Source organism: Eschrichtius robustus, chromosome 1 (genome assembly GCF_028021215.1).
Source record: "Eschrichtius robustus isolate mEscRob2 chromosome 1, mEscRob2.pri, whole genome shotgun sequence".
Taxonomy (NCBI): Eukaryota; Metazoa; Chordata; class Mammalia; order Artiodactyla; family Eschrichtiidae; genus Eschrichtius; species Eschrichtius robustus.
Window position 1 is genome coordinate 156,935,205 of NC_090824.1, and position 144,179 is coordinate 157,079,383.

The 144,179-nt window shown below is 45.5% G+C and overlaps 1 protein-coding gene, 1 non-coding gene and 1 pseudogene across 3 annotated transcripts; all 3 read right to left on the reverse strand.

Moving 5' to 3' along the window:
• Positions 1–47,708: 47,708 nt before the first annotated feature.
• On the reverse strand, positions 47,709–106,063 carry ST8SIA2 (ST8 alpha-N-acetyl-neuraminide alpha-2,8-sialyltransferase 2). 2 transcript variants are annotated; one of them, XM_068537545.1, is made up of 6 exons: positions 105,966–106,063; positions 72,216–72,278; positions 70,037–70,165; positions 65,692–65,949; positions 61,155–61,448; positions 47,709–47,994 (listed from the first exon to the last, which is right to left on the reverse strand). In XM_068537545.1, the coding sequence occupies exons 1-6, from the start codon at positions 106,061–106,063 to the stop codon at positions 47,709–47,711; spliced, it is 1,128 nt and encodes a 375-aa protein (XP_068393646.1). The 2 variants fall into 2 exon arrangements, with proteins under 2 accessions (XP_068393646.1, XP_068393649.1); XM_068537548.1 differs by lacking the exon at positions 72,216–72,278.
• LOC137767090 (alpha-enolase pseudogene) lies at positions 78,255–81,533 on the reverse strand (annotated as a pseudogene).
• On the reverse strand, positions 84,079–84,217 carry LOC137752733 (small nucleolar RNA U109). The gene has a single exon (XR_011071275.1). It is a non-coding gene; the product is annotated as a small nucleolar RNA U109 (small nucleolar RNA).
• Positions 106,064–144,179: the final 38,116 nt, after the last annotated feature.

Below are 144,179 nucleotides of genomic sequence, written 5' to 3' on the forward strand. Positions count from 1 at the left end.
AGATCAGCTAGTTATGTCTGCAGAGGGCTTGAGTAGGATGAGAGGTATTGTGTGTGCTAGGGTTTTATCATTCCCACTATGGTGAATAACAAGACATTACATCCAACAGAGGAAAGGACTTTATTGCTAGGTTGGGTGACAATGGAGGGTACTACTTTTAAGTAAACTTGGCCTTGAATGTCACCCCATAGGTAAACAAGAGAATGTGTGTTTGGCACATATGATATAAATGGCAAGGAAGGACACCTATGTGGGATGGTTTTCCATGTCTCCTGCCATCCTGATTACAGTGTGGGAGGAAAGCCCTGTTGCCATAGGTTGAGGGTAAGCTTTAACTCGGCCCAAATTAAATGGCTGCAGATTATGATTAATTGATTTTGATTAAATTGGATTTTAATATCTATTGCCTATCTCTATAAATGTAATTTCTTGATGAAGGCGTTCTTTATGTAGAGGTTTAAAAGAAAAATTGATAAATAGCTTAGCCCAGCTGTTGGATTTCTATATCCTCTCCAACTCCTGCCTGTACCATTGCTGCCAGCGCTTCTCAGAGCCTTCCTTGAAACTGTCCTGTTTTACATGTCCTGGTCATTCAGTTATTGGCTCCTTTGTTCACCAGTAAACTGAGGCTCTGGCTAGCATTGTCCCATGGGAACAGCTCCTTGAGAAGCTAGTTTGGGGAATCTCTCATAATGTGGCCTACTTCCATGCCCTGGAAGCATGTTTCTTGATGGGGGTGGGTGGGCTAGGGTGGCTCCTGGCCCCTGAGGGCTAATGGTTCTCCCATGTCTCACCAAATGATGCTCTTAGTGAATTAAAGCTGTTCCCATTTTTCTCACAGCAGGTTCCAGAGTGCTTTTCCAAGAAACATGCAGCCCTGCCTCCACCAAGGCTTGTCCAGGCCTCTACATTTTTATAAAGCGCCAACCTATTTGTTTTTCTATTTCCTTCTTTGGCCCCCTTTCTGTTCATGGCCCTTGGCAAAACTGTGAAGTAACTGCTGCTTTTCTTCCCAGCCTTCCTTGCTGTGTCCCACTGCTCTGTGGAAGCTCTGCAACCGTCTTCCATGGAGAGTTTCCCATTCCTGAGCACCTGCAGTGAGCCAGACCTGCCTTAGCAATGTATATCCTAACACTCATTTACATTCTCTCACTAATCTCTCTGTTGTTTTAAAGAAGAGGGAAATTGAGGCTCAGGGAGGTCAAATAACATTGCTAGTTTCCTCTCCAGTAAGAACGTGGGTTCGGCTCAGGTCTGAAGTCCGAGCTGTGGAGTGTCCCCCCATAGGCTGTCTCCCACCTCACCCCCTGACCCCTGTTTTCTCCTGCTCCCTATAACATCTGCACTCAGCAGCCTCTATTTTCCTAGCCATTGTCATTTGTTCTCATTCATTTTCTATTCCATTATTTTCCTGGATGACAGTGTTGCCTCTTTAAAATACAAAACCAATCACATTCCCCTTTAGGATAAAATTATTCCCGGCTTCCCATTGCTTTCCAGACAGAATCCAGGCAAGCACAGCCTCTCGGGCCTGAGGGGCCTTTACCGTCCTCCATTCTGTCCTCTACTCCTCCCCTCCTCCCCCAGGGACGCTCACCCCTTGCACGCTACACAGAATTGTTGGAGGCCCCTAGAAGATCCCCTGACTCTCTTTTACCATCATTCCTTTGCCTGTGATATTCTCTCCTGCCTAAAATGAGCACACTTCTGCCTGACCTTGAAGATTCAGCTGAGAAGTCGCTGCTCTGGGAAGCCAGCTGGGCTGGGCCATTCTGTGTGGAACCCCTCCCTGCGGGACAGCCTGCCCTGGGTTCAGTGCTCTGGAGGCCCCTCCTGCAGCCGGGCCCTGCCTGCCAACTCTGTGCCCCTCATCTAGACCATGCTCTGAGTGTCAGGACCAGGAATATTCTTCCCAGAGGGCCCCAGCCTGCTTCCAGGGCCTGAGGGGTCAGAGTGACAGCCAAGGGGAGGCCACTTTTAAGGAGAGGAATGTCATGTGAACTTAGGCTTACAGACTGGGTTGGACACGAATATGCTTGGGAGGCCTTTTGTGATGTCCCATGAAGCCGGGATGGGAACAGAAAGTGGGGATGGTGAGCTGGGGCTGGGAGCACGCCACTCCTGGGTGCTACAAGTACTAAACATGGCCTGCAGCTACCACTGTGCTTCCTTTCCTCCCTTCCTTCCTTCCTTTCTCCCTCCCTCCCTTCCTTCCTCCTTCCCTCCCTCCCTTCCCTCCTTCCTTCTTCCCTCCCTCCCTTCCTTCCTTCCTCCCTTCCTTTCTCCCTCCCTCCCTTCCTTCCTCCTTCCTTCCCTCCCTCCCCTCCTTCCTTCTTCCCTCCCTCCCTCCCTTCCTTCCTTCCTTCCTTCCTCCCTCCCTTCCTTCCTCCATCCTCCCTCCCTCCCTCCCTCCCTTCCTTCCTTCCTTTATTGTTGTAAAAAACACCTAATGCACAATTTACTATGTTAACCCTTTTCTTTTTATCAATATTAAGAAGGATCTGCTAACGCTCGGGGTGCGGCTTTTTCATACGAGGAATTCTGGAGGTGAGACCACACCTGAGCAGCCAAGTCCAGGGAGTTTGATTTTGGTTGAGAAAGAGTCAAGTTGGGATTGGAAGGCCAGCTCTGGGCAGGTGGTGGGTGGGGTTGGTCAGAAGCAAGGTCAAAAGACAGGGTCTTTGAATTATCGTCAGCACCTTGAAACGAGACTTTCAAGTTCGGGTCCAGAAAGGGTCGTGACACAGGCTAAATCCTTGCAGGGTCCTGTGGCTGAATGTTATGCCAGGAAAACACCTTTTAAACTGCCTTTGCTCACTTTCCAGGCCTGGACTGGGTGTATCCCTGATCAATATACTCTGAGAGACAGTGACAAGCTGGAGTTTTCCAGAGTAGGGTAAACAGGGCTCTGGACGTGTGCCCTGGGAGAGCGGGAGATGTGTGCTCTGAAGAGAAGACTCACTGGGGCCATTGATTTGTCTTCAAATCAATGTTATATATAATTCATAGCATAAAATACTGTGTAACTAACTGGAGAAAGAGCCCCCAATGCACCATGAATCAGAAGAAGCCAGTTACGGAACAGTGTGCTTAGAGTGTCCTCATGTTTTAAAAATATTGACAAACATATATGTATGCATACCTGCGTATGTGTGCATATTCATACATATATATGTGTGTGTGTGTGTGTATAAATGTATTGGATACAATGTTTCAGAAGTCGGGCAGTTTGTAAAACTCAGCTTTTCAGTTTACAAAACTGAATTTTCTTTCATCTCTCCATCCACATTCACCTTAGAACAGAAGTCCTCGTTTCTATGAGGGTAGGAAAACGGAAAACTTGCCACCACAGGGCACTTAATCATTTCTGACCTGAACTTTGAGCTTTTGGGGGAAATGTCAGTTAATTGAAGGTTGTCACCGTGACACTCTCTCCATGAGGTGGTGGCCGTGTGTCTGGTCAGGGAGTGTCTGCTGGCTCCATCCTGGACCTCCCGCTGCTGGGCTGGTGCAGGTGGGCCTGGCCCAGTATCTGTGCCTGCACAGTGGTCTCTGCCAGGCAGAGATGCAGGTTTCTTTGGGCCATGATGGCTTCATGCTGGTTCCTGTTGCAGGTGCCTCTCAGAGGTGCGGCCTCGGCTCCTTTCGGCCTCTGACGGTCGTGTATGTGACACTACTGCCTGGTTTCATCCTCAAGTCAACCACTGACCCCTTGGGGTGACAGAGAGATGCTGGGTCCCTTTCCATAGCCCCTGATCTTCAGGGAATTGATGGTTATTGATGATGATGGGGTACAGTGGTCTATCCTCTCATTCTTAACTGGTGAGGGGGACACTTGGGCCAGTGTTCTGACTTCAGAAATCTGAAATCAAGGGGAAGACACAAATCCCCTATATTCAGAGTCACCTTTAATCTCCAGGGAGGGTCTGATCCATCACTCCAGAGGGGGAGGGGCACACAGTTCTTACCCTTCTTTTTCTAACAAGTGACTCCCTGCCCTCCTGCCCTCCTCCATCGTCACTGTATCTACAGTACTGCACTGTATGAATTTACCACAAGATAGTCAAGGACATGCAGGTTGTTTCCTTTTTCTTTCCCCCTGATACAAACAGTGGCTCTTGAACATTCTTGTACATGTCTCCTGGGGCATATATGCAAGAGTTTCTCTAGGATAGCTTTATAATAAAGAATTTGTCTGATATTTGGCCCCAGTTCCTGACACAGAGCTTCAAAAACCCTTGGAAATTCTTGAGTGATAGGAGTGTCCTTGTTATGCTAATGAGGTAACTCAGGGTGGGTCCATAGATAGTGTCAGGATGGGGACTGGTCACCAGAAAGAGCAAGCACTAGAGAGTTGGGACTTTTAGACCCCTGGCCTCGGGGAGAGGTGGAGGGCTGGAGATTGAATTCAATCACATGGCTAATGATTTAATCAATCATGGCTATGTAATGAACCCCCAATAAAAACTCAGGATACTGAAGCTGGTGGAGCTTCCTGGTTGGGGAGCACTTTGATGTGTGGGGAAGGTGAAGTGCCCTGGCTCCATGGGGAGTGTCATAGAAGCCTTGAGTCTGGGACCATCCCAGACCTTGCCCTAAGCCTGTGGGGTCAACACAGAATTTTATTGCAGTGCACCCAGTTGGGGTGAAACAGCACAAGTGTATATACCTAGGAGTGGAATTGCTGCCAGGTTATTTTCCAAAGTGTTTGACCAATTCACACTGCCATCAGTACTGTATAAGTGTTCTGGTTATACAGTACACTGGTTACTCCTTGCCCTATACAAATGGCAGGCTGACTAACTTATGCCAGTCTGGAGGTACCATTGCTTTCGTACTGTGGTTTTAACTTGAATTTCCCTTTTACCCAAGGAGATTAAATATCTTCTCATACAGTCATTGGCCAATCATGTTTTCATCTTTTATAAAGTACCTGTTTATCTGTTTTGCTTATTTTTTTTCTGTTGAAGTCAGTAATAAAATCTATCATCGTTTTCTTATTGATTATTTATACATGATATTAATTTCTGTCTTGACTTTCCACTTTCATTTTGATGTCTTTTGAAGAATTTAAATATAGTAGTGTTTATTAATCTTTTTCTTCATGGTTTGTGCTTTCTAGGTCTTGTACAAGAAATAAATCTTTACCTTCAAAGTCTTTTTTTTTTTTTAAACTACTTCCACACATTTTATTTTATTTTGTTTTTTAACATCTTTATTGAAGTATAATTTCTTTACAATGGTGTGTTAGTTTCTGCTTTATAACAAAGTGAATCAGCTATACATATACATATATCCCCATATCTCTTCCCTCTTGCGTCTCCCTCCCTATCCTACCCCTCTAGGTGGTCACAAAGCACCGAGCTGATCTCCCTGTGCTATGCGGCTGCTTCCCACTAGCTCTCTATTTTACGTTTGGTAGTGTATATATGTCCATGCCACTCTCACTTCGTCCCAGCTTACCTGTCCCCCTCCCCGTGTCCTCAAGTCCATTCTCTACATCTGCATCTTTATTCCTGTCCTGCCCCTAGGGTCTTCAGAACCAATTTTTTTTTTTTTAAGATTCCATATATATATGTTAGCATACGGTATTCATTTTTCTCTTTCTGACTTACTTCACTCTGTATGACAGACTTTAGTCCCATCCACCTCACTACAAATAACTCAATTTCGTTCCTTTTTATGGCTGAGTAATATTCCATTGTATATATGTGCCACATCTTCTTTATCCATTCATCTGTCGATGGACACTTAGGTTGCTTCCATGTCCTGGCTATTGTAAATAGAGCTGCAATGAACATTGTGGTACATGACTTTTTTTGAATTATGGTTTTCTCAGGGTACGTGCCCGGTAGTGGGATTGCTGGGTCGTATGGTAGTTCTAGTTTTAGTTTTTTAAGGAACCTCCATACTGTTCTCCATAGTGGCTGTATCAATTTACATTCCCACCAACAGTGCAAGTACCTTGAAAGTCTTAAAGATGTTTTTCTGTATTGTGTTCATAATTAAAATTTTTGATTTTCACATTTAAATGTTTAATGCACCTGGAATTTATTGGTGTGTATCACGTGAGGTAAGGGCCCGATTTCATTTGTTTCTACATAAATAACCAATTATCCCAACACCAATTATTGCTTGGTCCTCTTTTGCTACTAAAGTGCCAGCTTTATTGTAAATCAGTTTTTCATGTATAAGAAGGTTTGGTTCTGGTTTTCTATTCTTTTTGTTTTAATTAAGGTATAATTGACATACAGCCTTATATTAGTTTCAGGTGTATAACATGATTTGATATTTGTGTATATTATGAAATGATCACCATAATAAGTCTAGTCACCATCACCACATATAGTTACAGAATATTTTTCCTTGTGATGAGAACTTTGAAGATTTACTCTCTCAACAACTTTCAAATATGCAGTGTAGTGTTATTAACTATAGTTGCCATGCTGTGCATTACATCCTTATGACTTATATTTTATAACTGGAAGTCTGTACCCTTTGTATCCCTTCACCCACTTCACTCACCCTCTACCCCCTGCCTCTGGCAACCAATCTGTTCTCTGTAACTATGAGTTTCATGGTTTTGTTTTTTAGATTTCACATGTAAGTGGGATCATATGGTACCTCAAGATCCATCCATGTTGTCACAAATGACAAGATTTCATTCTTTTTTATGGCTGAATAATATTCCATTGTATACACCACATTTTCTTTATCCATTTATCTGTTCATGGACACTTAGGCTGTGTCCATATTCTGGCTATTGTAAATAATGTTACAATGAACGTGGGATTTTTGAATTGGTGTTTTTGTTTTCTTTGGATAAATACCCAGAAGTGGAATTAATAGATCAAATGGTAGTTGTTTTAGTTTTTTGAGGAACTTCTATACTGTTTTCCACACTGGCAGAACCAATTTACATTCCCATCAACAGTGTATGAGGGTTCCCTTTTCTCCACATCCTCACCAACACTTGTGATTTGTTGTGTTTTTGATAGCAGTCATTCTAATAGAGCTGAGGTGTGATCTCATTGTGGTTTTGATTTGCATTTCCCTGATGATTAGTGATGTTGAATACTTTTTTATGTACCTATTGGCTGTCTGAATATCTTCTTTGGAAAAATGTCCATTCAGGTCCCCTGGCCAATTTTTTTTTTTTTTTAACATCTTTACCTGGCCAATTTTTAATCAGATTGTTTTTGCTGTTAAGTTGTATGAGTTCTTTATATATTTTGGATGTTAACTTCTTATTAGATATATGATTTGCAAATATTTCCTCCTATTTAGTAGGTTACCTTTTCATTTTGTTGATGGTTTCCTTTGCTGCGTCTGGCTTTCTATTCTATTTCACCACTCTATTTGTCCATTTTGTACAAATACCATACTGTCTTCATTGCTCTTTCTGGTGTCTGCTGAGACGAATTACTCCTACTCATTCTAATGCCTTGATTATTCTTGGTCTTTTGTTCTATATATGTACATATTGGAATCAGCTTAGCAAGTTCCATTAAAATAAAAACTCTTGGAATTTTGATTAGAATATTATTAAATCTAAAGGTTAATTTGAGGATAATTGACCATTATATGATATTAAGTCTCTCAATCTATTAATATGGTATGCCTATTTATCTGTTTAGGTATTTTTAAATAATTTACAATATAGGTCTTGCACAATTTTAATAAAATTTATTCTTAAACATGTTAGTCTATATGTTGATATATGTTGTTGTAAATTGTATACTGTTCTAAATTGCATCTTTTTAAAATTACATTTTGAACTTTTTATTTACCAGTATATGGAAATGAAAAATATTTTTACATTTTGGTTTCAAATCAGACAAAATTCTCAAACTCTCTTACTAATTCTAATTATCTATAGATGCTTTTGGGTTTTCTGTGTACTTAATAGTATAATCTGCAAACAACAATAGTTTTGTTTGTTTCTTTCCATTCCTTATATATTTTCTTTCTCGAAGAAAATTTTCTTGAAAGAAAAATTTTCTTCTATTTATTATTCTGGTGTTTTTTTTAAGCCTCAAGATCAGAGGGTCAAGTTAATTATGCTTCTCAGTTCAGGGTGAATTATCATAATGGATTCATGCAAGGCACTTCTCCTCCATCATTTATTTATTCCTTGTTTCTAACATTCTCCCGTCCCACCCCCCTCCCCCTACTCCAGAGACAGCCACTCCAATATGTTTAATGTATAGACTTTATTTTGTATGTATTCTTGGAAGAGAGATATTATTTTTTTGTAGGAATATATTTTTAATTTGTGTTATATAGATCATTCTGTTTCTTTTTATATTTAAGTATGTGAATATTTAATCCACTGTTTTTAACTGCTTCATAGTAAATATATTATATTTTGTCTCTTCGTTCTCTCAGTAATGGATGTCAGAAAACCCCTTTGCCACACAATTACAGCTACAATAAACATCTCCATATATATTCCCTTACAGACCTGCATAAGGGTATATTTGGAATCTAATGAGGGAGTGGAATTGCCAGCTCACAGGGAATGCATATTCCTAATTTGATGAAGTGGTCCCCATGGTGTTTCAGGACAGCTATTGCCAGCAATACCTGCTGTTTCTGTGTCTTCACATGTCCTCTGATATTTGGCATTATGCCATCTTCCTAATTTTTGCCAATCTAATAAATGTAAGTGGATATTTTATTGTTATTTTAATTTGCATTTCTTTGATTCCTAATGAGTTTGAACATCTTTTCATATACTTGTTAGTTTGAGGATTTCTCTTTTGTAAGATGCTTGTTTATATTTTTGCTCATTTTTCTATTGTGTTTTTGGTTTTTTCCTTGTTGATTTGCAGACATTCCTTGTATATTTTATATATTATTCTCTTGTTGATTTTAGTCATCACAAATATCTTTTCCTAGTCTGTCTACTTTCTATTAAGTTTGTCCATGATGTCTTACACAGAACAGAAATCTTTCATTTTGATGTAATCAATTTTATTCCCCCTTCCATTTTTTTTTGTCTTATGATTTATGCTTTTGAACATTTGTTTACAAAGTCTTTCCTTGCCCCTGGATCACAAAAATGTTCTCCTGCATTTTCTTTGATTAATTTTATATTCATATTACCTTTCATATTTAGGTCCATCAGAAGTTCACCTTCGTATGTAGTAGCAGGTTTAAATTTGGATTTAATGATTCATTCTTTCCAGTTGATTCATGGTGTCACCTTTGTCACACATTCAATTCCTATACACACATGTGTATATGCATTTTGTGTGTGGGTGTGTGTATGTGTGTATCCATAGATTTGGCTTAAACCTGTGGGTTTGACCCTGAGCGCTCCATTTTCTTCCATTGGTATACTTATCTATTCTTTCTCTACGACCAAAATGTTTTTGTCAATATGTCAATATGACTTTGTAGACTGTCTTAATATATGTTCAGAAAAGACCATTTCTTTATTTTTAAAAGGTGACTTACCTATCCCTGAATAGTTATTCTTGTATGTAAATTTTAAAATTTATTAAGTTCCTAAAAAGTCCAAACAGAATTTTATTGTATAGAGTTTATACACTAATTTGGGCAGAATGTCTATAACATTAAATCATGCCATTAAAGAAAATGAGATACAATATCTCTGCATTTATTTAGATACTTTTAAATGTTCCTTATTGAATTTTAAAGTTTCTCCATAGATGTATATCCTCAATGAAGCTTTTTCTTAGATACTTTATAGTTGTATTGATTTGGAGAACTATGTTTTATTTTTAATTATATTTTCTATATGGTTAGAAAGGTCATGTAGAGATAAGCTGATGAGTCTTGTAGGTTAAACCTCTCTCTGGGCCCTGATTAGGTATGTGTGAAGACACTCTCATCTCTATGTTTCTTAATCTTTCTTTCCTACTTTCTATTTGTTTTTCCATGTGCTGCTTTTTGGATAATTTATTCAGCTGTAACTTCCAGTCTCTCTTCAGCTGTGTCTCTCTTCAACTGTGTCTAAGGTGCTCCACCTCTGTAGTCTATTTTTAGAAAAAAAATTCCCCCAAGTTATCTTTCTTTTCAAAAGTAGGTTTATTGAGATATAATTTATGGCTGATAAAATCTCTAATTTTAATTGTTCAGTTTCATCAGTTTTGACAAAATTATATAATAGTGTAACCATCACCAAAATCAATATATAATCATCTCCAATCCCTTCAAAAATTCCTCATAATCTTTTATAATCAATTCCTTCCATCTCTTCCAAGCTCCTGGCAACCATTGATTTATTTTCTGTCTTTATAGTTTTGCCGTTTCCAGAATGTCATTTAAATGAAACCATATAGTATATAGCCTTTTGTATTTGGCTTCTTTCACTTAAGCATAATCTTTTTCAGACTTATTCATGTATCCTGTAGTTTATGTATTAGCAGTTCATTCCATTTAGCCACTGAACAGTATCCCAGTGTATGGATGTACCACAATTTATTTATCCATTCTCCAGTTGATAGAATTTAGGTTGTTTCCAGTATTTGGCTATTATGAATAAAAGTGCTATAAACATTTGCTTACAGGTCTTTGTGTGAACATATGTTTCATTTATTATGAGTAAACACTTAGGAGTGAGTTTTCTGGATCACATGGTAAATGTATGTTTAATGTTATAAAACACTGCCAGAACTTTCCCCAAAGTTTCCATACCATTTTGCATTTCCTCCGGCAATGTATGAGAGCTCCAATTGCTCCACATCCTTGCCAGCACTTGATATTGCCAGTTTTTTTTAAGTTCAGCCAATGTAGTGAGTGTACAGTGTTTCTGCAGTATATTTTCAATTTTAATTATTATATTTTTTATTTCTAGAGGTTCTATTCATTTTCCCCCAAATATGCTTAGTCTTTTTTAGATATGCTTTCTCCTTACTCAACTCTCCTTTACTTTTTAAAATTATTATATAAATTTTAGATTTACTGCATTATAATTCAACATCTGTATATACTATAATGTGCAACTTTACTTTTAAAAGGCATATTAAACTGAGTTTATGTTCTGTGTCTAATAATCCCAGTATCTTACCATGTTTTAAGGTCTTATTCTGCTGTCTTTGTTTTCAGCTGGCTTTGGTTCATGATTTCTTGTTGTTGATTATGAGCTATATTACTTGCAACTTTACCTGTGGGAATACTTTGAGGGCGGGGTTGAAGATGACTTCCTTCAGATAAGGAAGGCATTGCTTGCTGTCAGGTGTCTGAGGAATTACCATCCCAGGACTATTTAAACTAAATTCTCACCCTGAGATTTTTCAAATCAACCAGTTAGTTTGAATTCAGTCTGTGAACCTGCCTGAGTCTGACTTGAGATTACACACTCTCAGGGGAGATTTCTTTTTTCTCCTCTACTCACAACAAAGATTTGAGACAGATCATTTTCCTTGTAGTCCTTAGAGAGGTGGGTTTATTTCCAGAGCACTCTTATACTGGGGGATAGCATTTAGGTAGCATTCCAGCTTTTTGTTGGGGGTCTCCAATTACACACTATTTTGAGGGGACTCTGGGCTTTGCTCTAGCAGCAGGAAAGACAGGAAGGAAATGGAAATGAATTGGCAACCACCCCTATCTACTACAAACACTATTTTAAATAAAAATCACATTAAAGTAATGAATGGAAACACACCCTAAAGTGAGGAAATGCAAGGACACAGGAGTAGGAACAGAATCTTTATAGGTTTAAAAGAATTTTTTTTTTCTTTTACCCAATGATTTATCCAATTTTTCCATTATTTTTTAAGATTCTTTAAATAGGCTATTACAGAGTATGGATTCTGTAATAGGCTATTACAGAGTACTGAGTAGAGTTCCCTGTGCTCTACAGTAGGTTCTTGTTAGCTATCTATTTTATATATAGTAGTGTGTATATGTCAGTCCCAATCTCCCAATTTATCCCTCCTCCCCCAACCCCCAAGAATCCTTATAGGTTTACCTGAAGACATGGAGTGAGTTGACTCCATGGTCTTACACATCTCTTCCTGCGTTAAGATTCACACATCATTTTCCCATTCTAGAAATATTCCTTGAGTTCTTTGCAGTGTGCTGATAAGAGGTCAACTAGCAATAGCGAAGAATTTACTTCTTGTCCTTTAAAAAATATTAGTAGAAGAATATGGTAGAAATAGTATGGTAGAAATTAACACTTTCCAACTCAGATGTGAAAACCCGTCTGGGAATGTCAGGTATTTCCAATACTGGCAGAGATTGAATTTCTTTCTTTCTTGTTGTCTGATGAACTTGTTAAGATAAATACTAGAAGCAGAATTGCAAGGTCAGATGTATGTTGATTTTAAATTTGGAGAAGTATTACCTAATTTTCCTTCAGATACTCTACTAACAGCAGAATGTGAGGGTTAATTTTCCTCTCTACCCTAGTCAACATTGGCTATAATTAAAAAAATTTTTTTTGCATAGTCTTTTGTAGTCTTGTAAGAGTTCTCATAAGTTATTTCTAACTGTCATCTATAAATATCTAATCATATTCAATGTTCAAACCTCCCAGGCCAATATTTCTTCTTTCAAATGCTTTGCTCTATCTTTTCAAGATGGTGTTTGGGTATAGGTATAGATGTATGTGATTTCATGGCAACTAAGGGGTCCTTTTGCCATCCCCTGGATTCTTGATGACTCCTCTGGAGAGAATCTTTGTCATGACTGCTCAATGGGCATCCTACTGGCGTCTGCCGCTTACAACTGTTGAAGATGGGACTTGGTTCTACCACTACCCCATTGGCTAAATCCCACCTAGGTTCTTGTTGGCCTCACAGAACTTGAGTCTCGCCACACTTTCCATCTGGCTGCTGGCTTGGGCCATCCCCTCTGCAACCTCTGCCTTCCATGGGCTCCCCTTAACTCTCACTGCAGGCCTGATGCCTTGCAACACTCTACTACTTCCTGCGTTCCCTAGGGTAAAGCAGTGTGAAGATTCTGACTCCTCTCTCACTAGGGAAACATCCTCAAAGTATCCCAACATACATATGCTGAGGCAAGGCAGATAAAGGCTGCCCAGCCTAGCACATAGTAGGTACATAAAGTCTATTTTCCTTCCCTTCTCTTTCTACAGTAGGCAACCAAATGTCTGGCTCTGATCCTGTCACTAATCAACCATGCTAGAATAGTGGATTAAAAAAGAAAAGGAAATAGTTCCACTGCTGAGAGATAAGCACTCTGACCATTCTGATAGATATTCATCTCCAGACTTTTTTTCTGTGAATATTGAAATCTATTTAAGGTTGGGGTAGGGGGAACCTCCTTTCTCTTGTCTTCATGTTTCCAAATGGTAGGACCTCTAGTAGAGTAACATCCTAGCCTTTCTCTAATGCCTCACTTAATCCTCTGGAGAGAAGGGGCTGGGAGAAGAAGCTGGGTCTGTGAGGCTCAGCACCTCCACCTTCCAGAGATAGGCTGAGAGCCCCCATTCTGCCTTGGGGCTCCCTGCTGTGAGTTTTACAGAGACAAGATTTGGTCCTGCTGAGGGAGCCTGTGTTTGTCCAATGTAGCCTGTGATCGAGTAGGCAAGGAAGTCAGTTGTGGGGTTCTGTACTGGGAAGTTCGTAATAAGTATTTTCTCTCTCTCTGTCATAGAGTGTTTAACCCCCTATGGATGGTAATTAAGTTGTTTCCATATTTTACTATTAAAACATAGGCTTTGTAAACATTCTTGTACATATTTCTTTTCTGCTTGCCTGATGAACTCATTAGGATAAATTATTAGACACAGAATTGGAGGGTCAAATGTATGCTGATTTTAAATTTGGAGAGGTATTATCCAATTTTTCTTCAGTTACTCTCTCATCACCACAGTGTGGGAGTTCCTTTTCCTCCATACCCTAGCCAACATGAGCTATAATTAATTAAAAAACTTTGCTCATCTGTTAGCTTAAATATTGTCTTAATTTCTGTTCATTTTATTACTAGTGAGCTTGAACATATTTTCAATTTGTTTTTCTTTAATTTGCTTGTGCATGTTCTTTGAGAATTTTTCCATTGGGGTGGGTTTTCCCTCTTCTTTGATTTGTAAGAGTGATTTTTGTGTTAAGAATCTCAGTCCTTTGTTGATGGCAGATTAGTGTAGCAATTGACAGCTTGGGTTTTCCAGATGTGACTTTGGACTAAGTCACTTAAATTCTGTTGTTCCTTCTTCATCTCTACGTTTGTTCATATATATCTATATCCCTGTCACTTCTACATCTCTACGTTAGTTACAGGTATGAATATCACTGCTCTCCTCTCACAGCCTCCACCTCGACTGCTCCAGGAGTAACGTGGATAGACAGTATTGGTAGTAGCCAGAGGATGGGATGACTTTACATGATAGTGACTTACCTAGAGAGGGCAGCAATCATAAAGAGAAGAACCAGGCAACGTTTTGGAGGAGGGATGTAGAGAGAAGATTGGAGGTAGCTGCCACACTCTGTGGCATGTGGGGAGGATAGATGGGCTAAACACTTTTTAGGGATGTTTTTCTGAGTGTTATAACCTCTTTGTAGGCTCTGACCCTGCAGAGCTACTTATTAAATAATGTTCTTTTCCTGAGCTTTGATTCAGAATTGTATTCATTCATTATCTTCCTCTGTGTGGCACTGGATTTAGAAAGAGCAAGAAGGCTCACTTGACCAGGGTATTAACTGAAATGAGGTATGTAAGGTGCATGTTGCAAATATTTTCCCCAGTCTGTTATTAGCCTATGCTAAGTTTATGGCATTTTACCATAAAGAAAAATTGTTTTAACCTTAAATATTTGAAAATAATATCTTCTAGGCTTCTGCCAGTTGGGAAGTATTTGTCTGCAGGTAACAGAATACACAGCGTACAGGGGCTTGAACTGTAATCAAATGTATCGGCTCATGTGGAAGGAAGTCTAGCAGTGGGATGGACCTCAGATACAGGACTCAGAGCTTTTCATCTTTCTGCTCCACCTTTCACAGTGTCAGTGACATCTTAAGGTTGATTTCTCTTGTGGTTATAAGATACCTGCCAGTAACAGCCAGGGTTTCATCCCTGTCCTGCTCGTGTTTGGGTTGGGGGAAGAGAGAGAAAGTCTGGCTTGCCCTGTGCTTCTCTTATAAGAGAAGGAAGTGTTCTCCCAAAAAACATCCCATCAGACTCACATCAAATATCTCAGATGGTATAGGCGTCATAGCTCTGAAGCCATCGTTGACAAAAAGGAGGAGTTTTCTGGCTTAAATCATGGGTTCTCAAGGTATGGTCCCCTGACCAGAAGCATCAGTGCTTCTTTGATATGAAAATTCTCAGGGTCCCCCCTCTAGATCTACTGAATCAGACACTCTATGATTTAATAAGCCCTCCAGCTGGTTCTGATGCCCCCTCAAATCAGAAACCCACTGGCTCAGGGCCCACCACTGGAGCTGGGTAGGTTTATGTCCCTTGAATCACATGGGCTGCTTAAGGGATGGATGGAGTCCTGAACAAAACTGAGATTCTGTGAGGGAGGAAGGGAGAAATGGATGCTGGGGAGGTACCAACAATGTCCACTGTGTGGGACAAATGGTTCACAATTCCAATCCCAGATGACCTTCTAATCCTAACTTTTTAAATTGAACAATTAATATATGCACATAGTGAAATTTTGTAATTGTGGAAGAGTATAGGTGAGCATACGATGCTTACAACGCTCACTTGCTTTTTTCATGTAATATATCAGGGAGATAATTTTATGTCAGCGCCCATAAATCTCTTTCATTCTTTCTATTATTCCATTCTATGAATGTTTCATAATTTCTTCCATCACTATCCTGTGGATGGACTTTTATGTTGTTTCTAATCTTTTGCTAATACAAACAGTGTTGCAATGAATGAATATCTGTGTCCATATAACTTTGCATGAGAGCAGATATGCAGAAGTGGAATTTCCGGCTCAAAGGGAGGTCCATTTTAAATTTTGATAGATATTTACAAATTGTCTTCCACTGAGTGGCACCAGTTTACACTCCTACCAAGAGTGTATAAGGGGGCTTCCCTGGTGGCGCAGTGGTTGAGAGTCTGCCTGCTAATGCAGGGGACGCGGGTTCGAGCCCTGGTCTGGGAGGATCCCGCATGCCGCGGAGCAGCTGGGCCCGTGGGCCACAATTACTGAGCCTGCGCGTCTGGAGCCTGTGCTCCGCAACAAGAGAGGCCGCGATAGTGAAGAGGCCCGCGCGCCGCGATGATGAGTGGCCCCCGCTTGCCGCAACTGGAGAGAGCCCTCGCACAGAAACGAAGACCCAACACAGCCAAAAATAAATATAAAAATAAATAAATAAATAAGACCTGGTGCAACCAAATAAATATTAAAAAAAAAAAAAAAAAGAGTGTATAAGAATGCTCATTTCCTCACATCCCATCAACTCTAGGTGTTACCACACTTCTAGATCTTTGATTATCTGATAAGCAAAATATTATTTTCATGAATTTTTGTTATTTAAATTGGCATTTGCTCATTTATGAGAAAGGTTGGGTTACTTTGTGTTATTTTCTTATGCTTAAAATTCACTTTTACATCTTCTCCTCGGGGCCAGCCACACAGACATCCATATTTATGTGGTTTCCTCAAAGAATTCTGGCTTCAGCATCATGCAAAAAAAAAAGGGTTCTTAACTCTAAGATTTTAAACAGATGTTTTAGGGACTTCCCTGGTGGCACAGTGGTTAAGAATCCGCCTGCCGGGCTTCCCTGGTGGCGCAGTGGTTGAGAATCTGCCTGCCAATGCAGGGGACACGGGTTCGAGCCCTGGCCTGGGAAGATCCCACGTGGCCGTGGAGCAACTAGGCCCGTGAGCCACAATTACTGAGCCTGCGCGTCTGGAGCCCGTGCTCCCCAACAAGAGAGGCCCGCGCACCGCGATGAAGAGTGGCCCCCACTTGCCGCAACTAGAGAAAGCCCGCGTGCAGGGACAAAGACCCAAAGCAGACAAAAATAAATAAAATATATTTATAAAAAAAAATAAAGTGATATTCTAATAGAAAAGAGATTAAATAAAGCATCTCTGGGAGTGATAAAGAAGGTCAGTGCTGTTCCATTTGCAAAAATTTGGCTTGTTCAGGCGTTTCAGGAATTCCTGAAAATGTCTTGGGCACAGAGTGGCACAGGTGTATTTCTTTACCATCCAGAGGCCTGGTTAAAATGGTTTTTAACCCTTCCATTGAACAATTACGAATCGCATCAAGTCTGAGCTTTTGGTGGAGACACGAGCTCTCCTTGTGTAGGACGAGGCGTTTACAGCTCCAGCATGGGGCTCTGATGGAATCCCTCACAGGACGCCCCATTCTCACCCTGCTATTGTTTGCATCCCATTCCTAGGGCCTAGCTGATCCTCTGCGGGTAGCTTTCAAATACCAGCTCCTACGGGTCTTGTTAAAATACTTTATCAATGCCCATCTTTCTTGGCAGGGATGACCTTTAACTCAGCTTTGCTGTCACTACCTGACTAGGATAACCTCCAAAGGAAGGTTGCCATGGCGATCCTGCATTCAGCTCAACCAAATCTGGCTTCTGTATCTTATTAAATGTTCCCTAAAAAGGAAATCACACAGAGACATGGAAGAGGAGGGTCATTCACATGTAGCTGTCATGTTCTCTCGCCCTCTCCCCCTCCCTGATCACCAGCGTTTCTTCCTCCTCCAACATGAGTTAGTTCACTCATGGCCCCTCTGCTTCTTTTCCTAATCCCAGCTGCCATGGTAAGTGCTTAAGTTTTAGGACTCGAGGGGGTGGAGGGTGGTTAGGCAAATGTCAATTTGCCTTTCAAAAGACATTTTTGCAGCTCAAATCTAACACCACTGGCAAATGTCAGAAGTGGATGTATAATGAGGCTGTGTTAGAGACACTAATTGGATGGATTTTTTTTTTTTTTTTTTATTGTGGTGCCTTTCCCCTTTTTCCTAGGGACTCTGTTTTCACAGTGGCTCTCGTTAAATCTGAGGAGATTATCTCCTTTAAACTACAAGCTCCATATGCCCCTTGTTCTGGGAGAGACAATTGCTGCTGTGGACTTTCAGGAGATTGCTTTGTATTCACCCCATGGTTGAAGGAAGAGGGGAGAAGGCAAGAAATACGTGACACTCACAGGAGTCTGCAGGAGGGTAGATCAGGCACTCAATTTTTGGCTAACAGTCAGTCTGGCAAAAGGGATGATTGAGCATCAGGGAAGATAAAGTCCGCTCTCAGAAATAGCACAGGGAACTCTGCTCAATATTACGTAACAAGCTAAATGGGAAAAGAATTTGAAAAAGAATAGATACATTTATAGGTATAACTGAATCACACCTGAAACTATCACAACATGGTTAATCAACTATACTCTAATATAAAATAAAAAGTTAAAAAAAACCCGGCAGTACTGCCCTCAGTCCCTGAGGGGCCCCTCCCCCCACCCTCCGCCTCTCGGAGCAGGGGGCCCACATCTGCTCTGAGGGGAGGGGAGGCCTGACTCTCAGCCAGCACACAGGACACAGAGGACAGCAGTGGGGATGCTAAGCAGGCAGAGGAGAGAGCTCTGCTGGCTGGGGCCAGGTCCTCGCCTCCTTCTGGAAAGTCTTTCCCACCGTTAGTTTGCTAGGGCTGCCATAACAAAATACTGCAGACTAGGGAGCTTAAACAACAGAAGTATATTTTCTCCTGGTTCTGGAGGCTGGAAGTCTAAAATCAAGGTGTTGGCTAACGCACTTTCTCCTGAGGCCTCTCTCCTTGCCTTGCAGATAGCCGTCTTCTCCCTGTATCTTTACACCGTCTTCTCTCTGTGTGTGTCTGGGTCCTAACCTCCTCTTCTTATAAAGACGCCAGTCCTATTGGATTAGGGCCCACCCCCAATGAATTCATTTTCACTTAATTACCTCTTTGAAGGCCCTGTCTCCAAACATAGTCACATTCTGAGGTTCTGGGGCTCAGGACTTCAACATATGAATTTTTGCTGGAACACAGGTCAGCCCATTATACCCACCTGTTCCTGACCAGCCCTCCTTCCTGGGCCACTCTTGCCCTCACGCTGTGTTTGTGGGGGCAACAGCCAGAATTCCATTCTGGAAGCATGTCTCAGAAGCAAGCAAACCGGGACAGTGTCTGGAACCTCATTTTTACCAGATGTCAATTGCTGTTATGATGGAATGCCAATAAAACTTGATGTTTAAATAATATAATAATCTGCTGTTGAAAACATAATAAAATATAATGTTCCAATAAAATAATCAAAGTTGTAGATTAGGTTGCTCATAATATTCTCTCATGGTCCTCTGTTCTTCTCTTTTGTTGCACTCAGCAGAGCCCTAATTAATACATTGCCTGTAGAATGATTATTTTCTTGTTCATCCATTCCTGGTGATGGATACTCCATCTGGGCAAGAACCACCGCTGTTCTCTTCATGCTGTATCCTGACCACCTTGCACAGGGCCTGGCACACAGTGTGTGCTTAGAAATAAATGGTGAGTTAATGAATTTATATGCATTCTTATGTCTCCCTCTCTCAGAAGATAAATGACCGTGGCATCAGATGTTTTTTGAGCAAGTCAGTGTGCATCTTCCACATACATTGGGGAAATCCACCCACAAGTTCTGAATGGGGAACACTTCCCTAGAGAGAAGGGATCCCCTCCTCCTCCAGAAGTCTGCCTTGGCCCCAAAGTTAAACACTGACTCTTCCCTTTCCTTTCTTTGTTTTAGGCCAGGCCATGTGGCATGTGGGATATTAGTTCCCCTACCAGGGATCGAACCTGTACCCCTGCATTGGAAGCGTGGAGTCTTAACCACTGGACTGCCAGGTAAGTCCTCTTCCCTTTATTTTCTAATGGACTAACACAAACATTGATCTTTTTAAAAGCTTCACCAAGACTTGAAGGAATAACATGAAAGAAAATAAAACCTTAAAATTGGCTCTGGGGTTTCACTTCCTGCAAAACACATCATTCTGTCTCTGTCCTCGCTCCCCTCCCTATAGCAACCTTTTTGCTGAGCCCTAGGTCTGCCCAAGTTATGAGGTCTCTCCTTCCACACCTGATTCGTTCTGGTGTTCCTATCCCCTCACCCCAGCTCCCACCTTAGTTCTAGAGCTCCCACCCCTGTGTCTGGCCAGGTTGGAGCTGTCAGAAATTAGCTAGCATCAAAATCATCTTTGGAGAGATATCCCCTAACCCCTGCAGAGATCTCCTTCTACGTTATCAAAACTGGAGATCCACAACCCAATAGGAGCTTTTGCATCCAGATTTTTTATCCAGATACTTACACGGGACTTGTGTCTGCACCCTGTAAAAGAGGCAGCAGAATGCTTTTTCCCAGAAGCAGGGAGAGCCCGTTCCAAAGGAAAATCGCAGCTTCTGCCCCAAAGCCACCAGAAATGAATACTTCAGGCTCTGGCTTCTGACCATTTGAGTCTCAGAAATATTGGGACTCAATGTCAGAGACCCTTGTTTTGCAGACCTCTTTATCCATAAACTAGGGTCAAGGTGACACTCTCAGACATTAAGGGACAGTGAGTTGGCCTGGAAAGTTCAGCTTATAGTAAAGGCAGTAAGATTGCCCAGTGAGGAGTTGCTGTCACAGAAGCAGCATGGTCCTGGGCCCCTGATGCTACCTGGGTCACTCAGGACATGTCCCCCATGCGGAGTGAAGCCTGCTAAGGCCGAGTGGAGTGGGGAGGAAAAGAGGGTATTGTAATCAGCCCTTCACTCCACAAATGCAGGACAAAATCAGAGCCCCCTGGCTCAGGTCTTAAAGACAGGGCTTTCCTGGGGATGGGGGCAGCGGGGGCCTGTGCCCCGCTCCTCGGAGGAGGGGAGGGAGTTTGGAGGACCCCTCCCCTAGGTCTGCCTGTCCAGGAAGAAGGGTGAGGAGATGGGCTGGGGTGAAGCTGGTGGTTGTGAGGATGGAATTAGCTGAAGTCTCTGTGTCATCAGCTCTCTCTGTGTGCTGGACACTGGGCTAAGGATTTCACACAGATGTTCTTGTTCAGTTCTTATGAGCACCTGTGCATTTAAAAATAGATAAAGGGGAGCTTCTGGGAGACCCAAGCACACTGCTAGGTTGAGTCATGGCCAGAGTTTGAACCGAGGTCTCCTGACTCCAGAACTCACCATCTCAAGGATGCCGGCCAGGGAATCACCACTGTCTCCCCTGGTGGGCAGGAGGAGAGCGCTCCTGTGTGGGTTTGGAAAGCTCATACCTGAGAGGTGAAGGCTGAAAAATAGGAAAGCCTTCACTCAACAGTAGCCACAAGCTCCACTCCCTGAGCCGCTGGAAGGACCCCAGGAGCCTCGGGGAGCCCGTCCTGAGCACAGGGTGTATGTTGTGTCGGATGAAGGAAGGTGTCAGCTGCAAGGAGATAGATCCTAGTGCCTTAGGAGCTCGCCACACAAATGCCCAGAAGCTCTGGGGAGGGCCAGCCCTGTCTGCATGGGGGGATGCTCTTTCCTAAGATACTCTGCTGCCCATTCCAGCTCACAACCTGCTTTCCAGGGACGGGGTCCTGGTTTGTTCCTACCATGACCACAGGCTGCCTTGTCTCCAACCCTCTCTTATTTTTATTTATTTATTTTTAATTAAAAAAAATTTTATATTTATTTATTTGGCTGCGTCGGGTCTTAGTTGCGGCGTGTGGGCGGCACACGGGCTTCTCCCTAGTCGTGGCGCGTGGGCTCTAGAGCCTGTGGGTTTAGTTGCCCCGGGGCATGTGGGATCTTAGTTCCCCGAACTAGGGATCGAACCCGCGTCCCCTGCATTGGAAGGTGGATTCTTAACCACTGGACCACCAGGAAAGGCCCTTTCCAACCCTCTCTTGTATCACCTTCTACGAAGGGTGGCAAACAGACCACACCTGGGCTGCTCCTGTGTGGCCACCTGGAGGGTGGTGACATACTTCTAAAAGATGTTGACTGTTTTTGTCCCTTGATTATTCCTGTCTTTGCCTCCCCTACTCCACCGTGATTATCTTGCAGTCACAGCAGCAAGAAGTTACGTCAAACTCAACAAATCCAACAGAGTCCCACAGGCGACTGTGCTTCAGGGAAGGTGAGATCCCCAGGCAGTGAGCGTGTTTATGGAGACATCAAGGGTAGAGCCCGGAAGCTGGGTGACCATCCTCAGTCCCACCAGCCCTACCCTGAGGCCCAGAAGAACAGAATCATTCCTGCACCCTCCGACAGGCATAGAAGCAGTGGAGAGCTGGCCTGAAGCACATGGAAGAGAGGAATGAAGGGGGTGCTGGTGGATGCCTGGGTTGATAAATTGACACCAAGGACCAGATGGCACCCCTGCCCCCATGCTGTGCACCAAATAAGTCCCCAGGATTTAGGCATAGTCACAGGGAGGTGAGGAAATTCTGAATTGATTGAGTTTGAGTTTCCCCCAGCCCTGTGGAGTGATGGCTCAAAATAGAAATAAACTTGAGTTATAGAAAGATGAGACAAGTTTTATTACTTGTGCACTGAACTGAGGACTGCGATTCGTGTCTGCAACATGTTTCAAGACTGAAAGGCCCTTTCTTCAGGGGGCAGAACCCTGGGCTTATTTACAGATTCAGTGTTGGAGAAGGAGGGAGGGGAGGTCTTGAATTAGGGAGTAGAGGACACAGGCTTGTATAGTCATGGGCAGAGTGGGGATGAGGGGGAGGCACATGGAGGGGTGGGGAGGGTGCGGGTTGCTGGTTAGCTTCTTTGTTCCGGGAAGGTGGTGAGGAGGCAGGGGACCAGTGACTCAGCATATCATCAATTTTCCAGGACCTGGGCTCAGTAGGGAATTTTCTTCTAGAAGCAGGAGATGGCTCTGAGCTGTGCAGCCAGCCCTCTTCCTGGGACCAAGCTCCAGCTCAGCTCAGCTCAGCATCTCCTCACACTACTTTTTAACTTTTATAATACCACCATGCCCATGAAACTTGCCGACATTGCCACTTGCTGGGTCAGCTGCTGACAAATAGCTTCTCGATGAAGAACTCTGATGGGTGTGCTCTGTGATAGGGGAACCTGAAATAAATTGTGCTAAGCCTCATGCTGGGTGTTGAAATGAAGACAGAGAAGAGAAGGGACCATAAAAAAAAAAAAAAAAAGGAAAAGAACATCTGATTTTCCAGCAAAAAAATCCCCTGATCCATTTTTACAAGAAATCCATATTTTATTCTTTTAGGATAAATTCTTTTGGAATGGATACTGAAGAGCTAAAACCATCTCCTTTTAATTTCCTTATTCCTTTCACCCCCATCTTGAAAGCACCAAAAGACACATAACAAACAGATGCAATGACCTCCTTCAAACCAAGCAATGAACAAGGCATGATCACCTTGCACGTGCCGTGTGCCTCCTGCAAAAGAAAAGCTGCTTCTGACCAAAGGGTTCTATTAACACTCTCTCCTGGAAATGATTCAGGCTTGAGTTCCCTTGAACTGCACCTTCTGTGATCACCTAGGTGGTATATTTAGCTTAATGGGTGCAATTATGAAAATGGCTCTTGTTAACCATAAGCCCAGTAGCTTTCCACAATAACTGTGTTTCCTAGCAAGAAACTGGGGAATGTGTCCCTGACTCCAGGTCTGCCAGGATCCTTACAGGTAGAAGGTGGAAAATGGGTCTAAAACCCTGGATTTCCAATGGTGATGTTTGGAACCTTTAAATTCCTTAGAATCTTCAGGGTTTGTCCTTTGGAGGAGAAGAAAGCTATGAGTCACCTACCCTCTCTTAAGATGAAGGGGTTCTGTTTGTCAGTTTCATTTGAGGGAGGTAAGGTCTATGTTGCTGAAATAGATTTGAAAAGCACGTGACCATGACAGCCAAGAATGGACCATAAATCAGTCTTCCCTTCAAAGGGAAAGATGGGCAATGTGGGGTTTTTGGTGAACTTTTGCCTTGATCAGGGGGGTCTTGATCTGAGTCATATAATACGGTACTGAGGAAACCAGTCCCATCCATGTGGGAATGATGCCATTGAGGTTTTGTGCAGGTTTCTGCCCTACACTGATTTGACTGAGGGTCATGACTAGAGCGTGATTGTTTTTCTTGTCAGTCCTAGTTTGAGTTAACTAGTACTTTAAAGAGGCTGGGCTGTCCTATGGAGAGATGCAACAGCTTAAGTGGGTGTTCATAGGGACAGCTGCACCACCTTTTGCTGTTCAATCTCAGCATAGCCTTTGGGGCAGGAACACTGGTGTTCTTGGTCTGCCAGTCACTATCTCTTTGACATTGGCACCTTTTTAAAAAAAATATTTATTTATTTATTTATTATTTAGTTATTTTGGCTGTACCAGGTCTTAGCTGTTGCACGTGGGATCTTTAGTTTTGGCATGCAGACTTCTTAGTTGCAGCACGTGAACTCTTAGTTGTGGCATGCATGCGGGATCTAGTTCCCTGACCAGGGATTGAATGCCAGGCCCTCTGCATTGGGAGCACAGAGTCTTACCCAGGGAAGTCACTGACCTTGGCAACTTTTTAAACTTCAGCCTCTTCATCTGAAAAATGTGGAGGACAGAGACTATCTTATGAGTTATTGTAAGAATGAAACCAGACACTTCACATGTAATGTGTAGCATGATGCCTGGCACAGAGCAGGATCTCAGTGTATCATTCCCGTTATCATCATTAGCCTGAGAGTGGACAGCTAGTTCATTGACTGAACAGTGCTGGGGCTACACATGAGCCCATGGAGATATTCCAGTGGAATATGAGGCATGGAAGCCCAGTGCAATCAATTAAGGATGAACTCCAAGTTCTCTCCTGTTGCATTCAGGAAGGGCAAGTTCTCCTGTTCACTGAGTATGCTACTGATGCTAATGACAAGTGGTCCTTGGAGATTTACTGGGAGGGCATAAACAAGATGGCTCCATTAGGCAGCTTTTGAAAGAGCATCTTCTTGAATTCTCCCTCCCAACCTGGTCTTGGGAAGTTGAAGTAAGATCATCTGTGTCCAGTGCTGTGGACTTTATGAAATGCAGCTCATTACAGAAGCCAAAATGCTTAGTGGATTTCCTGAGGGGAAATGGTACAAAATAACTTAACAGAGAATGGCTTGAAAGAAGGAACAAAAAGGCTTTTTGTTCCTTAAAGAAGAATGTTGAACACTCAGTCCAAACACCCCCCTAATAATTCATTACTTTACACCAAGCAGACATCTTTTAAATTAGGCAGAATACAAATGAGTCTTGTTTTGTGCCATTAATTTCAATGGATTTACAAAATATTTGAAGCACTGGCTTTTCTGCCTCCTTTGGAGGCAGACCAAGTCAGGCTGAATCTATTTGTATTAAAAGCCATTCATGGGACCCAGCCAGCCCCATCTTACAGATGGAGCACCATATGTTTGGGCTTGCCCCCGCCCTACCCGCATATGGAGTGGTCATGTGCAGTCCAAGAATAGAATGCACTATTTCTCTACGTCTGCATTTCTGGTTCACCTCTAACCTACAACCACTTTCCATTCTGGACAGAGGTAGGCAAGTTCATCTGGAAAAGATTCAGAAAGATGCTCAAAGTCAGAAGGGATGATTTTGGTGTTCTTTTGTCCCTTCTAGACTCAAGACCTCAAATGCAATCACATCCAAGAGCTTAGTGCATCTATAAAATGGAACTTGGAAGTATTCCATTTTTACTTTTCCAGGAATATATTAGGCCTTTTAACTTGAAAGCGTAACACTGACTTTTTGTTAAGGTCAGGAGGCTCTAGAAATAATGAATTAAGTGGTTCTGGCCCATTCAAAAGCATTTGATCTTAATTTGATGCTTCTTGGGGGGATCCCAGAATGGAAAAGCAGAAGTACTGTGGCTCAAATGAGACTGGTAAGTATGGAATCTGCATCATACCTACAACTAGAGTAAGCCTTGAGTGTTTGGAGAGACTTGATGGGAAGAATGGACCAAAGGTATGTAAGAGAGAAATGCTTGTTTTCCCATTTATTCAGCGTGGAGTGGTTGAAAGAGCATGGAACAGGGAAGTCTGGTCTTTTCCTTGCTTTTGACCTTGAGCAAGTGATAGGACAATGTTCCTCACCTGTACAATAAGGGAATCAGGTAGAACTGGCCAATAGATTTCATCTTTCATGCCATCTTGCATTGATGGGTACTGGCTGAGGCTGGGCTCTGTGGGCAGCGTAGTGAGATGAATTAGATGTTTGCCATGAGCCCAGGATCTGAGAGCGAGTGTGCTTACCACTTATTGGATTCAGCCTCAAATGTCTCCAAGGTCCCCTCCAGCAATAACATTTTGTAACTGTGATTCAGTTTGTTCAACAATTGACCTTCAGAAGCATGGGCACCATTTGGAAACCTCTTAGTGACTGAAGAAGGGCACTTCAGCTTCCAAATCATTCTCTAACACCAGGAGAGCCTCTGTACAAACTCCTATTTCCATTGGCCCATTGCTATGAAGTTTAACTTCTTGGCTAACGTACTGTTCTAGCAACAAACAATTTGATGTCATTGTAACACAGATGCAGCTAATCTGAAATTCTGATTTCAGTGAGATTGTAAACCAGAAGCAAGAGGCAGATAATGGAATTTCATCTTGTTTCAGATTGCTATAGTGTGGCCCACATCTTCTTACAGTTCTTGAAGTTTCAATCGGCCATAATCATGGTGCTCGAGTTACCAGATGTCTATTTTCTGGGTCCTTAGAGAGGGAGCTCTACAAATCTAGGTCTCTGACATCATCTGACCCTGTAGGGTGGGCTTTCAAGTAAGCTGCCTGAACCATTACCTGTAACAGCATGTTAAAACAGGACTTTCTGTCTCTCCTTTAGCTGAGATGCCAAAGGCCAAGAACAAAACAAAAGCAGCCAAGCACCTTCATATTCCAAGACCAGGAGCTAGACATCTAAGCAGGGCTTACAAAGGGAGTGACTTAAACCAGTGTCCTGACCCTTAGTCCATCACCCATCTCAAGGGTATAAAGTAATCAAAACTGGAAACTGAAAAGAGAGGATATTTGGGGGGAGAATTGTTGGTATGTGATGCGACCCACCCCATATCCCAATCCACACTCTGTAGGGGAGAGGAGCCATCTGGAGGACCACCTGGAAAGTTATTATTCCCTGGAATTGGAGGACACTGTAGACTGTGACCTGATATATGTCTGAGTCAGAAATTAAGGTACCAGAGCTGGGAGAACCAGGGCTGCTGGGTGGCAGTGTGGTGAATTTCCCATGTGTCAAAGAAGATTTATCCTAGAGATTCCTTAAGAGGGACTTTGACCAAGAGATACAATTGGAAGGGTGACAGACCAGATGTCTGATAATCCTTGAGTGCTCACATTTTACCATTGTATACCTAAATGGTGTTTGAAAACCATGTGTGTGTGTGTGTGTGTGTGTGTGTGTGTGTGTGTGTGGCTTTGTGTTAGTCAGGAGAGACTAGACTTGTGTTTTGAAACAATCTCCAGTTCTCAGTGGCTTAACACAATAAAGGGTAAATTTGCACATAACATAAGCAGTGAAGGTTGCTATTGAACTCTATTCCACACTCAGGGACCCAGGCTGATGGAGGTTCCCTCATTCTGGAGTTGTCTCATCTCGATCCTTCAGTCTCTTTGTGCACCTCGTAGGGAAACAGACAGCCAGATGGTTGTATGCTGGTTCTTATGTTTTATTCCAGAAGTACCATGCCACGCCTGCCTACAGTCAACTGGCCAGATCTAGTTACAGTTAACCCCCAAACAAAAGTGGGTTGGGTAGCGTGGAGAGCAGATGAATGCTTGTTGACCGTTGCTGCCTTTGCCACAGGCTTTTTGATTGTGAGCTTCAGTGTACAGGGATCTGGCTGGCCTCAGGTGTCAGTATCTTTATGGTTTTTTCTCTTGAGTTGGTCATATTCCAGAAGAAGTCTCTTCTACTCTTTTACCTAGAGAGTGAGGCCTAGTAGCCAATCTCTGGAAGAGGAAAGGAGGCGGAATGGGTGGTGAGGGGCGTCTCAGCACTGAGTATGCATAGGGTAATTCAGTTCCTCTGTTCTGTACATATTCTTTGGTTTCATCTGCTTCAGTGTTAGGTGTGGGAGGAGCCATCATCCAGTTTCTTAGAGGGGAGAGGAAATCAGAGGGTCTAATCACTTCTTTAAAGTCTTTTAACCAGTTTTCCTGTTTTTAGCCTCATCTTCATACCCAAATTCATGGGCACCTGGCGCCACCTTTCCTGCTGCCAGCTTACAGCATAGCCGAGACATTCACCCATCTGCTTTTCATCTTCCCAATTTCTCATTTTCTATCCCATTCTTTATGTGCCAAAGAATTTGTATCCCTTTTTAAATATTTTACTAGGGTTTCTGAAGGAAGTAGAAGTGGATGGATGCTTTAAACCCCCATCTTGATGCAGAAGACACGTTCTCACAATTTTTAGAAAACCCCCTTTCTAATAGGACGCCCACGCCTTGAGTTGTGCATACATCTCACTTCTAACTGTTTTTATTGGAACTTGGGACAGCTCTGTCTGACTGCCATTCAGGAAGAGAAAATGAGCATTTTTACTCACTCTGTCTTCCTCCTCTTTAGCAAGGGTAATAAGTAGATTTCTTAATTTTGGAGCATTTTTGTAGATGACAGACCATGGTTAATTCAAGGAAGCTTGGTAGAGTAGGGCCAATGTATGTGGAAAAGGGTGTTTCCTTTCTCATCATCCAGATCACAAATTCATCCACCAAATATGCCCTCAAGACCTAAAACGTTGTGCTATGAATGGTACCATAAACCTTCAGAGTGTGAAAGAAAAGAATAGTGTGGCTTTATCATAAATTTTTCAATGTAGAAGAGGCAGAGGGTCTCTTAATGTTTTAAGAGTTTACTTAATGGTTTATTTAAAGCTTGATGAGAGCCCACTTTGTTCTCTTTATAGGGAGTCATAAAAGACCTGATTTCCAGAAACACATTGTAATTTAGCTGGTTCTTTTTTTTCTCAAAGAATATGGCAGAATGAAGGGAGACTTCGGGGAGTGGGTGGTGTATGTGAGACACAGGGACAACATGTTGAAGTTACAGCCTGGACTGAGCTCTCACAGGCTTTATTTTGTCTCCAGTAGAAATGAGTCATTGTTTGCGCTTTCTAAAGGGAGGACAAACAAATGCTTTGTGCTTGGGGTTTAGCTTTTGAACCCTGGTATAGTGTTTAGAAGATTCTTGGGACTCAGTTAATCAACACTGCTTTCATATACGATCATTTGACATCTTCCAGTTCCCTGGTGTAGAGCTAAGGGCCTCTGAGTTGAGCTCTGATGACAGTCACCTGATGTCACACATAGGAACCAGGGGCTAGAATTACGGAGCTAGAACAATGTCCTCCACACCATCCAGGCCAGCTTTCTGCCTTTAGCACATGCTAATGAAAAGTTTGGTTTGAATCTAGCCTATGACTTAATGTTTCCCGGGGAAACCTCACTGTAATTCCATAATGGAAGTCACATTGTTCTTTAGATTCTCTCTCAGGATTGGCAAGGACAACGCCTAAGTCATAAGCAGACAGGGCTCCTCTTTGTGCCCCAGTTCTAGAAAAAAGCTAGATTGCCCTCATTGTGCATGCCCTTTTAAATAGGCTGGGTTCAGAGTCACCATCTGGTATAGGCAGGAGTGGAGCTGGTGTCTCGATTTCACCTTGCTTCCTCCAACATCTTTTCATCAGTCTTGATGACTGTCCTGTCAATTTATTACCTTAAATATTTTTGAAAAGGCACCACTTTGTAGAATGGGCTTCTCTTCTGTCCTCTACCCCCACCTCTAGATATGATTCAGGGGAGAGCCTCCTGTTAGATTTTTCCCCTTTCTTTTTAACTGAGAAAGCAAATTGTGAGGCACACCACTATTTACCACGCTGCATTTATTCCTGCCATTCATTTCTTCCTCTTGTAAGTGGGAGTCTCAGATTTAAGACTGTACATCCTTCATGTCCACGGACAGGGTAAGAATAATGCCCTTGTTCAGGATGGGAAACTGGAGATTATGGTCACATTAGTGGGATCCTGACTGATGACATCATTAGGTACTTCGACCCTGCTCCTCATAGCCAAGAAAAGTCCTTTTGTTCCTAGGTCAGAAGAAAAAGTATAGGCTCCTGCTAGCCCAGCTGAGCAATTTAAGGAGCTGCTACTGCTTTCCTCCTCAACTCTTCTTCCCTGTCTAGTTTGACTCCCATTAGAGGGTGGCAGGAGACTTCCACTATCCCTGAAAAAGATCAGGAGAAAGCTGAGTTGCACCTGAGTGGCCTGTGCAGTTGACAGCAATCCTGGGAAACTGTAGTATTTCCTGAAAGATTGGACTGGAGACTAGCAGACTTTCAGAAGTCATCACAGACCTTCTGAAGAGGCACCTTGGAAGCTGGAGTGGAGGCTTGCTGGGACTCCTCCGTGTACTAGCTTGGAAGTTAACAACATCAAGTTAAAAGTGGACAAACCCCAGATAACTAGGGATCAGTTGAAGCTGGTAGAGGAGACATGGACAGCCAGCATCAGGACCATCTGAGGCGGAATACCACTGGAGAGGGGGGGAGACAAGGCTGCATGGAAATGCTATGAAATAAGACACCCGTACTGGCTGTCCCTGGAGTGGGAGAAATTTGTTCCTGGCAAGTTTCTGAAGATGCACTGCAGGAAGGACAGTATAAGTTATGAAAGTTTGTGTCCTAAATATTATATGAGACAGGAGAATGTTGTAGAAAGAACATGGGCTCAGAAGCGAGATCAGTTGTCACTTGTTGGTTGTATGTCCTTGGACAAATTACCTAACAAGTCTGATCTCCATTTCTTAATGTGGAAAATGTGGAAATGTAGAATATATATCTATAATTATCTATCTACATCTATATCTATCTCCACTAACATAGTGCTTGGAGAAATGTGGACACTTGGTGTATTAGATGTGGGAAACTAACATTCATCCCTACTCCCTTATAAAGTCTCTGCTATATTTGTGGGGTTGGAATTCTGAGAACTACACTTGCCAGCATCCCTTATCAGCAGGATTCTAATTTAGATTCAGAATGGGAGGCATTCAGGTGTGATTTAGAAGCAGAAAATAAAAACAGAAGTCGCTATTGCACCTGCAAATTTTTGGACAGTTTCATGAACTTCAGAAAACAGTAGACATGAGCTTTTGCCAGTGGCTTCTGGGACTGCCCCCTAAAGTTGACCCACTTTAGGGCAATGGGCAGCATAGATCACTAGTGGCGGTGTTTTTTTTTGGGGGGGGGGTCTCTGTACTCTCTCATTTCCTGAAAGTTAGTTTTGGCTTTCCCTGACTTTATCTTCTCAGTTTATCCAAGAGTATTGTAAACCTCTAATTCCCTGCACTAAATCCCTTCCTGTTCAAAATACCTAGAGAGGTTTCTGTTTTCCTGGCTGAATCTTACTAACATATCTGAGTTTTTAAAATACAGAAAGAATGGTGAGAATGAATGGTCTTATGTTTTCCTAATAAAAAGAGGAACATTTGTAAATCTGAAAGATGACACTGGGGGCTAGAATTGTAACAATTGGCATTGAGAATTGGGAAAACTTGGCTCAGGTTTAACCAGGAGACCTTGAGGAAGAGAGGCTAAGAAGTCATAGGTATCTGGGTAAGAAGTGAAATTTTAATTATTTATGTTTCCCTGCCACTGGACAAGGAATTCTTGACAGCAGAATGATCTCAAGCAGAATAAATTGAACAAAGAATAATGTAACCTGAATGGAAAAATAAGCTTCCTAATACTGATGTACATGAGACTGTAGGTGGAGAAGAGGTGATTGAAATAAAGAGATTTACTCCATAATAGATAGAGGTGCACCCACGTAACCTATGGTGGGAGGAAGAAACCTATAATTGCAACGAAATGATATCTCTTTAATGTCTTACTAGACAAACCTCCTGACCCTTTTAAAATAAATGTCATCTGCACCCCATTCACATAGCCCTTTCAGAGTTGGTTAAATTATAAGATTTGTCTTCATATTATCTGAGGGAAAGCTTGAGCCCTTCCTCCCATGCAGACCACAAGGCACTTCTCAGAGAGGATCTCAGGTTGCACCTTGGTATGAAAGAAAGCCTGTAATTTTTATGCATTCAGCAGTAGAGGTGCAGTTGTCAGTCTGCTTCTACTTGTGAGAATTCTCTTCACCCTCTTCTTCCATGCAGCTTTTCAGTAAAGACAAAGCCTTATTTTTTTTAAAAAATTGAAGTACAGTTGATTTACAATGTTGTGTTAATTACTGCTGTACAGCAAAGTGATTCAGTTGTACACTGTTTTTTTATATTCTTTTCCATTATGGTTTATCATAGGACATTGAATATAGTTCACTGTGCTATACAGTAGGACCTTGTTGTTTATCCATTCTATATATAAAAGCTTACCTCTGCTAACACCAACCTCCCACTCCATCCCTCCTCCAACCCCCTCCCCCTTTGCAACCACCAGTCTGTTCTCTATGTCCATGATTCTGTTTCTGTTTCATAGATAGGTTCATTTGTGTCATAGTTTAGACTCCACATATAACTGATGTCATATTGTATTTGTCCTTCTCCTTCTGACTTACTTCACTTAGTATGATAATCTCTAGTTGCATTACGTTGCTGCAAATGGCATTATTTCATTCTTTTTTTAAATGACTGAGTAGTATTTCATTGTATATATATACACCAAATCTTCTTTATCCATTCATCTGTTGATGGACATTTAGGTTGTTTCCATGTCTTAGCTATTGTGAATAGTGCTGCTATGAACATAGGGGCGCATGTATATTTTTGAATTATAGTTTTGTCTGTATATAGGCCCAGGACTGGGATTGCTGGATCATGTGGAAATTCTATTTTTATTTTTCTGAGGAACTTTCATACTGCTTTCCACAGTGGCTACACCAACTTACATTTCCACCAACAGTGTAGGAGGGTTCCCTAAGACAGAACCTTATTTTAAACTCTGAGTTTGTTATCTTATTTTCCACAACAAAATCAATCCAGATAAAGGAGCAAATATGAAAAGAGACTTCATCAAGTAACAGAGATGTGTCTCTTCCATGATCTGTTCATGACTGCCCACACCAGATTGGGGTTGAGAGAAGCAATTTCAATATTTTGAATTGTCCAGATGGCTCCTCCAGTCTGAGCCTCCATTTTCCTCTGGGGCTTGAGTGCAGTTCCCTCCAATGCTCACAGCTGATTGGCTGGGGGTGGAATACCTAAGGGGTGAGATCCAAGAAATTCCTGTCTTTGTCCACCTGGGCCACCCAAGGGGAGATTTCTTTGAAGAGACTCTGAGATGAGCCAGGGATCAATCACTCCGGGGTCCACTCAGTGTGTTGGGCCAGATGGAAGACAGCAGTAATGAATGGACGTGAGCTAGGGAGGACATGGCTAGTCAAGGCCACAAGGAGCGGGCAAATGGAGATGCTACATCAGAAGATTGGGCATAGTGATGCCAGTGGCTCAGGACATGAGAGGGAGCAGACTCAGAGCCCTCTCATCTTGGACATAGTCAGAGGAACTTGTGGTTGCTGGGTTGGGCATCTTTTATGTATAATTTTGAATTCTCATGCCAGAGTACAAGAGATGCATTAAGGTGTCTGGCTACCTCTAACTCCAACTTTTTCTACCATTCAGTAGATTTGGTTAGATAATCTATTGTTTTGGAGGACACACATATATTAGGATAAGTAATGACCATGTTGATAATATATTTCTTGAGGAACTATTTAGGGGGTTTGTAAGGACATAAGGTTGTCCTTATATATATGTGGACCTATTCTGCCTGTTGCATTTGGTAGAATTAAAAGTGTTAAGTAAATCAAGAGAGCAGATCCCCTACAGTAGGGACTGGGATAAAGTGAAGAGATTAGGAGGAGGGAACCACAGTGCATGGCCACAGTGAGGAGGTCCAAGAGCGCAGCTTATTGTTGATCGGGTGGAGCAGAGAAGGCAGCCAGGAGTACACTCAGCAGCCCCCCACCCACCCCCGTTGCTATGGTTAGAGGGTCTCCTGCAAGAAAAAGAACACAGTCCTGCTCACCCAGCTCAGAGGTCTATGGAGCTGCCACTACTTTCATCCTTAGCTGCTCCTTTCTATCCACTTGACTCCCATTGGTGAGGAGCAAGAGAATACTATCCTCCCTGAGAAAGACCAGGAGAGAGAGGATATGGGTTTCAAGGGCCAATGTAGTTAACAGCCATCCTGGGAAACGCTGTAGCGTTTCCTCAAGGACTGGACGGGTGACTGGTATTACAGTGAGAAGAGCTGCAAACCAACCAAGGAAACTGTGATTAGAAATGGAACACCGAGGTCTTGTTAGCCACACCTTGGGGGAAGGCACAGTGGGAAGAAGATGAAGCCATGAGGGGTGGGCTTGGATTGGAAAAAACAAGCTGACACAGTGGACAACAGCTGCCTACTGAGTGGGCACCTGCCTGTCCTTCCTCCCCCTGGCACGGCAGAGACCATTATCCACAAATCAACGTTCTCGTGAATCCAAGTGGCCTCCCCTGGGGCAGCATTGAGACCTAGAGGGGCGGCGGGACTGGTGATGGCAGGGCTGATTCCTTTGGTGGCTTTTGTGAATTGGCGGAAATTGGCAGCAGTGTGGCAGCCAGCTGCTTGAGCCATCCCCTGTCCTTTGCTGTCACCAAGGAGGGGAAACTTCCCAGAGAGGGCAGTCGAGAGTCTATCCATCTATCAAAATTCCACGCATTCAAGGCCCAGCTCATCTATCATCTCCTCTGTGAAACCTGTTATGAATCCCCCCAGCTTGGATAGGTGGTTCCCTTTTATTTCGTTCTGCCTTGGTTGTACATAATTGTTCCATTAGACTTGAACCTGCAGGGGCAGGGGTTACGTCTCCCACAATGCCTGGAACAGGGCTAGTTCCTTGCTGCCTCTCAGTGTGTCCATGACATTGAATGAATGACTGGAAGATGACGTGGTTAGGCACACTGGGAGCCTTCTCCTTACTTGTTCTTGCTGGTGCCATCTGTTGAGTGGCTCGTTAGTTGGGGGTTGTGTACTGTGCATGTGAACTACACCCCAGAGCTGCCCCAGAGCTGGACAGTCACCACGCTTTGGGAGTATGGGAGGATGAGAGCCAGAGTGTCCCATCCCTCCCTCTCCCTTTGTGGTCCCTGTGTGTGTAGAGGAAAGGGGAGCTGTCTTCATAAGTGCATGAATTCAGTCTCTAGGGCTTGTTTCCAAGTTCTGCTTCCCCTCAGTAGTAGAGGTCGTCATAAAGAATGGTAAGTTGAAGAGGAAGAATCTGTAGTGCATGAATTAGAGACCTAGCAGCAAGGGGAACACTCATTTACTGCAGGAATTCAAATGCCCCCTCCTCTGTGAAGCATGTCCCCTAGTGTCCTCCCTGGTGTACCTTCCTACAAGCAGAGTTCTTTGCTCCTTTCTTTCTGTTCTCCCTCTCTCTCTCTCTCAGCAGCAATCTGCTCATTCCTCTACATTAACCCTTACGGCGCTGTACCATATCTCCACCCTCCCTCCTCCACTCCCACTCCTGGACTATGAGTCCCTCAAGAACATGGACAGAGTGTTCATGTGTCATGACACCTGGTGGGAACGCCCTGACGTTTCTTAAAGGAATGGATATATAGATGAATGAATGAGTGAGTGAATGAATGCATGGGCTTCAATTGCTGTGCAGATAGGGAGGCAGAGATTCATAGAAGGAATTCTCAACCTGGGTTAAACCCTAGCTTGACCTCTTACTAGCCATCTGATAAGCCATGGGCCTCGGCCCCCTCAACTGTAAAATGGGGATAAATAATCCTGACCTTACAGCACTTATGGAGGAGGGAGATTATCTAGCCAAAGGGCCCAAGGCAGTGGCTGACACATGCTAGACACTCAACAAATGGACAATTCTAAGACTACTTGACTCAGGGTGTTGCAGGGATATCAAGCCATTTGGGAAAAAGTGCCTCTTCTGGAATGCAATAGAGAAGGAATTGAGGGGTGCTGACACTAAACTAGGGGTGCCGACCAGCATTCAAAACCCTCAGCTGTCTGTTCCATTACTATGAACACTCCTGCAGCTCTCTGGTAGAGGGAGGTGGAGAAACCTACCTATTCTGTTCAGGTATGGAAACCGAGGCCTGGGCAGCCCATCTGGTGAGTAGCCAGAGAGAAATGTTTTCAGGAAACAGGGAAGCACCAGGACATTCATTCATTCAACAGGCATTCCTTCATTATTGGGCACCTACTGCCTGTCAGGCCCTCCTACTTGCTGCAAAGACAGCCAAGGAGGTGAGCTGAGCCAGGTGGGAGCTGAGAACTCTCCACACACTAGTCCTTGCTCCCTGAGCCTGGGAGAGTGGCTGGCAAAGAAGGCAGTGAGTTGCCCTGCATTTATCAGCTGCCTTCTGTGGGTGAAGGACTCAACGTGTCTCATCAGGTTCAATTCCAAGAGCATCTGAGCCAGGAGGTTTCTTTTCTCAGTTTACTGATGAGGAAACAGAGACAGGAAGTGAAGCAGCTGGACCCAGCCCACGCTGCAGGCAGAATGCTGTAGAGGAGAGGTTAGGCCTGGGTTGTCTGAGGTCCCCAAGTTTCCCAATGCTGCAGAGGGCTGGAGGCCACCTCTCTGCTGTAACCCAGTCTGGTATGAACACCTAATTTTGAGGCATGCTGTTGGAGCAGAAGTCCTGACTAGGATAGCTGGTGACATCTTGCAGAGGCCACAGGGAAGCACCAGGACATTTCCCATCCTGTATCTGTGGTCTTCTTGCTCGTCATTCATGCCTTTCTGTCCTCTGTTTCATTGGTTTTACTTCTCGTTTCCAGCCTGGCCTCTGCCAGAAGGTGATTCCACATTTTTCTAGCAGCCCATGGTTTGGCTGCTCCCATCTCATTCCCAGACACCAGGCCAAGCGGCCCAGCATGTGCAGGTGGGAATGTCTAGTCCCAGCTTCCCTGCCAAGTTCAAAAGGCAGCAGCTGCATCCACAGGGCCCAAGGCTGTGCAGCCAGTGACTGTCACTGTCACTGCACTAATGAGAGTTTCCACTGGGTGGGCCTGGGGGTGACAGCTTGGGGTGTGGAGGGGCTAGCGGCTGAAACTGGTGTGGGAACAGCACCGTGGGAACCAGCTGGGTCACTCAACAGCAAGGCTAATGCAGACCCCAGGGCATCAAGGGATGCTGATCAAGGTGAAGCTTAGGGGCTTCCTGAACCCCTTTGGAACCCGAGGACTTGGGTTCAAATCCCAGCTCGACCACTTCCTAGCTTTTTGATCTTGAGCAAGTTAACCAGCTTCTTTGCCTCAGTTTTATCATCTGCCAAGTGGGAATATTAATAGCATCCACATGAAAGCGGTGGCCGTGAGGTTTAAATGACTTAGTCCATGTAAAGCATTTAGTTAGAGCTCAATAAACATTATCTGTTCTTTTCTGGTCCTCTGCCACCCCCTCCATACCCCATCACCCTTCTGCCTGCCAGCCCTCACAGATACTATTCAAAATAGTTGTTTCCCATCACCGGTCTTGCCTGACTGTCCTAAGATGCCTCTCTTTCTTCGTGTGCCTCCCCACGTTTCTAGAACTGAATTTGCAATCTGTACTCACAGGGCCACACAGATCATGTTCTCTGGGTTAAGGGATGTACCCATGGAAAACAAGAGGGAGAAAAGGCAGCCACTTCTCTAGGCTTGGCTTCCACAAAAACACCAATGTGATGAGGCTCTGGTGTCTTGCCCAGTGGTCCAAAATGCCCAAGCAGCCCTCCTGACTGGAGGGTGTGGGAGCAGGGGTGATATGCGAACTATTAAACAATTCAGAGGGGCCCTGACCAATCAGAGTGGACTCTGGCCACAGTGCTGGATCACGGGATACTGGGGGCTGGTGTCTGTAGCTCTTGACCAATTGGCAAGGAAGTAGTTTAACAATTGACATTGCTGCACAGGTGTGTTCTGGGTCTATAGCAGCTCCTCTGGTGGGAAGAGTCAATGAGGAGCCTGTGTGGAGTCTGGGTGGAAGGAAGGCAAGTCCTGTTCTCTCTCCATGACCACACGGTAGTAGGTTCAGAGAATTAAGTGGTCTTGAGGGGCTAGCAGGGTGGGCTGGTGTTAACAGTGTTGGCTTTGACATCAAACCATCCACTTATGAGTTTTGGCATCTTGAGCAAATTTTTAACCTCTGAGAACCTTGCTTATCTACTCTGTGAAGTGGGGGCAATGAAACACACAGGGCTATTGCTAAGGATAAGTGTGATAGAAATCACCAGAATGCAGGGCCTAGCTGAGGAAGTGGGAGCAATCTCTGTTCGTCTTTAGTATGCCTTGGTGTTCTCTCCATCAGGTGGGACTCCTCCCAACTTTGGGGATCAATGAGGTACAAGTCTTTCTTCGAAGCACTCACACACCTGTGCAGCTCATGCTCGTTCTTTCATTCATGCAATGGGAATTTACTAAGTGCCTTCTCTGTGCTGAGCACAGTTCCAGCAGCTGAAGAGTCTCCAAGGAACACACCAGACAGGGTCCTTGTCTTCATGGAGCTTGCATTTTGGAAGGAGAAGCAAGCAATATGGCAGCCAAGCCTTTCCTCCTGCATCAAGCACTCAACAGTCCTGAGTCCTGGACATGACTGACACAGGAGCAGCAACAATAAAACCTGCCAACCTGAAATCAAGGAAGAAAACCCTCAGAAGCCATAAATGAAAGCATGGCCTCCAACCAGAGACCTGAGCTGGGCTGCTGTGGAAGAGGTGCCGGGGTTCAGGAACTGGGTCTGGGTCAACACTTTCCAGCTGGGGCTGCACCTCAGCACCAGCTGGGGAGCTTCTGGAGATGCACAGGCCACACTCCAGACCAATCACATCAGAATCCCGGGGTGTGGGGTCCAGGTACCAGTAGGTTTTAAACTCCCCCAGTGGCTCCAATGTGCAGCTGAGCTGGCCAAGGTCTTTGGAGTGGGGCTGGGGATGAGTCTCTCGTGTAGGGCAAGAGTCATGAAGGTCTGAGTAGGTGGAAGGAGACTGGAAAAACTCCACCCGCCAGCTCAGCTAAAGGGGTAAAATGCTGGTCATCTACCTGCAGGGGCCATAGGGGAGAAAGTGTCACTGTGAAAATTCAGAGCTCATCTGCGCCTCCTGAGAGGGCCAGGAAAGTGGTCACACCATAGTCTGTTGCCAGCGCCCCAAGAAAAGACATTAACCATAACCGTGGAGGGTGGCCACTTCTGCCACCCAGGGCACAAGACACTGCTATGGAAAACAAGTCCCCACTGAACAGTCTAGAAGGGCAGGCAAACAATAAACAGGGGAGCAAGTATGTCAGTGTTTCCCAATCCTGGCTGTGCACTAGAAGGAGTTTTTTTTTTTTTTTTTTTTTTTTTTAATACTTATGTCCCTCATTTGTTTCTGGAGATATTGATTAAACTTGTCCCCATTGTGGCCTGGACATGGGGGTCTTTTATGAATTTTCTCAGGGTTGAGAACTACAAAATAAGTGAGACAATTCAGATGGTTTATAAGGACCACCTAGCAGGATAATGTGTATGTAATAGAGAGTGATTGGCTGAGAGAGACCTGGGACAGACTCCCCGGGAGGTGATGTTCAGTTTGAGACTTGAAAGATGAGGTAGGTGTGTCTGCAAGGAGATGGAGAAGAAGATTTCCAGGCAGAGGGGACAGAACGTGCAAAGGTTGGAATGAGTCTGGAAAGTACTAGGAGAAGCAAAAAAGCCTGTGTGACTGGTGTGTAGTGAGCCAGAGGGGAGGGGAGCATTCAAGACTACATAAGCCATGGTAAGATGCTTCGAATTCTCTTCCAAGGGTGAAGGAAAGCCACTGACAGGTTTAAGCAGGGCAATTACATGAGCAGAATCCTAAAACTCACGGCTGCATGCATTTCATTGGCTCCCACTTACCCCCACCCGACTTTTCTCTCTGCCCCATCCTTTATTTGCATTTTCACAGTTACTCTGGGAGGAAGGTAGGTAGCTGTCTTCTCCATTTTATAGCCGAGAAGGCACGGGTGTTGAGTGACTCATCCATGTCCCCTGGGCTCTTGAATGGCAGGCTTCTGGGTCATCTGGTACCTGTCCCAGAGCTCTTGCCCAGAGATACTCCTGAGCACGAGAAGTCACAGTTGTTGTTACAGTGAGTCCCCTACATATGAAGGTTCAAGTTGCGAACTTTCAAAGATGCGAATGTGCGTTTGCATGTCCAATTACGTAAGTTAGTTCACATGTCTGACGTACATTGTCACGTGTGTGCATCCTCTGCAAGTAGTTGTACTTTTGTGTATTGGGTTGGCCAAAATGTTCATTCGTTTTTTTCCCGTCAGATGGCTCTAGTAGCACTTAGTTGTTTTTAACTTCATTTGAAACGATTTTGTTAGATTGTATGTGACAGCTGTCATATCAGCGTGCATTTAAAAAAAGACTTATCAAACTTGGTGAATTTTTGTGTAACCATTTTAATATTGAAGAAAGAAAAGCAACCTTTTTGGCATATTATTCTTTATTATTTCAAGAAAGGTAAAAATGCAACCAAAATGCAAAAAAAAAAAAAAAAAAAAAAAAAGATTTGCGTAATGTATGGAGAAAGTGCTGTGACTGATCGAACGGTCGTGTGAAAAGTGGCTTTCGAAGTTTCATGCTGGAGATTTCTCCTTGCTGGACGATGCTCCATGGTTGGGTAGACCAGCTGGAGTTGATAGTGATCGAGACACTAATTGAGAACAATCAATGTTATACCACGTGGGAGATAGCCAACACACTCAAAATATCCCAATCAAGTGTTGAAAATCATTTGCACCAGCTTGGTTATGTTCACTGCTTTGATGTTTGGGTTCCACATAAATTAAGCAAAAAAAACCTTCTGGACCGTATTTCCACATGCGATTCTCTACTTAAATGTAGTGAAAACATTCCATTTTTAAAACAAATTGTGACGGGTGATGAAAAGTGGATACTGTACAACAACGTGGAATGGAAGAGATGGTGGGGCAAGTGAAATGAACCACCAGCAACCACACCAAAGGCCGGTCTTCCTCCAAAGAAGGTGATGTTGTGTGTATGGTGGGATTGGAAGGGAGTCCTCTATTATGAGCTCCTTCTGGGAAACCAAACAATTAATTCCAAGTACTTCTCCCAATTAGACCAACTGAAAGCAACACTCGACGAAAAGAGTCCAGAATTAGTCAACAGAAAACTCATAATGTTCCATCAGGGTAATGCAAGACTGCATGTTTCTTTGATGATGAGGCAAAAACTGTTACAGCTTGGCTGGGAAGTTCTGATTCATCCACCATATTCAACAGACATTGCACCTTCGGATTTCCATGTATTTTGGTCTTTACAAAATTCTCTTAATGGAAAAAATTTCAATTCCCTGGAAGACTGTAAAAGGCACCTGGAACCGTTCTTTGCTCAAAAAGATAAAAAGTTTTGGGAAGATGGAATTATGAAGTTGCCTGAAAAATAGCAGAAAGTAGTGGAATAAAAGGGTGAATAGGTTGTTCAATAAAGTTCTTGGAGAAAATGAAAAATATGTCTTTTATTTTTACTTAAAAACCGAAGGCACTTTTTGGCCAACCCAATACTTTACTGTACAGTACTGTATAGAGTACAATAGTACGGGTACCTTTATTTCAAGCTCAGGATGTCTGGAAGCAAGCGTAAAAGCAGTGGTATATAGCCGATTGTGTTCGTTGGGTACCTAGGCTAACTTTGTTGGACTTACGAACAAAGTGGACTTATGAATGTGCTCTCAGAATGGAACTCATTCATACGTAGGGGACTTAACCGTACATTGAGTTACATTCACTGCAACCCTGGCCGTGGGGATGGGAAAGCTCAATCTTGGCTTTCCTTGAGCAAAGCAGCTCACACCAAAGTGGTCTTCTTTGCAACAGCCAACTTTCCATAAGTGCTGAGTCAGGCATCCCATCACAGACACTGTCCTGCAGCTCTACCGTGACAACATTGTTCTAGAAAATGAAGGCGCTTTGAAATAAATCAAAGGGGTGTTTTGCGGCGCCAACCTCACCTTGACTTACCTCAATATTCCGCCCTGGAGTCTGCAGTCCTTTTTGGCTGGGCCTGCCCTGCGGGGTCCACGTGGGCCACGGGGCCATCTCCCCACCACCTGGCTGTCAGCTCCTCATATTCTATTACTTCCCCAAGGACTGGCTGCTGACAGCTAGTGCTAGATCAGTTTTAGGGAAGCCTCTTTAATACTTGAACATGTTGTCATGGCTGGAGTATTTGGGGTTTTCTTGACGCATGTCTTGGAACCCCTTGGGAGTCCCATTTCCCACCCCAAGTTCTAGGGGGAGGTGGGATGGCTGAGGAAGTGGCAAGGAAGACGGAGAGAGGCTACAAAGGACCTTCAGTGTGCTTGCTGGGTGGTTCTGTTGGGCTTTGGCTACAGCCAACTGGGGTGATTCTAAACACATGGGATGACCTGGAGTTGGAGAGCTCAATGCACTGTATGTGGAAACTGGTCCCACCACCTGGACCACTAAGGATGGAAATGAAACTCCTACCCTCGTCATGAAGCCCAAGGGCGACAAAAACATTGCTTCTAGACAGTAACCATGGAAACCTCTCATTGCTATGGATGGCCCACCACCAGAACAGCTCCTTGTTCTATGGCATAGAGTGGCCCCTGTCTCCTCCCCTCCTGCCACTTCACTGCATTGTCCCAGGCCAGGGCTCAGGTCCCCAGGAAGAGCTATAACTTGGCTCTCCAAGGTTCACCCTGATTTTGGTGGGTGCCAAGGTAAAGAGCCCTGGAGAGGAGAAAACGAAAGGATGGGGATAAAGATGGGAAAAGATGATGACATCCGGAAGTGCTGGTGAGAGACAGGCAGGCTGGGGCAGGCTGTCAGTGTCATTGGGGATGCTATTAAGGGCATTCATGAGGCAGCATGCGTGTCTGGAGTCCCATCTGACTGGCATCATTCATTCCTGTTCTTGTTCGATTCATTCTGGAAGGGGAGCCTTAATTAGGCATGAAGAGATTTATCAAACAGCAGCCCCTTGGAGCTGGGAGTCTCTTTGCCATCTGGACGGATGGTTTCTACCCTGTGACAACAGCAGCGGGAATGATTTATGAGGTCCCACAGCTCCACCCCCTGGGCCTGGTACAGCCTGAATGGCTTTTGTCCTCTCCAAAAAAGAGCGAGATTTTGCCTGTGCTGATGGGCACATGAGCAGGGGTTCACAGTAAGGTTTGCCCGACTCTGTGAAGTTGATGCCCAGACCTGTGGCAGCCAGGACCTTGCCTAAGGTCAGTTTTCAGTTTACAGTGACTCAACTGCAAGAATGAACAGAAAAAGCCCTGGAATGGGGACCAGAAGACCTGGATGCAAATTCTTTTGGTGAGCTATGTGGCTTCATGGGGTTTTTGCCTCAGTCTTATGACTTATACAATGGGGATAATGATTTCTGCATCTTCCCAACTCACATGATTCTTTGGAAGTTCCTGTGACACTATAAGACACAAAATGACTTTCTTAATTATACAACTCTTGATAGGCATTGAGGATTTAATCCAACAAACATTTATTGAGCAATTGCTGTGTGCTATGCACCACCCCTGGTGCTGTGATGGACATGGATGAATAAAACACGGTCCCTGCCCTTGGCGAGCTTACAATCTAAGAACGGTCATAAGACAAGTGCACGATAACTATAATACAAGGCAGAATATGGTACGTGCCATGAGAAAGGTACAAATAAAGTGCTACGGTGGTTCAGCGGAGGGAGAGATCCCAGTGGTTGGTAGATCGGGAGGGGGCTTCATGAAAGATGTGGTTTCTGCATGGGCCTCGAAAGAACCAGAAGAGAGTGTTCCAGGGGATGAGAACAGCAAGACCAAAGGCACAGAGACAGGAAAACCGGACACCCCTTCCAGGAATGATGGCTATTCTAGATGGACTGGTACAAGGTGTAAAGGAAGGATGGGGCTTTACTGGATGGTCTGTAATGTCAGGACGAAGACTTGCACATTATTTTAAAAGTTTGTGAATGGCTGGAGATAAAAAAAAAAGTCTCTATGAATGTTTAAGATGGACTGGAGAACATGCAAGCATGCCCAGAGGAAATCTGGGAGAGGAGACTGCTGCTGAAATTGAGAGACCAGAAGGCAAGGATAGTGCAAGAGTAGTAAGGGAATGCATGGAGAAGAAATGAAGATGACTTTAGGGTCTCAGAATTGGGTGGTTGAGAGGATCATGGGTCTTCTAACAGTAAAAGGAGAGATTGTAGAGGAAGGTGAGGCAGAGATGACACACTTGGCTTCAGAGATGTTGAGTTTCTGGCGCTGCTGGAGCAGACAGGTGAATGACCAACGAGCAGTGTGCAATCGAGCCTGGAGCTCAGGGGAGGCGCTAGGCTGCAGGAAGTGGAGGATGGCTCCAAAGGAAGGCAGGAGGTTGCTGATGAGTGTGCAGGGATGTGATGAAAGGGGGCCGAGGAGAGGACGCCAAGGTGGGGAAGGTCTAAGTGTGGGGCAAGAAGGAGAGAGGGAAATAATGGTCGGATTTACCTCAACTACTTTTTAGATTAAGGTAAGGGTGTCAATAAATAAATCATAAATACATAAATAAATAAATACATAAATAAACAACAAAGGGGCATTGGCAAAGGAGAAGAGTCACGAGAACGTGGCTTCCTGGGCACCAAGGGGACAGGGAACGTCCAGGAGGAGTCAGTGTAGAGCCAAGCAGTGCAAAAAGCTTGGTGATGAGAAAGGGCTTTTGACGTGGCAGCTGAGTCTCTGGTCCCAGGAGCATGGGGGCCACGAGGGGGTCGAGAGGAAAGGCGGTGCCAGCACCAGAAAGCCCCCCACCCCCAGGTCTGTTGGTGAAGGGATGAGCCACAGGAGCCAGGATGGGTGGAATGAGTGCCTGTTGGTGGAAAGAGAGGACAGAGGCGGCAGAGCGGCTGAGGACCAGTGAGAGGACGAATGTCGTTTCCTCAGAAGTGGGAGGAAGGAAGTGAAAGGGGAGGGGAGAGATCAAGAGATTTTGAGGAGAGACTGCATTTCAGATGATTCCATCTCTTCACGGAAGGAGGAGGCTGACGGTGGGAGTCATTTGGGGGTTTGAGGCGAATGGAGAAGATCTGAGGGGCTTCAGGGTGGGTGATGATGGGGTGACTGGGGATTGACTGATGGTCAAAAGGAGGTTGGCTGACTGACCGCCTGCTCCCGGAGGCCTGTGGCCACTGTTATTACAAGGCAGCAGATCAGGGTACCGGGTACCAGGTACAGGCCGGGACTCCGTGGGGCTGCCCCAGACTATCTGGGCTGCGTCAGAGGCTGCAGGGGAACCTCGGGCAAATTGAGCTCTAAATGGGAGAAAAGGACAGGCTGCCTCCTGATCATGGTGCCCAGATGGAGAGGGCGAGGGGGGAGGGGAAGCTGAGGTCTCTGGAACTCACGCCATCACAGGGCCAAAGTGTTTTGGCAGTACAGGACCTGCGGGTTGGGAATGGTGATGTGTGGATTGTCCTGGGTCCTCAGCCTTCTCTGGAGAGAACCCAGAGGCAGGTTTTAAGAGTTCCTTCCCTTTCCACTCCATCAATTTCAGTTTAAGGAACCAAAACCAAGAAGAGACAGAAAGAAAACCGTGTTTTCCAAAGAGCTCTGGCCCCTTTACTCCCCTGCAGGTGGGCACTGGCAGGTATGTGGAACGCAGGGCTAAGTCCAAGACCTGACATCGGGTTCCTCTCTGCATTCACCGCTGGAAACTTCTGGAACCCAAGGCCTTAGCTAATCCACTGAGGCCCCACTGGCAATTTTGCCTGTTCCCCAGGGCACTGCAAGCTTCAACAATGAAATGTCTTCCAAGGCCTCTGAGATCCTCAAGATGAAAGGCCCTGGAGAAGTGTAAAATATGATACTAATTATTTCCACTTCTTGTGAGAAGTCCAAACCATTCTGTTCCCATAGAGCCTGTTAGGGCTGTTGCTTTTTTAAATATTAATTTTATAATGCAAATCCCAAATCTCAGACTTCAAGCGTCAACAAGAAGAACAACAAGGGAAGAAACACGGAGACGTAGTATCGTGATCTTGGTTTGGAGCTGGAGCGTCCGCATGCAGGGTTAATAGGTTCTGAGCATCCTTCCACTGTCTCCACTGGCTTCCCGTCAGGCATTAATTTAGAGCAAATGTCCTGCTTGAATTGCCATTGATTAATTATGTCCAGTCTCATATGCTTGGGAGCAGATCTTGATCCCTTTTCTTAACCCCCTTCACCTTCAAGATAATGTTTTTTTACTTATCTTTCAAATATATTTTAAAACACTGTTATTTATCAGGCAAGGGAATCAAGCTAACAAATCAAGCTGGCTAATGCTTGTCTATATGTGACCTGTCTTTCCAGCCCCTAAAATATCGGCATCAAGCCCAGGTTTCCCTGGGGAGATTATGTCCAGTATTTGGATACTACATTTGGCTTTGGGTTTAAAAAAAAAGTCTTAACTCTTAATCTTAATAGGGGGGAAAAGGATTTTGCCAAATTCTAAAATCAGTGCCTCTGTGAAAAGAGGGAGGTGGGGATGGACATTGGAACCTCTCCCCACAGAGCTGGAAACCTCAGTGTTGGAGCTCAGTGCCGGTGAGTGTGACGATCAGGGTAGGAAAGTGACAAGAAAGCAACATTGACACAGCAGTCTGGATGCAGAGATGCCCCCCTGGAGTGCACAATGCAGAAAGCAAACACAGTGGCTGTAGAGAAATGGAGCTCGACGCTTAACATTCTTCCAGGCCTCACACTCTGGGGCTCCCTAGGCACCCAGAAAGGCAATCATATATATTTTAAAGGAATGACATTTATCTTTGCAGTGCCCTTTCACGCTTTTGCAGTGGCTTCCCTGGAGGCAGAAGGGAATAGTGCAGTCCCTCCTGTGACATTCTAACAGAGCAGGAAGGAGGTTAACCCTGAGGATGAAAGCCCAGGGTCCCTTCCTCCTTGACAACTCAAGTGGCTTTAAAGAACAACCACCACATTTTGGACACTCTTTTGCCTTATTCGGGGCTGGAGTGCTGACTCTTAGTAGGAAGCTGCGATTTTTCAAAAACACGATTTGGAACACCCTAGCAATTTAGTGTCCTCTGCCTGCTCTGTCCCAGGTTCTTGGGGGTTCTTGCAAAGCCAGAATAGGACCTGTCCACCGTGTCTTCTCCAGCCTTCTCTCCAGAGCTACGGAGGCTGGTCTGGAACAGGTGGGTCAACCGTGGTTCGTCCTGAGGGCAGTCCAACTCTAAGTTCATGGAACCAAGTCCTCAGCTCTGACGTGGCCTCTGCTCCTTGGTGACCTTGTGCTCCTTGGCTGGGCTGAATGTTCCAACCTCCCTCTTCCTGGGAACAGCACCATTTTAGACTTGGGTCAAGTTGTCCCCTCTGGTCTTGGCTCACCCAGAATCCACATTTCTCAGAGGCTCGGGGCAGCTGCCAACAGGTGGTTCTCCAATCATCCATGAGCCCAAAGGTCCCTCCAACTTGGGAGGCAGTGTGTCATCCAAAGTCATGGGACTGACTTCTCTTCCTGTCAAGTCCTTCTGCCCCCAAAGATGCACTGAGTCTCAGTCTGATCCGGGTGGGTTCTCCACACCTTCTTCCTGTGGCTTATCTGCCTAATGCTAGATGAACACCACACAGTTATAAATACTCAGGTCAATATATATATGCAGGTATAGATATATATATTCTGGTCACTGTTTTACACTTGAACAAAGAAAACCACTAGCCTGCTTGTTCTAGAGTTTGTGCCACCCCGACTCCCATCTGCCTGTGGTGTAGCCGGCAGGAAATGTGAGCCACTGAGTCCCACGGGGCGCTCACCTTACGTGGCCCCATCGCACTGGCCGACAGTCAGTTTCAAAGCCCCCTGCTCGTGCAGGCTCTTCAGGGCCTTGAACTCCAAGGGCATGGTATGGGGGCCGGCCTGGGAAGTGTAGCCGTACTTGAGGCTGTCGTAATAGTGGTACTTGACGGGGTTCTGGTTCTGATCTAGCGGAAAGGGCCAGAAGCCATAGAGGTAGATCTGGTTGCAGAAACGCGTGGCCAGGGTGTACATCAAGAGGCCCGTGGTGGGTCTTTTGATGTGAACTTTGTTAGTCAGCCAGTATCTGGGAAAAAAAAAAAAAAAAGTGAAACAAAGAAACAAAAAAGAAACTTGAGTTTGCCAATCATCCTTTCCAGGAAGGGGAAGATTCTGTCCTGGGCCACAGCCTGCCTCCTGCGAGCTGCAGACATGAGGCTGAGAGATGAAAGGGGCTTGCCCAAGTTCACCTAGGTAGAAAGGGCAGGACCTTGACTTGAACTCAGGCCGGTTGAAATCTAAAGCAGGGGCTGGCAAACTTTTTCTGTAAAGGGCCAGGTGGCAACAATTGTTGGCTTTGCAGCCATACTCCTGGCCTCTGCCGTTGTAGCACGAGAGCGCCACGGACAGCACACACGGGTGTGGCTGCGCCATAGTTTGCCGACCCTGATAAAGGGCCGCCTCTTGCATGGTGCCCACCGCCTATTGCCTCACCTGACTTTGGCAGGGGTTGACCTCCTTGCCTCCTAAGCATCTTCAGATTTCTTTCCCATCCCTGCCCACAGGCCCCGCCCCCCGCCCCCTTCCGCCTCTGATGCAGGCTGCCCATCTCTGAGCGTATGTGGCTTCCCTGGAGGGCAGAGGGAGCAGCAAACAGCGGCCTGCCCTGTGAGGCTGGGTTCTGCAAAGGAATCTGTCGGGAGTATGAGAGGAAACACGGGGCGGGGGCAGGGCAGTGCAGGGAGAGCAGAGCTTTAGGCTAAGGGCTTCCTGTGTTGAGTGAGGTGCTGAGCTACCTTTGTACACAGAGGGCCTTGGTTTACCTTAATCGAGAAAGAAGTGTGGAAGAAACCATCTTCATTTCACAGGCTAAGCAACAGAGGTTGAGAGGGGGTTTCAGTGACAGCTCTGTCTACAACTACCTGTGTGCCTTTGAGCAAGTTGCTTCTCCCTGCTGGACCCACTTTTTCACATTTATGCAATGATGGGGCACAGACCAAGGGACCGCCAAGACAGCCTCCAAATTCCACCACAATCCAGAAGTGTCTCCAGAAGTGGGAAAATAGACACTCTCTTTGCCATCATTTTTGTTTTCCATCATGGTTTTCCTCCTGCTTGGATTTAGAACCCACTGGGATGCGTGGTCCAACCTCTTTATTTCTAGTAAAACCTTCCACTTACCCAACGCTGAACCCTTTTAAATGTAATGCGTATGCCTTGGTGGAAAGCCGTACTTCCCTATCACAAACTCCTTACTACTGTGTCTACACTAGACAGTGTCCGTGGTTTTCTGTACTCAAACACACTCTGTGGGCCCCCATCCCACGAGCTCCCATTTGCCACTGTGAAAAACACCCGCTCCCCACCGGAAGCACAGGCCAACGAAGTTCCCCACGGCACCTCAGCACAGTGATGCCCGAGACTATAAAGTCACACATATCAGTTAAATTCATGCCAGAAGGTAAAACGATGCTGGACAGAACACTTACATATTGCTGAAAGTTACAACTGTTTTACATTATTAACAGTGCTTCTAGCTCAAAGTTTGGGGGCAGCTTCTCTAGAAGCCCAAGTATACCCTTCCTTTTGCAAGAGGATCCTTCTGCAGCTCCAAAATAGGAACCCCCAAACATTTCAGAGACTCAAGCTTAAATCCTTTAGCTTTTGAGGGAAGCATTAGCCTTTGTATCAGACAGGGTTATAGATCCCTAATAACCCATATAATTTCAGTAAATCATATACTATTGGATATAATAAAATTTATTTCAAGGCTCCCTCCCACCCCATCCTTTCTGTCAGGCCAGGGTGATCTGAATTTCCCCCCTAACATTGATGATGGAGTCTGTGGTCCCCAACAGCCAGAATCAGAGTGAACATGATTCTTCTGGGCACTGCAGGTGGCCCCCTTTCACAACTGCTATTGTTTCATAAGCCTGTCAGTTGAAGGCCCCTTTCTTTGTACCCTCTCCTTTTTCATCTTGTCTGAGCCAAGAAACTTCCCTGCAGCTGAATTTTCCAACCTGGAAGCAGACAGAGGGGTAGAGGCAGAGGACAGAAGAATGGCTCTAGTAACTGCAGACACAATAAAAAAATAATAGGAAAAGAGTTGGAGGACATACCATGGAACTTCAACATTTCTGTCCTGCATGGTTGAGAAGTTTCATCCCAGCTGATATGTAGGAGGCATGGTGCTGGCTCAGGGGGATGCTTGATGCTGAGACTGGGGCTTATTAGATAGGGAGCCCTTCCTTAGACTACCTCAATACTCTATACACTCAGTGGGGCTGAGCTGAGCTTGGGAGGACCCTGGGGGGTGAAGGCAGGGAGAGTGCATGGAGGAGAAGAATCCAGAAGAGCAGCAGCTGACCCTTGCCAAGTGCTTATCCACCTCGGCTTAACTACATCTAATAACGGGGAGCTCACCCCCTCTTGAGCTAGTCCATTGCACTTTCAGCTTTAACTCAATGGTTCTCAACCTAGGCTGCCCCCTGGAATCGCCTGGAGCTTTAAGAGGACCCATCCTGGGTCCTACATCCAGGTGCAGCCTGGACGCTGGGATTTTTAAAACCTCCCCCAGTAATTCAAATGTGCAGTCAAGGCTAAGAAGCCCTGCTCTAACTGGTAGGTGGTTCTGCCAAAAGAACCTAAGAACGAGACTTACTTAGAGAAAAGAGGGGGAAAAAGTAAGCATAAGGGATAGTCATCGAGTTTTAAAGACAATTGGGCCTGGATAACTCATCTAGCTCAGCGGTCTGGCAGGGGATATAGCTGAGCGAGCTGGGAGTTGGGACATGTGTGTAAGGAAAACTGACACTGGCCTCTGTGTTGCCAAGGCAATAGGAAGTGGTGGGGACTGTGGCATCTAAAGGGGTAGCTGGTTTTATTGTTGTCTTGTATGGTCATGTCAAATTTTCTGATTTTTTCAAAGGTATCAGAAATCTGGATTTTAACACAAATTCTCCAAACTTTTAAATGTTGGCAACTACTTTAAAAATTTTTTTTAAATCCGGTGAGTCCCTATTGGGTGAGTTAACAGACCATATGTATGGGTAATCCACTGTTCTCCTGGATTGAACTTGTCCTCTTCTTTCAATTTACAGAGGAAAAAGTGAGAATCCAGGGTGACTTGCCTGAGAAGAGGCAAACCTCTCACGCAGCTGGTCAGATAGAGCTTGGATAAAATGCAGCCTCCCCACTCCTGGTTCTTGGGCTTTTTTCACTCCATGGTGATTCTGGGGGGTGGGGGCATTGTCGGGGCTGGGGATGAGCTGGCTGCAGCTGCTGTTGACACTATCCAGGGACACACGAGCCACGGGCTGTGTCCCCTCATGAGAGCATCTCAAAGACTGTTCACTCACTGAGAAATTCAAGCCCTAACAACGGCCACATGACAGATTAGGGATTTGCGGTTTGTTTATTTTCTGATTGCAAGGGCTTAGCAGGGTAAAGCTTTCAGAAATAAATTTCTTTTCAAGCCATCGATGCTCTGCCCAGAGAGAGGCAGGGAAGAATTGAATCAGTGGGGAAACGTCCAAGTAGCTCATAGGTGGGTCTGAGTTTACCCAGACGCATGCAGTGCCCTCCCCGTAGATGTGCCTTTCCCCTACATGTCCTCTTGGTGAACTCTCTTTTTTTTTTTTTTTTCCCCTCAAACTGAGCACGTGAATCACATCTTCCTGGAAATACTCCCTTTGTTCTACTCTCTTCTCAGCTCAAACTGAGTTAGTCATTCCCCCCTTATTATTATGAGTTTTGTTTCCATGGATCCTATTGTGCTTATCAACCCGAGCTGATCCTTCATTACTGTATGGGTTAGACTCCCACTCAAAACTGTACTGTGATCTTCCCAAGAGCGGAGGCCATGCCTTACACTCCTTTGTGGGGTCATCAGAGGCACCTGGCTCTGTGTGTGGTGCAGCCAAGGCACTATGGCAGAGACAGCATCCCTCAACCAATCCTGCATGGGTTTGCCTATATCTCTCAGCATCCCTTGTAAATGAGCTGGGGTCACATGACCAGCTCTGGCCAATAGACTGCAATAGGAAATGGTCCCTGCTGGACCAGCTGTTCCCCGAGAGCTTACTCCTGCCTTGGAGAACCTCAGTGCCTCCTGGAAAGATGATGTCAGCCTAAGATGAAAGAAGCCTACATCCTAGAGTCACTGGTTGGAAGACAGCTCCAACCAACCTGTATCACACTTTGCGAGGATGAGAAATAAACTTCTGTTGTGCTAAATCACAAGAGTTTCAGGGATTGTTATTGTAGCATAAACTAGAATTGATTATCCTGGATTCCATGGCACTTGGCAACGTTGAACTTAAATGGAATTGAAAAATGGGAAGAAGTAGAAAAGGAGAGAGGGGGAAGCTAGCAGTGCATGCAGCTTAGTGACTCTGGCCGGCTAGGACAGGAATAGAAACGTCCAGGCTCTCAGATATGCTGCCCAGAACCGCTCACTGGGAAAGGTGTTAACAGCAAAAGAGGCTCCAGAATGAATTGAGAGCTCAGTGGCAGGGAGGGACCCTCTCATTTCCGATTCTGCCTCTGTGGGTAAACAAGAGCTCCTGAGTGAGGTCTGACAGGGACACGGGGGCGCCGTTTAATGAGCAGCTTGTTCTAGAAGCTGACAGTTATGCGAGAACAAATCACTCTCCATTTCCTTTATCGCTCCTCAGTCGCCCTGGCCAATTTAGAGACTGTGTGCATGGCCGACTTGTAGACGATTTCTTTCCTTGAGATAACAGCTGGGTGTTAAAACACAAACTAATTAATTTTGCCTTCCTAAACGAGGTTAGCTGGGTGCATCCAGGATGCTGTATTGACAATGCACCTTTAATATCCCAGTCTGGAGGCTTTAATTAGAAGGCAAAGTAATCTCCAAAAAGGCAGTAATTATTTTTCAAATTCGTTATCCCAATTGCCAAGACGATTAAGTGCCATATTTTATGAGCATGGACGGCAATAAATGAAGATTGCCAAAATCATCACCAAAGCACACTTGTCCTTCTCCTTGGATTCCTGTGCTTGGTATGTGGCAAGCATGGTGGTTGCCATGGTTGGAAAAAGTGACCAAAGGGGCTTTCTCTAAGAAGCTGAAAGCACTTTGTGGGATATAGCTCATATCGTCCTTAAGGAACAGGAATGCCTCGCAGGTGGTCATCGAGGGATACTTGGTGATGCTTTGCACAGATCATCAGCAAAGCCAGAAACAGGGCTCTCAGACTCCTGGTCTCTCGTCATCTACATCACCAGCCTGGGCTCTAGTCCAGGGGCCTCAAAGCCCATTGCTGTCTTTCCTTGGGAGCACGTTAGAGCTCTGGTGTCTTGGGGGGCATCTCAGGATGTAGCTTCCCAGCTTTGTGGAACTGGAGATTGGGGGGTTTGTTTCAGAATTTGGGGCTGGTGTGCAGAGCTGGTTAAGCCCTGGGGATGCTTGAGGCTGATTCCTGGTCCCCAGGCCTCCATGCTTACCCAAGCCAGTGTTCTCACTCAAGTAAGCCAGGCTAGTCTCAAGTATTACCATGCCACCAAAAGCTCCCCCATGACTCCTGGGGTCCAGAGGATAACGTCCAGCAGCCTCAGCCCAATTTGTGAAGCCCTTGAGATTTGGGCCTGAGATCCCTCCCACCACCTGGCATGCACAGCCACACTGCCACCAGGAACTTCTGGTTTCTTCCAGGACACCACCACCACCTCCTACTTCTCCTGGCTGGCAACTCCTTCTCAGCTTCCCTGAAGGAAGCCTTCTAGGACCTGCCTGGATGGTTTTGTGTCCTGTATGTTGTTCTTTTCCTATCCTAGCACTGATCATGCTATGCTATAATGATTTGTTTACTTGTCTTCTCCTCTACAATTTAAACTTCTATGAGCAAGTGGGTTGACTTCTTGCTTCCATGTAACCCCAGATCCAAGCATATAGCTCACCCACAGAGTGGGTGCTTCACAGATCTTTGTTTAATGAAGCAGTGAGTGAAGATTAGCAAGTAGGGGTTAATGTCTCCCTTTGGGGGCACTGGCAGGAGAGGTGGAAGGAGCCTGGCCTTACCCTAAACCCTTCTAGGAAGCCACTGGGTTCTCACATGTGAAAGGTGGGCTAACAGCATCCTAGACAGTATGTTGCCAAAAGAAAGAAGGAAAAACCATGATGCCGGTTACTTAAGGCGTTCCTCCTGCTACAGGTGGGGGTGGGCCCAGGGAGTCTAGAGACTGCAGCTCCCGCACAGGTATCACTTCTGTTGCTAGAGGCCCTGCAGGGACCCAGCAAGACCATTTCTTGGGGATTTAAACCTTCTGGCTAGATTCTGGAATCTAAACTGAGGCCACTACAAATAGAAAAAAAGTTATATTTAACCTCATTCATAATTAAAGGAATTCAATTTCACACAACGAGATGCCATTTTTCACTGGATTGGCAGAGATAATAGATGTTGATAATACATCATGTTGGGGAGGTTATGGGAAAACAGGTATTTTCAATAATCATAGGTGGGAGTGTAAATTGGTACATACCTCTGTGGTGGGCAATTTGGCAATCTCTATGAAAACTAACAATGCATATGGCATATATCCATCTCTCTTTTTTAGCAATGGCACATCTAAAAAGCAAGACTACATATATACATATGTGTGTAGATGCCAGTCCAGGACAATTGCTGTAATACTGATCATACCAGCAGAAGACTGGAAAAGCCTGCCATGCCCACTGATGCCTTCTGCTAACAGAAATTATGGTCCAGACACGGTGGAGTGTTAAGCAGCTGTGAAGGAGAATGAGGTGTTGCATGTCGATATGGAATAATTTCCAGAATTTAGCAAAGTGCAGTACTTAAAACATGCTCCCTTAGGTTGAAAGTGGATATTTCTGGAAGGATACACATAGAAAAACCAGTTTAATAGGCTGCTTCTGTGGAGGAGGGCTCACTTTTCACTTGAAATCCTTCCATACTATTTGGCTTTTTCTTTTGACTATGTCCATTGCTATTTAAAAGAAAATGGAGACAATCCATTAAAAATGACCAATGCCATCTGTGCTTTAACACCCCAGACCTTCCTCCCTTTCTTTAGGTAACACCACCATGCAATGCACTTCCACACTCCGTGTCCACTGGAGGAGACTGGGCCTCAACTCCTGTGACCGGCCCTGGGGACGTGCTCTGTGGACTCTGATAGGCATGTCTGGGAGGGGCCCCCTCCAGCCTGAGCTGGTCTCATCCCTGCCGTCCTGCACCCTGCTTCCTCTCACCCCCTGGACCTGCCCTCCGGCCTCAGGTTCTGCTCCCCTCTGACAGGGAGCAAGGCCTACTTTGCTGAGCCAGTGCTCCAGCCCTGGGAGGGGTGCCCGCTGGATCAGTGCCTTCCGAGGGCCTAGACTCAGCACTCCTGATGCCTAATTAAGCATGAATTCACAGGCCTCCTGTGCCCTAGGCTTGTGGGCTGGGCGGCTGGCTACACAGGCCAGCCAGCGAGCTGCTTTCTTGCCCGAGGGCAGCCCTCTCTGTAGGTCCCAGCCTTCCGCATTGTGGTAACTGAATTAGAGCCATTCACTACCAGCTGCTGACCAGAGCTTCCCACTTCCTGCAGCCAAATTCAATTGCCTGGGTGTCCTTCGCCTCCATTGCTCACGCCCCTTGCCAACAGCCAGCCAGGGCACTGTGCCACCCTGAGGGCCGGCAGAGCCAGAAGCTCCTGGAAGCCAGGTTGGGTCAGGGGCAGTGAGTGTCAAAGGGCAGCCCTTCTGCTCAGTGTCTCTGCCCCACGCTGCCCACTTCCTTGCAATATCCAGGACCGATAACTGCCACAGATGGCAGGAATCTTGAGAGTACATGGTGGGTAGAGATCCTCATAGCACAGGTGTGTTGAATCAAGGGCTCTCTGTGGGGGGCGGGTACTATCTAGCCCAACTGTTATAGGCTGAATTGCATCCCCTCGGAACTCGTATGTTGAAGTCACAACTTCCAGTACTTCAGAATGTAACCTTTGGAGATAAGGGTCTTTACAGAGATAACCAAGTTAAAATGAGGCTACTAGAGTGAGTTCTAATCCAATATAACTGATGTGCTTAAATCTGGAGACAGACAGGCACACAGGGAGAATGATGAAGATGGCCATCTACAAGCCAAAGAGAGAGGCCTGGAAGAGATTCTTCCCTCAGAGGCCCCAGAAGGATTTCTAGCCTCCAGAACTGTTCTTTAGGCCACTCAGCCTGTGGTACTTTGTTACAGCAGCCCTAGCAAAGTAACACCCTAACTGTATAATATGTATTTCCCTCTCCACAGCCCAGTAAGGGGCATCCCTTGCTGTCTGGACATCTCCAAGAATGCAGAATTCATCCGTTCCGAAGAGGCAACTATGCTCATTTCAGATGATCTTTATTTGTTGGAATGTTCTTCCCAGTGTCCAGAGGAAACCAGACTTACTCTAGATCCTTTCCCGACCCTAGTTCATACCTGGAGACTCACAGCCCAAATCCGCGAGCCCTTCAAGGGCAGGAACCTTGATTTATTGATTTTTGTGTTCCCCCAGCACAGGCCTGGAACCCTTGAGGTGCCTGTAAGTATTTGCTGAATAAGAAAGATTGCTCTCATACTCCTTGGAGACTTCTCTTCCCAAATCCTTTCAACTTTTGAATTTCTTTGCCACTGTGGCCCCTCTGCAGCCTGGAACCCAAAACTGAATGTGGTTCTCCAACAAGGCCATCGCTGACCTCCCTGACTCTCAAAGATGTTACCCATCCATCCATTGCTGTGGATGTGTAATGCTAAGATCACATTATCCCTTTGAGCGACCACACATCTGCTGATGGTTGGTACTGTTTATCCCTCTTTACCTGTACAACTGTTTGGAACCCAAGTACAGAATCTTGCATTCATTCATATGAAATTTCTTCCTCTTAGATTGGCTCGTTGTTTCAGCCTGTCAAGAGAAATTTGGATTCAACTCTGAGGCCCCCAATATTGGGAATTCCCCAAAAGTCACATCACCTGTGAATTTGCTAAGCAGACAATTGATGCCTTCATGTAAGTCACTGGTAAAAATGGGGACAGTTGGCAGGACAGGATGCTGGTGGCCTGTTCTTAAAGATCTCCATGAAGTCAACATTAATCTAATCAATTAGTGTCTTTGGGGCATCAGTGGTCAACAGACAGTGGTCAGTCTATGTGTCAAGGATACGGGAAGGCGGGCGGCAGTGGGAAAAGCAGAGACTTTGAAGCCTCTACATGTGGATTCTAATCCCCCTCCTCCCATCTGAGTGATCTTGGGCAAATCTCTTCACATTCCTGAGCCTGTTTCCTTATGAGTAAAATGGGGATGGAAATAGTATCTATCTTATAAGGCTGTTCTGAGGTGTCCTGACCTTCCCGCTTGTTCTGCTTGGTGGTGAACCTGCCCTGTGCTTGCGATAACGGTGCTGTACAGGTGGAGTCTTGACACGCTGCTATCCACTGTGGTCTCCTAACACCATGTCTTCAGTGCAGCAGCTCCCAGCCCCCTGAGCTCATAGCACCCCCAAATCCAGAACTGGGTGGATGTGAATTTCTGCTGCATCTGGTTCATTGCATTAAAGTGAGACAATGTGGTTAAATTCATGGTTGTGACTCTTACTAGCTGGGTGACCTCATACAAATCACCCAACTTGTCTGGTCATCAAGTTCTTCGTTTGTAAAATGAAGACACTAGGGTGCTCAAAGTCAATTCCCACTTGACATTCTGATCAACAAGCACAAGGATTCTAATTTCCTCACACTTGTTATTTTCCACTGTTTTGATAATAGCCATTCTAGTGGGTGTGAAGTTGTAATGCATTGTTGTTTTGTCTTATATTTCCCTAGTGATTAGTGATGTTGAGCACCTTTTCATGTGCTTATTGGCCACTTGTATATCTACTTTGGAGAAATGTCTATTCAAGTCCTTTGGCCATTGTTGAATTGGGTTGTTTGATTTTTGTTGTTGTTGTTGAGTTATAGGAGGTTTCTATATATTCTGGATATTAATCCCTTATTAGATAATATGATTTGCAAATATTTTCTCCTATTCTATGGGTAGCTTTTTAACTCTCTTGATATATTGTCTTTTTGGCGCACGAAGAGTTTTAATTTTGATGAAGTCCATTTTTATCTATTTTGTTGTTTGTTGTTGTTGTTGTTACCTGTGTTTTTGGTGTCATACTTAAGAAACCATTGCCAAACCCAAGGTCATAAGGAGATTCCCTGTGTTTTCCTGTAAGAGTGAATTTCTTCTAAGTGAATTGTACCTTTTAAAATGGTTTCAATGGGCTATACTATCAAAAAAACAAAATAATGAGTGTTGGCCAGGATGTGGATAAATTGAATAACACGTGTTGGATGAATGTGGAGAAACTGGAACTCTTGTACACTGTTAGTAGATTGTAAAATGGTGCTGCCACTATGGAAAACAGTATGGAGCCTCCTTAAAAAATTAAAAATAGAACTATGGTATTATCCAACAATTCCATTTCTGAGTGTATATCCAAAAGAATTGAAAGCAGGGTCTCAAAGAGCTATTCGCAGACCCATGTTCATAGCAGCACTATTCACAAGAGTCAAGAGGTAAAAGCAACCCAAATGTCCATTGATGGATGAATGGACAAACAAAACATGGCATATACATACAATAGTATATTATTCAGCCTTCAAAAGGAAGGAAATTCTGACACATGCTACAACACGGATGAAAATTGAGGACATTACATTAAGTGAAATAAGTCAGTCACAAAGAAGCAAATACTATATTACTTTACTTATATGAGGTATCTAAAGTAGCCAAAATCATAGAAACAGAAGTAGAATGGTGGTTACCAGGGGTTGGATATATGAGGAAAAGGGGACTTGTGTTTAATCAGTACAGAGTTTTGGATTTGCATGAAGAAAAAGTTCTGGAGATCTGTTTCACAACAATGTGAAAATACTTAACACTACTGAACTGTACAGTTAAAAATGGTTAAAATGGTAAATTTTATGTGGTGTATATTTTACCACAATAAAAAAATGTTTATCCTGTCCCACCCCATAAATGGGGTGTTTATTGGACAACAGATTTTTAATAAGGAAATAAGATTATTCCGCAAACTACAACCCATATTGGAACTCTGAGGTAAAGAACTCCTGACAGGTGAGTTTGACTTGGTCCATTGTTCTATAGACTCCTTTATTAAATGGAGCCTAAATAAATTTCCCTCCCAGTGATTTCACCCTCTGGTCCTACTTCTACCTCTTGAGTCTACAGGACAAGTCTAATCCCTTGGTTGGTGGTTGGTGGCAGCTGCCATGATCACAGTAGTTATGACTGATTATCTGTCTCCCCTGTGTTGGCACAGGACACACATTCTGTCGTAGGTATTGCTCCCCAGCATAAATAGAGAAAGCAGGGCACAGGAGACAAGCCACCTGGTCAAGGATGTTATACAACCAAGGGAGTAACGGAGCTGGGATGTGAACCCAGGTGTCCCTACCTCCAAAGCTCATGTTCTTGATGCTAGGCCAGATTGCCTCTTAGCCAGGTTCCTCCTCAGCCTTCTTCTCTATGACCCCTTGCTGTTTTCTCAGGTGCCTTTGTTCTGCATCCCTCACCAGCTCATTCTTCCTCTTGCAGTAAACACCAGGTAAGTTCCCACCTGGTGGGAACAGAGGCAAGCCCTTCCTCTCAATACAGACGTTGCCCACCTTCTCAGTGATGCCCTACTGGACCCAAACCCTACAGGGCCCAGTGTCCGCACAGAGTGGGGGAGCATTGTCAGAAATCCATCCCAAGGCCCCTGAAGCCGTCATTCCTGCCCTCTCCCCTTGCTAAAAGGAGAACCCCTTCCCGTCCGTCTCTCCTGCAGTATTTCCTCCAGGGAGTTCCTGCAAAGGAAGATGTTGCAGTCTCAGGATTAACAGCCTGTTTGTTTAAAGGGCTTATTACTGGTGCTTAATGCTATTTTGGCAGGTGAAAGTGAGTCAATTATAGCTGGAAATAGCCCCGGCTGCATAGTTTCTTCCAGGTGGTTGCCCATTCCCTAGCCAAGGGACTTTTTTTTCTCTTTACCAAAGGGCACTTCGTCTCTTTCCCTCATATCCTCTGACCTCCAAACCACATAAAGACTTTCCTCCTTCCAGGAAGGAACAATGTTAAAGGCATGGAGCCTAAATCCATGAGATGGGGGTTGCTGCAGCAGCCCCTCTCCATGAGGGGGTGAAGTGGGTGCTAAAGGGAGGCTTGAAAGGTCAACCTCCAGGATACAGAATGCAGCCCCGGTGAGCCTGGGTCCATACAGATATCACTCTTCTCCATCAGCCACGAATCTGGCTGCCTCTCATTGAATGTCTCTCTAGGTCTTTCTTGAGGGCAATGGGTTTCTGTATTGATACCCATCTTAATTAGACCAGTGCTGTTCACAGGCTTGGGTGCCTCGGGTCGGGGGTCACCTTTATGAAGACAGCAAGAGTCCTTTCTGGGTGGCTCAGAGGACCTCCTACGGTCACACCAAATTAGGCTAAGGACCCAGTGAAGATCATTCCAATGTCCCCCAGAAATTGTCTTATGTCACCAGAGCAGGACTGTGAACTGCCAGGTGGTTGGATGGACCACTGGATGCAGGGCCAAGCTGGCAGTCAGGAGTGTCATGGGATGTATTTGTAACAGGTTTTCTCACACTTAATACGCCCAAGAAAGAGCTCTCTTCCTCAACATGCCCAAACACACACAGACTTCTTCCAGACTCTCCCATCACAGAGAATGGCACCACGGTCCACGCATCTGCTCCAACTCTAACCCTGACAGTCATCCTGGATTTCTCTCTTTCTCTCACCCCTTGAGGTCCTTAAATAGAATCCATTAGCAAATCCTGCTGCCTCTACTCCAAATGTTCTAGCAAATCTGACCAAACTGTTGCATATCTACTACCACCGTCCCAGTCTAAGCCACAGTGATTCCCAACCTGGACTCCTGCAACCGCTTCCCAGCAGACATTCCTGTTTTCATTTTTGCCCCCTTATGGTTTCTCCTCCACACAGTGGCTGTCCGAGGGTCATTCTCCACACAGCTCTCTGGGTGGGGGCAACAGATTGCTCAGAACTGGCACGCCACATGCCACACATTTGCCAACCTACTTCTCCAGGAAGGGGGGCTCAGAAAGGCCAGGTGACTTGCAGAGGTCAGACAACGAGTGAGTGGTGGAGCTGGGCTGCAAACGCACCTGGGAAAGGAAAACTGCCTCTCAGGCACCCCCCGCACCCCGCGGCTGCTCACCCGCGGACGGCGTGCAGCAGGCGCAGAGAGGGGTACGCAGTACGCACGTTGACGCGGTGCTTCAGGATGAGCTCGTTGACCCACTCGACCCGCTCCTTGCCGCCCCTGGCCATGAAGGCGGGGATCCACAGGATGCTGCCGTTGAGGCTGTGCAGCCGCTGCAGCAGCTTCTCCCGCCACGTGGCGTTGACCAAGTCCTCGAAGGCCCGCTGGATGACGGAGGGGTTCATGGTCACCAGGTCTGTCTTGAGCCCCACATCCCGGGCGTACTCCTGCACCGGGGCCAGGTTGCACCTGCCGGAGAAAAAGGCAGCGACGGTCCTTTCGGGAAAGCTGAGGCACTGTTGCTTATACTTAACTTTATCCCTCCTTTATCTCTCCTCGCATCCTCCTCATCCCCAAACAAAGACCCAGGGCATCTTCCTGAATTCACCAGGCCCTCCTATCATCCCTGTTCCTTCTTCTCCTGACGCACATATTTACTGGGCCTTTAGCACATACATAGAACCTTGCTGGGCCCTGGGGTTATACAACACCTGCCTTCTGGAGTTCAGGATCTCATGGAGAAGAAAGGAAGCAAGTAAGTCAGCCCTCAGCCCACAAGATGACCATGCTATAGGCAGGTGTGACCTGGTCACATTAGGTGACAGAGTGAGGGCTCTGAAGACACACTCCTGGGTTCAGAATTCAGCTCTGATACTTTCTTCCTGTGTGATTCTAGGTAACCTGATCAACCTCTCTGTGCTTTCTGAGAGCTTCCTCCTGGCTAAGGATCAGCCACGACAGGATTTTCTAGCTATGACGGAGATCACAACAGCATCCCCTCGCAGGGATTAAGGCAGTCCCTAGACACCCAGTACTTCGAACGCTGCTGGACCACAGTGAGAGCTCAGTACATGTTAACTGTTACCATCATCCTCACGGGGAGGAGGAGCATCGGGTGGTCTTCCTGAGGTGGTGACCATCACGGGAAGTCTGGAAGGATGGAAGGGCAGAAGCCCATTTGTGGATAAGGCACCTCAGGAGAGTGTTTCTCCAGCTTGCAAGAGCAGAAGAATCACCTCAGGCAGTGGTTAAAAATACAGAATCCCCAGGTCCCTCACCTGGAGGTCCAGATCCAGCAGGTGAGCTGAGGAATTGATATTTAGTCTTATAACCAGGCAGCTTAGGAAACATCATGCTATGGCATTTTAAGCCCAATAAATGTATCACAGGGGCCTAGGGGCATGAAGCAGTGTGGGTATTTAGGGGAAGGCAGGTGATTTGCTCTGATGGGGGCATGTTGTGTGGAGGAGATGGGGTGAGAGAGGCAAGCGAGGTGAGATAGCAAAGGGCCTGTGTGTCAGGGATGCTGCCACCTGGCAGCCAGTGGGAGTCTGTACACAGTGGCGCCATATGACTTTTGTCCTGAAACACCACACAAGTCGGCCCCACAGGCATGCAGATCTGTGAGAGCCATAGAGTAAAGGTCAAAGTACAGCCACACATTGTTGTAAGTGGCTCTCACCATGGTGTTTCAGGTCCCTCTTTTCCAAGTGCGCGTGGACCGCTGCGGACGTGAGTCCTGGGAGAGGCAGAGCATGCCGTGGCCATGCCTCTCAAAGTGCGGTCCACTCATCGGCACAAGGGTATTAGGAATGCAGAGTCTCGGGCCCCACCCCAGACCTGATGACTCTGCATCTCGATAAGCTCAGGTGATTCATACGCTGGTTATGTTTGGAGACACTGGGCTAGAGCCTAACGGAAGGACTTCAGAGACCGCCAGCCCAACCGCCCAGGTTACAGATGGTGAAACTGAGGCCCAGAAAGGGGAGTGACACACTCCAAGTCACGTGACAAGTGGGCAGCAGAGCCAAGACTGGACTCCAGACATCATACCACTCATCTTGCTGTGCAAGTGTCAAAAAAACAAAACAAAGCAAAACAAAAAACTGTTGGTTAGAATCTGCTGTGGCCCCTGGAAAGCCTGGGGCCGGGCTGGGTGGAGCACTGAAAACTCAATATGGAAACCAGTTCAGGAAGGTCGCCTTCAACGCTGCCAGGCTCCCCAGGAGGTGATCAGACCCTGCCAGGGTCAGCTTTTGCCCTCTGACCATACCTTTAACGCCCTCCCCAACTACCCTCACCCCTTCTCTGGCTTCTAATCAGACAAACCTGCCACTTCCCTTCTCCTCTCCCCTCTCCCCTCCCTCCCCAATTTTTCGACTGGAGAGCTTTGAGAAACAGGACTGAACCACTGGGTACGCCAGGCACAGACAGAACCTGGCAAAGGACAACAAACTAAAACAAGCATGGCTGCTGGGCTGCAGCAGCTCGTGCATCACAGTGGATGCAGGAGTCAGCACACCATCTAATCCCACGTCCTGAGGTCCAGGGAGCTCTGTGATAAGGCCTCTTCCCAAAGCCCGGGACAAGGTTCTCTTTGCGTCAAGAGAGTCCCGATAGAAACGTGAGATGCAGTTCTGCCAGTGCTGGGGCGCTGTTTGGGATGAAACTCGAGGCTCTGTGTGCCCTACTTTTGACCAGAGGACAGCAAGGCCTTGTTTTTGAGTTGGGTTGGGGGTCAGGTAACAGGGCCGTGAGTAACTGTGTCCAAATGTGTCCCCAGGCGACTGGAGAATGAGAAATGAGAATGAGAGCTCATTCTCTCTTTGGAGAGAATGATGGTCAAGTACAAATCCAAGTTTCTCTGTCGCCCCCTCACTTCCCAGATTTTGTCTACAGGAGAATAAAGGTACTAGTAGAGTACACCTTAAAAGAGTTTTCCAAACTTGGGCCAACAACTGGCCAGCCCAGGAGACTTTTTTAACCAACCTTTTGTACTGGGCTCTATCCTGGGGTCAGCAAACTTTTTCTGCAAAGGGCCAGATAATAAATATTTTAGGCTTGTGGGCTATAAGCTCTCTCTGTTGCAATTCTTCAACTCTGTACAACTAATTCAACTCTACATCACAGTGAGAAAGCAGCCACTGAGGATATGAGAATGAATGGGCATGGCTGTGTTTCAGTAAAACTTTACTGATAAAAACAGGTTATGGGCCATAGTCTGCCTGCCTCTGTTCTAGACCAACGGTTCTCAGTCTTGGCTGTACAAGATCCTTTTTGACCCACCTCCTAGAGAAATGGAAATAAAAACAAAAATAAAAAAAATGGGACCTAATGAAACTTAAAAGCTTTTGCACAGCAAAGGAAACCATAAACAAGACCAAAAGACAACCCTCAGAATGGGAGAAAATATTTGCAAACGAAGCAACTGATAAAGGATTTATCTCCAAAATATACAAGCAGCTCATGCAGCTCAATATCAAAAAAACAAACAACCCAATCCAAAAATGGGCAGAAGAACTAAATAGCCATTTCTCCAAAGAAGATACACAGATTGCCAACAAACACATGAGAGGATGCTCAACATTACTAATCATTAGAGAAATACAAATCAAAACTACAATGAGGTATCACCTCACACCAGTCAGAATGGCCATCATCAAAAAATCTACAAACAATAAATGCTGGAGAGGGTGTGGAGAAAAGGGAACCCTCTTGCATTGTTGGTGGGAATGTAAATTGATACAGTCACCATGGAGAACAGTATGGAGGTTCCTTAAAAAACTAAAAATAGAATTTACCATATGACCCAGCAATCCCACTACTGGGCATATACCCTGAGAATGCCATAATTCAAAAAGAGACATGTGTCACAATGTTCATTGCAGCTCTATTTACAATAGCCAGGACATGGAAGCAACCCAAGTGTCTATCGACAGAGGAATGGATAAAGAAGATGTGGCACATATATACAATGGAATATTACTCAGCCATAAAAAGAAAGGAAATTGAGTTATCTGTAGTGAGGTGGATGGACTTAGAGACTGTCATACAGAGTGAAGTAAGTCAGAAAGAGAAAAACAAATAACATATGCTAACACATATATATATAATCTAAAAAAACCAAAAATGGTTCTGAAGAACCTAGGGGCAGGACAGGAATAAAGACGCAGACATAGAGAATGGACTTGAGGACATGGGGAGGAGGAAGTGTAAGCTGGGATGAAGTGAGAGAGTAGCATTGACATATATACACTACCAAATTTAAAATAGATAGCTAGTGGGAAGCAGCCGCATAGCACAGGGAGATTAGCTCAGTGCTTTGTGACCAGCTAGAAGGGTGGGATAGGGAGGTGGGAGGGAGGGAGACGCAAGAGGGAGGGGATATGGGGATATATGTATACATATAGATGATTCACTTTGTTATACAGCAGAAACTAACACAACATTGTAAAGCAATTATACTCCAATAAAGATGTTTAAAAAAAAAAATCTTGACTGTACACCAGAAGCCCTCAGACTCCCTGGGCTACATGACCCCACCCCTCAGACGAATTGGAACTTTCCAAGGCTACCGAGCAATTCTAATGGACAGTCAAGGTTGAGAAAGGGGACTAACCCAACTAATCTTGTTTCAACCTTTTGGGACGACTGGCAATGCTCAACTTAAATATGCCTGTCACTTTGTGTCCAGGGCACCTACTGCGGTTACCTGATGACAAAGCTGTGTGTGTCAATCTCCTGCCCGCAGCCGCTGTTCAGCAAGACCCCAGAGTTTCCCACGATGGCACAGGTCCCGAAGTGCTTGTTCTTCAGTGGAGAGGTTCTGGGGAGCAGCTCATACAGGTTCTGGGACACGTTCATTGTGCTGTCTCGGTCGAAGATGTAATGAATAATATCTCCGGGTTTCAGGGTCCCCTTGAGGACAGAAATGTCCTTTTCAGCATCCAAGAACTTTAAGATTTGCTTCCTACGAAAACCAAACACACATGAGGAAAAAGTCTCCTGTTGCTACCTGCCCTTTGCCAACCTGGCTTTTCCTCTCCTTGGTCACCCTGCAGGGCTGATGCAGCCCAGCACACAGGGGCAGCTAGAGGTCAGATGCCCTCCGAGAATCTCTGGTTACACAGTTTTTAAAGTAAAATCTCCAGTTAGGATCCTCACCTTCCTAGGGGCAGGAATAAAACTTCCCTGGTAATTCTGAGAGGATTTCTATCCTTTTTCTGACCACATCTCATCCCGTCTGTGTGTTTGACTGGAGAATCTCCAATCTCTGGTTCTGGGAAGAGATTGGCAACATGGCCCAAAGGCCGATCTGGTCCTCCCTCTAGGAGATAGGGTACCTGCCTTGGGAAATGACTTCATCAGGACTGAATGTGAGCTCATCATGAAGGGCCCTGGAAGGAAGGGTGACCTGCCATCTTGGTTTGCCTAGGAAAGCATGGTCTTAGACTGAGAGCCTTGTACCCCAGGGACAAACTGTACCTGAGTCGTGGGCAAACCCAGACCATGGTCATCCTATGTCATACTCCCCTCTCTGAGTGGGATTCAGGGCCACCATCTGACAGGCAGTTCTGATTTAGGACCTGGAAACCAGAATGACAGGTGTCCCTCATTCCTCAGGGGCCTATTTTCTTCCCTGGAAGCCTTCTCTGGGCACAGGGGCCTCCCAGGGGACGAAGGGGTGTGTGGACACTGTGAGGTGTGTCAACCACTCCCCGTTTGCAGGACTGCAAACATGGCCTGCTGTCCGTGCACTGGTCCTTTCTGTGCTGTGTGCTCCCTGGCCCTCCACACTGCTGTCTTGTTTGGAGTTTGTAAATATTGATACCTCTCTGGTCCCACAGAGCAGCGCTGCTTTGTGTTGTTTCAGAACAAAGGTGATCAAAAGACAGCTCTCTGGGCTTCAGTGTGACTTTGATTTAGGGGGAAAGCTCCAGAATCACCTAGCAAAGCACATAGATGGGATGGGATGTGGTCAGAAAAGGGATAGGAATCCTCTCAGAATCACCAGGGGAGTTTTACTCCTGCCCCCAGGAAGGTGAGGATCCTACCTGGAGGTTTCACTTTAAAAACTGTGTAAACTGCCCCAAAGATTTTTAGAAATGATTCAAGTCATCCAGAGAAGGAAATCTGGTACCCAGATCACCTGGAATTAATTTCATTTCCTGCAGCTCGTGAGCCCCCATCTAGAACAGACACAATGATGCTGTTCTTCTCCACCAAGCCCCAGAGGAACAAGACCTTCACACGTTTTGCAAATGTGAGGATTTGCAAGGTGGCTGTCCCATTGCACAGATGGTCACACTGATCCCTGAGAGCCTGTGTGATCTGAGATGGTCACAACCTGTGGTGTATCCCAGCAGGATGCACATTCAATTATTTGGGGAACTATAAAGAATTCAGAAGCTCCAGGCTGACGCCTGAGAAATCCTGATTCTGAGTGTGGCCCGGGTCTCAGCACGCTTTCAAAGGCTCCGCAGGGGACTCTAAGGTGGGTCCAGGTTTGGGAGCCTCTGGCGTCACCAAGGGGCACCTAGCATGCTTGACAGGGCACAATGCTCCTCTTCCACTGGTCTTGTTTTATTAATAATCTGGATCTCGTGCTTTCATGCAGGGGAAAGCACTCTTGATGAATAATTTGTATCTCTTGATGGAAAACAGAGATACAACAGAAAACATCGTTTTTATTTATAGTGCTTTACCCGGGATGACACAACTTTACAAGCTAATATGGTTTGGAAATTGCTGAAACCTTTGCAATTACTTACCCCCAGAGTATTTAAAAGCAAAGAGAGCCCCCAGAAAGCCCATAGATAAACTCCTCTGTGGATGCATTAATTTCTAACTAATTATGAGAGATTACTACTGATTATTAAACATCATTCCAAATCACTCACAGAATCTTTTGTGTGAATAATTTTGGTGACTAATTGAAGGAAGATGAAGGAAATCCTTTTCCCCCCTGGGTGAAGGCACATTGTTCCTGCCGAGGTAGGAGGATCCTGTGGCAGGATCCCCATGCCGGCCACAGTCTGGTCTTCTCCGAAAGGGGGAAATATCCTTTTCTCTACCCAGTGGTGGGAGAAAGAGTGAGTGGAGATGGAGGTGGGCTTGTGCTGGCAGGAGGATTTCACTCACAGTCGGTGTAGCGGGGTGAATAGCGGCCTCCCAAATATATGTTCACCTCCTAACCCTGGACCCTGTGAGGTGCTTTATTTGGAAACAGCGTCTTTGCAAATGTATTTAAATTAGGGATCTCGAGATCGTCCTGATTACCCTGATGGGCCCTAAATCCAACGACAAGTGTCCTTATCAGAGATAGGAGAGGGGATACACAGACACAGAGCGAAAGGCCACGTGAAGACAAGGCAGAGACAGGAGTGACACGGCTACACGGCAGGGAATGCCTGGAGCCAGCAGAAGCTGGGAGGGGCAGGGACAGATTCTCCCCTGGAGCCCTCAGAGGGAGCGCTCAGAATTCTGGCCCCCAGAACTATAGGGGAATACGTTTCTCTTGTGCGAAGCTACTGAGCTGGTGGAAATTTGCTACAGCAGTCCGAGGGCTCGCGCTCCACAGGGCTGCTGACCAGGGGTGAGTAACGCAGGTTGGCAGCTGTTGGGGTGTAAGATGAAGGCCGAGGGCCCAGCCAGGGGCCCTCAGAAGAGGCCCTGAATGAGGGGAGGCAGAATGGTGGTGACAGGAGTCAGCTCCTTCAGATGGTTTCTCAGCTGCTAGGGCTCCAATCTCACACCTCTCTACTCCCCACACTTCCTCAGGCCCCAAATCCAAGCCTCAAGAAGCCGGGGGTGGGGGCATTTGGACCGTGAGCCCACCTGAAGGGGGAAGCTCCCTGCTCTGTATGGTGACACTCTCGGTGGTTATGGTCAAGGCTGACCGCCATGCCCCAGCCCCCTGTTCTCAGCTTCCTCTCCATGATGATGGGCTGGGAAGGCGGGCTGTGATAGTCAAGCCTTTCCCGCCTGGTCCTGGTTACTGCACTGACCTCATCACCCCCATTCCCTCCTCCTGATGGGTGCTCCAGCAACACAGCACAAACACCAGACTTCAGGCAGCAGCTTGGCATGCCTGGCAAACTCCTAATTATCCTTCAAAACCCATTGCTCCCGGCAAGCCTTTCCTGGCCAGCCCTCTTAGTCCCCTTACAAGATGGAGTACTCTCCTCAGTACGATCTATCTCCACCTATTTATATGAGGCAACGTTGCCTAATGTGTACATCACACTGCCCTGCTCTATCTTTGTCACGTTTGTGCCTCCTGCCAGCATGTCTGACTCATGTCAGCGCCCCTGGCTCCCAGCACAATGTCTGCAAGTGAATGGTTGGGTTATACTGACCACTCTTTGCTGCGTCTATCACAGCTCTGTCAAAGTCAAGTGGCCAAAGTGCTGACATTGGAATCCCTTCCTTACAGCTCCCCATTCCCGCCACCCAGCAATGACTGCACTGCTCTGGAAACATCACTCTGCAAAGATCAGGACAAGAGCTGCTCTGTGGCTGAAACAGACCTCTCCCTTTGCGGTTAGGTGTCCCATCGGCTCCTGGGTCACCTGATGCCCAGTTGTAGCTTTTCTTCATGTCATCAGGGAGTGGTTGCCTACTCAAGCCACACGGGCTGCGGGAGGAGACAGCTCTCCAAAGACAAACGGGAGGACCATCGCCGCTGAAAGGGGATGGATGCCAGGCAAGGACTGCTGCTTTGGGGTCCTCTGGGAGAAGCCATCTGTGATCCCCGCCCCCCCTGCCCCAGGCTCTCACTGCTGCTGACCCAAGAGCCTCACTCCCTCCAAACCCAGGACCTCAGCCAGTTGCTCCTGTCACTTCCCCGGCCTGAGTCGCCGCACACATGTGCTGGGCTGCCGGGCTTGCCTGGGGTTTTTATTTCCAATTGATCACTTAGAGATGAAACCTGCCTCAGCGGGAGGTAAACATATTATTTCTATCCTGACTTCTTTAGATGATGGAGAGTGGCAATTTGCCAGCTTGTGCCAAAGAAGGCCAAGTCTGTCTCTTGTCCTAGAGGTAATTACCACTACCTGATCCTCAGAGAGAGTGTTTGGTTGTGTCTCCATTTGGCCGAGGCTGGTTGGATGTTGCGCTTAAAGCCTTCATTACTTCTGTCAACAACAGCCGGCGACGAGGAGCCATTTATTACAACTTCAGCTCTGGAAGGGGGATAAAAAAAGAGGAAGAGGGGAGACATGATCTGTTAGCAAGCCAGTGACAAGTCTAATAGTTTTGTTTTTGCACAAGCTTGAATGTAAACTTCTTCGGAGGAGCAAAATTGCAGTTATTACCTGAGAAGGGAAGGAAGTCTATTTATCTTCTAGAATGCACCAACTCTCTCCCTCAGGTATTACCTACATACATTCTGGGAGACAGGAAGGGGGTGATGAACTATCTTTCTCCCCACCCCCAGCCCCCGATGTTTCCTCCCAGTGAAACCTAGCCGTCACTGTCGTAATAGTAATACTTCTTCAAGCCGCTTTCGTGAAACTCCGAAGAGCAGTTGCATTAACAACCAAGTATCATAAGATGGTTTACAAACTTAATAAAGAGGAAACAAAAACTCATATTGGGGCAATGGGATGTAGCTTTATCTCATTATCCCTCGTTTGTAAGATGCCACTTCAAACGTCTGTCTAGTTCCAGAGTCATCCGTGCTCTGTTTCTCTCTCCCACTAGACTGTAAGCAGGGGAGTTCCCTCACTCATTTCTATATTCCCCAATGGTCTAACATAGCAGGCGCTAAATAAATAAGTGTTTGTTGAATTTGAATTTGAATTTGACCTTGGTGGTTGCCTGGATGGATGAAGTTGCTGGCTGGCTCTGAATGCCCGGGGCCAATCATAATTCTGGGTGCATACCATCTTTCCACCTGACTCAGGTATTTATTACAGGACCCGCTTGAAGTCAGACGTTTGAAATCTATGCTAGTAGGTTTCTATGAAACTAGGTTACAATTACATCTCTAAAGGCAGTGTAAGAGCCAGCCTGCCTCTGCCGGATGCACACAGATGCATGTGGGTCACATCGCAAGTTCCTTTTGTCTGTGCTGACAGCAGATTCTCTCAGTTAGAATGATAAGTGGATTTCTGATGCCAAATTCTGGAGCTTTAAAGAATTCAAACCAAACAACTATGTCCTCTGCATTTATCTTGGAACAGCCAAGTTAAAAAAGATGAAATCCTTTTAACAGGTCTAAACCCAATGCTCTATTTTGCTTTTTGTAGGTAGAAAGGAATTTATTTGGGGGTGCACTTTCTCCCCACATACCTCCATTCCCAATATTCCTGACTCCTCTGGCTGATATTACTTGTCTGGGATTCAAAAATATGTAACTTTTGCAGAGAACAGAAAATTCAAGGGTTTTGAGTAAGGTAGATGTATTCCTCCAGCCTGCAGGCTTAAAGGGAACCTATGAAAGGAAACAAAAGACCTGACCCTTTGCAATTTTTGCTGTTTTCATGAACAGAAGCAGAGGGTGTAGTGAAAAGATTTCATAAGCTGTGTGACTATGGGCAAATCACTTTATCTCTCTGAGCCTCAGTTTCCCCATTTATAGAAAGAAGGTATAGAAGAGGAAGATATCCTCTGGATGGGGACTGGGCATGGTCCAACCATAGCCAGTGGCAAGCCTGAGTCTGTTGGCTTGCAAAGCGTTTGCTCACACTCTTTTATCAAGCTGTCTTCTGGCCAAAGACTGTCATTCGAGGAAACACTCTTAGAATTTAGAGTGTGCCTTCAGTAATCAAGGTTAACATTTCTGAATTGACTTCCTAAATATTTTTACGAGGCCTCAGCAAAGTTCCTGAATGCTCTATTTTCCATCTTTACCTCCTGGACAAGCCATCTACCACAGTGAAATTGGGTGAAAGTCCTGATTCCTTTCGGAGTCTCCATTGCTCGGCAAAAGTTCAAGTTATGAATAAGCTCATTGGTGGCTCAAGTGCCTCCAAGTGAGTGGGCTCTTTTGCAGAAAGAGACTCTTACCCATCTGGATTTTCTATCTCTGCAGCCTCTAGACCTTGGGCCATTTCACGGGCTCTTCTATCGACAGCTTCCCCCCAAAAGTGATTAGGGAAATGCAAAGCCAAAGTGAAACAAAACAGATCTCTTTGCTAAGTAAGAAGGGCACCATCCAGCAAAGAGGAGAAGCAGATTAATAGCTGCCTTACAGCAAAAACAAATGAACACAAAATCTAATTTACAAACCTATTAGATTTGCTATGTAAGCTGTTCACAGCTGATCTGATTGTACCTCTGCCTCCAGAATTCCTGCAAGACAAAGGAAATGCATTATTTATAAACCCAGCTCTTCTTTGCAAAGCCCTCTTCAGTTGCCAGGAGATCTCACAGCCCACTTTGGGGAACTACAGAGGGACAATGAAATCTCACCTAGGCCTCTCCAGAAATGGGCAACCTCCTGGCCCAGACACAAACCCAGGCATTTTCAAGGAAGTAGACCTCCTAGATCCTCCCGGGCCTCTCACTTGAACATTGTTTCAATTCTCACCAAGGTTTCCACTTGAGAATTTCATTTGAGCTTTGAGACAGACTCCTTTGTCTCCTCTGTTTAATCCCATAGGCTAGCGCGCTTGAGCCTGACTCAGCACCTGCTGTAGCATGACTCTGTATTTCCTTTAGCCTGACTCACCATTTGCCCCTGGTCTTTGCTGGCCGTCACTCACCTGTGGTAAGACGTTGTCCATCATATTATCTCCAAACTTGAGACATCAGAAGTCCAACAGAGGCAGCAAGACTGACTAAACCAGTGCCTCCAACCAAATGTGAGAATGATTTGCGTTTTGGGGGCAGGAAAAATAATATTAAGTGGTGTCACTTTACCGGAGAGCAGGAGATGGGTGAGTAATGGGGTCCTTTGCTTCTTCCTCTGGAGGAAAAGTTTTTGGAGTAAAAGCATTCTAAGGCCCTTTCCAGCCCCACCGTCTCTTCAGTTCTGTCAGATTCCATTCTGGTTGGGGGCCATGAAGTTTCACCCTGCTTTGCTAATCACACTGGGCCAGGGGAGAGATGAATCCATTTGCCCCTGGTACCCAGCCCACTTTGTGCTCTGTGTGTGTTTTTTTAAAAGTTGTATGTGAGACTAATTATTTTTATTAAGTTAAATAATCTTTTCACCACTGATTTATAGGATATGTGGTTTGAGGAGATATTTCTTCACACTTTTTTCATTTTTTTTTTTGGAGAGCTATAATTTTTTTGTGATTGTATTTTATTTTTTGAATTAATTTTTATTGGAGTATAGTTGCTTTACAATGTTGTGTTAGTTTCTACTGTACAGCAAAGTGAATCAGCTATATGTATACATATATCCCCTCTTTGTTGGATTTCCTTCTCATTTAGGTGACCACAGAGCACTGAGGAGAGCTCCCTGTGCTATACAGTAGGTTCTCATTAGTTATCTATTTTATACATAGTATCAATAGTGTATCTATGTCAATCCCAATCTCCCAATTCATCCCACCCCCTTTTCCCCCCTGGTGCCCATATGTTTGTTCTCTACGTCTGTATCTCTATTTCTGCTTTGCAAATAAGACCATCTATCATTTTTTAACATCTATCATTTTTTAAAAGTTCTATCTAGCCTTTCAGCCAAGGTGTTGGTACACTCCAAAGAAATAATTAAAATCACTGCAAAAGCTGTATATTTAAAGAATCTTGTGATTTAATAAGAACTCTTTGGAGGAAGTTAATGCCTAACTTCTCACTGGTTTTAAATCTGGATTTTTTTATCTGCTTTCTTTAGGATTCACATACTTGTAGATATAAGGTTGTGTGTGTGTGTGCGCACGTGTGTCTTTTCCTGATAGACTGAAATGTCCTTTCAACATTATTTGGCAACAGGAAGTATTCTGCCTCATAGCTGGATGACCAGGCAACAGGAAGTGTGCTATGACTCACCCAGTGCCTCATCTCAGGTCTCCCTTCAGGTCAGGTAATTTCATTACACCCAGTCTAATTCTTAATTACACAGAGTATCATTGGTTCTTCACATTTAAATCAATGCATAATATCTCTATTTCGTCTCTCTTCATTTACCCTTGGGATGGCGGCATTCTCACACTTCTAATTCAAGGGTCTGGGAATATCTGGCCATCTCTGGCCTGTAACCATAATCTACTTAGGTCAGCGCCCAAGGGCTTTCCTGGGCCCGCTGCTGTCCACATGACACTGACCTTTCACATGTCCTGACCCTGACCCCAGTCCTCAAAATCAGCACTCCTTGGGGGAGGGAAGACTTGCTGGGCCAGATATTAAGTCAAGTACAGTAATTAAAAGTGTGGTCATAGCTCAAGACTAATGAAAGGTTAATGGAACAAAAAAGATTGTCTAGAAATGCTGCACATGAGAATTGATGTATGATTTTAAAAAGTCATTATCAACGAGAAATTCAATAAATGGTTTGAAGTAGTTGATTAGTAATCTGGAGGTGAGTTGGAGGGAAATCACGTAAGTATTCCCTGACTTATAAATTTCCACTGGATTTAAGTAGTGTTTCTCAGACTTTCGTAATTCTCATATTCCTATCAGCAGTTTGCCATATTTTGTTTATCACCCATACTACTATCTACTTAAGTTTTTAAATTGACTCATCTTTTAAAAACTTCTTAACCTACACAATGCCATCTGTGAAAATATGGGTTTGCTATCATGATTATATACTCATTTGAAAAGAACACAAAACCATTACCACAAAAATATTTATCAATGGAATTCCTAAAGTCATCTTACTTATTACCAAGGATACTTATGGCACCTCTGGGGAAGACTGAATTAAACAGTTAAATTTTTAAAGAAGGCAACCCATACAAAATTGGTAAGGAAATGGAAGAGGATATTTATCAAATCTTGATGAGGTGTGAGGAATATATGTGAAGGACTTTTAAAATTCAGAAGTGGAAGAAGAAATCCTAAGAGAAAATATTTTAAAAATCTTCATAAAAATTTAAAATTCTGCTTATACAAATAGCAAACCTCAGCAAACTCTGTTCGGCATCTTTCTTGAAATCTGAGAGGGCTCCAGGTGAGGTGAGCACTGCATCTGTGCATCTATCTGGTTTAATGCAACCAGGGGTTTGGAGAGGACTCAATGCTGAGCAACAACTTCCTCCTGCTTTCTCTTCTCCTGCCTCCAGCCCAGGTCCTGGGGAGCATCCAGTCCTGCTGACTTGGGCACCACAAACCATGCACTTTTTCATACCAATCCTTCCTCTAACTCTGGGTTTCCCCACCTCGGCACTATTGATATTTCAATGTTGGTGTTGGGGGTTGGGCAGCTATCTGTGCATTGTAGGGTGTTCTAGCTGCATCCCTGGCCTCTACCCACTTTATGCCAGGAGCAGCCCTCCCCACACCCCCAAATTGTGACAACTAAAAATGCCTCCAGACATTGCCAAATGTCCCCTGGGGCAGGGAGGCAAAATTGCCTCCATTTGAGAACCTCTGCTTTGACGTTTGTTTTCTACCTAATGCCTCTGAGAAGATGAATCTCCTCCATCAGCCAACCCCTCCCATCACCTTCCTATGCTAAACCCCAAGCCCAACACCTGTGCTTCCCCTCAAAACCATCTTAGTTTTCAATTCCCAGCCACCTTTTCCTCCTCTTCCTAAAGCATTCTATTACAGCATTTGTCACCTTTTCATATTTAATTATTTCATGGAATCACAGATGGGAGACTTTAAAGAAATTCTGTCATTGACATAGTCTAAACTCCCCCACTTATAGTTGAAGAAACCAAGGTCTAGAGATTTGGTTCTGGTTTCAGCTTCCTCAGCTGCTCGCCACACTAGAAGGGAAGCCCCTGGATGGTGTGCATTAACCATGTCTTTCATTTTCTTTATCTGATGCTTTGACATCTGGGACCTTGCTGACTGTGGAGGGACAGCTCCTCTCAGGGTTAGCAAATTCCTAGAGATAGTAAACAACTGGCCTGGGAGTGCACCTTTCAAATACAAATCAACTAATCTAGAGCCCATACCCCTGCCACCTCCCTTAGTGGGATCTTATTCTCTGGGCCACTATCCACCTGCCATAATCACCTGGAGCTAGGTACCAGACATCTATGCATCTATCTGGTTTAATATAACCAGGGGTTACAGTTGTCCCAGACAGGTAGGACAGCTCCTATGCCCCAGAGTCTGCTGAAGTTATCCAAACTAGCCAATCCTAAGCCTGCTTACCCTGCCTCACCCTTCCTTCCTATGGAAACCACAATAAAGGCTTTTGTCCACAGTTCCCCCACCCCTCCCTCCTAAGTGACCTGGTTCTATGCCATGTGGCCCTGAATGATGTGGTGTGCCACCCCTCTTGGAATCTGGGAGTATAACAAACTACATTTTCAATGGTGGTCATCTCCTGATCTGTTGGCCTGACCATACCTAAATAATAATAAAACCTATTTTAAAACAGGGGGACCCTGTTTTGTTCACCTTCCCAGCCTTGCACAGTACTTTGCCCAACTGGGGCTCAGTGAATCAAATCTAACTTCAGTGCTAAGTGGGACTTTTCTTCCAAAGTCTTCCCTGCAGTTTGCACGCTGTGTTCACACATATTACTTATACCTGTACAAGACACAGTTTCACCTCTCAGATACCCAGAGAACGGGGCAGACGGTCATTCTGAGAAACTCAGGTTGCAGATGTTTGGCTCAAAATGAATCACATGAATTGGCAAGGGATTTTTTTTTTTCTAATTAGGTTTTGCCTCCATTGTTATTAAAATAAGGTTACATCCCTTGTGACTGGGGAATGCTGATACCTGTTTGGTTGAGTGACAGAGGAAGAGGATCAGGTGAGAAAAATTTACTAAAGATAATTCATCAACTTCTGAAATCATAGAAACAAAGATGCTTAGGTCATCCAAATGAGAAAATATATGGGAAAGCTCTTTGCACACTATAACTAACTCTATAAAACAAGGTATAATATTAGTAATAATCACTGTCTGCTTGACCCTGCCCAATATTCTCAGCCATAGTGAGGGTGGAGGTTGATTACTCCAAAGCTCTACATTTTAAGATGTCAGTCTCCTTTCCACCATGAACATAATACTCTTTCTGAGCAGTAAACTAAGACAATAAATAAAGATAGCATGTTTAAAAAAATAATAACAGGGACTACCCTGGTGGTCCAGTGGTTAAGACTTTGCCTTCCAACGCAGGGAGTGCGGGTTTGATCCCTGGTCGGGGAGCTAACAGAAGCAATATTGTAACAAATTCAATAAAGACTTTAAAAGTGGTCCACATCAAAAGAATCTTTAAAAATATAATAACATGCATAGTTGGATTTGTTTTCAGTGAAAAGCAATTAGCAAACCTGAAAACTGCATTTCTGTTTAGCCTCTTCATCCAAGCCCAGTTGTTTTATAGGTAAGGTCATGTTTCAGTGTGCTGGGGTCTCATAGCTGTGTTAGAATCTCCCACATCCTTGGTTCCTCACTGAAGAGTCAGGCTCAGTAAGTGAACTTTCAAGAGCTGAAAGCTTTAACTAAGAGTCCGGACCCAACTTAAACAGTTGATTAGTCCTGAGAATAAAAGATTAAACTGAAACACAATTCATGAATTTGCAGATGATTCTTCCTTTACAGTTTTGGGAAGATACTGAACATGTGCTTTCAACTTGTGCATATAAACCACTGGGGCTCCTGCCTGTTGTCCTCCAAGGACACATTATAAGTATGTGGACCCACAAACACGTGGTAGGGAGAAAAGAAGGAAAAGGATGATTTGCAGTTATTCACGTGAACAGAGCAAGGGCTTCCAACAGGGTTCAAGGGTGTTTTTTTAAAGACTTTTTTGTGGCAAAATATACATAACATAAAATTTCCATGTTATCCCTTTTTAAGTGTACGATTCAGTGGCATCCAATATATTCACAATATTGTGGAGCCATCACCAGCATTTATCTCTAGAATTTTTTCATCACCCCCAACAGAAACTCTATACCCATTAAACAATAACTCCCCAATCCCTTCTCCCCCAACCCCCTAGTACTCTATTCTATTCTATTCTTCTATCTCTGTGAATGTGCCTACTCTAGATATTTTTTTGTAAGTGGAATCATACAATATTTGTCCTTTTATGCCTGGCTTCTTTGACTTAATAAAGTATTTCAGGGTTCATCCATGTAGTAGCATGTCGGAAGCCTGGCTTTGGATGTGGCCATTCTCAGGAGCTAGAATATCACAGAGATGGGGGAAGGAAAGTCCCTTCCAAAGTGTTTGTGTCTGGATCATTGAGCACCTGTGATTAGGACAGGGGCAGCGGTCCCACCAGCTGACAAGTGCTTGGGGCTCAAGAGCTCAGGGGCTTTCCTGCCCAGAGCATACTTGGCTAGGAACTTCCTGAAATTTTTGCTGGCAAATTGAGCTTTGATGCCCATTTCCTCCTCCATCTGAAGAGCTGGTCGTACTTGGCCAAGTGCTCAGACGGCAAGGGGGCACCTGCCTTGGTTGGTCCCATGCAGATCCAGTCACAAGGCTGACAATGAAAGTATCTTCAGTTTCCCTGGCACAGTGAGAAATATGGTGCCCCATCCTTTGGACTGGGCCAGTTTGAACTCCTGAAAATACTCTGTCACAGGGTCTTTTTCATTCACTCTGAACAGAAGGCAGTTGCACAGAGTCCTTGCCCATAGGCTTGGGAATACACTTCAGGTTGGTCACTGTGAAACCATCCCATACCACCTGGGCGCCACCTCCACTAGTGGAGAACTTCCAAGTTTCCCAGTCATACTGGTCTAAGGCATCTTCAGTGGATGCCGCTAGGTAGTCCTTGATAAAGGACTTGTACTCATTCACCAACTCATCAGAGTGATGTAATGGCTGGGGTCATCAGGAGACCCAAAGTTCAAGGTCATACTTTCCAAACTCTAAGAGTTAGATGCTATTGCATCTGTGCCATTCACCAGCCTTTCCCATCACATTCCACAGCAACTCCAAGGCCCTGAATTCTTTAGGATATAAGTTGGCAAACTTTTCCTTAAAGGGCCAGACAGCAAGTATTTTAGGCTTTGTGGGCCAAGAGGAAAAACTGAAGATCTTATGCAGATGAAGATACTTAAACAACAAAAGAGAAAACAAATTTTGACAAAGTTCTTATTGATGAAATTAAAATATAATAATAATGATTGAGTACATTATTTTGGGTAACAAGTCTATTAATAAGAAGAATGTAATTCTTTTTGGGGGATAAGACTTCAGTTAATTGAGGTTCAAAGTTAGTGTTCCTGTCATCATGGTAGAAAGGTGGCCCCATTCTTCTATACAGCCTTCCCTTGCTTCTCTGAAACACTGTTACCTTCCCTCTGGTGAACTCACTGGATTGTGTTACCTGAATCTCTCTTTTGGACTTATACTCTATCCACCCTAACAGTGTTGGAGAACTTGTCATATGGGGAAGCAAGTAAAGAGCACAAGCTCTGAGATAAGACTCCCAGTGTCTGCATTCTAGCTGCACTAATCATTAGCTGTGTGATCTTTGACTACTGCTAACCTATCTAGAAGCTTCCATTTGTTTCCTCATCTAAAAAAATGCGTAATAGTATCTACTTCATGGAGTTATTATAAAGATTAAATGAGCTAATGAGTGCAGAGATTAAAACAGTGCATGACATATTATAAAGCACTTGGTATTAATGTTATACTTATTTTGATTTTTTTGCAACCCTTTAAAAATGTAAAATCATTTCGGCTGGAGAACCACATGATAACAGGTAGCTGCCCGGCTTTGACCTGTGAGCCGTGCTTTGCTAATTCCTTCTCTAGGATGTTAGGAGCAAAATGCCCCTCCACAAAGCATCTTTGCCACATTTCTGATGACATACTTCTGGTTGAGGTAGGCTTCTGCTGCCATGAGCACGGCTTTCCTGAAGTCACAGCTCCAACAGTGAGAATCACAAACTCCTGTGCTGCCAGCTCGTTACTGGCGTGAGAACTACCCTGGATCACAATGAAAGCTGGAACCGGCCAGTCACTTCTGCACTGCCAGCCAGGACTCAGTGTGACGGTACAGGGGGCCCCCTCTCAGCAGCTTCAGCTTTACAGGCAGCAAACGACACTTCTGGTATGATGTTCGCACCAAATTTAGGTTTATTCCCAGTGCCACCCATGTCTGACACCAGTTTGTTACCCTCCTCCAGGTCCACCCACTCAGCTTCCAGCTCTTCAGGCCAGGTCTAACACCTTCACTGATGTGCTCAACAGTCTCTGAGATGCTTTTTCCTATTCAGCAAGTCTTATCATGGCACTGGAGCTCTTGGACCTCACAGACACTGAAACACTGCTGGGCACAGAGCTCCAAAGAGACCAGTGTAGGTTTCAGCCTTGACAATGGTGTTTCCATAACAATTGAGATCTCTGGCTTCTGTGGGTGTTGTAGGTGCTAACAGGAGGGTTACAGCAGCAAGCTCATGGGCTTCTGTCTTCTTATGCCCACCTCCCTGAATGCTCAGCTCCTTCTTCTGCCATCCCCTCTTCCTTCACGTTAAATATTAGCTTGGTCTGATGTATCCGCTGGCTGTAATTTCAGCAAACTTTTGTTTATTAATCAGCTTCCATCAGTGTACAAAAAGGTACCAGCTCACTCTTGGCTCTTCCCTCTGCTCGACCTCAGAAAACATTCATGAGAACGGAGGGCTTTGATTCCAGCCAATTTCCCCAGCCTCTTATACTAGTCATCTGCATATCAGAAAAGTAAACAAGCCACTTGGATGCCAAGCATTTCCCATAACACTTATTCTTGATCTTTTCTCTTTCTCATCATGACCAACAACCAGGAGAGAGACCATATAATTTATCATCCAGACCAAACACTTCCGCAGTAAACCGAAGCACCAACCAGAAATGATACATGAACTGGGATGACCAATTCATGTGGTACTGGTCCTCCTCCAATCTACACTCATTTTATAAAGGAGACAGACTTTATAATACAAAGACTTCTAAGAGAATGCTGCATTCCAAATCCAGACCACTCAAAACCCCAGAAACCAAGGCAGTTAAAACTCAGAGGCGATACATATCTATGCAGTTGGTTGAACAGGAGCTGGTGAAAGCTGTCAGTGGAGAAGACTCCTCCAGTAAGTAGTTCATGGCTATAGAGCCTTTTCTGAGTCTCCCCCGCCCCCATGCTGAAGACCCTTCTTTACAGTGAACCAGCGTCCCTTGACCTGCCTCGGTGTCCTGGTCACACCTGCAGCAAGGTTCTCCCTACACTCAGCTACCACTGCAGCTTCACCTAGCACGTGGCTTCACCACCAGCTCCTAGACTGGGGCCAAGCCTAGGACAGGGTCCTGCTCATCTCTGCTCTACCATGGAGGGGTGGAGGTCACATATCTCCTGCACATCCAATGTGCTCCAAAGAGGACTGCTGAATGAATAGATGAGTCAAAAAAGCTGAAGCCATCCCTTCACTGTAGAGAAGAGGATTCAGCCTCCACCGGAAGCATGTCTCGGGGAGGAAGAAGGGAAACCCCAGCCTCACTCCCACCCCCACTGCCCACCTACCCATACCTGCCAGGAGTGCTCCAGATCCAGGGCCTTTGCACTGGCTGTTCCCTCTCCCTGGAACATTTTTCCAACAGATACCCCATGGCTCACTCCTCCCTTTCCCCCTTTTTCAAATCTTGGCTCAGATCGGACCTTGTCAGAGTGGCCTTCCCTGACCATCCCATTTAACATAGCATCTGCTGTCCTACTCCCCCCACTGTGGCCCTTCCCACTCCCATCTCCTTTTACCTTCTCATCACCATATCATGTATCTTGTGTACGGTCTGCCTCTGCCACAGGAGTGTAAGTTCCATGATGGAAGCACTGTGTCTATCTTGTTGATGGCTGCACCCCTAGTGCCTGGACATCATCAGAAGTCAGTGAATATTCACAAATAGAAGGAATCTGCCTCCTCCCGTCCTTTGTTACAACAAGAAGCCAGCTGTCCTCTTATCCAAACCCAGTACCTCCACCTGTGTTCGGAATTGCATCCCTTCCTGCCTTTGGCGATTCTTATTCCATCAACTACTTCTCTCTTCTCCATATATTTACAACTTCCTTTCAGCTGTGTCATAATTCTGGTCTTTATCTTGGACCTTGTATACGTCAGACTCTGTCCTACGAATTTTATAGTACTTCACTTAAGCCTGACAGTAGCCCGAGAATGCAGAAATGATGACCCATTTCTACCTGAGAAGAAGAGGCACAGAGAAGGGGAAAATCCTGCCCGGGGCCACACAACTACAAAGAAGGGATGTCAGGATTTGAACCCAGCAGGCTGGCTCAGACCAGCGCCTTATGACTCTGCCATGTTGCTGGCTCACCCCCACTAGCATTTATATATATGTTTGCTTTTCTCATCTTCAATATACGACCCAACCTTCCTTTCATACACCCCTCAGCTACTTCTCTGTCTCTCGCCAGCACTTTGCAAACTTCTACACTGTCTGTGATTCCTTGCTCCACCCTCTCCCCCTACCACTCCATTCTGGTTCATGTCCCCAGCACTCTATCAAAAGCGCTCTTGTATGAACACCTTGTGATGGGCATGTCTGTCCCCATCTTATTTGAACTCTGTCAACATTTGGTGGCACGTCCTCCTTCCTGGATAAGTAAAGTCGGGACTTCCTGGTTCTGGCCACAGGGTTGCCCTGGACAAACCTTTTCTCCCTCTGGAGGAAATAAGCTACTGGGAAGAGACATGATAAACGATCCCAAGTGAAGAGAAGGGTTAGAGTGCTCAGGGCATCTTTAAGATTCCTTCTGGCTCTGAAAATCCATTATTTTAAATCACGCTCCTCTCAACACTTTAAGGTTCCATTAATAATGACATAAAATCCCTCCTTGATTCTTTTTGTTCCCCTGACAGAGGGTGCCCCCCAATTAAAAATCTCAATTTTTCTCTATATTCACACCCAACAAGATTTTGTCCAGCATTACTTTCTATCAAAATATAGAAAATATTTTTCTTACAAAATATTAGTTTTATAAAATTTTCAGATACAAAATACGGTTGAATATTTTTTTCAACAGCTTCCTGCCCCCCACCAAAATTTACTCCCCAAGAGCGATGGCTTCACTATTGCAGGTGACAATCCCAGTCCCAGACATACATGTTAACAAAACACATCCCTAGGAAGGGGATGTGGATTCCAAGAGAACAGTGAAAATTATTAATAACTTCATTTGCTTGAGCTCCACCCTGTGCCAGGCACTGTACCAGTGACATGTTAATTTTCATATGTTGGTTTTAGAAATAGGACATGCAGGCTCAAAAAGTTTAAGTGATTTGCCCAGAGTCACCCCCAGCAAATAAACTGGCAGAGCAGGGATTCAGTTTTCATGTAGTCAAACCACGTGTGCCTTCAGAACACTGGCTCTTGCACCCTGCCCTTCACCTGCTGCATGTAAGGATTTAATACACAGTCAAAGAGATGCCAGAGACTTAAGAGGAAGCAAAGGTTGCTCAACAAGTAGTTGTGAGACACTTGGTGAGCTAACTGGGAAAATATTCAAGTCAGATTCTCCACTGGCACCACACCAATAAGGATAAAATGTGATCTAGCCATTAAAAACTTCGCTTAGGAAGAGTTTTATATGAAGATTCATTCAATCCTATTTCAGTCCATTTGGGCAGCTAGAACATAATACCGTAGTCTGGGGGGCTTATAAACAACACCAATTGATTGCTCATAGTTCTGGAGGCTGGAAGTCTGAGGTCAGGGTGCCAGCATGGCCAGACGAGGGCCCTCTTCTTGGTCACAGACGTCTTGTATCCTCACATGGCAGAAGGGGTGAGGGGGTCTCTCTGAAGCCTCTTCTATAAGGGCACTAACCCCATTCATGAGGCCTCCACCCTCATGACCTAATCACCCCCAAAGGCCCCATCTCCAAATACCATCACATTGGGTATTAGGATTCCAACATGTGAATTTGCGGGGTGGAGGACACAAACATTCAAGCCATAGCATTTCCACTGGCCCATCACTTAGCGTCCACTACTGACAGTTGCTGCGGCCTCCTGCTGCAGACACAGTGTTAGCCTTGGCTGTCGTTTTCCGCTTTTTTATTGTATTAGAAATATACCACTGCAAAACCTTAACGGAGAGGTTGGCAGTCCTGAAAACTTCTCATTTCATTCATGTCACACGGTGTGGATAAATCCGTGCTCTTTAGAGAGAAGCAGAACGTCTGTCCAACGTGCCGTGCTCTGCCCTTGAACCCTCCTCGCTGGGACTTGAAAGCCCTCTGCCTTAAGCCGGCCTTTCTTCCCTCCCCTTTGTTCACTTGTTGACAGACCTGCATTCAGAGAGGCCGTGTCCCGATTAACACAGCTGCAGCCTTTTCCTGATAAAACCCCTGGAGGGCACCTGGGCTGGGGACGACTTTAAAGTCACTTTTCTTCTGGGTGTTTGATATGTCTTGTCCCCTTCCCTACTCTGTGGGAGCTGGATAAATGCGGCTCCCCCGACAGCCGACACCACTCAGGGAATGTCGCCGTCACCTGGAAGGAGGACGGCGGGACCATCAGTGAGGGGGCTGGAGTTCTGGTTCCCAACGTGTTCTAGCTTTGCAGCCCTTGGTCTCTCGAGGTCTTGAGGTCCTTCTCTGCAAAGCGGGGTCCTGTGGTGGGATTACAGCAAGAAGCCCCGGGCAGACGTGAATGTCAGTTGCAGTGTTGTTATTGAAGGTGATGGCTGCTGCCTTCGGGATAAAAAGAAACCACTGCTGCGTGTGGGCTCTGCCGAGCCCCCTCGGATCAGCTGTCCTCAGGGAAGCTCTCTTCCAACAGCGTGGTCCATTAGCGAGCAATAAGGAGCAGTGGATGGAAGAAGATGGAATGTGTTATCTGTGGCAGAAGTGTGATTCTCACCGCTGCTGCTGCTGCTCTGTCGGATGGCTCCGTGGCCGTCCAGCGGGGAGACCTGCCCGAGATTAAGTTAGTGCGTTTTCTTTTCTTCAGCAAAGAAGTGCTCAGCTAACTAGCACGAGAGGCACATCTGACAGTCATGTTGCCAAGACCTGGGTGTGGTCCATCCACCGGCCACGGGGCTGTGCTGGATGGAGCCCCAGTGGGACCCACAGGGTGTGGCCTGGTCCCTGGGTGGGTTGACGACACATCAGTTCTCCTGAACGGGACCCTGAAATGTCCCTTAGGTCCTAGATTCCCTCCTCCTTCATCAGGTGTCAACACTCCTCGAGGTTTTCCTTGAAACTCTTCTCTGCTGCTCCCTCCCAGCCCTTCCTCCTAGGCCCTTCCCCTAGATGTCAGGGTTGCTCAGAGCCCCCCCTTAGCCCTTGAGAAGCCCCGGCTTCCATTGTTCATCTACATGCCCACAACTCCCGATGCACTTCCAGGTTCCAGAATCACAGAACGGCCTAGTCACCACCACACAGACCTCAGACCTGACCGGCACTCACACCCCCTACCCGCTCTCCCCCAGGTTTCTCTCACGGAATGGCACCCCCACCCAGTCGTGCAGAATCAGGGTGCTGTGGACACTCCCCATCCTCTCTCACCAGGTTTCCCCTCCAAGATCACCCAGTCTTCAGACTCTCCCACCTGAGGACAGCAGGTGCCGTGCCCTCATGCCTTCCCTCAGGTTCCCCGCCGTGGTTTCTGTCTTAGCTCCCTGTCTGCAGAGAGTCATCCTTTGCCAAACGCTCCCACGTGGGACCCGGATTTCCAAAATGCAAAGTGCAACATGGCGCTTCCTCCTTGAAGCTCTTCTGGGTTCCCTCACCGAGCCCCATTGCTTTCAAAATAAAGTTCAGATTCCTTATCATAGCACAGAAGACTCTTGCTGAGCTGGCCCTCTTTGTCCTCATCTTCACTTTCTCACACATCCACCTGCTAACTCCACCAAGCAATGGGCAGTTTCCGGAGCGTGTGAGTCAGATCACAAGATTGTGCCTTTGAACATTATCCTCTCTCTCCAGAACCCTTTATTCTGTTTTCCATTTACTTAATTCAGAGTTTATGACTTGCCAGCCCCAGGTCGTATCTGGCCTAAATCTGTATTTGGGGAGCTTGCACAATGTTAAATCTTTTAGGATTAAGAGGCCAATGGTAAAAACTCAAGGGATTAGTCATTATAAAATATCTTAAGTTTTGGCTTCTTTTGAACAATCAGAAGCACTGGCAACCCTGAACCATAGTAACTGGTGGAGACGAGAAGCAGCTCTGCCTCACGTTGGGGGCGGGGTATAAACTATATTTTCCCATAGTCCACACCACTCCTTATTGTCTTACACTGAATTGTTTCACTTATTTATGTGACCTGCCTAGACCTTGAAGGCATTTGAGTTTGAGATCCCTAGACTCACTCCTACTCAGGTAGCAAAACTCATCTCATGTCACCTTCTCTATGACCTTCCCTGACTCAGAAGCCCTGCTTATGCCAGGTACAGCAAGGCTACAGGACCTGAGGGTGTATAGGAAGTGGCAGGGGGTACTAGTTCCTTGCTCCCTTTCAATGACAACTGACAAGATGCTTATTGATAAAATCAACCAGAGCAGAAGAGGAACACCCAGAGGCACCGTGGTCCCCACCCCACACACAATATTCAGAAGACAAAAGTTCTGGAAAAGAAAATTTGGGAGCTCCGTTCTCCCTAAGATGTGGCACGAGGCTGCTTTCTTGGACTTGCTGATTGACTCACCAACTGATAGACTAGTAAGAGAAAGCCAGCCCTGGCTCTGGAACGATACTCAGCCCTAACGCCTTAGGTGTGAGCTGTGGTCTCCATCCCCACTCCCCAGTGCATGTTCTGTGGGAGTCCAAGGCTCTGGGGAGGAATTGGGGGGGGGGGGGTTCTGCCCTTTGGGTCCCCCTTGTGAGCTGCTTTCTGATTGCCTTTGAGAAAAGCCCCGAGATAGTGCTCGGGGTGGAGAAAACGAACTCCAGCCCTGTTGCTTCAGGGCACGGAAAGTGACATCAGCCAACAAACATCACTGCAGCTGGTAGCAGGTGGGGGGTGGGATGCGGATGGGCATAGGGAGGATGGTGGTACCCAAGGCTGTGTCCAGGTTGATGCCAGAATCGGGTGTCTGAACGGGGACTTGAGGAGGCATCTGCTGGGATGGATAGTGGAGAAGCGACCATCACCAGAGTTAACACTGACTGGGCACTTACCACGGGGCAGACACGGACCAAACCCTCACTGTGGATTTTCTCCTTTTGTCCCTATCGCAGCCCTAAGAGGTGGGCCTTTTTATGACTCCCATTTTGTTTAGGGATGTTAAGCATCATATCCAAGGGTTTACAGGGAAGAGGGAGCTGGGGCAGGATTTGAACCTGGCTGTGTCTGACGGATTATCTCCAAATCAGGAACTTGGTGCAAGAGGTTGGGGTGGAGCGGTGGTGAAAGTCTGAGCTCAGTCAGAACTGGGGCTTGCTGTAATGGGAGCAAACCCAGAAGAGAAGCCAGAGAGCAAGGCCAGACGGTCATCGTACCTGGGACTCTACACCTGACTCCAGACATGCCCGCAACTCCAGCTGCCACAGCTGAGAGGAGGAGGTGTGAAGCCACGTCAGGACAAGCGGAGTGTACAAGTGACCTGGGGTCGTTCCATACCACTTGATTCCCACCCCTACGAGACTTTGACCCTAACACTTTGAGTATTTCCAGCAGCTTCGGACAGGAAGTTCAGGCTGTGCAGAAGGCTGGGAACCTGGTTCCTGTTCTAAACAAGCACAAGGGAGAGGAACAAAGATGGGTTAACAGGAAGCCCCCCGCCTTTGATTTTCCTCTTGCCCTAAGCATCAGTCCAGACATCCAGGGTGGGCTGGGGCCTGATGTGGCATCACAGTCACAGGCCTGCCTACCTCCCAGGTCTGGGCTGGTGGCTCTGGACGGTGCCCAGGGGACAGTGGCTCAAGTTGTCACTGAGGGCTCTGCATCTCGGGGCTGCTTCAGAGCCTCACCCTCTTCCCATTTCTCCTGCCATCACATTCCTGTAGAAAATGCCAGGGGAGAAGGTTAGGGTGAAGGGGGACCCCGGCCCCTCCTTGAGGTTTAGAATAATCAAGAGGCAAAGAGAATTCTCTACCTTGCGACTTCTCGTGTGACCGCAGTGGACTGACAGGTGGACAGGAAATTTAACCCTTTTTTCCTCTAGATAGTAGAACACCTGCACATGCTTTGCACGGGCACATTCAGAACCAGGTGATGCTGTGGGCGGGAGCAGGGAGAGGATACACAGAGCCTACCTATCCCCTGGCAGAGGGGATGGGAGAAAGGGATCTAGCCTCTTGTTTTCTTGACGTTAATGCCTCTTTGATCCAACACTGTCGTTAACACGGGCTTTGGTGAGATCCCTAACTCCACCCTCACTAGCGGAATATGTAAAAAGGAGCTTCCTCACCTCTTAAAATGAGTAAACCGTGAAGAGTAAAAGAGATAACGAATACGTATAAACAGCTTGGCAGATGCTATTTTTATTTTATTTTTATTGTTTTAAGATTTAAGTTTTAAGTTTTATTTATTAAACTTTTCTGAGAAGAGGGAGTAGGTCATGGCTGAATTCTTCTTCCTTCTCTTCTTTTTGTTCTAAGTAATGTGCGTTAATTGAGCACCTACTACGTGATGGGCCCTGGGCTGGGCTCTGGGGTCACAGTGGGGGATGGACACAGTCTCCAGTCTGGAGGTGCTTAAAATTGAAATTTGGAGACAAGAAACACTCACACACATACACATACAGGACACACTGCAGCAAAGGAAGAGAATCATAACCACCCATCCATACACTGTGCGATGCTAAGAAGAAACCAGGAGAAGCAGTGATTAGAGACTGAGGGGATACTTGGGAGCGGGCAGGGAAGAGCTGTTTGGGGGGGATGGCATTTTGTCAGAACCCCAGAATACGAGGAGGGCAGCCTCGAAAGGGCTGTGGGAAGAGCATCAGGCAGAGGGGTCTGCACGAGCCATGGTCCCAAAGCAAGAGGAGCCTGATGGGTGAATGGATCCCAATCTTCCCTCATGTAAAATTCATGTTGTTTCTGGGCCCTCCTCGCCCCATAAGATGGTCTCTGAATCTTCATCCCCACCTCTGTTTATTGGTCCCATTTTCTCCTCAAGACTGTGACTTTCTCATATAACCTCTCCCTCTTTCCTTCTCTCCCCTCATGGTTTCTTTACCTTATTTTTACAAATACACTTTTTTTTTATTTTTAAAATATTCTCCTTCTGCCTGGTCCTGCTCCTGACCTGCTTCTCTTTGCCTCTCAAACCTCTAGCAAGGCCAGACTGTAATCACGGCCCCCTTTTATCAGGGACCTCTCTGAAATCTCTCATCACCTCACCACACCAAGGAAAGAGGTCTCTCAACTGTCACCCAGAGCCCACTGATGCCTCAGCCAATGGCCCTGGAGTATCCTCATCCCATGCGTCCTTCTGCCGGGGGCGCTTGCCCCCCCTTGGTCACAGCTTTGGTCTCTCGGTTCTCCCCTCACTTCTTTGTCCTTCTCCATGCCCTTTGCTCCCTTGGTTCCTCCTTCCAACTCTCTAAATGAGGGCAAAGACCGAAGCTTAATCCTGGGGTCTCTGCTACGTTAAAGATGGCTACACTCATGGCTTCAACCGTCTCCCTCCAAATGGCTTCTGATCTCCATCTCAGCTCTCACCTCTCTCCTAAATATTATTCTCTTACGTATTGGTTACAGTTGCCCACCATCTAGGTGACCATCTACAAGTCCCTTCCCATCTTGGGGTGTCATTGCTGTACCTGGAAAATACAGGGGAATGGGCTGGCTGGCCTCTTTTGTACCTACACTCCAATAATTGGTGATTCAATGATTTTTAAATGTCTTCATTCCTACATAGATGAACTCTACCCTCTTAAAACCATCATGTTTAAAGTCAAACTCACCGTTGGACCTTAAGGCACAGCTTTCCCTCTGGATTCCGATACCCACAGTGGGCTCAGCCATCACTGACCATCCCAGAGTATTGTCATTTCTCCTCTGTAACCAAGACTCCCTAGCTCTCTCTTCCTTTCCGTTTATAGCCCCCGCCTCCCAGCCCAGACCCTCCATGCTGCTCCTGTAGATGACCTGGGTGGTCTCCCTAGCTTCTGCCCCTTCCAGCAACATACAGTCTACACATTCCTGTTCAAAACATTTCAAGGGTCTCAATTGTTCATAGCCGCTCCTCTTCAGCTTCGTGGAATCCTTTGAGAATCCTTTAAAATGTATGGATCCTCTGCCCAGAGAAATGCCTAAGATTTCAAGAGGTTCATGGATCTCCTAAAACCCATCACAGACTCTTTAGAGGTCTTTGGACCCCAGATTAGACCAAAGCAACCCCCCAAAGAATCAAGTGTGAGTCCCTCAGCCCCTGACAGCCTGGCTCTGCACCCCCTGTCCTATCTTATTTTCCTCCACCCTCAGGTCCTCCCAAAGCCCCCCACTCCAGCCAAGCCCCAAAGGTAGGAACAGCTCCTTGGTGTGCACTTGAACCTTCTTTGTCTCAGGCCATTCTCCCCATCTGGATCATCAATTTCATTCTTCTTTCAGCTAAGTCTTGGACCATTCCTTCAAGTTCCCACCCTGATCCCGCCTCCTCTAGAAAATGTTTCTCTTGCCCCCGCCCTTTGTGGGGACTCCCTCTTTGGAGCTCCTACAGATCTGAATCACCATCACTAGGAGTACAATATTGTCAACTTTTGTTTCTACGACATGGCAGGGCTCACCACTGAGGACAGGGACGCTTACTAGGTTGAGATGCTTGCTGGTGATAATGAATCTTCCTGATAACTGATGGAAGAAGGCTTCCGAAATCCTCCAACCGAGCTATGACTGATGCCCGCTTTTCTATATTTTATAACATACACTCACATGCTTTTCTAAAACGTGGTATATTGAGCATAATTTATCTGGGACACCCATCCTGCTGTAATAGAATGATTCTCCAAGTGGTACTGAGAGGCGGGGAGTAAAGATGCTGCTGAGCCTGTCTTGCCAGTTCATCAAGAGGCTTCGCTGAGATGTGGAAGCATCCACTGTGATGCCTGGCATGTGGCAGACCCTCAGTGTGTAAGTTTGCCTTCCACCTCCCTTAGAGTGGCTTTTCCCCCTTTTAAATGTAGAGCAGGTGGTAGGTGAAAATCGCTCAGCACCTATTTATTGCCCTACTCTAAGATTTCAGGGCAAGGAATTTAGAGGCATAGAAAAAGGATTAGCTATTTCCAGTGAGTCTGGACTCACTCAACAGGGAAGGTATCCAGTGGTGATGCTTTGCAGCTAGAGAAGACCTGTGGGTTTGTTGAACCTCATTTACAGATGGGGAAATTGAGGCCCTGAGAGCTTAGGGTCTGCCCTTGAGGTGGCAGATCTCCCAGCTCTCACTCACCCCTGACATGTTTCTCATCATCACACAGGATGATGTGTGATGCACATTCCTGTTCAAAACATTTCAAGGGTCTGAACTCTTCATAGACGCTCCTCTTCAGCTTCGTGGAATCCTTTGAGAATCCTTTAAAATGTATGGATCCTCTGGCCAGAGAAACGCCTAAACTTTCAAGAGTTTCTCCTCCATCAGACCACAAACTCCTCAAGCACTTTTTCTGTGCTGGGTTCATCTTTGTATGTCACCAGCATCTCGCACAGGGCTTGTGAGCCCTTGTGTGTGACGAATCAGATGCATTTTACTCACACAGCTTTGTGATGACCACACAAGGCTCGTGGTAACAGTCACGGAAACCAGGTACCAGGGAGCCTTCCTGAGGCTTTTCTCCAGAGGCACTGCGATGCCTTGTAAGGTGGCTATTTCTGCACCTAATTGGGAACAGATTGACTTTTCCAGCAGACTTGGCCCATGGCAGAGAGTGTGCTGGTTACACTAAAATGCCGTACTTGAGATATAGTCATTGAGCATTTACTGGGCGACATGCCCTGGGTATATGGAGATGAACAGGATAGAAATGGATCTTTCCCTCATGGAGAATCATCTTGTGGAAGATTAAAAACAAGAAGAACAGAAGTAAATATACCATCTCCTGGTCCAGGCAGAACAACCCTCTCCAGTGGCTAATCTCCACCTATTTCCAAGACAGAAAATATAAACAACACTACACAATGGGACTCTGATGAAGACCCCAAATCCAAAAGTCAACACAGTTTGCTTTATTTTATCTCAATTGATCTCAACTCTCAAATATTCCAGCTTCAAAAGGTAAGATTAGGTACCATTAAGCCAGCCAGACCGGCATTGATTTAAAAACCCTCCTTGATACTACAGGATGGAGGAGGTTGCAGACCCTTATTAATCTCTTTGTTATCAGCATGATCTCAGCCTGCCAGGAGCCAGCGCACCCGATTCCCAATTCTGGCCACATCCACATCCCTCCGGTCCTCTGGCTTCTGTGTGCCAGGCCATGGAGCTTATATATAGCACCATGAATTACCCTGTTAAGAAAACTTTAACAGTGGGCTGGTCTTTTCTCCAAGGAATCAGGGAAAAGGAAAAGTGCGTTTCATCTATAACCAAGACGGAACTCAATGGATTTCAAATCAGACAATTACGTGGGAGCTGATGTAAACCACCGTATTTTCTCTCCTTTGGCCATGGAAAGGAATATATAAATGATTGCAGAATGTAGGTGGCAGGAGCTGTTCTAAGCTTCTCTCTGGAACTAACTCCCTTCTTCCTGCCCTCCCTCCTTTCCTTCCTTTGTTCTCCAAACCAGCACTTACTCTCTGCCAGGCACTGTGCGAGGGGCTGAAAGTACAACGCAGCACAGATGTGAAACGGTCCTAGCCCTCCAAAAGCTACAATCTACCAGGCAGGAAAGGCACCATGCAAGAAATATGAACTGTGAGGAGGAAAATATAGAGGGTGCTGGGAAACTCTAAGATGGGAGTCTCACCTAGTGGTGTTTCTGGGAGTTGGTGGCAGGGCTCAATCATCCTTGCCTTTTGAGTCATCCACAAGGTTGTTTCATTGGAGAATTATTTTTTTTGAGCACTGGGCAATTTCCCAGATACAATGAGAAGTCATATCTGTAACTAGGTACTTTTTTGGAAGATTAACTCCCTTACTCTCTATAGAAGTTTTACAAGGACTTATCGCGGCTTTGCTGCCAAGGGGGCAGATAATGGTCACAAAGAGAAGTAAACCAAGCACATCATCACAGCATCGACTTCAGTCATTTTTGGGGTCTACCTTTACGTGTTTTGCTAATCCCACTTTATTGACTTAATAGTTTTCTTTAAATCGACTCACTTAAAAACTTAAATGAATTAATCATCAAAGGAACCTTTATATCACTACCATAGATAGAATACCAATATCCCTTGCCCTAAATAGAAAGTAACGGCAAAAATAAATACAATTAAATTCTTGGCTTCCAGCCTGCCCAGAGGCTGCCTTTATCTGAAGTAGCAGATTGGTTTTAAAAGGCTCCCCTCTACTTGCCTTCGATCGCCCCTAGAGGCCTCCCCCATCAATTCCTCTGCTTTTTATAACTGAGAATGGAGTTTGGAATTAGATTGCTGTCTGGGAAGGCCACCAAAACCACTCAGGAACCCCAAGAACTCTAGGGAGCTGTAACCGCGTGTGCCAACTGTGAAGTGGGGCCATTGGCTGTGTGAGTGATCACATCCAAGCCAAGCTCATGAGGGGACTTAATGACACAGTCAAGGAGTACTTGGCTGACCAGCTTCTCTGGAAATTTCCATCACATGCTCCAGCCCTGGGCCAAAGTTATTCTGGTACAGACATTGCGGCCCCCTTAAGCTCATTTAATAAATCAATTCAACCCTTGGTTAAGATTTCTCCTTGCCTTGGGACTTCCCTGGTGGTCCAGTGGTTAAGACTCTGTGCTCCCAATGCAGGGGGCATGGGTTCGATCCCTGGTGGAGGAACTGATATCCCATATGCTGCACGGCATGGCCAAAGAAAACCAAAAACCAAGTTTTAAGACCTTTTTGGTCAAGAAAGTTGCAAAGAAAGGGTAACTCTGAAATCAAGATAAGAAAAAAAAAAAAAAGCCTCATGGATGAGATGGAAAATAAACTGCATTTAAAAAAAAAAAAAGATTTCTCCTTGCCTTACTTCATGCCTCAGGCCTCATTTGTGGGAGGGTGAAAGGGGGAGAAGTAGGTTAATCCACAGGCCTAAACCCCGGCACCCAGGAAACAACCAGGTAGACCTTGATAAAATTCAGTTCTTTTTTTCTGTGTTTATCTAGCAGTTACTCTACCTGAGTCTCAGTTTACTCGTCCATAAAATGGGTTTTTCCAGGGTTTTATAATGAAATAATGTATGAAAACCCCTGGTGCGCACACAGGCATCCAGCTGTAATAATAACCATTACTGATTTTTCTGACATCCTTTTGAGAGTCAAGGCCAACTCTGATGGGCAACAGGGATCCTCAGACAAGTTTCCCCTGGTTTGATGGGCCAAGGTCTTTACCTTGGGCTGGGGCTCTGCAGAAGGCCATGAAACCAATTATTCCCACCAGTGCAGGGACTGTGTATGCAAATTACCTGGGGTCTTTTTCCGATGCAGATTTCATCAGGTGTGGGTCTGGGGTGAGGCCTAAGATTTTGCATTTCTACCAAAACTCCAGGTGAAGCCCATGTGGCTGGTCCAAGAACCACACTTTGATTGACAAGGCCCAATGGTTCTCCAAGTGTGGTCCTCGAAAGGGCCAGAGATATCAGCATCACCTGAATCTTGTTAGCGATGCCAGTTCTCAGGCTCCACCCCAGACCTGCTGAATCAGAAACTCTGGGCTGGGGTCGGCACTGTTTGTAACAGCCCCCAGTTTTGGCACTGCCTGCCCCTGGAAACCGCAGCACTTGCTCGCTCCAGTTTTCTGGGAGTTGCCTGGTACGAGCCTAAATGGGGAGAGTCAGCTGTATCTCAGCAGGTTCCAGGCCAGCAAGAGCCAAATCTCTGGGGATCAGCATTTTGGGACTCCCTGCTCTGTTCCCTTGAGCCAAAAACACTAACCATGGCTACTCTGATGCAGATGGTAAGAAAAGCGCAGCTAGGAACCTGGATCTGGGAGGGAGGGATGGTCTGGGCGATCTGCACCCTTGGCCTCCCACCTCTCTCCCCCCTGCTTCACTCTCCCACCACTCCCTGACTTCCATGCAGTTTAGACTTTGACGAGACCTTATGGGCCCCTCCACTGAAGTTAGACAGGAAGGCAGGCCAATGAGTAGTTACAGAGAGTCCACGAAAAGTATATGTTTGCACTTTCCAAGGTCCTAAATCCCAGGTGTTGGGAATTTGGGCCCCCTCCAGCAAGTGTATCCAGATATGCCCACAACAAAGAAATGGTTTGTATATCTCTAATTCTAGTCTACGTCCCTTTCTCTTTTTCTCCCTCTACTGCCTCCCAACCATGATTTTTGTACTATATTACTTTTTGAATTAAATAGTACTCACATTGATGTTGCTTTGTTAATACCACAACCATGCTCTTCAAATAAATCAATGTGTCTTGAGCACCTGCCAGGCACTCTTCTGGCTGCTTTCATTTGTGTGTGTGTGTGTGTGTGTGTGTGTGTGTGGTTGTGTGTGTGTGTGTGTTTAGTTGTGGTAAAATACACCTAACATAAAATTTACCATTTTCACCATTTTCAACTGTACGGTTCAGTAGTGTCAAGTACATTCACATTGCTGTGCAACCAACCTCCAGAGTTCTCATCCTGCAAAACTGAGGCTCTGTGCCAACTGAACAGCAACTCCCCTCCCCCAGCTCCTGGCAAGCACCACTCTACTTTCTGTCTCCATGAATTTGACTCTTCTAGTTAGCTCATATAAGTGGACTCATGCAATATCTGTTCTCTGCGTCTGGTTTATTTCACTTAGTATAATGTCCTCAAGGCTCATCCATGTTGTAGCATGTGTCAGAATTTCTTTCCCTTTTAAGGCTGAGTAACATTCCATTGTACGTACATACCACATTTTGCTTATCTATTCATCCGTTGATGGACATTTTTTGGCTATTGCAAATAATACTGCTATAAACATGGGTATAAAAATATCTGTTCAAATCCCTGCTTTTGATTCTTTGGGGTGTATACCCAGAAGTGGAATTGCTGGGTCAGATGGTAATTCTCTTTTTAAGTTTTTGAGGAACCACCCTGTTGTTTTCCACAGCAGCTGCACCATTTTACATTCCCATGATTTATAATTTACTTACTCCTCAGAACACTGTGAGTTGGATACTAGTAACTCCATTATACAGATTAGGAAACTGAGGCTCAGAGAGGTGAAGCCACCTGCCTGAGGTCACGCAGGTAATAAGTGTTTCATCAGCGATTAGAGCCTCAGTCTTTCCATAGCAGCTCCCAGGGGCTCCAAAGGTGTGGCTTAGTGTCCAGAGGCATGAGCAGTGAGTCTGGCTCGTAGGGAAGACTTGACAGTCCATACCGACCGGAGAGAAGGAAGGCCCCAGGCTGGCAGCTTAGAGAGATTTACGAAGAAGCCCTAAGGGAGTCATTCTAATGACGCTGGAAGGTAGAGCTTTGGTGGCGGTACCCTCTGGGGAAGGGGCTGCCGAGCCTTAGCTGGCTCCACCCCCAATGCTGGATGGTCCCCGTCTTCTGGAGGCTATTTGTCAAGGAGCTGCTGCTCTCGTGCTGCAGTCTAAGAGGCTCTCCGCCCGGGCCAGGACCTGTACACCACTGTGGGTTTCTCTCTTGCTCTTCTCTTTGCCTCTCCTGGGAACTAAACCTATGGACTGGGGTATAGTTTGGACATCAGGCAGAGTCCGCTTAGAGCCAGCTCCCAAACTTAGGAGCCTCAGAGGTGCAGTAGGAGGGGCTTTGCTGCCTACAGGAGAAGAACAAACGAAAGTGGCCTGATCTATCAATTTACCAGCTCATTTTCTCGGGGTATCTTAGCCTCCCCGCTTCATTATTTAAGCCACGCTGGCATTTACTAAGCAAGAAGGTGTGAATTAATCCTATGTAGCGCTCCTCCAAGCATGGCCAATATTCTTGTTCTTGAAACTGGGGATGGGAAACCTAACAGCAAGCGCCCACACCTCGCTGGACAGAGTTCAAGGGCGTGTGCCCCTCCTCAGCATTGGCTGAAACGTTGCACCCAAGGGCGTGGTCGCCATAGTGATTGGGAGGCTTATCTGACCTGCCACGAGTCCTTTCTGAAGTCCTAATGTTTCCAGCTTTGCAAACTATCTTTGTGGTACGGAAAATGGCCCAAGGCAGGAGATGGGAGGCAGGGGGAACAGGGGCAGGCAGCCCGGGGATGCGGGAACACAGAAGTCACTATGAACAGCGTGGGTGATGGAGCCAGGCAAACTTGGCTGGCACCTCATTTCCTTGTTACTGGCTGTGTGACCTTAGCAAGTCTCGGCACCTCTTTGGGCCCCTACTTCCTCATCTGCAGACGAGCAAACATGGCGGTTGTGAGGCTTAAGAGAGTGCCCCGTGCAGCTCTCAGCACAATGTCAGCTCCGAGGAAACGGGCTCCCTGGGCCTGTACAGTCTCCCTGCAGAAGCCTGTCCCCTCCCAGCCTACTTTCTTCCTTCCTTTCCAGTTTCCAGGAAGCTGACTGCACTAGCCCTTCTCTCTTTCCCCAGAAGAAAATTCCTCCAGGCCTTAATCATCTGTGTTGTTTTTCTCTCCCATCAGTGTGTGTGTACGTGTGTGTGTGTGTCTACTCTAATGATTTGGTCAAACAAATATGCTCCAGAGCCACTCTGATGAGACCTGGTGGGGACGAGGTGGGGGCTGGACGGGAGGGAAAGGGGGAAGGTGGAGTGGGGGGGCACCATTCCAAAACAAGATGCTGCAGATCTGGCGGCCCTAAATTGCATGGAGCTTCTGGGCTGCCATGTTGCATTACGGCCTCACCTCTAGCTTCCTGTCTCCTGAGCTCTCTTCCAGCGTTGCTGCTTTCCGGGTTTCTCCCTCCCACAGACCTCTCTCTTTCCAAGCTTTACCCTTTGGAAGCACGAGCATGCATATTTTCCCCACTGGATGTCATTTCGTACGTCAGTTTTGGATAGTTCTACTGATTCCCTGGAACCTGGGTTCCCATCCCAGCTCTGCAACTGACTAGCTATGTGACCTTGGCCAAGTTACTTAACTGTTCTGTGCCTCAGGTTCCTCATTGTAAAATGGAGGTAATAACAATACGGACCTCATAGGATTGTTGGGAAGATTACAGGTGCGAACAGAGCTAAAGTGCTTAGGCTATCATATGGCACACAGCAGACCCGCAAAAAAAAAAAAAAAAAAAATGACTGTTGTTACTCTCTGCTGGTGTCAGCCTCCATGGAGAAAAGATGTATGAGGAATGAGCCCCTGTTTCTAGAAGCGATGCCCTCTGTTTACTCTTCAAGGTAAACTGAGCCCCCAGACTATAGATTTCAGTGATCAGTAACATTTCCAAAGAATTGGGGTTGGGGACTCAGTTTAGGAAAAAGATCACAACTACTATCTACCATCACCCTCTTTCAGGAAAGAAAGGACATCAATACCCAAAAGAAAAAAAAGAACGTCATTTCAAAAGATAGAGAGTTCTCGGGAAATGACAGTTGGCATACTTGAAACTAACATAATTGTCACGGCTACATTGTGGGTTTTTGTTTTTTTTTTTTTAAGATTTATTTATTGATTTATTGATTGATTGCTATGTTGGGTCTTCGTTTCTGTGCTAGGGCTTTCTCTAGTTGCGGCAAGCGGGGGCCACTCTTCATCGCGGTGCACGGGCGTCTCACCATCTTGGCCTCTCTTGTTGTGGAGCACAGGCTCAGTAGTTGTGGCTCTCGGGCCCAGTTGCTCCGCGGCATGTGGGATCTTCCCAGACCAGGGCGCAAACCTGTGTCCCCTGCATTAGCAGGCAGATTCTCAACCACTGCGCCACCAGGGAAGCCCCTACATTGTGTTTTTTATTTTTATTTTTTCTTTTCTTTTTTCCTTCTGGCTCGCCACCCATCTGCAGATCAGCACTGGGAACTGCTGATCTCAGGGTCATTTCAACCTCCAGCCATCAACTAAGAGAAGGAGGAGAAATTGTAGCCCTGAGCCTTAAAAGGGGACCAGGAAACAGAGCCGAGTGTCTCCGTGTTTCTCCAACAATAAGAGCAAAGTGCTGAGGAAACTCTGTGACAGAGCCAAGAGCTTCCTTCTCACAGAGCAATTTCGGAACTCAAACACACACCCACACAGCAAGGCAGGACTCTGGGTTTCCAAGAGCAGCGACTCAGGATTCCAAGGGCTGGAAGTGTCCGGAGCAGCTGCTCCCTGCCGTGTGTAATGCAGACACCCTTGGAGCAGTTCCCTTTGCCACTGCGAAGTCGGTGACAGCTGAAGCTAAGAGAATGCTGTGACAAACAGGTCCTGTCAGGACACTGGGTGGCTTCCTAGCCGAGCGACGAATTGCAGGAGACTGGGGAGAATTTAAATCCAGCCCAGCTGCCCCCCAGGAGAGTGACTAATCTCAACACTAAAGGACAAGCCCCAGACCAGCAGTCACTCAGACACAGGGGACGGTTTCCCTGCATGCAGATGGCACCCAAGCGTCTCACCTTGGGGCTTCTCCTGGAGAGATGGACCTGTTCCCTGTTCCCTGGCGGGAGGCGGCCACCTGACCAGCCCCCTGGTGGCATTCATGTTCCTGCCCCTCCCTTACTCCTTTCGCTGTATCTTTTCATCCGCCTCTTGAACTTGTTTTCGCTTGAGGCAGCTGAGAGGTGCGAGGCTCCTGAGACCCACTGAGGGTCCTCGCAGCTGCTATGAGTCTTGGCTGATCCATCACGATTCCCTGGTTTGCCCAGTGTTTGAAAAGCGTAACACCACTTAGAAGTGCTTAATAGAGAAAATCTTTGAGATGACACACATCAACCTGACCTCTTACTTCTTCCTCCCTCAATGTGTCAAACACACAACACAGCTTTTCTGTTCAGCATCCTTCCTGGGGACCAGCCCTTGGAAGGAAACAGTTGGCCCCAACTTAAGTCTGCTCTTAACGCCAGTGTGGAAGCCGTTAAGGTGATAAAGATGGACAGAGCGGGCACTTCCTCTCCAGGCAGAAGGAGGATGGGGGAGGCGCTGGCACTGCTGGCAGCGGCAGGGCTAGAAAGGGCTCTCTGGAGAAAATGAGCTGGACAGAGGCTTCGAGGCGGGGCTCTACATCTTTGCTTTTTATCTGAACTGACAGTGGGAAACTTATCACTGGGTCCTCCTCTTTTACAAACCAGAAAGGTGCTTTCATTCCCATTGGCCTGTTCTACAACCTTCTGAGACAATGAAAGCTGTGCCCTTAACTGGGCTGTGGCCTCCATGTTGGGAAAAGCAAGGGGCTTTCTGAGCAAGTGGAGGGTGTTTAATTGTTATTAGAATCGTGTAGACCTTTGGGGGCAGAAAGGCTGAATGCTTATTTTTGCCATGTGCTAGGCCCAAGTTTGTTCATTCTAAAAATACTTTATGGGCTCTATTTACTAAACCATATACTTATCACCAGGGGCTGGGGATTAGGGAAAAAATAAAACAAAATTGTTGAGTCCGTCTCCATAGGATACTGTCATGATGGGATGCTAAGTGTACGCACAGGAGAGGCAGCTACCCCAGACTGTCCAAGCAAGGTCTGGGGTCCTGGAATTCTTTGCAAAGGAGGTGATACTAGCCTTCGCCTTAAAGGAGGAGGGAGGGGAAGTACGGATGGGTGGGGTGTGGGGTTAAGAATAGTGTGTGCAAGGAGGTTGTTCTAGAAAGCCGTAAGAACATGTGCAAAGGCACAGAGGCATGAAGTCATGGTACATTCCAGGTAACTGTGAGCAATACAGAATGGCTGGAGGCCAGGAAGGCTGAAGAGAGAGGCAGGGGCCAGATTTGGCATTACCTTGTACGCCATGCTAAAAGCAATGGGAGCCTTTATAGAATTCCACTGTCCCTGAGAAGTATTTATCATTTGCGATCTACAACATCCCCAATTTGTAAAACCTAAGCAATTTTAAAATCTAGCAACCCTGCTTTACAAGGGGAAAGAGGCCCTGAGTGGTGAACTGGTTTCTAAGATGGATATCTATTTGCAATTTAAATTTGATGCTAGGAACAGTTGGCAACAAGGGCTTGGAGCAAGTCAGTTAAACACCAGACTTTCTTTCTGTCCTATTTTATCCTCCAATCGTGTTTATACTTGAGTGAAGTACATGAGGACTGGGGTGAAGAATGGGCTTTAAAAAAATGTTGCATGGTCTTGTGCAAATATGTGTGTTTCTTACAGAGTGCCTGGACCGCAACTGCCCAAGGTCATTTCCTTTCGCATCCACCTGGACTCATCCACTAAAAGGTGCACCTCACCTCATTCTCAGCTGATGGCAGTAGTTGCCAGCTCACGGATCTGATGATCAGAGCTAGCCCCTCCTTGTCTATTACCTTCCCAAACAGTGCCTGATGTTTGGGGTGCACCAGAACCCTGACCATGGTGTACTGGACGGCATCAGTTCTGACCAGTCAGATGTCCATTCTAACAGGTCAGTGCCTGGGAGGGACCAGTTGTTAAGCATCTTTACTATCACCTAGTCCAGGTTCCTGGATGCCCAATCATATGGTGTGTAGAAGTGAGGAAGGCGCATTCAACTGACATCAGAATCAGGGTTGCAATGGAATGGGAGTTTTCTCTCCTTCAGAAGCTTTAGCCCAAAGCTCCACCTATAAGTCTGGGATGCTCAGGCCCATGGCCAGTGAGCTTGTCTGGCAAACCAGGGCATAGCATCACACTGAACTTTGACTGGACCAGAGGGGCATTTTGGGGAGACAAGCCCCGAGTCCTTCTCCAATCCTCATTACTCACCTTCCCTCCTTCTAAACCACTGAGGGCAGGAGGGTGGGTTACTACTAAGTCAGACCAGGCTCTTAGGAAAACTGGGCCTTTGGAAGAATGCGGGGGGATGAGTTAGGAAGGCTGGTTCTGAGACCTATTATGTAACGTTACTGCAGGGGGCAAAGAATTCAGAGGACAGGGCAGTCTAGCACAGCAGTCAAGACAGGGGCTTTGGATTCTCATAGAATTAGGGTCATTTGCTTTATCACGAGCAAGTTGTACAACCTCTGAACCTCAGTTTCCTCACTGATGAACTAAAGATCGCCACCCTACCTAGCTTCAAGAGGTTTGGTGAGGACTGAGTGAGCTAGTGCCTTAAAGCAGTAAGCACAGTGTCTGGCACTATTTGTGCTCAACAAATAGTAGCTTTTGGCGCCACTAGTAGGTGACCATTGTGTTGCCAGGAGGATGACATGTCTTAGTGTCTATAAAGCACTTGGAATAGCTCTTGGTTCATAGCAAGCACTCAATAAATAAATGAATGTTAATGACCACCATCATCTTCATCTTCACCATTGCCATGATTTCTGTTATTACTAGCTACATCCTCTTTAACAAGAGTTCTGTAACTGTTTTATGATTAGAGACCTCATTTGGGGACTAGGGCATTGGGTTATAAGTGAGGAGACCTGTGCAGGCTTGTCCTGTCCCTAACCAGCCAGGGTGTGATCTTGGATAAGAGATGCTACTTCTCAGGGTCAGATTTACCCTAATTGTAAAAAGAGAGGCGTTTTCTTAGGGGGAGCCCTGCACTCCTTTCCCATCCTAAGGCTCTGTGAGTATCAGCCTTCCCTAAGGATGCCGTGTATGCCCATCACTGGGCCAGACCCCGGAAAGATATTTATCCAGTAGATGTTTCCTGAATGCCTTCTGTGTGTCAGGTTCTGAGGGCACCACGGTGGGCAAGACAGCCATGCCCACAACTCTCTTGAAGGTTACACTCAAGACTGAAGCCCAGGGGATAATCAGAAAAAGAGTTTTAGCTTACGACTTGGTCCAATTGAATCTAAATTTGGGGTGATGCATGAGTTGATGGGGGCTGTTTTACCAAAGTTCCACCCAGTCTCTGATTTAGAATTTGAATTCACTCTTTGAATGCTTTGAAGAGCATTTTACATTTTTTTTTTTTTTCTTATTCAGCCCCACGGAGGCATTTCCCCAAGCAAGCAAGTTAGAAACGGAGCTTTGAAAATCATCACTTAGGAAGAGATGTGTCTCTAGGGAAATAGCCCCTGGAAGAAAACCCCTGCCCTTCATAACCCGTTATATGATTCCTTGGGCAGGACAGAACTTCTGAGATCACCACATCAAAAGCCTTATTTTATAATAAAAGGAATCAAGAGTTTAGAAAAAATATATCTCAGTTTTGTTCCTCTGGACGATATACATGAAATTGTCTTTCCTCTTTTACTTCTCATCTGTTAATCCTTGGAAAATTTACTTCAAGAAGAGATTTTTCCTTCCTTCCTTCCTTCCTTCCTTCCTTCCTTCCTTCCTTCCTTCCTTCCTTCCTTCCTTCCTTCCTTCCTTCCTTCCTTCCTTCAACAGATCACAGGGTGCCACCATTGACTTCCAGAAACAGCCATCAGTTCACAGAACCATTGTCTTCTCCCAGGGAGTGGTACTGGCAGGTAATTTGTAATCTTCCCTAGCACAGGTCAATATCAAGTTGGGGAAGGGTGGGCAGGGCTGATGCAATAGCACCATGGTCTGGAGTATCATCCCAGGTCTCCCGTGAAGGCAAAGCATAGGGTGAGGGAGATAAGAGTCCTGCTCCTGGCGCCCCTCACTGGCCACTGTGCTAGGGCACTGAGCCCCTGCTGGCTGCTCAAAGTTGGGGTGCTTCCAAGGATTAAATAAGTGATTGAGCTTGAAACTTGGCTTGAAAAACAGATATAGGGGGCTGCAGGGATTCTGGTCCTCTGCTTCATGTCCTTCCTCCCCCAGTCATGGCAAATCCCAGATGAGTTAACAGTGTGTGGGGCAGACTGGGGGTGAGACTGGAGGAGGGGCTGAGGGAGAGGGGTCTCAGGCCTGGGTCAGGACTGGTCAAGTCAGGGGTCAGCCTGAGGACAGGGGCACCAGAAGGGGGGATAATGTCACACAAGATGACACAAAATTGTTAGACAATTTTCCCCAGTGTGGGCCCAAGCAGGACCACCCCCCCAACAATGAAACACATCCATAGCACAAGAGCCCTGGGATTTAAATATATCTGTAAATGCCCTTCTTAGCTCAGGCCTTACAGCTTATTTCTGGATACCTTTAGAACAACCTAATGTGGAGAGTAGGGGCTTTACAACACATTTGGCAGGAAAGTGCAGCATTATGTGCAAAGTGATTTCCTGATTGCATTTTAAAACATAAAAGTCACTGGCCTATAGAAGAAATTTGGTAAAAGTTCAGTGAATGGACAAGCGAGGGATGCCTGAATGGGTGCAGCTCTTACGTTTTCGTAGCAGAACAATGGGCAGCTGCTGGTCCTTCCCTCACATGTCAAGGTCAGCAAGTGGTCTGGGCCAGGCAGAGCCCACATCTGGGAGAACAGTGTGGGAGCCGCGAGGAAGGCCCTCCCCACCGCGTCCTCCATCACCTCAAGACTTGTCTTGCCTGATTTCCTTTCCGATCCACGTTTTTGAGGCGAACAGTTACGGAACGTAGCGTTTCTCTATCTCCGCGTGGGAGCATGTCGTGTATTAACTGAACACTATTTGTGAAAGTTTTCTGAGCTCTGGGGGAAACCGAGAATGAGGAGGAGGCAGAGGCAGAGAAACGTTTGGTACTTGAAGAGCACTGGAGCTCACAGAAGGAATTCTGGGGTGGCCAAGATGGGAAGGGGCAAGGATAAAAGGAGAGAGCAGGTGGTGGCGCCTGCCCCAGGTTTGAGTCCTTAGGGCCTTGGCATCCTGGACCAGGACTGGCATTTCCCTTTTGAGGGATCTGTCAGCTTAGCGAGCCCTCAACTAGCGCCGACAGTGAATGAAATAACAGATGGGACAAAGGAGGGGCGCACGCGGTGCAGGACTAGCCCCACGGAGGAAGGGACTTTCTGCCCACTCTGCGACCTCACTTTCTCTCTGCCCAGGGCCAGGAGGCTCTCCAAAGGGGCCCTCAGAACCCTGGCTGCCCACTCCCCCCACCTGCCTACAGCGGGTTGAAGGCTCTTTGTAGCGCCGAAGCGGAGAGGGGCCGACCCAGGGGCGGGGCGCGACTCTCAGCCCCCAGGACCCACAGCGGGTGCGTCCCGCGCCGCAAGCGCGCACTCTTGGAAGTCCAGCGGCAGGGCAGGGGCTCGCGGTCCCCCCGCTCCCCGCGGAGAGATCGGGAGAAAAGCGAGGGCTAGACCGCGTGCCTGGGCAACCCCCTCCCCAGCCGCCGAAGACGAGCGGGCGGTGGTACACACTTTCCCGAAAGGTCTCCATCGCCGCGCTGCGAGCGCACAGGAACCCGGGGGCCCAGGGGGAGCCGCGGAATTAGCTGAGCGTCCAAAGCCAGGTGAGGGTGGGGAAGGGATCTCAGCTAACCCCCGCGCGCTCCGCCTCTCGCGGTGTCAGCCCACACCCCTGTGCTGGGCTCCCGGGCCGGCGGGAGGCGCGTGTGCGTGTCTGTAGGTACTGGGGACACTCGCCTTCCCGGGAGCCCGTGAAGAGCCCCCGCCCTCCGCCCCGGCCCGGGGATCCCCTCCCCCAGCACAGAGATCCCCGCGCGCCCCCTGCCCACTTTGCTAAGGCGAGAAAGCGGCCGAGCAGGAGACAAAGAAACTCCTGCCTCCTCCACTCTCGGCCCCTCCGCCCGCCCCAGACACTCCCGGGCGCCCTCCCTCGACCCCGGCGACAACGCGCGCGGACATGCAGAGAAAGGGAGGCAGGGTGGGCGAGTCCGCTCCCCGACGCGGACCAGCTGGAGGCTGGCAGTGCTCCCTGCCCGGGGACTCCCAGTGGCAGCCGCGCCCCCACCCTCCGCCCCCCAAACAGTCCCGGGCTCCCGGCACAGCCACCCCCGGCCAAAATCGTCCCCCGGCTCTCCAGCGGAGCGACAGGGGGGCGCGGCGCACACAAAGCGGGCGTGAGGGAGGATGCGGAGTACCAGGGTGGTAAGAGATCCCGCCAGGGCTCGGCACGGGCCCAGGCGCAGCTATTTACCCGATTTCTTCTTCGATCTCCGAGATGTCTGCGAAGATGAGGAAGACCACGAGCAGCGTGAGCGCAGCCAGCATCCAGCTCCGGAACTGCAGCTGCATGGTGGGTTCGCGCCCACCGGGACCCGCGCGGGCCGGCGCGAGGAGCTGGGGCTGGAGGGCGCAGCGGCAGGCGCCGGAGCCTCCGCGCGCGGCGCCCAGCGGGGCAGACACCCTGCGCTCCGGGCGAGTCCGGGCCGGCGGCGGCGGCGGCGGCGGAGACAGCGGCAGACAAGGGTGGCTCAGGCGCGGCGAGCCGGCTCGCTCCCTCTCAGCTCCCGTCCGCCCCTCCTCTCTACTCTCCTCCCCTCCCTTCCCCCCGCCCCGCGCGGGGCTCCGCGCGCAGTTTGACAGCTTCGCTCAGCTCCTCTGCCCTCCTCCTCCCACCCCAGTCAACTCCAGTGTCCAGCCTCCCGCCTTTGCTTCTCCCGCCTGGCTTCTTTCAGCTCCCGAGGGCGCTGGGATGTGGCCGGAGCCTGCCACTCCCCGCTTAAGGAGGCTGGGCTCGGGGCACCGCGTGCGTCCGCGTACAGAGCTGAGCCCAGGGAAGAGCGCGCACCGCCCGGCGTACCCCGCCGGCTGGCAAACGCCCTCCCTCGCTCGCTCTTTGTCCAGCGCCCTCGGTTTCTCACAAAGTTTTCCCGACACAAAGACCAACACCTGGGGACAGCCCCCAGCGCGCGGCGAGGAGGCCGTTTCAGCAAGGCAGATGTTTCAGCAATTGACGAATTAGGAGGGGTGGTGGAGGAAGGGGAGGGGAGAAGAAATATCCAGGACAGGCCAACTTCGGCAGAGATGCAGACCGCAATTTGTGGGCGAGGTGCTCGACCGCCGAGAAACCACCGCCTCCAGGCGGTCATCTTGGTCTCCATTGATAGACCCAAGGAGACCGGGTCCAGAGAGTCCCCTGAGTTGACTGAGCTCTTTCAGCCTTGGCTAGAACCCTGGTTCCTGCTGGAGAGGCTGCTCTACCCACAATGGCAGACCCAGTGCTCGCCCTGCCTGGGCCCTCGCGGTGCTAATTCTGAGCTGGGCTTCGTCTTACCAGCTCTTGCCCTCTCCTGGCAAAATCAATAATCCCCGCCCCACTCCCCCCCTCCCCCCCCCGCCCCCCTCCCCCCCTCCCCCCCCCCCCCCGCCCCGGAGTCCTATCTTGATCTAAAGGTCTGCTAGAAAATATGGCTCCCACAAGGGGTAATGCCCCCCGTGCTGAATATTTTATGCTTCCCCAACCTTAGACAGATTAACTTAAATTACATTTTGCACCAACCATTAGCCTGGGGTGGGAAGGGCCCCATTAAGTTTTACTGGAATTAGATAATTACCCAAAGTTTCTTTTTCTTGCACTAATTGTAACAATCCTGAAATCAGGAAACTTCCCAGAAATGATAAGCTGGTTATGAAAGTGAGAAGCTATATGGAATGTCCTCTCTGGAAAGCCCTGGTGAATGAGTGGGAGAGGCAGTTTGGCTGTGCCCCCGGGGCCACCCATACAGAGCCAGGTCCCAGAGGGGCTTGGAGAGGAGCTGGCAGTGTCTGAGCCCCTTCAGAAGAACCCTGGGTTGGTAAGAGGTCCTTTTTGATTTCCCCTCCAAAGCACGAGCTGTGCCCTGCCTCTTTGCCTTCTTCTGCCTCTTTGTGTGTAGGAGTTGTATTTGTTATCATTTTGCCTTGTTTTTCTGAGATGAATGGTTGGGATTGTGGAATAGGGAGAGGACAGAACAGGATACAGCTGTTACGTTGCTTAACATTTCTATCACTCATCCATTCACTCCATCACTTGACAGTATTTATTGAGCACCTACTCTGTGCCAGGCTCTGTGCTAGGGGCTAGAGATAGCATAAGAAGAGAGAGGCACATGTTTCCTGCCCTCTAGTGGTTCATGGTTCATGAGGAAGACAGACCTGGAAATTTGTAGTTGTGGTAGGGGCTGTGAGCTACAATACAGCTATGGCCTCTTGAATATCTTGTAATTGATTAATAAGATCACCCGCAAAAGCAAGAAGAAACTGGCTGGCCTCTCTCTCCCCGGCTCTCTGCTTCTCTACCAACTACACTCTTACTATGCGGAACATCGTGGAGAGATTGCCACGATCCTAAATTTATCCCAGGTCAGATAAACGTCACTGCTATAAGCACTGCTACAATAGAGTCTATTTCCACTTCCTATTAGGTGACCCACGTTATCATCCCAGCCTCGGAGGCTTCCTTCTTTGGACTCACTTGAGGAGTCATTATGAGTGGCCAGGAGGAGTAGAAACTTGGTGAATAGTTCCATCCCTTATAGAGAAATCCTTGTAACCAGACCCAAAGAGCAACATCCCTCAAGTACATATGCTGGGAAATAGCACTAGCTTTGTAACGTGAGGGCTGTCCTTGCACTGAGAGTCATTGAGATGGGATTTTACTCGGAGAATAATAGGGAACCCTTGTGATAGTTGATTGTAGAATGCTGTCCCTAAGCACTTGGGCTTGAGTCTGTGTGGGCCAGCTACTTTTACAGTGATCTGTGTACATTCACCGCCCCTTGCGGCTGTCTCCAAAAACTGAGTTTGTTCCTGGGATCTGGAAAGAGGAAGAATGATTGGATCAAAAGTGTCACGTCTGCTGATGCTGGGTAAACTGCCGTGTGGGCGCACGCTTGGCTTGGCCATCCTGACCCCCTCCTCTCCTTCTGACCCCTCTGTTTAAGCGTGACTTTTTCCTGCCTTGGTTTGTCCAAGAAACTGGAAGGTCCCACAGTAATCATTTCTTTAAGCTAAGTCATTGAATGTTTGGGTTAAAATACAGAAGTTTATGGGAGTGGCGGCAAATGAAAAGTCACTACCACCCATTAACATTTTAGCTCAAATTAATAGAGTCTATTAGCTATTCCGGCACCTCATCAGGCCCCGGGAAGTGCGTATTAATGGGGGAAAGAGGAGCAGGAATCGCTGCAGAGCCCTGAAGGGGCCCAGTCGAGTCACACCCAGTCATGAGGCGGTCCCTCCTCATCCCTGACACTGGCTAAGGACGTGCTTCCCCTTCCAGGGGCCACCTTCCGGAGTGGGGACCGCCACCCAGAGCTGAAATTCGGAGAAACTCAAAATTGCATGTACCATTTACACATCTAACTAAACTCCCCCCACCTCTCACCCCCAGATATATAGACTTTTCACCAGAACTACTTCTTAGGTGGTAATGAAGAATCCTTTTGGCAATCCTTTCACATGGGCACCACCTTCTGCATTTTATACTGGAGGAAACTGAGGCTCAAAAGAGCCTAAACTGCCCAAGATGTTTCACCTGGCAGAGAGGAAATTTTAATTCACTAGGCCTCCCCTGGGCCTCAGCAACTTCTGGGATCAGATTGCCAAGGCCCCCTCCAGCACTCCAGGCAGTTCTAAATGGATTTGTAAGCTACCATTGCCTTTGATTCTTACTGTATCTTCTTAGTTCTGGGACGTCAGGATTCAAGGAACAAATTTATCTTCACTCCCTGCACACCCTTCATCATTGGAGAGACCATGATCATAAATCTCAATTTTTGCCTTTCCACATGAAAGAGCCTAGGCCTTTCAGTCAATCCAAATTTGTTTTAAAAACTCAATAATAAATAATAATTTTCTCATTCAAAACTCTTACCTGGTAGCTAACACCCTTGAACTCTCTCCGAGAGAGAGAGAATTTTGACATTTTTAACATTTTAGAATGTTAAAAACCTGCAAAGTGGTAATGACCTGACTTTTTCATCATCTCTGAAGCAGAAGCTATGAACAGCTATCGGCGGGACACGGTGGGTTGGGGGGTGTAAAGAAGTAGAATATCATAGTTGGAACAGACTAATAGGCTGTTGTGTTTCTGCACCTCCAATAGCTGAGAGAACCTGCCTTCCTTTCTGAAATTTACTCTAAATTTGAATGTTCTCAGAAATGCAACTTTTCACCCTTCAAAATCAGAATCGAGCCATAACAAGGAAAAGTAAACGGGCACATTTGCATTCCATCTGTAGCTTTTGTAAGTGGTAAAATTGTATATTAGCCAAAGAAAGGAAGGAAATATATCCAGGCAATTGCTGTAAATGTTTCTGGGATTATCAGGAGGAGATCTTGGAAGGGACTTGGGAATGTGCTCCCCAGGGAATTGAAGGTGTTAGCAGAGAGTGGGGAAATGGTTCATTTTTGCTGGGATTCTTCTAACCCTTCAGACGGTATTAAAGGTGGTTTGAACCAAAGCATGAAGTCAGGTACCAGATGACAAAGATAAAACTAAAAGAATGTCCTCACTTTGCTGTACATCTGAAACTAGCACAACTTTGTAAATCAACTATACTTCAATAAAAAAGGGTTTAACCAAAAAAAAAAAAAAAAAAAGGAATCATACAATTAAAAAAAAAAGCATCCATGATACCAGTCCTTTGTCAGATACACATATTAAAAATACTTTCTTACAGTCCAAAAAAAAAAAAAAAAAAGGAATGTCCTTTCTCTATTCTGACCAGTGCTTCAGCGAAATTATCACTGCGATCCTGGAATCAGCTTTCTCTGAGTCAGCTCGCCCAACTTTGCTCAGCGTCCAGCATGACCCCCTCACCTGCCACCACCCCTTGAGGCATCTGAGGAAGCTGGCCTGAGCCGGCCATCCCTGGCACTCAGTCCTGTGTGTCTTCTTTTAACCTCAGTTTGGATCATGGACCTCCATATTTTCAGAGCTGGAAGAGTGGGTAGAGACAGCTCCTGGCCACTCATTTACTTAAGTGTTGCTGCATCACCTATCATGTGTCTGGAACTCTGCCAGAAGGCTGGGATGTAGTGGGGATCCGTAGGCACAGTTTCTGCTCTTCTGCAGCTTGGAGTCGGGGGATTTTACCGATGGAAAACCCTGGGACCCAGAGACCAAAAGACTTGACCACAGCCCCACTGCTAATTTCAGAACTGAGAACAGAATTCAGCTCTCCTGTCTTCTAGTTGAGTTCAGTGCTAGCTCTCCTGCACATACCAATTTTATTTAGTTTTTCATGACATTTCAGTGAGATTGTAAATTCTCAAGGGGTGTGGACCTCTATTTCTCTTCTGGTCCCATGTTATCCATTGTGGTAGAAACTAACTCAATACCTGTCCCAGCCATGGCCAGTCTCAAGCCCCAACCATCACCTCACTGAAGGCAACGTTGAGAAGAGTTGATATAGTATTTCTACCATATACAGACCATACATGAAATAATCTCAAGAACATAGGTAAGGGACTTCCCTGGTGGCGCAGTGGTTAAGAATCCGCCTGCCAATGCAGGGAATACGGGTTCAATCCCTGGTTCTGGAAGATCCCACATGCCGCGGAGCAACTAAGTGCATGCGCCACAACTACTGAGCCTGTGCTCTAGAGCCTGCAAGCCACAACAACTGAAGCCCGCGTGCCTAGAGCCCATGCTCCGCAACAAGAGAAGCCACTGCAATAAGTAGCTCGTGCACTGCAATGACGAGGAGCCCCCGCTCGCCACAACTAGAGAAAAGCCCACATGCAGCAACGAAAACCCAATGAAGCCAAAATAATAATAATAATAAATAAATAAATTTTTTTAAAAAAAGAACATAGGTAAACTGTAGACAATAAAATTAAGAAGTGATGCATTCTGAGTATGTATTTCCTTTAATATAATTTATTTATAACGTATTAATGTAAGTTTATATACTTTAATGTTTAATGACAGCCCTGTTTAACAATCAGGCATTTCCAGCACAACACTGGTGACCAGTGGCAACAGGAAGTTGCCACAGTCACATCATCCTGGTGAGCAGGTTTGGTGAAACACCATTTCTAAAGTAGACTCCAGATGGGATAGTCTCCAAAGCCATGGCAGCGTTCATCAGAATATCCACCTGCTGGGATCTTAGCACAAAACACTGGTTAAAAGGGAGTGTCCCTTGGCCCCAGGTGGGTTTCTTGTACAATGTCCCTTTAGGACTCCTCTTCTACTTCTCCTCAAATGTATTATTTGTGGTTGTACATCTTTTTTTCCCAGTTCCCCAAGTCAGGTTTGATAAAGCAGATTGGGAAAGTTGCAGAAGGATCAAGAGACCAGTGGTTTTATGAGTGTATTAGTTTGGATTAAGTTTAGCTGCAAGCAACAGTAAACACAAAATGCCAAAAAAACAAGTTTTTGTTTTGTTTTGTTTTGTTTTTTCTCATGTGCGAGTCTCCAAGCACATAGCCAGGGCTGGTTTGGCCATGGGGTCCCCAGGGTCCTTAGGGACGCAGGTCCTTCCAACTTTCATCTCTCTCATCCTTACAGTGGGGCCCTTTCCTTGTGACCCATCACATCCAAGTTCTAAGCAATAGCATGGAGGAAGAGACAAAGGCAAAAAGAAAGTTCTTGAAACTGGCCACATGATACTTCTGCTTCTGCCCCTTTATCCTGAATACTGTCATGTGGCCATGCCTAGCTGCAAGAGAAGCATGAACAAATCTTTATTCTGGCCTCTATGTGTTCAGCTAAGAAGTCTACCATGGAAGAAGGGAAGGAGAGATGTGGGGGACATCTCTGGCAGGCTCTCCCACAGTGGGGATGGAAAAGACCACGGCAGGCTTTTTCTCTCCCACCTCCAGCTCTGCGCACAAACCCTCATTAGGCCTGCCTTCAGATGACTGTGTGAAGCAAGGACTTGCTGGAAGTTGCTGACCAGAAATAAGCATGTGTGTGGGTAGCAGAGCTGTTTCTGTAGCTGAGTTTCATGTTGTTGCATTTTCTGTTTCTTAGCACCCTATTTTCCTACCTTTATTTCATTGTTATCACCCTAGGAGGCAGTGTAGTGGTTTGTATTAAGCAGGTATTTTGATTCTAATGCTTTGACATCTGGGTCCTTGCTGACCCTGGAGAGACAGACTACCCTGCCTAGGGTAGTCAGTTCCTAGAGATGGTAAAGGATTTGCCTGGAATTGTGTCTTTCATGTGCAAGCCAAACAATCCAGGGTCCACACCCCAACCACCTCTTTATGGGGTTCTCAGTCCGGGCCACTATCCCCTTGTCCTAAATACCCTAAGGCCAGCACCAGATACCTAGAGACAGCCCCTATGCCCCTGAGCCCACTGAAATTATGCAAACCAGCCAATCCTAAGCCTGTTTATCCTGCCTCACCTGTTCCTTTCCATGGAAACCACAATAAAGGCTCTTGCCCACATTTTTCCCCTACATATTCTGCTTTCTGACTGACCCTGGTGCTTCCCCTGGTGGTCCTGCATGGCATGTCGTGCCCCCTCCTCTTGGAACTGTGAGTAACAAACTATCCTTTCGATGGCTCTCCTGATCCATTTGCCTCACTGTAGCTGAATAATAACACCTACATTTAAAAACAGAGCAGTGCTCCTCAAACTATTTATGGTGCAGGACCAGCATTTTTATTAGGTTTTAAATTGCTCATTGATTGCAGACCAGTGCATGTCCTTCTGCATGACTAGTATGCAGTTCACACCATGGGCTACTCACTGTGGGTGTCAGGCCTCCCCAAACCCTCTTCATCTAGGGGAGCCCTTAATCACACACAGAGATGTTGCAAATGTGAAATTGTTATAAAAGTTTCTAAATGTTTGTCTTTACTTTCTGTACTTATCTCAGCAGGGATCAGTAACATACAGTTCACACACCAGTACTGGTCCATGGACCTCACTTTGAGTAGTTCTGGTTTAGAGTTGATTTCCAGATCATACAGATCACTGTGCAGAACTTAGCTTCTTGTGTGATCTTGATTCAAGTTTCAGTCTCCTAAATACTAAGTGAGGAAAATAAAAATACTCAACTCACAAATTTCAGTGAGAATGAACTAAGATAATGTATCTAAAGTACATGGAATTCTAGCATAAAGTAAATGCTCACCACATATGGACTTTCATTTATTATTTAGGATAATGCAAAAATAGAAAGGATATATATATAAAATGTGAGCAGTGGTTATTGCTGGATGGTGAAACTTGGGTTGATCTGTATTTTTCTACATACTTTTCTCTGTTTTATAAATTTTCTACAATGATCATAAATGACTCTGTAATCAAGAAAAATGTCATTAAAATTTGTCATGCCTATTTTCTCTGCACTGAATTTTTTTCTCCCAAAGTTTAATATTCTTTCTCAATAACCCAATATAAACACACATATTAAGAAAATTGGTTTTGCAAACAATTTCCAATCTTTCTTTGATGTTTTGTAAACATCTACCTAGTATTCATATTGCAATTTCCAATGAAGGAAAGCACAGCCTACAAAACCTTGCCCCACTCATGTTGGGAGCCTTGGAGATTCTTCCCTCTCATATACTTTTCATCTGATATCACTGATCATCACTTAACCTGGATTTCTCTATTGGTTGTTCTACATCTCAGCCCAGCTCCAGCTTCTGTAGCAAAGGGGCGATTCAGAGAGCCACCTGCAGGGAGAGGAGACAGTGGCTTAACGCCCACATGGTGCCCCAAATCTTGCAACTCCCAGGGGCTGAGGGGGCCTCTTCTCCTCTGCCCCACCATTGCTCAAATTTTGCTGACCATGGTTTCACGCTGGCAACAGTACTGATGATCTGTTAAAATGAAAGGTGAGGGTGAAAGAAGCATGAAGTTCATAAAGACATCCTTTCTTTTCAAATCTTCACAAATAAAGTTCTTGGCCAGGCCTTCAAGGCATCCTATGGTGCACAGCTCTCTTTGAGAAGAATAATCCTCACTTTAAATGCAGTTAGGTGACCACTACACATCTTGAAATATCCTCTTTTTTGCTGGGAGGAAATTTATTGAGATGAAAAAGAAAGCAGTAATTTAAGTTTCCCCAGACAAATATATTTTTTTTAAGAAATTTATTAAATCCAAATTGTCTCAAACTCTTCCAAACTCTAAAAGGGTATTATTACTACTCAACATTTATTACAGTGAACATTTTTTTGGAAAGACTATCTTTACCACCAAGTAGAGTTGCATGTTTTTATGTTACAAATATTCTTCATAGTACATTGGAATCCCACATGCAATTGAAGCTTAGACTAAAAGTTTACATACAGGGAGATAATTTTGACAATTCTGAATGATTATGGAGATTTGTAGCCGTGTACCTGCCTTTACATCAGCATATTATTGGTGATAGCTATGATTTACTTGCTTCCAAGTCCTTAGTCAGTAATAGAACCCCAGCTATAATCGTGATCCAATGAAGAAATACAGTCCATTTCTTAGGTTTCTGGAAATTCACTGAGATGACAGATGAGAGCTGGGTCACTCTTTTGGTCCGAAAGCTGTTTAGTAAATTTTCCTGAGTGGCTTTGGGAGCCGCCTCTAGCCATCTCACATCAATGGGAGGTAGATTGGGCATGTAACAGCCACCCTGGTGAGCACTTAAATTGCTCACATACTGAGTCAGAGAAATGCCACAAGATTTTCCCAATATAGCAGCGCATGGGTCCGGGAGAGATTAGGAAGGCCAGTTTACTCTTTCAGTTTTCTTCCAAAAGGAAAAAAACTGGGGTCTCAGATCCAGAAGGGCCCCATTGTGGGTTATTTTACCTCTGTAAGTGCTCATAAGGTCCTCGGCCAAACTCTTTCACATCCACTGATTCAGCTGTTTGTGTGGATTGTGCTTCTAGAGCTTACAGGGAAGGTCAGGAAGAAAGAGAGACCCAGTGACAGCTGGAGAACTTGGAAGACTTTCTTTACAATGTCCTTCCTTTCCCCTTTCCCTCTGTCTGAATAATCCCCGTTTGGACCATTTGATGAGTTTTGTAATTCTTTTTTTTTTTTTTTTTTTGGTGTATAGTTAATTTACAATGTTGTGTTAGTTTTAGGTGTACAGCAAAATGAATCTGTTATACATATAAATACATCCATTCTTTTTAAGATTCTTTTCCTATACAGGCCATTACAGAGTACTGAGCAGAGTTCCCTGTGCTATACAGTAGGTCCTTATTAGTTATCGGTTTTAGATATAGTAGTGTGTATATGTGTCAATCCCAATCTTCCAATTTATCCCTCCCCTCCCCTTACCCCCCAGTAACCATAAGTTTATTCTCTACATCTGTAACTCTATTTCTTATTTTGTAGTTTTCAAGATATAAGTGAGTTCCTTTGGCCTTTTATAACAACCCCCCCCCCTCACATTCTCAGCACTGTCATCCTATTTTCTACTTGAATTGGTAACTTCTTAGCTTTTATGTGTTTTATAAACCTTTTGTTTTTTTCCCTATAGTTCAGCTCATTTCAAAGTATACTACTCTCCTGTGGTTCCAGGCCTAGCAAAGGGGATGGCATCTTCCCTTCCCCTTCCTTACCATGTCTGTATGCCAGCCGCTGGGAGGGGCAGATGTTCTTCATGCAGGATGAGTGCCCCAGGATCAGACCACAGCTGGCCTCTGGCAGAGGTGTGCCACTGCAAAGGGAGATAACAAAAGCAAAGCTGCATTCATTTCAAGCTCCATTAGGGGCATGTGTTGGGAAAGGAAATCAATGGGAAAGATGAAGCTGGCAAGAAAAGAACTTCTTTTCCTTCGTTTCTAGAATGGACTTGACCACAAATAACGACAAAGCAGAAATCACTAAGCGGCATCTATTTTTAAAAATAGGGAAATTTAAAAATCACATCCCAGAAACATTTTGTTGTTATTTCTAAAGCATAGCTAAAAAAAAAAAAAAAAAAAGAAGATAAATACTAAAAAGATTACTGCCATTTGGTTCTTTTTTCCTTCACATGGCAAAATACTAGCTGGGACTCAGGACAAAAGTGCACAGCTAGCCATTGTGAGATTGTGAGAGGGAGACTCTTTGAATGAAGCAGGAATTGTCGTTCCAAGGTCGCTGCAGCCGTTTGAAAGGATAAACTCTTAAGCATCAATAATATTGATGATTCATCGTTATTTGCTAGATAATAGAAAACCATTTTACAGTTTTGCTTTCAGAAGCCGGTGAAGAGAGGGCTTCCATAGGGAGGGGTTTACCACTCAAAAGTCATCCTCATTCACTGACAAAATAAAATATAAAAGGTATTTTCAAAGAAGATGTGGATAGGAATATAGTTTTGGATGTTTGTAAACTAGTCCCTGCAGAATCAATCCTTACTCTGCATTCATACAACTTGTGAATTTATGGCCGTTCCACAAAAGGAGGAAATTTTTTCTATCAGTCATTTGATTTCTTTTATGCAGTCAGTCCTGGATGCTTTCATTTCCATTCATTTGATAAGCTTTTCCCCCCAACTGCTTTTGTTGTCCTGCTGTAATAGCTGAGGGCAACCACCAGGTGGCACTGTGCAAGATGTGCGGTGGGGTGGGGGTCGGGCCTACCCAGAATGAAGTGGTATCCCTGGGCTGAGCCAGTGCCAGGAAAGTACTGGACCACGAAGTGTCGAAAGGGAAATTGAGAGAATGGGAGTATAGCGAGGATACAATCACCTAAAGGGGCAAGAATCTTACATTTTGCTTATTGACCTGTCTCAGAAGCCAGTTTCAATCACAGCGTAACTGGAATTGAGATGAAAATGTCGTTACAGTGGTATCTCTGGAAATCAGTATCCAAGGCAAACAAGTCAAGGAGAGATGGATGTGGATTATCAAAAACTGGTTGGAAAATCCGAGTTATTTCTTCAGAGGAATCCAAGGTATTTCTTCAGAGGAGTCCTTTTCTTAATGCCCCTTCTAGCTTGGGTGAAGAAATTAAACTTGAGCAGTTCTTCAAACAATCAATAACAAAAGTCAGTAATAGAATGACACCTTGCACCATCAGTGAAAATCAATAATAAATCAACACCTTGCACTGTTCCTGATTTGGGCACAACCGCAGTAAGATGTACATTTCTAGCTGGTTAAATCAAAAAGTTAAAAATGTGAAATGTCCCCACTTTCCCCAGATATCCTGACATATAATTAGACCAAAAACTAGAGTCTTTCCCTTGACATCCCTTCCCCTCCCCCAAAGAAAGGGTTATAAAGCAGCAAATCCACTTCCTTGAAAGAGGAGGAAGAGGGTGATATTAAGACAGTATTTGTGTCCTCACAGCTCACACACCTGCCACAAGATCCTAGATAAACATCTTCCCCTTATGTGCCCAGCTCTGTGCCCAGCAATCTGATTTTTAAGAAACTGAAGCCAGAGCTTTTCCCTCAGAGTCTTTGCAAAAGATCCCCAATTCAATTATGAGGTGACGCTTGTCACATGTTGCACAGATATAGCTGCACCCAACTCCTCATTAGCTTAATGGATTCCTATAGTCAGTCCTCCAGGGATGTGGAGTGAAGCTACTGAGATTCATGGCAAGTGTGGGAGTATTTATAAATGCATCTCCCATTACTCGCAGGTTCTGAAAGTGAGAGCGTTCTACTCCTGTAGCAGGTAGGGAGGAAGGGAACACAGTACCAGAAAAGCTGTCATCATTTGTTCATTCATTTATGCTTTTTATGACACCTAGTTTTGCTTTCCAAGAAGAGAATGCTTATTAATCTTCATGCCCTTTGCCCATCTTGGAGTTCCTGCTGGCCCATTTCATATGACATTTTTGAAGTAAAGACTTAAGTGTCACCTATATGGGGCAGTTAGCTTTGCTTATGGAGTGCTGTTTTCCATGTCCAGAGGAAATTATTTTTTACCAAGTGTCTCTCAAGTATAAATCATGGATCATAAACTCATAGCCCAAGTTTACTCTGAGTCACAAAAATATTTTCTTGGGCCAGCAAAGTAGTTTAAAATGTTTTGAGTCTAAAGGCCTTTAGTGAGCCACAGACTTCAGCTCTCAACAGGGTCCACCACTCCCTGTTGTTTTAACATCTAGTCTGATTCACATACCTGTGACCTGTGCTTGGCTCCAGGGGCATCTAAGAACTGGATCTGCGTGAAACTCACATCGTTGTTAGGAGGAGAACCCAGAATGTGTACACTTTATTGAGGATGGGTCAGCACCTTCTCATATAACAGATTTTAAATAGAGGGGGATAATCCCATATACTGTTCACAGGGGGGTAATTTGGAGCAACTTCTCTGGAGGGCAACTTAGTGATATAATGGAAATCATGTTCTATGGGACACCTGTTCTATAGACGAATTGATGGTCAGTGAGAATGGAAATGTGCAGACCCACCAGGAAGGGGCCTGCTCCTGCACAGCCGTTATGCTCTGGGAGCAGCAGTACGATTTACAGAGAGGAATGAAGGCCTTTTGTTAACCTAAGTCCATTAAATGGAGATCAGTTAAAAACACCTCATAACATAAGTCTTTAAAAAGAGTATGTCCTCAACCCAACAATTCCACCCATCTCTAGAAATGTTTTCCTAAGCAAACATATAAATGAGTGTGGAAATGTTTAGTTACAAGGATGTTCACAGCAACATCGTTTACAGAAATGGAAAATCGAAAACAACCAATTGTCTGGCAATAGGGTTTCATGAATAAATCACGTGATGGCTATTCAGTGGAATACTATGTAGTCCTTAACTCATAAATAAGTGACATTTGTGTATATAGAAGTTAGGTTGCATTTTAACCTAAGTGTCCATCAACAGATGAATGCATAAAGAAGATATGGCACATATATACAATGGAATATTACTCAGCCATAAAAAGAAACGAAATTGAGTTATTTGTAGTGAGGTGGATGGACCTAGAGTTTGTCATACAGAGTGAAGTAAGTCAGAAAGAGAAAAACAAATACCATATGCTAACACATATATATGGAATAAAAAAAAATGGTTCTGAAGAACTAGGGACAGGATAGGAATAGAGAGACAGATGTAGAGAATGGACTTGAGGATACAGGGAGGGGGAAGGGTAAGCTGGGATGAAGTGAGAGAGTTGCATGGACATATATACACTACCAAATGTAAAATAGATAGCTAGTGGGAAGCAGCTGCATAGCACAGGGAGATCAGCTTGGTGCTTTGTGTCCAGCTAGAGGGGTGGGATAGGGAGGGTAGGAGGGAGACACAAGAGGGAGGAGATATGGGGATATATGTATACGTATAGCTGATTCACTTTGTTGTACAGCAGAAACTAACACACAATTGTGAAGCAATTATACTCCAATAAAGATGTTAAAAAAAAGTTAGGTTGCATTTTTAGTAAGTTGAAGTATATAAAACAATATGATCCCACTTTGCAAGCATAAACATGTACATATTGCATGGTGGAGTGGGTATCGTCCAAGATGGTGCCCAGGGATGTCTGCCTCCTGGTATTCATGGCCTTGTATAATCCTCTTCCAATGAGTAACTTGTTTCTTACCAGTAGAACACAGCAACATTACGGGGATTTCAATTCTATAATTAGCCTACAAAAGATTGTGACTTTTGTCTTGCTATCAGACTCTCTCTATTGCCTTCTTGGCTTGTACATTTTGATGAAGTCAATCACCATGTTGGAAAGGCCTATTTGACAAGGAACTGAGGGAAGCCTCCAGCCAACAGCCACTGGAGAATTGAGGCCCTCGGTCCAATAGCCCATGGGGAACTGAATCTTGCTAGCAACCATTGAGTGAGCTTCCCCAGTTGAGCCTTCAGATGAGACCCAGCCCTGGCCAGCATCTTGTTTGCAGCCTGTTGGAAACTCCAAGAAAGAGGATGTCCAGAATCCTGACCCATAGAAGCTGTGAGATAGTAAATGTGTGTTGTTTTAAGCTGTCAAGTTTGTGGTAATTTGGTACTAATAGATAACTAATACCTAGGATAAGAGGGAGGTCTGGAAGTATATATTGGAAAATATTGGATGTCAGTATGTCTGGATGGCATGAATGTAGCATTCTTAAAATGTTTGGGGGCTACAAATCACTTACATGTGATACTGGCAATCTTTTATATTTTATTCTGATGAAAAATTTGAGATTTTGACACTGTTATTGAATGAACAGAAGAGTGTCTTAACAGTTTACAATGTATTTGGCTGATTTCATATACTTATGTCAGAGCGATCACGTCTCTGAGACACGCTCTCTATTTATGGTGGGGGTTGTGATTTGGGGTGACTTTAATTCACATATTTTTCCTCCTCTTTATTGCAGTTTGTGTTCTCTGGAGGCAGGCACTAAAACAGAGTTTAAGTTCCAAGATTGTTAGGGATCAACACCTGTGAAAGGAGGGGGAGGAGTGGTATTGGGTAGAAGGAGACAGTGAACTACAGTGCAGGTCTTATAAAACCTCATCCACCCAGAGGGGAACCCTGGAGCCAATATTGTCCATCAGATGTGTCCAGAATGGGGTCAGAATGGATGGGCCTCTGTAGCTCTGTTGCTCAGCCACTGGATGAAGGCTGCCCCGAGAAGGGAGTGACTTCTGACGCCTGAGACAGACCTGGAAGGAGCTGACAGCTGGAAGCTGTCTGCTGACCACACCTCCCACATTGGACAGCATGTCCTCCTTCAATGGGCTCCTGAGCAACTCATTCTTGTGTTAGCCACAATGGAAAAGAGGAAAGGGAAGCAAGGCTGGGCTGAGGGGAAAGTTGTGCTGCTATGGGGGTTTGGCCAAGTTGTGCTTGGCCAACCACACAGGGAACTCTTGACCATATTTGGCCCATCAGAGTCTCCCCCATTGGGTGGAAAAGGACAGATTTATATTCCCCACAGTGGATAATTGGATGTGTTAGCCTACGAAAGGCATGCCCTCGGGTGAGGTCACTCTGTAGCTGAGGCCAACCCTGAAGGAGCTGATGGCTGGAAGTTGTCTACTAATAGCACTCCCGCAGCATCGGCAACAAGACCTTTCTTCCACAGTGATCTTGGTGGTTGTCTCTGTGTCCACAGTCTGCTATTTGCACTACTCAGATCCATTTCTTCATATGCATTCTCGAGCAGCCTCACCAAAGTCCAGTGATCTCCCCACTTCCCGTGGGAAACTTAGAAGAGGAAGATTAGAAGGAACTAACAGCAGCTGGTCTTGGGGTCCCACCTGGAACTCAGTGTTCTCTCCACCACTACCCAGCCTAGATTCCTCTCACCCTCAGCTAACACTCCTGCTGGTCTCAGGGGCTCACTTGCTAAAATACGCAGAGGTCTGAGTCCCTGGTCACCAGGCCTTTCTTGGGCCAGGGATGCTGCACTTACTCATTTACCTTTACAATTGGCAAGGGGGTGGGGGACCAAAAGCCACCCAGTAGATCATCTGGAACTCTACCTCCTCAGTTTCAGGGACAATTACCCCTGTCAAGATGGAGATTCCTCACTTTGCCTGTTGGTCCCTGGACCTAAAGAATTTGACATGACCAGGTGGCAGCCATAGCTTATAATTCAGTGGGGCTCTTGCTTTGGTTCTGGCAAATGCATACCTCCATTGGGAACCAGGACATGTAGCTCTGAAGAATCCAGCTTTGTAGAGAACAGAAGCACAGTGTTCTTCACTGGGTCACTGGCAGGGATGTTAAATATGGCCATTCCTGTTTCTACCTCTTGCCTCCCAGACCCATGCATTATTCCTACTGGGCACACAATACCATATAAAAGTCTCTAACTCAATGTGTATACTGCATCCTGGGGAGCGGCACCCCATCCTCATGGAGTATTGCATCCAAGCTGGTACTTCAACTGAGTCTTCAGAAAGCTATTCCATTGCTCTATGAGGCTGGCAGCTTCTATTCATATTACCCATGAGCTATAATGTATTCTTACTATGGTCCAATTCTCCTTCTGCACAAAGTGAATGATGAGGTGCACTGCATGAAGTAGAACCCACTGGAAGGGTTTTCCTCACCTCTGACTTTCAAAGCCACCCCTAAGCAAGGCTCTAGAGCAACTGCAATGGCCATCCACTTTTAGCTTGTATTCACATACCAAGATGACGTCTTAGACATCTCAGCTGCTATAACATCATACCATAGACTGGGTGGGTTAAATAACAGACTGGGTGGGTTAAATAATAAATACCATAGACTGGGTGGGCTAAATAACAAAATACCATAGACTGGGTGGGTTAAATAATAACAGGTGGAGCTGGCTTGTAGACAGCTCCCTTCTCTCTTTATCCTTACATGGCAGAGAGAAGAACCTTTGGTGTCTCTTACTCTTCTTATAAGGGCACTAATCCTGTCATGGGGACTCCACCCTCATGACCTTATCTAAACCTCATCACCTCCCATAGGTCCCTCCTCCTAATACCATCACATTGAGGGTTGGCACTTCAACATATGAATTTGGGGAGGGGGTATAAATATTTAGCCCATAACATTGACCCATCTGTAAACCAAGCTTGGGTTTTTCCTCCTTCAGCTGGTCATACAGGCTCCTGTATATGATGAGCTGATAGTGAAGTCATGAGGATCTAGGCTAGCTGTTCATGCAGCTTGCTTGCACCCTCTGGGCTAACCATTGTTCAGTCTCATCCCATTCATTTTTGTTGGGCTGCTGCTGAGCCAGCCCAACCTGAGGACATGATGACAGACTTAGACCATGGTGGAAAATTCTGGACTCGTGGTCACCTTGTGTTCCATGGTCAGGTGCTCCATCTCTACCAGGAGCTATTTTCTAAAGGTGTATAATTCTACACTGCAGATCTATGGCCTTGCAGAACCCTGGGTTCTGCACTGGTTATTTCACTGGAATTTACCATTTGCTTCACACAGCATCTTTGCCCACCACCATCAACTCAATAGCATAGGTTCTGCTGGGTCATACAGCTCAAGTAGCAAGACTGCTTGCACTGCAGCCTAGACTTGCTGCAAAGTCCTTTCTGGCTCTGACTCTACTCGAAGTATACAGTATTTCATTTCACCCAGTTTATGAGCTGGAACAGTACTGCAAAGTATGTAATATGATACTTCCAGAACTTGACAAAATCTACCAGTGTTTTGTCAAGCACTGTGCTTCCTTCCTTCTTCATGGTGGGCGGTATAAATGCAATACTTTACCTTTTGCTTGGGAGGAGATGTCTTGGCATGCCCCTGACCACAGTACCCCTAAAAGTTGTATTGATGTGGCAGACTCTGATTCTTCCTTTCACCCTCAGGAGCATATGTGTCATACTAAAGCATCCCGTGTGCTAGCGAATTCTTTCTTATCTGACCCAAATTATTGCAATATTGTCAATGTAGAGGATAGACTGAATGCGCTGTGCTGTGGGATGTTCAAAGCATTCATATCTCTTTTGCAGGGAGAGTTCATATATCCCTGGTACAAAATTATGAATGCATATTGTTGCCTGTTCCATGTGGGTGCAAACTGTTTCAGATCCTCTTTTCTGGTAGGAATGTAAAAGAATTCATTTATCAAATCAATTACCACATATCAGGTACCTGAGGCCATGTTAATTTGAGCTAACAAAGTCAGTACATCTGGCATGACAGCTGCAATTGGGGCTACAACTTGGTTGAGTTTGTGGTAGTTTATTGTCATCTTTCAGGATCCATCTGGTTTCTTCCAGGGTCCAGACTGAGGCATGTATGGAGATAGCATATTCTGACATCTTTAGATCATGAATCAGCAAACCTTTTCTGCAAAAGGCCAGATAATAAATATTTTAGGCTTTGTGGCCATACAGTCTCTGATGTAACTACTCAACTCTGCTGCTATACTGCAAAAACAGCCATAAACAATATGTAAACAAATGAGTGGCTGTGTTTCAATAAAACTTTATTTAGAGAAACAGGTGGTGGGCCAGATTTCGCCTGTGGGCTGTAATTTACCAGCTCCTGCTTTAGGTCTTTAAGTGTCAGCAATTCCTGCCATCCTTTCCAGGACGTGATCCTGTTTTTGATTTGCTCTCTTGTTTTGGAGGGGGATGGAGAGTCAGGCCAAGCAATCAAGCAGTTCATAAGGTTTGCTTTCTGCACTTTCATACATTTGATTGGTAAGAGAACAGTGAGGCAAAATGCATTTAGACAATATATTTATTAGTCATGGCACAAAATGTTTGCATGGATTCCCATTGTCCCCCAAGCTCCATGGGACAATGTAGAGGGGGCTTAGTGGATGCTACACACACACGTCTATGTCACAGGCAAGGAACAATGAGCTTAGGAAACACTAAATCCTATATGAGGCTGCTGGCAAACACACCCATCCTCTCCTCTCCAGAGAAAGATTAGGCTTATTACTCTAGAAGGTAAGAAAATCTTCTAGGAGGAGGGAGATTTTATCATCCTGGAAGGTGTCTGAGGGTCTCTATCTTAGAGACGCTATTTCTAGCTTCTAAGACTGTCTGTTATAGAAACAGTCTTGCAGGGTGCTTGGCTCAGAAGATGAGCAGAAGTGTCATAATTATGGGGAATTACCTCCAAACAAGGACAGAGTTCCAAGGCTTCCCCTTTGCCTTCCCCACTATGATAGTTCCCACCCCACTGATCAAGAATCCTGTATGGGGGTTGCACCAACTACTGAATACATGAATCCCAAAGATGCATATCGAGCCCACAGAAGTGACCACTAGGTGGGTCCATGGACCCAGTGTCTCCATTGTAAGCCAGATCTTGGCCAGGACTCCACTTATTACCTGGTCCCTATTTACCCCCGACTCTAACAGAGGCGGAAGGAGAGTGATGCCTTAGGTTTCTGAGTATCAGTGTTAGCTCAGACTTATGTCCAACAGTCCTCCAAATGTTTGACTGTTCCCCTTTCCCCAGTGTACAGCTACCCAAGTAAACGGCTGTAGGTCCCTTTGAGGAAGGACTGTGGGAGTCATTACTGTGTACTTGCCATGGAGTTGTAGACTCCTTCCTCCTGGGACAAAGCCACCTCTTCAGTCAATTGGTCTGAGTCTGAAAACTGGCTCAAATCAAAAATATGGATAAGAGGATGTGACGTTTTATTGGGGTGACAGCCTTCAGCCTTCTGTTCATCTATTCCTGTTTTCTTCTGGTGGTACAAGCTTAATGATACCATTGTGGGATGCCCATCTATCTCACCTCTAGTGACATTATATTCTGTTACTTGTCTCCATAACAGGACTTTTCTGTGGGTCTAGCTCCCTTGGATGCCACTCCTATCACAATTACTGTGTACTCATCACAGTAACTGTGTCCACCTGGGCTTTATTGTTCCAGGGTCCTATCATCCCCATTGTTCTCAGTGTGCCTAGCTCTGTAACAGCCTCTCCGCCACCAGGCTTACAGAGGAGAGCTACTACTGAACTTTTTAGTGATGCTGGTGTCCTCCAACCACTGACTTTAGAAAGTGGTATCTTTTTCGGGACTTCTTGGAACATGCGTTGAAACTTCTGGCTTTACATTGTGTATCCACTCTAGCCCATCCACTTCTCTGAGCCTTTTAATCCCTTTCTCCAGCATCTGCATGGTAGTTCTGGCATTTCAACTTCACTTAGCATGAGCCATCATTACTCCATGCTTCTAGGTGCCATCCTTGTGGCAAGTCAGCACCATCTCCTGGGATCCTTGCTAGGGTGCATCTTGTTCACTCTTAAATGAAGTCCTGAGCCGAGGCCTCAGTTTTCTTTGTCCTCTCACTACAGGAGATGAAAGCCCTTTTTTTGGTTATCAGGGAAGACCTCTGGCTTTCACACTTGATTTTTGTCAGCTTTTGGTGAACTTTCTCTAGGGTATCAGTGGTGCTTAAAAATAGCTATCCAATCCATTGTCTTTATAGGTACTATGCCCCACCCCCACTCCAATACACTCTTGATAAGTTGCACCAGCTAATGCATTCCCTTCAGCTGGCTCACCATTCCAATTGATCAAAGGTGAGAATTCTAACAAATGAATTCTCTGCATTTTAACTACCACCAGTCATGGGGTCTTCATTGCCAACCAAGCAGCAAGTGATCCTCCAAATCTTCATCCTATTGCCTGCTTTCTTGGACCACTCCCAGTACCAGTTATCTCCAAGTAGATGCCGAGATGGGAGTTTTTAATGGGGCCCAACACCTGTGAGAGGCAACATGATTGCGCAAAGAAGGAACAAAATTAGCATGCATGCTTGGTAAAGCCCTGGCCAACCCCCCAGAGAGTTCTGAAGCATGCATGGCCCATCAGAGTTGTCCCCTATTGGGCTGAAATGTCCGGGCATCAGTGATGAGTCACTGGGCATGAACTCCCCTGGGAAGGGCATGTTTTTGGGCAAGGTGGCGCTCAGGAACTGAGGCAGACACTGAAGGACTTGACATCTGGAGCTGTCTGCTGACTGCACACCCAGTAGCTGGGGCAACAAGTCTTTCCTTGAATGGGAATCTGGGTGAGACATCCCCCTGTCCACCGTACTGCTGAAATGTAATTCCTCATTTTTTTCCCTACAATGTTCATGTATTATTTTTCTAACTAAATTAATAAAAGAAGAAAATAAGACAACATTTTTTATTTCAAGGTGAAATTCAAATCAGATCAACTTCTCCTAATTTGATTATTTGTTTCAACTAATTTGTTTACAATTTCTAGGGTGCAAGGTAGCATATATGATCAAGCTTCCAAACATCTATTTAGAAAGGGGTAAATTCAGTAAATCAGTTGATCAGTAGATAATTTTAACACCTTTGTGGAGCCCACTACTAGCTCTCAGCTTCTCTTGGGTTGACTATATCAGGTGCATTTGACATCCACACAAGATGAATCCAGATTTCACAGCCAATCAGATAGCCCAGGCCCTGGGAAGTAATGTCTTGTGATGTCCTTAGGAAGACAGTGAGTGACAGGCAGATTGTAACCCCATCCCAGTGTGGCATTGACTTGTCCATGTTGTACTCATTTTTGGAGTTCTTTTTTCTCAGTCTGGCTTAGATTCATGTGGCCATTAGAGTCAATCCATTTGCACAAATACTGATTTATTAACCTGAAACAATCAAAGGGAGGGAGTGTCTATCTTTCTTCTCCCCTTTATCCATTTGAATGTTCTCTTTCTGTGAAAGTGCTTTTGGGAGTGAATTAGTAGAAGTCTTTTGCTTTTGAAGATATGAAGGCCTGCCTCATCCCTCAGCAGGATGGGGCCTCATCCCTGCTTCTGTCTAATAAGATCTCTTTTCTAATTAGAAAAGTCACCTTCTGACAAGAGGCTTTGAGGAGTAAGTAGGGAATTTAGTTTCTTTCCAATAAGTATGGGAAAACAAGCCAAGAGGAAAAAACCACCTGAAAAATTGTGGAGGGTCTGTCTGGGGGAGGGAAGATAGCACAGGATTTGGTGACAGTCAAGCTCAGGGGTAAAGGTTTAAATACCACCTATTTGTATGAGACTTTGGTCAAATCATATAAACTCTGAAATTCAGTTTCTTCCTATGAATAACCAAGATCCTGGTGTTGGGCCATTTCTCTGTCCCTTTTCATAGCAAAATGTGCTTGCTGTCAATTCTCTGTCTCCATTTCCTTTATGCTTATTTTCTCCTCAACCAATTCCCAACAGTGCTTTGCCCCACCATTCTGCTGAAGTGGCTCTTAGCTACCTCACCAATGGCCTCCATCTTGCCAACCAAGGGGTTGACCTCCCAGGAGCATCTGACTTGGTTGGCCCCTCCTTCCTCTTCAAAGACTTCCCCCTCTAGGGTTCCAGACAAAGCACTCTCTTGGGTGGCCGTTTCTTCTCTTGTTTTTGACCATTTCCTCTTCCTCTGGCAGACCAGGGCCAAATTATGAGTCCCTTCAGATCTTCTGTAGTAGCACACTTTCTCTAACGATGTCATCTTGGGGATTCAAGACTTTAAATATTACCTACAGGCTGAGGACTTTCACACTTAGATCTCCAGCCCTGACTTGCCCCTGAATTTCAGTCTAGATATCCAGTTGCTTACTTCACATCTCCATTTGAATGGCTCATCAGCATCTCAAACAGACTCTTGTTTTTTCCCACTGTGCCAGTTGGGAATGGGCTCAGTGAGGAACCAAAGAGCGTCCTTCCCTTTTTACTCTGCTCCCATCAAAGGTGCTGGGAATCCAGCAACTCCATTTCCCCAAATCCCTGACAATGGGTTTCCAGTTTAGATTCCACCAACAAGAAGCCTTTGTATGAGATCTGGAGGAAAGAAGAGAAGCAGAAACTAAATAATTGCTCCTCATGGAATCAGCAAATGAAAGATTTTGCCGTGATCCCCAGCAATTTCCTATGAATCATCTACCTCTGAAGCTGAAATTATTTCAAGAGGTTTTCCGAACTTCCACAGCTTCCTCTCTCTCTGTAAGCTGGAGGTAAACCAAGCTACCAGGGGCACCTTTCCCTGACCTGTATTCCTTCTCCATTTCAAGGGTTTGGTAACCACCTACTACCTTAAATCCTTTCCTGCTTAAAATAACTCAAATTCTTTCACTTCTGGTATATCCTCCAAATCACCAGCCCTCACACATTAGCATGCATCAGAAATACCTGGATGTCTGTTAAAATAGACTGGTGGGTCCACCACAGAGTTTCTGATTCAGTAGGTTTGGGGTGGGAACGAGGTGATGCTCATGCTGCTGGTCAAGGGGCCATAGTTTGAGAACCATTGACCTAAACCTTTGCCATCTGAGTTAATGGTACCACCATCTATATAGTTGCTTAGGCCAAAAACCTGGGAGTCATTCTTGATTCTCCTCTTTCCTCCATGGCCATGACCATGATCTTGGTTATATAGATGAAGAAACTGAATTTCAGGGAGTTTATATAACCTGACCAAAGTCTTATACTGATATGTGGCATTTAAACCCATTTACTTCAGAGGCTGACGGTCACCAAATCCTATGCTATCTTCCATCCACATGGTAGACCTATCACAGTTTTTTAAGTTGGGGAAACGGTTTGTATCTGCATCTCTTCCTCCATGAAGACAGAGGAGGGGTCACCAGCTGAAAGAAGTTGGAGGTTTAAGAAGTGAGGGGCCTGTATGATCTGGTCACCTAGTAGAGCAGAAAGTCCTTGGACTAGGTAAGAGTTGTTGAATTGCTAAGCATGGTTGGGGTACATTTTGAGATTTGAGGTTAAATTTTTATTTTTTGGTGAATTATACTTGATTTACAATATTGTGTTAGTTTCAGATATACAGCAAAGTGATTCAGGTATTTATACATTTATATGTGTGTACATATATATAATATATATTATTTTTCAGATTCTTTTCCATTATAGGTTATTATAAGATATTGAATATAGTTCCCTGTGCTATACAGTAAATCCTTGTTGTTTATCTACTGTATATAGAGTAGTTAATCCCAAACTCCTAATTTATCTCTCCCCTCCCCTTTCCCCTTTGGTAACCATAAGTTTGTTTTCTATGCCTATGAGTCTGTTTCTGTTTTGTAAATAAGTTCATCTATATTATTTTTTAGATTCAACATATAATAAATATCACATAATATTTGTCTTTTTCTGTCTTACTTCGTATGATAATCTCTAGGTGCATCCATGTTTTGGCAAATGGCATTATTTCATTCTTTTTTAATGGCTGAATAGTATTCCATTATATATATATATATATCTTTATCCATTCATCTGTTGATGGACACTTAGTTTGCTTCCATGTCTTGGATATTATAAATAATGCTGCTATGAACATTGTGGTGCATGTATCCTTTCAAATTAGAGTTTTCATCTTTTCCAAATATATGCCCAGGAGTGTGAATGGCTGGATCATATGGTAACTCTACTTTTAGTTTTTTAAGGAACTTCTATATTGTTTTCCATAGTGGCTGCCCCAATTTAAATGACCACCAACAGTGTAGGAGGGTTCCCTTTTCTCCACACTTGAGGTGAATCCAGTGCGTCCAGTCTGCACAGGCATGGAATTTTCTCCAGAAATGTTTGCATGGGTCACTGTAGCTCTGGGAGAGTCCAGGAGCGGAATTGCTAAATCAGGAATCATATACACTTTACATTTTGGTGAACATTGCCAAAGAGCTATGCAAATGTACTCTCCCATCAAAATGTTCTCCACAGCTGTTAATACAGCATTGTATCAAACTTGTGTATCTTTGCCATCTGCTAGGTGAAAAAAAAAGTCTATTTTGTTGTTTTTAATGCAAATTATTTCATTATATGTGAGAGTGAATATCTTTGTGTATGCTGCTTCTGTGAACTGCCTATTCATGATGGGAACTACTTATGAATATGGGGATAGTCAAGTTAAAAGAAAAATACATTGTTTATCCAAGCTACCAGGCAAATACCTGCTATTAAAATATTAAGGAGCAGGTCCTAATACCTTGGGGCTCAGGTTTAGACACTGGAATCAGAGGTGTGACTTTTTCTAGAAAGTAAGGTTTCCTTTGTTCTGGCTAGAAGCATTTTGGCTGGGGCCACAATCCTCCTCAAAAACATCCCCATCCTACCAAAGTGTAGGTACCAGCCTATCAGAGACTGGCACCCAGCTTCCCAGCTCCTACCACTGTAACCCCATGACAGGTGAAATTTTGCCCATGACACAACCCTAGGGAAACACTGAGAGGGAAGGAGAAGCAATGAATAAAATGAAACAGTAAAATAAATCCTCTTGCTTATAGGTTCAGTGGGAACTGTGAGTCAGAATTATGCATTTGGCAGCATAGAAATGATGCTAATGAATACAAAACTTATGATCATACACTTTTTAACCCACTGTACAGCTCCTTAAGAGAAAATAAGACTCCTAAATCTAGTAAGTTTGTCTAAACTGAGACCCATGGTGCATACACACACTGTGCTGTTCCAAATTTTTAACCTGGAGTATGAAAGAAATAAATCTATTGGACTGCTTTTCTTTTTTTGTTGGGGGAGGGTTATACATCGATTCTGTTGAAAAGTGGCTGAGAATCACTCTAAGCCCATGCTTGCAGAGGGGGCATGGTGCTGATATCAGAGAAAGAACATAGGGTATTGGGATAAGATGCTGGTACAGAAGTAGACGCCTGTCCTGAGGTTGTGGTTGTGGCCCCAGGAGTCCAGGCAGGTAAGAGGGAAAGAAGTTGATGTGTTTTGGGAATGTCCAGGAGGCTGATGTGATGGGTATATGGTAAATCTGGGGGAGAGAGAAAGAGACAAGCACAGAGGGGGAGGCAGTGTCAGACCACATAGGGATGGGGTTAGGGTAAGGGCAGTTGGGTGAATGACCTCCACATCACCATCCCAAGTAGTCAGGTGCAGGGAGATGAGGAAGGCGGGGAGCAGTGAGAAGTACCTACAAAGGCAGAGCTTTACTGCCAAAGGGAGTGAGGCCTGCGGGCTCCCTGGATGCTGCGGCAGGTGGGCACATAGCTGAGTAACCGCACCCTAGACGGCCCCGCTCTGGGCTGTGTTAAAGCTCTTTCTTACTGGGAGCTTCCTTACTGGGAGCCCAGTCACTGTGCATATGGGAGGATGTGGTTAGTGGCTTGTTTCATTAGCAGCAACAAAGCAATTAATCTTTCTGGAGCTGCATGAGCCTTTGCCTGAGCATTTCACAAGTGTGCTGCTGGGAAATAATCCCAGGTAAGTGTCTGGGCTTCCTTCAAGCACCCTGATTATAACAGCACTCCTCTAGGGTAACTCTCACGCCTGCATAATCCCATACTTGCCAAGGGCAGAGCGGGAAGAGCATGGCTGTCTCCAGAATCCTTTTTCCAGATGAGGAAACTGGGGCCGAGAGAAGTGACTTATCCAAGGGAAATCAGGGTGTCGGAGGCAGAGCTGGGACTAGACCCAAAGGGAGAGCTGAGGAACTGGTCTTGACATTGAGCCAGGGTCAGTGCACCTGACCTGGGTGAGTGGGTGCTGTTTCCTCCCTGGAGGTTTCACTTGGGCTGAGTTAACAGGATTTTGGTCTCAAGGACAAGGGGGCTGATTTTATTTTTCTCAAGTTGAGGTCGCAGCAGGCACACTGAGGGATTTTCTGGAAGACCCCATATTTAAGGGGTGCACATGAAATGTCTAGAATGCATTAAGAGAGTGAGACCAATGGCGAGAGAGAGTGACAGCATCGCACGTGGACAAGGGTCAGTGGAACCGACAGCATACAGCTCAGAGGATCTGGGGGTTGGCTGCGCAGAACATGGTAACTAAGTCCAAATATATGAAGGGCTGACATGAACAAATAATGTACTTTGCTTGATTATTATTATTTTCTCTATCATTAATTAATAATCCTATTGCCATGGAGCTACTTCTCATGTTTTATTCCAGATACGTAGGACTGTAATTCCTTCACACAGGGTTAACTGCTTGGGACCTGAATCATCCTTTAGAAGAAAGAGTCCCAACTCTAGCTGCACATTTTAGGGGCTTTGCAGTTCCCATACCCCACCCCAGAATTTTTATTTAATTGGTCTGGGATGGAGCACTGTGGTAGTTTGGACCATTAGGCAGAGTATTTTTTCCCATCTTGTTGATATTGGGCTTGGCTGTGGGATGTTACTGGACATGACAAGAGCAGAAGCCTTAAATGTGCTTAGTTTGGCTTGTCTGTCACACTCCATTGATGGGTCATGAGAAGAATGTATCACAGGTAGCCACTGCTCTAAGGAGTATGAAACATACATAAAGCTCACCAGAATACAACCTGCAGTCCAGAGCGTTTCCCCAGTTGAGCCCAACGTAGATCAGCCAAGCTCCATTCCACCCACAGACCTGTGAGTGAGAAATGAATGCTTGTTGCTTTAAGCCACTGAGTTTTGAGATGTTTGTTACACAGCATTGTTACAGTAATGTCTAACTAATACAAGGCCTCAGCCCTAAGACGTTCTGATTCAATTGATTTGAGTTGAGGTCCAGGCATTAGTATTTTTCAAAATGCTGCCCAGGTGATCCTATGGACAACAAAGGTTGATAATTGCTGATCTGGAACACTGCTTTTCTGCCCAGGATTTGGGTGATTCTATCACAACTCAAGCTGGTGTTTCTTAAAACATGTACCATGTTTCATACCATGTACATCAGAATTCCTGGGATAATAGGGCAGCTCACATATTAAGAATGGAGATTCTTGGGGCCTGCCCCAGACCTACTGAATCAGACTCTCTGGAGTGGACCCAGGACTTTGCATTTTTAACATGCTTACCTTCTCCCACCTCCCCTTCCCAACCCTGGGCATGTTTCAAGCACACTGAAGTTTGGGAACGGCTGGTGTAGGGATGCTTTCCCATTTCCCACCACTCTGCAGTAATAGAGTTGATGATAATTGAAACTTTCTTACTAAAAATTCAAACCATTTCTGCTTGCCTCTATGAACATTTGGCTTTAGTCTTTTAAGTCTTTATAGTGGAGCAGAGGAGAAATAGGTCCTGATCTGATTTTGATACAATGGAGAAGGTTGGACTACATTATTTTGTCCAGCTCTAATACTCTATGATTCTACACCATTTTATTTGTCATGTAATCTGTGTAGCAATGGTATGAAGTGGTTCAACCATTAGCTACTGCAGCCAGAATGGTGTCTAAGAGCTGTAAGCAGGAAGTCACAGGTCCTTACGGGTCCTGCCTCAGACATTAAGCCAAGCTGAACACTGGGGGCTCCAGATACCTTGGCCTTCAAGTCTGAGCTATAGCCCCAACAGCCAGGGCCCTTGCAGAGGCCACTCTGGAGCCTTGTGGCTCTTGTCTGGTTGACTTTCTTTACACTGTGCTCCAGTTCTGCCCCACTTTGAACTCTTGGCTTTCCAGCGTGGATGCCAATCCTGTTGCTGGTCCTTTGGACTTGAAGTTGAGATTTGCCCTCCCCTGAAAGGGAAGCTCACTTTTTCTTGATGACTCTGATTGGCTCCAACCTCTAGCCTAGCAGTTCTCCGTCTCACCTGGGGAACTTGAAACGACCTTGATTCAGGCTCCCTCCTCCCCAGTAATTCCATCAGAATCTCTGGGGTGGGACAGAGGTGTCAGAATTTCAAACACTCCCCAGGGGATTCCAAAGGGCAGACAGGGTTGAGAGAGCCATTCTCTGGCAGAAACCACACTACTCTGTAGCCCGCCACCACCTCCCCCCCGCCCCACCTCCATCCCCAAAGCTTCGGTTAAACCTCCCTCACCAGGATGCTGCTTCTGCCAGGAGGATTTCAACACAGTAACCATGTTTCTATGCAATAGAAGAGTTCTTTTTAATGTCAGTCCCAAACTGGTCATTACCTTCCCCACCCGCAAGAAGTAGAGGGTTTGAAATATGCCCCCAATCATCAGGTTGCAGTCTGAGAACAGAGGCAGCTGGCCAAGGAATACAGAGTGCTCAATGAGAGAGACGGAGACAGAAAGCTTCGGAGCCATGCAAAATAGGAAGAGAAGCCATTCCCTGTAATGAGTAACCAGCGGCAGGCACTTTGCTGAGCAATACAGTTGATAAATACTCTGTACTTAAAGTGAACTTTGAACAAAGGCATAAGCAGAGATTGAGTGTTTTCTGCAAATAGAAGCAAGCAAGGGCTTCCTACAAAGAAGCCGTGTCCCAGCACAGACTGAAGTGCGACAGGAACGGGGTTAGAGACACAGCAGAAATAAAGTAGCCAAACCTAGGTGGTAAAATAAACTTCAAAACACCCAGATGAATCAGATGACAGGCAAGCTTCTTAATGATACTAAAGAGGGGTTGCACGAGTTCTGTAGTGAGAAGAAATTGGAAACTCCTATCAGGATCTCACTGTATGTTATTTACAGTTTGCTCTTTGCTGACTGTATAGTAAGTGGTTTATCATTTTTCTTTCCACAGGGTGGGCTCATCGTTTTCCATTAATTCTTTTGTTGTCTTCACAAAGGCCAGAACTAAGGGTTCTTTTACAGAAACATACCTGGGCAGAGGGGCTTGGACATCCAGCCTGGGGGCAGACCAGGTAAGTAGCTCCCCTTAGAGAATGGGCCTTCAGCATCCTAATTTCTCTCTAGGGATGCTGCAAGTTAAGTCAGCACTATCAGCCCCCAGAACAGAAGATAATCAGTGGCTGTGAGAAAGGAAGAATGTTAAGGTCCCGGGAACGATGTGGTTGGGACCATCTTCAGTGAGACGAGGAACCAGAAAAATCTGGAAAGGGTACTTGTCGTCAAACTGGAGGGGTTGAGAGAGTCAAGAGGAGTGTTTCCAAGCAGCCATGTCTGCCTTTCATTAAGATGAAAAGCCAGATAATTTCCTCGTGCAATACCAACAGATCTCAACAAGGCGGCCCAAACTCACCCGCGCATCAGTTCCGTTGGCAACAAGCCCGTGAGAATGGGATCTGACTCCCTTGTCTGTCAGGACCGGATATTGATTTTAGTTTCTGACGGAAATAAACAGAATTTGCTTTTCTCGGTGATTTAAACACACATAATTAAACGCGAAACATCAGGGCTGAAAGAGTAAAGTGCCATGAACAGACTTATTCTTTTAGCTTTCCCATCATTCCTGGTCCTCCAGGGAGGCACCTCTCAGCTCCCCCACTGCTGGTGATTCGTTTTGGAGGAGTTTCTGGAAACTCGGCCGAGGAGAGGGTTAAACGACATTGTGGTAGAAAACGGATTAAGAGCGAATGATTACATGAGAGCTGGGCTGAAACGGAGCTCTGCCCTGGCAATACGCTCCTGACAACAGCCCGAGGTTACGTTATGTGGAAGGTCTCCTTGGATTTTCACAGAAAAGGGCAGATTATCAGCAAACAAAAGGATACAGAGCCCAAACCTTAAATAGCTAGAGAGAAGCTGGGTGGGAGAAACAGTCCTTGCCAGGTCCTGTCTCTTGGAGCCTTTGAGGCCAGATCCCATTTCCCACCAGATTTAATGGAGAATTCTTCTGAAAGTCAGGATCTGCCTACCGCCTTTGAACATCTTCCTTTAAAATGGTGTTAATGAGCTTGACTCCTTCTTCAAGACCACGAGGTCCCATTGCTGCCCTGGCAGTGTTGCCATCTACCCAGGTCCTACCATCTGAAGAGAGATGCAGTTTCACCCCCGATTTTCCTTTTTTATTCCTTTATCTGAGAAGAAAAGAATATTGAGACATTTAATTGTCATGTAACGAGATAACTATAACAAGTTAATTAGTTCTCAATTAAGTTGCATTTACCATACCACCTGAATGTGTTCTCAGCAATTAGGGGCGTCTAATGAACTTGCAGTAGCTGCCTGCTTCCTACAGCCAGCAGCACCGTGAAAGCATCGCTCCTGGGATCTGAGGCACCATGTTCTCTAGAAAGCTAGCATCAGTGTATACATCCAACCTGTCTTAGAATCAACTGGATGTAACAGCTGATCAATCCTCGAAACAAAAAGCCAGACCAGCTCCGTGAAAATGGAAACAAAGAATCGTGGAATTCATGTAACAGAAAGAGCACTGGCTTTGGAATCCAAGGGATATGGGTTCAAGTCCTGACTACTACTTTCTAATAAAGTGACTTTGGGCAAGTATCTCCCAAAATCTCTGAGCCTCAGTTTCCCCATTCCTATGCCAGGTATAACAGTAGGGAGCTTACTAAGATTCCTGGGTAGACTGGTCAGAGAGTGAGGGCAAAGCCTTACAGGTGCTGTATATAGTAGACATTTTGTTAGCTTGTGCATGTCTCTCTGTAGGCTCTGTGGTTTGGTAGGATTTGGGCAAAGAGGTTACGTGGCTACCCATTTGGGGGGGTTAACTGTCATTTTAAGTCATTGCAGGAACCCATAGTCACATTTCAATGTCCTGTTAGTGGAGAAAGCTCCCCACAAGCATTAGCAAAATATGAGGGATGGCCAGGGGCTCTAGGTGGATAAGGGTAATTATTCATTTTATTCTGGTGTTTCCCTTAAGATTCAGCGAGATGAAGATCAGGAAAATGATGGGAGTTATCAGTCAAGCACTGGGGAGCAATCATGAAACTAGTCCCCTCTGGGGAGAAAACAGAGTGATGGAGGGGGAAGGAGGAGGAGGAGAAGGGGTAAGGCTCTCAGAGAATCAGCATCCAGCCACAGTGAATGGGGTCCAGAATTCCAGCTCTCCCTCTCTATTCCTTTCTAGCCACGGGTTCACCTTTCCTTCAGCGCCCGCTATGATTAAAAAGCCACATTGAGGAATCATCAGAAGGAGAGAAAAAAATTTACAAACTGATTTGCATTTTAATGAATTTTTAATTGAACCAAAATCTGTTGTTTCTCTTTAAAGATGCAGCACTGACTTTTTTTCCCCCCGCTGCTGTGGGCCAAGCAGGAACTTAATATGATAAAAACAATGATAATGCTAAGCTTAATTAGGTTTGAAATCTCGTTTAGAAAGGCTGCATGGAGTCTGGGAATGGTGAGCATTTGCTAGCAGCAGGCTAAGAAGCCAGAGTGCATTGGTAGATACCTTCTTCCTAAAACCACCAAGAATGCACCCAAATCAGCCAGGCACCTATGCTGGGCCAGGACACCATCAAACACTTCTCTCCTGTCATGGTGCTTTGGGGTTTCTAGGCATGGGTGCCAGGCCAGCCCAGCCAGTGGGAGGTGGACATTGGATTTCCACCCTGGCTTTGGTTTTTGTTATCGTAAACTGCTTCACCTTTTCTTTATATCACTTAGCAGGGTCACACTAAGACACATAGATGGTGGTCTAGGTGATCCATGCACGCTTTGGGAGAAGGCATTGAGAGGCTACCATTGAAAAGAACTGATAATGGTCTGGGACTTTATCCTACTTACAAGCTAACACATCACGGTTCCATGGATGCTGGCAGAAGACATGACACTCCTGGGTCAGAGACAAAGGACTTTATTACTCATGGCAAAATCTGTAGCTGGAGCTTCTGTTTTACCAGTTCTCCATGACCTACAGTCCCATGGAGGTAAAGGGAAGTGACATAGGTGGGCTTGGATGGCTGCTTCACAGGCAGTGAATTATGTTACACTATGATTGGACGATTCATCCCTTTTATAGGGAGGGGAAGAAAGCCAGCTTTGGGGAGAGAGATGCTACCTCTTCCCTTAAGGTTAATCACTGCAGACACAGCTCTGGGAAGTAGTCCAGGTAAAGAGCAGTCAGTGCCTTGCATTCCTGGCACACTTAGCAAGAACATACAATGATGCTCAGGGTCCATGGTGGGTTCTAATTCCAATAACCATGCCTATGTGTTACTTTCACAGTCAAGGGCAATGTCTCAGTGGATTCGAAGGCAGTGTGTATAGTAGGTACAGTGGGAAGAGGTTTGTTTCTTTACTGGAAAGGAATAAGTTATTTGTTAAAATTATTACTCAGGCAGTCCTCTGTTTTTTAGTATTTTTGCGGTAGATAAAATTCTGGAGTATTAACTGATGAGTACCACTCGACTCCAGATTTCTCCATTGGCTCCAAATGTCCTGCTTGCTTTCTCTCCTCCCTCCATCACCCTTTCTGAACCCTTCAGCCCCAGCAGTCAGTTGTAAGTCCAGTTCCCCCAAAAGTGATGACCACGGCAGAGCCAGAGGAAAAGACATCACATACTTGGCTTTAAAGATTAAAGAGCCACTGCACCAGAGTATGGCAGGAAAATTTGGGAAGGATGTTTGTTTGCCAAGCAGCTCTTTTTCTTCTCCAAACACAGACTAGATAACAACTCCACAGCCTGAGGGCAGGAGAGAACAATCAGAGAGGAAGAAAGAGGTGTGGGTCCTTGTGAACTGTCCCCTCAGGCTGAGTAGGGGGATGCCTACTCAATAGAACCCTCAGATAAATTTGGAGATAAGCTACAGTGGGAGCAAAATGGTGTCCTGGAAAATATGGTAGAGAGAACCTGAGAAACTCACAAAATTTCTTAGGGTGTGCAAGAACAGCTGAATTTTCCCTGTGGCCTAAGGTCAGCTTCCGCAGGTGGCCTGGTCATCAAGGATGACATAGCTTTTAGTACAGCCTGTGAGTTCCAACTTGTTCTTGCTCTCCCTCATATTATATCCATCTTCCCTGCCTGCTTATTAGTTCTGAGGACTTCAAGTGCAGTGTCAGACAACAGCCACACGGGGACTGCTTATAGTTGTGTGAGGTCAAATCCCTGCTGTAGCACACACACCCACCTACCCATCCATGTACCCATCTGCCCACCCACCTACCCATTCACCCACCCATCTACCCCTCCATCCATCCAACCACCCACATACTCACCCACCTACCCATTCACCCACCCATTTACCCACCCATCTACCCATCCATCTACCCACCTATCTACCCACCTACCCATCCATCCATCCACCTATCCACCCACCCATCCATCCATCCATCCACCTACCCACCCATCCAGCCATCCAACCACCCACATACTCACCCACCCACACATTCACCCTACCCCCACACTCATCCATCCAAGTGGTTCTGCCAGTATTTGATTTATATAGGTCACTCTATTTCCATCTAGAAGGAAACATCTGGAAAATGGTGGGCCTGTGAGCATGGAGAAGGGAGAAGGAATTTAAGAGAAGTTTCTTCTCCATGCTTGCTCCAATCACTGAATTCTTTCCTCCCCCAAATCCTTTGAACTCTTAAGTCCTCTCATCCTATAGAAGCTCTATGACAGAAGAGGGAAACCAGGCCATTTTCACTGTTGCCCAGACTGGGAAGCAGGACCATGTCTCAGCAGGGGAGACAGAGCAGCCCTCCTGATTTGACAACTTTTCAAATGCATCTCTTACAATAGTGAATCCAACCAGAGAATCAATGAATCACACCAAACAAACCTAGTTATTTTTAGTACTTCTCTTTTTATAAGGTGAAAGTACAAATCTTTGCAACTTTCCAGTGGTCTACTGGGAATTTTCAAAGATAGCTGTAGAAAATATCCTGAACATTTTATTTTATTTTATTTTATTCTAAATTAGGATGCAATCTAGGGAAGGCAAAAAATCTAAAGAGTTGCCAGAGGACATTCAGATACTTGATTAAGATAGGATCATTGGATGCTTGAAAAATAATAATTGGCTACCTGTTTATCAAAGTGATTACTAAATATTTTTAAATAACAGGCTTATAAAGCATCTGAGCTTTTTTTATGTGATGAACTGCTTTTTCATAATCAAGGACATAATAAAGTAAACATAAAGCTCAGATAGAGGGATAGAAAATTATTCTGGTAAGACAAAGATTCTTTGCTATCTAGGAAGATTACACAGAAGGTAAAGAATATTCTTTTATATTATGGATAATGACATTGGTCAGTAAATCAAGGAAGCCAGCCCTTCAAAGCTGGGAGAACTTTGTCAAAATGTTAACATTTTCATGGCTTCTTTTCAGAGTCAGGTGTTATAAACCAAGGCAAATAGATTTCACTTTCCAAGTTGTGTCCTTCCCTTATATCTTGGAATAGACTTGCTTAAAAAGTGAAAGCACACAGGCACTTGTATTTCTGTCACTATTGCTCCTAGTATTGTCTCAACCATCCATATTAATTATGACGTCTAACTAAAGTAACTAACTTCTATTTCACAGAGTAAATTAGGGGGTAGATAATGGAGCACTGCCTGTCATATATGAGTATTTTAGCAGACTAACAGAACTTGTGATACATACAACACAATTTTATATAGCTACAGACACCACTTTTACACTTAAAAATGAACATGTTTATTAACATGACCCAAAGATTTAGCTGTATAGCTTATAAAAATAAGAAGCAAAAGCACATATACTTTAAATTATAATTTGTAATCAAAGTCTCATTATTCTATCTTAGTTTGAAAATAGCTAGGTATCTAAGAATTATCTATTAATTAGCTCACTCTGATATTTGTCCAAGCTTTTAATTCACCTAAAGATGTTGGAAATTGTCTAAACTGGTTCAATATAAAATATAATTACTGTTGATATGAAAAGGTCAGATAATGACTCAATTCAGTTGAATGCAAATTTACATTTTTCATAATCTTAAACCTCATTAGGAGTAATGTTAGTTTATTTGATTAGTAAACCTATATAAATTTAGGAGACTCAGATTTTGTTGAGAATACAAACCCAAGTAAAATAAAATGTACTACTGTGTTACACTTAACACTGATAAAGCAGAGAAAAGATATAGCTAGTGTTTCTTGAACTGTGATTTGCCAAAATTTTCTGTAATTATGTGTTTGGTTCCCTATAATGTTTCTGAGCTAACAATTTATGTAAGATGGATTTTTTCAGGTCTAGCACATTGAAGTATCAGAAATTCAATGTTTCTATTTCCTGGGAATTTTAGGAATATTCCACTTATATGTTGATTTTTGTTTATAAACAAGTCAGAAGAGTGCTCCTATAATTTAAGAAACATAATATCTTCCAGAAGTAGGAAAATTTTATACTCTTACAAATGAGAAATCAAGGCCTTTTTCATTTATGGACAAACAGTCATATAGAGAATTTGTAGCTTCAGCTCTACAACTTTAGCCAGAAGTCAAAAGTAAATACAGAAACACAAAAATTCACTGGTCCATATTTAAAAGAGCCAATCTCCTTCCTTGTAGGCTGAAATTCTTAATTGAGCAGAGCTTAAAACAGTCAAATAGACAAACTAGGTAATCTGTCACCTGTCTCACCCAACAGAGACTCTAATATCTCTCTACAGAGATTACTACATGGTCAGATCATAAAACCAAAATCCCAATCATTACTGCCACCCCAGGGATTCATTTATTGGTGCCAAGTGAACCACAGACAAGACAAAGATACCAAATCAGTAGAAAGGAAAAACCTTCTCTTTCTGCCTTTCCTCTTGACTGACCCTCACATTCAGAGCAAGTTTCTGCTGCTATGACCTGAGTCACACAGGCAGATCTGGGGAGCAGATGGTCCAGTGTGGCCCTTTGTGGTATAAGGCAACACAATTGGTATGTTGATCTCAGTGTGATGCTCTTAGTTCACACACAGATCAAATGCCACACTGGGAGCTAACTAACACATGTCTGAGGCAATAGAGAAGGAGGGTTTCCCCATGGACTTAGAGTTGGTAGGGAGCTTAGTCACCTTCCCACCCAATGTCCTCATTTGCAGAAGGGGAAACTGAGTCCCTCAGAGGCCAAGATTCTCTCCCAGGGTCCCACACCAAGTTATAGGTAGCTCCAGGGCCAGAAAATGCAGACCTTCTGTCTTCTAATTTTCACAGCCAGTGATGTTCATAGTAAGTTACATCATGTAGCCAAGTTATTTTTCTGGTACTGAAAACCCCTAAAAGTCTTCATATGTATTCAGCACCCTGGTCAGTTATTTTCACTGCTTTTGTCATTATCAGGAGTCTTTGATTATTTGATTCTGTAGAAGTTTTAGAGGAAGCCAGATACTGTGAACTCAGAAATAGTCTCATTCTTTTCTGGATCAAAGATAATTATAATAATAGAAATTCCATTCATGAGTCTGTTCTGTAGGCTGGATATTCTACTTTGGGCTTTACATTCATTCTCTCATGCAGTCCTTTACAATAACCCTTCAAGAAAGGCACAGTCATTGCCATTTATAGATAAGCAACCTGTGGCACAGAATGGGAGAGTAATTAAGGCCAAAGTTTCATAGGATTAAATGCCAATGCTGGGATTTGAACTGGGATCTGATTCTTGATCCTGAACTCTTACCACGTTTGAAGAATATTAAGTCAAGATTCTGGAAGGTTTTGAAAGTCAAGTTACTCAGTCTGGATATTATTTTTTAGGCAGGCCTTTTCCAAAGCTTATTCTATAAGATATAGTCTTGAGATTTTACCAGATGTTTCAAAGGGCAAAGGAAGTACAATACATTTCTGTAGCCCAATTCATTAAGAAGACCCCAAAACACAGGAAACAGGTCTGTACTCCCCTTAATATGCTACTGTACATTGCGAAACACAGAGAGGATCTTATTTGCAGCATCTCCCCCAAACTTATTTGGCCACATTTTCATGCTCAGAGTATCATCTGTGGACAAACTATAGCACTGGAGGGCCTCAGGTAATTTCTGAGCAGAAACATAGTCAGATCTGTGTTTACAAAGCCAACTGAGGCAATGGATTCAAGCATGGACACAGTGGTTTCCACCCTCAGTTAGAAAGTAGCTAATTCCACTGAGGTAGAAAGAAAAAGAAAAGTAACCTCACTCATCCATCTGCTAATGGACAGAGTGGGATCCAGGGACCCAGATTACCAGCATGTTCAAAATCCTCTTCCAGTTAAAAAGCCATCCTGTTTGAGACAGCACTTTGAAAACCATGTAGAGCTACACACACACACGTGCACGCGCGCACACACACACACACAGATTAGCAAAGACTAGACATCAGAGATGCTGTGTGAACACACAGACTCCAGCCTTAGTTTGTCCTGTGTCTAGACCTCAGCCCACCCACTCCGTGTTGATCCCAGTTGTAAACACGCACAGTCTAGGAACGTAAGCTCCCACTGCATCAATCCAACCACCAGGCTCACCACGGACATTCATCTGCCCCATCATTCACAGCTCCCTTCTACACCAAGACCAAGCCTGCTCATCCAGGGATGCCATCCATTAGCAAAGTATGTCTGTGGTACCATCCAATTCTCCACCCACACGGAAG

Excerpts from the sequence above, each read along its gene's own strand:
- ST8SIA2 (XM_068537545.1), bottom strand. The coding sequence starts at position 106,063 with ATGCAGCTGCAGTTCCGGAGCTGGATGCTGGCTGCGCTCACGCTGCTC. Across the intron at positions 72,279-105,965 it reads GAGATCGAAGAAGAAATCGG|GAATTCTGGAGGCAGAGGTA; the intron begins GTAAATAGCTGC and ends TTTGTCTTGCAG. Across the intron at positions 61,449-65,691 it reads ACACACAGCTTTGTCATCAG|GTGCAACCTGGCCCCGGTGC; the intron begins GTAACCGCAGTA and ends TTTCTCCGGCAG.